The 142,550-nt window shown below is 45.6% G+C and overlaps 1 protein-coding gene and 1 pseudogene across 3 annotated transcripts; one reads left to right on the forward strand and one right to left on the reverse strand.

The window, feature by feature from the left end:
• The first annotated feature begins 15,033 nt into the window (after positions 1–15,033).
• LOC147418192 (uncharacterized) lies at positions 15,034–15,730 on the forward strand (annotated as a pseudogene).
• Positions 15,731–19,292: 3,562 nt separating this feature from the next.
• Positions 19,293–117,518, reverse strand: LOC147418193 (uncharacterized). 3 transcript variants are annotated; one of them, XM_086507517.1, is made up of 12 exons: positions 117,324–117,518; positions 113,093–117,197; positions 112,756–112,995; positions 112,536–112,668; positions 112,300–112,452; positions 111,913–112,142; positions 87,466–87,529; positions 87,170–87,376; positions 38,809–39,041; positions 37,973–38,051; positions 19,987–20,127; positions 19,293–19,887 (listed from the first exon to the last, which is right to left on the reverse strand). In XM_086507517.1, the coding sequence occupies exons 2-12, from the start codon at positions 117,043–117,045 to the stop codon at positions 19,609–19,611; spliced, it is 5,712 nt and encodes a 1,903-aa protein (XP_086363643.1). In that variant the 5' UTR covers positions 117,046–117,197; positions 117,324–117,518; the 3' UTR covers positions 19,293–19,608. The 3 variants fall into 3 exon arrangements, with proteins under 3 accessions (XP_086363643.1, XP_086363642.1, XP_086363641.1); XM_086507516.1 differs by having other exon boundaries at positions 19,293–19,896; positions 117,345–117,516; XM_086507515.1 differs by having other exon boundaries at positions 19,293–19,896; positions 117,324–117,516.
• Positions 117,519–142,550: the final 25,032 nt, after the last annotated feature.

Here is a 142,550-nt window from a genome sequence, read left to right on the forward strand (position 1 = left end):
CAATCTTCCATGTAGTATATAGGACACTCTTCCAATGTATCAAGTCCGTAGGCAATACTAGTGTCTATTTCCTCGTCACAGCCATCTGGATAAGCATTTGATGGCTCGCAACCTACTTGGTTCATAGGGGCGACTCTTGGATGCGGGGGCTGCGGTCCTAGCACAGGAGGTGGTAACGGTGTAGCTTGTACAACATTTTGAGATCTAGGGACCATGTGTTGCGGTAGTTGCTCAACAGGTGGAGTAGGCATCAATACAGGAGCTCGAGGTGCATCCGTCCAGGCTACAGGTGGTCTATTTGCCATCATACGTTTGATCATTAAACAATCCTTAGCTTGGTGACCATACCTACCACATGCGTTGCAAGTTCCATTAAATTTTACTCTAAAAGTAGGGCACTCACTAGTGCTATGTGGACCTAAGCAAATGGAACACCATTGTTGCTCCCTTCTTGTATACATGTGACTATTTTGAGGGGGTCGATTATCCTTAAGAGACTCTTGGATTGCCTTGGTGAGGTCTGTCAAGAATGTCTCAAATACCTTTGGCTCATTGGCAATGGGCTTTGCAGTCATGGGTTCATACTCAATGGCTTGTGAGCTAGTGGATCTCGTGTCAGTAGACACCCTCATGCCTGCTATCATCAAGTTGTCCTCTAATTGGATTGCATTGGCAGTGACATCTTCCCAGGTTGTGATACCTCTAATCACTAGTCCATTATAGATTCCTTCATTCCTCAACCCTCGGATGAATCGATCAAGCAGTTGGTTATTGTTGAAGCGCTCATTTACAGGGCAGCGAGAGTTTAAGTGCTTTAGACGACTAATGAAGTCCCTTACTGACTCTCCTTCCTTACGTTCGGCCTTCTGTAGCTGAGATGCTACACCCCAAAGCACACCTTCTCGTATGTACTCCTTTAGAAACAACCTTTGAAGGGTAGGGTAGATTGTTTTCTCGTCCACCCTTAGGGTTCTATACCAATCTCCAGCCTTCCCACTTAATGTCAAGCTTAAGGCATTGCACTTATGTAGTTCGTTGCGTTCCCCTAAGGAATCACATACTTGTTCAAACACTTCAATGTGTTTTCTAGCATCTTCGTCCCCATTGAATTTTTGCGTGAGTTTGGCAATTTGTACTGCCTTACTTCTAGGCTCTCTATCAGATGCGTGACGCATATTTTCCGCGATAGATCGACCTATGGTTTGAGCAAACGCTGCCAAGTCACCTATGTGAGGAGGCAGGGCCGGTGGAGGTACTCTTGGAATCATATGTGGGAGAGGAACGGGTGCCGGTCTTGGCATATGTGTGGATGATGCAGGATATGGAACATAACCGGGCATAGGTCCACTCGGATAAGAGCTAGGGAGCGGCACTCGAGGAGCATAAGCAAGTGGTACAATTGGAGGTGTGGGGGCCATGTGTGCATAAGGGGCTAGAGGCACATACAGTCGAGGCCCCATATTAGGTACTACGACACTAGGTAGTGGCACTGCGCTAACCGTAGATGTCATCGGTACATTCTCTGTCAGGCTTATCCCTGGAGTGAGCACTGGGTTTTCCTTAATAGAGGGTTGAGCCAAGTTAGGGAAGCTAAAGTTGTCGCTCGGAGGCTCAGATTGCATAGAGACCCCAGGTGAAATGACGTAAGATGGGTCCATGGGGCTCATTAGAGGAGTCTCCATTTGTGATAGAGTAGGCTGTTGAGCCTTGCTCGTATCCAGAAATCTCATGGGGCCAATTGAGAGTATATTTACCCCTCGGTTTTGCCTTTCAGATTGAATAATGCCATGGATAACATTACAGATCATTTTCTGTTGATCTTCGATGCTCGTGGCACTAGAGGTGGATTGTACAATCTCTATCCATCCTACATGGTAGGCGTGGCCAGAGTGTAGATCCGTCAACACCTCAGTGTGGAGGTCGTATGTCCAATGATCATTAATGAACAATCCTTCTAGAGTTGACGTGTTAATGGTTTCTTGTGAGGTAGAAGCAATGTTGCTCCCCGTGGTTTTACTTGTCACCAACGATACTCTAGAGGGAACTTCTGAAGGAGGCAGCTCAACAGGGCCTTCTTGGTAAGAAGTTGGCAGGATATCCACATGGACACTCTTTGGGGGTGTGGGGTCCACGTGCGATGTGAAAGGAGAGTCCACTTCCCCACCCCCTTCGTGTGCTTCATTTGCATCAGGTTCCGAGCGAGTAGCTCTACCTAATGTTTCCATGAAACGGCTAAACATACTAGTATTAGGCTGTGGAGCTTCGGGAGGTGCATGGCCTTCTCTCTCAGTGTTTTGGGTAGGGTATGCTTCCATGATTTCTGAGTCGGAGGAGGAATCACTAGCGGCTATTTTAGGGTCTTGGGTGGTGCTACCTTGTGTCCCCGCTAAGGGTCTAGAGCTTATCGTGGATGGGTAATGGGTGTCCGTATGAACAGAGGCACCCTCAATATGCTCGTGTTCTAGCACCCGCCCAGAGCGTAAGTGCATGTGCTTCTGATACCCTAAGGTGTCAAAAAGCTGCTCTAGGAGGCCTTGTGACTAGTTTTTAGCGTGTTTTTTGTTTGTTTTTTTGCTAGATTTTTTAGAGCGTGTCGTGGAATGGGCCGTGTGATAGCTCGAAACGAGCGTATCGGTCAGAGGGTCGTGCCGTGCTTTACAGCCCTCCGTTTGGTCACTCTATGTCCTCGGAATCCCTAAAACTGTCAATTTCCAGTAGGGAACTAGGCCCAAACTAGAAAGTCTAAGGGTGCAAGTGGGAAGAGAAAGGAGGAGAGTGGAGGACTTGTCCCACATGCTCTCATTCTCTCTTGAGGGAGTAGGGTATATATATAAGAGTGAGTCTAGTATATATCATAAGACTGAGGACTAAGGCCTGGGCCTGGGCATGGGCTTGGGCTTGGGCTTGGGAAAATGATTGTACCCGATCTATCTTTTATACAAACCAACCCGTCCGTTTTAAGAGTCACGTTTTTTATTTTCGAGAAATTTCGCCGCCCGCTCGCTCGCGTTTTTAATTTCCGAAATTATTATTTTTTTATTTATTTTTTTCAGATTTTTTTTTTCAAATTTTTTTATTTTTTTTTTAATTTATGCAGAAAATACAGAATTTGAAAACGCAGAAATTGAAAATGCAGAAATGCAGAAAATTGAAAAACGCAGAAATGCAGAAATTGCAGAAATTGCAGAAAATTTAAAAAACGCAGAAATGCAGAAAATTGCAGAAATTGAAAACGCCGAACTTGAAAATGCAGAAATTGCAGAAATTGAAAAAACGCAGACAATAGCAAAAATTGAAACTTGACAGCAAATGCAGAAAACGCAAAAAACAGAAATCTCCACACACTCCTTCCCTGCCTTTCCTATGATAGAAATTGCACCACAAGGAAGCGTAAAGTGCTAACCGAGCTTAGTGTAGGGCATATCCCCGGCAACGGCGCCAAAAATGTGCGCTCCTTGCCGCACTGTCGAAGCAAGGGACTTGCCAATACACCGTGTGCGAGCCACAAACGGCTCCAAGCACACAACAAGCCTAAACTAGCAAGCTCAAGGAAACAAAGGGTGTGTCACTCACCGCTCTACGCTCGCCTTCGTGGTGGATTCCTCGCCGCGATGAAGAAGAAGCTGCAGTCGTGCCGCGCTCAACCGCTTCGCCGCCGTCGTGCCTTCGTAATGCTCGATCGCACACACACTCTCCCTCTCTCTCTCTCTCTCTCTCTCTCACACACACACACACACACGAGGAGGTGAAGAAGAAGAAGATGGAGATGGAGCAAGAGCACTCTTCAATTGCACAAATGAGAGAATGAGTAAAAATTAGGTTTAGTTGGCTTTTATAGGAGCTCACCCCATTCACACTTGGGCGCCCATGCTTAACCAACTAATCCCTTGAATGTCCAAGTTAAAGTGCGCCTCTCATCGACGATCACTCTACCTTTCCTTATTGGACCGACAAGCCCGGTACCTGACTCTACCAAATACATAATACGCGTCCATCGTAGGTGATGGGGTGTCCGTGAGCCGTGAGGGTTAACAATTTTCATGCAATGTGGAAGAGCACTCATAGTCCACTCCATAGCGTGGCTTACATGCTCGATCCAGAGTATTGGAATTTAGATCTGATGTCCAATATAGAGGTGGTAGGCGATTTCTATCATGTGGTCAACACGTTCTACTCCAACGTTCAGGATGGAATTGATTGCATCAAAGAAATGAGTGCATTTAGATTAAAAAAAGATCCTTTTGCAAATGATTTTATACAGATAATGGCAAAAGAGCAACCTGCATGGAAGTGGTGGATGATGAATGGTGGAGAGCATTATTCTACCTTACGTCCTCTTGCAATGAAAGTACTCGCACAATGTGCAGCAAATTCAAGTTCAGAGAGAAAATGGAGTATGTACAAGTATGTTCACAGCACTATTCGCAACAGACTATTAGCAGACAGAGCAGAGAAATTAGTGTATATGTATTGCAACGAAAAGATACTGAATCACATCGAAAGTGCTGGCTACGGCTAGTAGGATTTAATAACTACACTAAACAAAGCACATGAAAGATCTTAGAGTTGTCGCACACCTAGCCACCGTCATTTAGTTGCATGGATGATCACTTCCATTGCAGTTTTGAAACAACATCCATGTGATGAACCGTGATGCTTCAGGCTGAATTCATGGCTACTTGCTGTCTTCTGTAGCGACCACTACACACACACACACACACAGACCCTAGCCTTTGTCAAGACAACTTGGAGGGTTTGTTAGAAAGGAGAGGAAATGGCTAGTTAGAGAAAAGGGATAGTTGAGGAGAATATCATTTGATGACACGTGCAAAGGGCAACCTCTTTGCCTTTATATTATATTGTATAGTATAGTACACACACACACACACAAAACTCTAGTGCTCGAAAAGAACTTTCTACATATAAAAAATAGGGGAAATTCCCAAAATACCCCTCAAATTTCAAAAATTCCCAAAATGCCCCTGATATTTTGTCATAAATTCCCAAAATGCCCTTCAAATTTTCCAAAATTCCCAAAATACCTCTGGTTGTGAGACTAAATTTCTCGAAAAATAATTTCTTCTGTAGGTCTTCACAAGAAGAGTGATTGTCTATCGTACAAGATGCTAAAACTACAATTTGAGTTGGTTACGTAGGCTTTGGAGATGAATTGCTTCATTATTTTTAGACATAATTGCCTTTTTTGCGATGGTAACTGGCGACAAATTACATGCTGAGCACTCAAAAACGGATCTCAAGTCAAAAACGAATGAAGATTAGAAATCTTGAACATTCCAACCAAAATAGATACAAGGGTATTTTGGGAATTTTTGAAATTTGAGGGGTATTTTGGGAATTTCCTCAAATTAGAGGGGTATTTTGGTAATTTTCCCTAAAAAATATTAGAGGTAAAATTAGATTTTTTTTCAACCCTTTTTCGGTTGTGGATATATTGGCCTGAGAGAGAGAGAGAGAGAGAGAGAGAGAGAGAGAGAGAGAGAGAGGGAGGGCCATGCAATCATCTTAGGGGCGACTTATTTTTTTTTTAAAAGCTCTCAACGCCGTATTAATAAATTTGCAAATTTTCCAATTCCCACTTTTAAAACAAGCTTAAGATTTGACCACATGGCAAAATCTTATCCAAAGTTTTGCTTGGAAGATCTTTTCAAGTACTACCTAGTGGAAGGCTTTGGTCTTCAAAAACAATTTGAGATTTGTCCATATGGCCAAATCTTAAAGGCATTGATGATTCCCAAATTGGCTCTAAAGTTTCAAACTCTCTAATATGGTGTTTCTCTCTCTCTCTCTCTCTCTCTCTCTCTCTCTCTCTCTCTCTCTCTCTCTCTCTACTTGCGTCCCAGAGAACCTCTACTTTTGCGCCCCAAGTTCTCTGCCGTCGATCCCACCTCTCCCACTTCATTAACTAATCCGTGCCCTATAGTGTTGAGGACGTGCTTGGAATTAGCATTGTTTCTCTATGCGGCTCTGTCCTGCTTGATCTTGCTTTTTCCCATGCCTAGAGTTTGAGCCGGTCACTTGGAGTCATGGAAGGTCTCTCTCTCTTAGCCTATGCACATGCACACGAGCGGTTGCTGCTCACGGTGAAAAAGTAGGTTGTGCCCGCCACACCCCTGCACTTATCCACCGTGACTTTCATCGGCGCCACCGCAACGGCACAGTGCTAGCCTTAACGGTCATCCCCGGTGAGAGCCGTTTGCTCGGAGGGAAGAAGCCCCATTGGCTGCGAGACAGGAAGACAGCACAACAGAAGGAGTTGACTTTTGTTTTCACCTCTGTGACGCCGATTGCAACGGGGGGGGGTTCACGTACCCATTTTTGGGTTTTCCTCTTCCCCTGTGTGTGTGTGTGTGTGTGTGTGTGTGTGTGTGTGTGTGTGTGTGTGTTGGTGTTGTTTTTGGACTTATACTTATACACAAAAGAAAATAACAATTCAAAAGACATCTCACTTTAGATAAACGACAATGATTAGCACAAAAATAATTCAATCTTTGATTCAAGTGAGAATGAGATATCATACTAGTCTTATGAATATAAGATAGTCAAGAACAACTTATTCTAAAGTGAAAGAGGCCAGGTTTGACAATGATGGACATCAACTAAGCCAAAAAGATCCTAAGTAAAGATGGGGTCCTCACCTACATCCATATAAACAAGACAATAGATTTGTTAGCTTTGAACCCATATTACAGGTGTCAAAAAAGCCCAATCTAAGTTCGAAAAATCATGCAAATCTGGAATCAATGTTCCCCCCTTGGGATAAAACAAGCCAAGATGTAAAGTGCCACTCAAGTAGTGAAAAATACTCTTGACAACCTACCAATGCTTAGACCTTGGGCTATGCATGAATCTGCTGATCTGTGAGACTGCAAACTGAATATCCGGCCTTGTGTTGCATAAACAAATGAGGCATCCAGTTTGGTAAAGAGTGACATCTGCAGGATCAGCGGCATCATGAAGACTCAATTTGAAACCTGTTCCCATGGGAGTTGCAATAGGTTTGCAATCCTCAAGTCCAAACTTACATAGCAATGTCTCTATGTAACTTTTTTGACACAAGACAATACCACCATCACACTGCTTAAACTATATAGCCAAGTAAGGATGCAACATTTCCAAATCTTTCATCATGAAAGTAGCATTCAAATAAGCCTTAAATTCAGCAATATATCTCTCATTTGGTCCACATAGAGAACCACAATGAAAAGTACATCACCCTCATGCTTTACATACAATGTGCTTTTTGTTGGAATGCTACGAAAGCCTTGTTTGACCAAATGAGTGTCAACCTTCTCATACCAAGCACGAGGAGATTGATTCAACCCATAAAAAACTTTGTTACATTTGCACAATTTATCCTCTTGTCCTTTCTTGACAAAATCGCACGGCTACGTTACATAAACTTCTTCAAATATGTCACCATTCAAGAAAGCAGTAACAATATCTGATTGATGTACATCCCAACCAAAATGAGCTACCGATGCACATAGAAAATGCATAGTAGTCATACGACAAGTGGAAGAAAAAGTCTCTTCATAATCTATGCATTTTTGTTGTGCATAACCCTTTGCAACAAGTCGAGCCTTATAGCGATCAATCTCACCATTTGGCTTGCGTTTCAACTTGTAAACCCACTTTGTACCATTAGCCTCTTGCCAGGAGGCAAATCACATAAAGTCCATGTGTCATTTTCTATAAGTGCATCATATTCTATTTGCATGGCATCCATCCAATTTTTTGATTTTTTTGCTTCATCAAAAGATGGGGGTTCCTCAACATCAGGTAAGCTAGACACAGCCAAAGCATAACAATCTGATGCATAAGATGCATGGTGAGATCCTCAACGAGTGCGGCTAGACAAGGGTGAATCCAATTTACTGTGTTGGAATCTATCTACTAGACATTTAGTGATCAATAGGGTTATCGAGAGAGGGAGGCTCATAGACGAGGAGACACTCCAAGCGATAGATCATGGTGTTCTTCTATTGAGATATTGAGCAGAAATGAGAGTAGAAAGAGAGGAGGAATACAAGGCATAGGCTTATTCATATCACAAACCTGCTACTACAACTCACTATTAAAGCCTATAAAATTCCATAAAAGGAGATGGTTTGCAAGGCAAGCTCTGAACCCCACTTTAGAGAAATGGTTGAGATTCTCTTTGAAGCTTGCATTAAGTGCAACTAGTGCGGCCAACCATTGCCTCAAGGATGGTTGTACATAGCTTTATACTATCATAATCTGGACAGAGCCCATCTGACAAGAGGCAAACGCACCTTGTATAATGCTGATACCAAGACTGGGAATGCTGACACCCTATGAAGTAGAGATGACGCCTGTCAGGAAGGACCAGCTAGAGCAAGAGAAATTGTTTGACTCAGTGAGAAGGAGAATGCTGGGCCCACTACTTCAGAGGCATCCCCAACACCGGCTAAGCCATTTGGAGATTTCGAAGGTCATTTGGAGGGCCTTCTAAGAAATTCTATTTCTCTCTCTAGAAAATGATCTTAAAATATACTTGCACTTGTTACGTACGTCCAAAAGGACAACTGAACACTCTGAAAAGTGAACCTAACTTTTCAAAAATCCTTGAAAACGATCACTTTTTCATGCAATGCGTGTGTCTTTTTCATGAAGTACACTATGCTCATTCAATATAGCTTTCGTCATCATTGAAGTTAAAAAAATCACAAAATTATCAGTTGGTGTAGAATTTGAAGTTTTTGATACTGCTAATGCGTCCAAAATGACCAAAAACATAAAAAACGTCTATCTACTTGCCTCAATCTGACAGCTAGAGAGGGAGAAATTATCAAAATATCCCTAAAAAGGAGATTTTGAATCAGCACGCGGGGAGCCATCTAGAAATTCCAAATGGCCCTCCACGTGTCGTGAGGCAAAAAAAAAAAAAAAAAGTGGATCACGGCGCGCAGAGGGTCATCTAGAATTCTCCAAACGGTCCCTCGCACGCCATGATCCAAAATCCCCTGATCCAAAATCCCCTTTTTAGGTATTTTTTTGCAATTTCTCCCCTTTTTACTGCTAATGCGTCCAAAATGACCAAAAACTTAAAAAACATCTATCTACTTGCCTCAATCTGACAGCTAGAGAGGGAGAAATTGCCAAAATATCCCTAAAAAGGAGATTTTGCCTCAATGCGCGGGGAGCCATCTGGAAAATTCCAAATGGCCCTCCCCGTGCCGTGAGGCAAAAAAAAAAAAAAAAGTGGATCACGGCGTGCAGAGGGTCATCTAGAATTCTCCAAACGGTCCCTCGCACGCCATGATCCAAAATCCCCTTTTTATGGATTTTTTTGCAATTTCTCCCTCTCCGGGTTAGATTGAGGCAAGTAGATATGCGTTTTTTAGGTTAATGGACATTCCGGACGCATTGACAGTGTCAAAAGCTTCAAATTCCAATGCCAATTGATAGTTTTGTGATTTTTTTTAAAATTTCAATGAGGACAAAATCCATATTAAATGAGCGTCGCCTACCTCATGAAAAAGACAATCACATTGAATGAAAAGGCGCCCGTTTTCAAGGACCACTGACACCTTTTTCTATTTTTCTCAATATCAATCTATTTTTCTATGTGCTCTTCTTTTATTGGAGGAGCGCTTTTTCCTCTCTCTTCTAAAAGGCCCTCCAAAAGACCTCCAAAATCTCCTAATGCGAAACAAGGCAACTGACAACAAGAGGTCGTTGGTCAGACATTGGGTGAGTGAGTTGGAGGGACAAAGGGCCTAGTAGTTGGGCTTTTGCAAGACACGGTAGATCCCATTGGAATCACCTTGGAGTCCTTTACTGACATAGGAGAGTTGGCTGCCCAAATACCTGGGCCACAACAAGTAAAGGGAAACCGTCATCCAAACCAGTACAAAGCAGCTGAAAATCAATTTGAGAAGCTGCACCTGGAAATTTTGGTATATAGCAAATTCAAGAAAGGGAAGGGGGAATGTAGAAAGTGGAAACTGCCTCTAATAGGACTGGAGGATTAGGTGAAAACTGCCTCACTGATTTAGTGCACAATCAGTTAGAGACAAGTCTCACAGCCTATAAATAGAATCCATTACTCATTCAAGTTGGGGACTCTTGACTCTTCTTGTAATGTGAACTCTATAATTCATGTTACCATTCTTGCGCTCACTATCCTTTTGTATGTACTCGATCGTCAAAACTTTGTAATAACAAACTATCTAATGTACTTCATACTTACTGACTGTAATCTCAACCTTTTGAATATAATTCTAGTTCAGTACCAATTTCAGTGTTTGCCATTTTATTTCTAGTTTCATCTTTCATTACACTGAAGTCTAGCTTGACTGTCTGATCCGGACATCTCTGACTTTAAGCACCAAATTGGAATAGCTTTCACACAGAAAGGCAGAGAATGGGAGTGTGAAGACACTCTAGAGGAAAGGTCCTCGACATCAAACAGTGGCAGTTCTGGCAATGAACTAGATAAAATATATGTTAAAGTTTGGGAGTGCATCCAAAAGCTCACAGTGGAGTTGGATGACATCAAACGCACCTTGCCAAAAGCGAACAAGTTTATCAAGCAAAGACAAAAGGCAGAAGTAGATGCTAGAGCAAGAGTTATCTGCTATTCACAATGATGAAGTGCCAGCAATTCAGATAGACTACGAATTGCAGAAAGCAATGGGAGCCACAGTTAATGGTCCTATATCCAAATCTCTCAATTTTTCGTCCACATCACAAAAAGGAGTTTGTACATTTAGGACTTCAGAAGTAGGCCCAAGAGCTCAAAATTTATCAATACATCACCCAAGGTTTAATAGAAAAGTTATAGATTGAGAAGTTTTGCCTTTGCTACAGAGCTTGAAAACGCCTGACGTGCATGACGATGCACCATATATGATGTAGATCCGGACATATCCATGTCCCTCTCCATACCTACCCACATTTAAAGAAAGCAATTTTGGAAAAAGAAAAATTGGTACGGCAGCAGTAATCTTCTTGGAGACATGACCAGTACACATATATTAGTGTCGCTGACATTACAAGAAGACATACTCCTCATCAACAAGTTTTTGTACACATGAAGATATCTACACACTGATATTTATGGAACTTACACTCACTAGCATCATGTATGTGTGTTCTGAGGCCACGTGGTCCATATATGAAGAACCAAATGTAGTTCAAGAAAGCAGCGACATGCCCTCTTGATTGCTTGCATAAATGACCTGAATTGGAGTTCGAAACATATCCTTTCCTCTATGTTTCAATATCGTAGAATCCAAATTATTAAACATTTCATGCAATCCATGTGCCCATTACCTACTACTATGCAATGAAGGTCGGCATCTGTAGCAACAATTGTCACACAATCATGACCATGGAGGCATGCTAATGCACATGAGCACATAGACACCATCCATTCAAATCTAATGACCAAATCATACATAGTTCTGTTTCTCTTGACTAATCCACCTCAAACAATTTATCAAGCAAAAGCGCTAGACATAAGCAAAAGATTAAAGCGATTTTTCTTTGCAAGAAATAAATTAGCGGAGACAAAAATCTGGCTCAGGTTGGTTCCATTGTTCGTATGTACATCATAGTCTGATGGAGTAATTATAGCAACAGATATACCATGTTTGTACAGAAACCATATTATTTTGACAAATTTTTCAAATCCCAAATACACGTCTATCATTGTAAGCAAGGCTCTGATTGCAAAAGCATCATTAATGTAGACAGGAGTAAATGAAGTGCTTACACCGTTGATACTCATTTATTGATAGAGTTGCTGAGCCGCGAGTGCGTTGTGTTGAAGATGGCCTCCGGAAGAGATATATTCTTTGAGCATAAGACTTAAATATCGGGCTCTATATACAATAAGGCTATAGAAAGTCTATAGTCGCTCTGCATGCTGCTTAAGCTCAACCATGCCCATGACGTGAACGGGCTCTTCCCATGATTTTTGTGACCAGCAATGTATCCGATTCAGTTCATCCAAAACCATTTTCTTTCGCAAGGTGTGGCTATCTTGACGTCGAGGTTTTGCAAGAGAGCATCATGGTTGCTCTCGAGCCTGCATATTGCTTTCATTTTGTCAGAGTCAACCGAAACAAGTCATTTGAGGATCTTTTCAATGACATAGTTGATGCATGGATGGGCCAAGGAGAAGGCTTTGCTGGCCTGAAAGAAGACAATGATGTCGATTTCATACCCACACAGAATGGAGAGCTCACTTGCCTTCTTGATGAGACCAACCCTTCTCTTGGAGAAGGAGCAGAAGATGTAGGAAAGCAACAGAAAACTTAACCGGAAGCAAAAATGAGGTATACCAAAGAAGATGTCCGTAAGGCAAGCAGAGATGGACTCTGATGAATCAGGAGGGGGTGCCAAGAGTGCAGGCCTGCTTGTAGCTTGTTTCTCTTGCTTATGTTGTTGCTCTCACCCACATACACCTCACTCATATTGACCTCGGTGGTGGTAACCAGAATGTGCTGAAAACAAGACACAATGAGAGGATATCAAGTTGCTGCTTTAATGATAATGGAAGGAAGAGAGAGAGAGAGAGAGAGAGAGAGAGAGAGAGAGAGCCAACGTCAAAAGCAATAGAGCCGAGCTAGTTACATGCCTGCACAATATAAACCTCCGGCACACAATCCCAAGGCTACCAACCTAATGCAAGGGCTCATCCCCCCTTTGTGCCACATGATGCAAGGGGTCATCTCCCCTTTCGTGATTCACATTGCCCATCGCCTCCATAGCTCTCATAGGCTTGCTCAGAGACGCATGGCAATTAGAGGAGGAGGAAACTAGCGAATGGTAAAGGGCTTCCCTAAGCAAGGGCACACCAGTCTACTCAACACTATTTGACATGGCATATTGAACAAGGTCATCTATAGTAGACGAGGGTACTGCCTTCGATTAAAAATTGAAATTGCTAGTAAGAAATGTTGTTAAACTATATGTGCAAGAAATCATATAGATGTACTCTATGCTTGACAAATGATAGTAACAAATAATATAAGTTGTAGTTTGAAAAAACACTAAACTTTGACCAGTGAAAGTAATTAGAATAGAGAATATTGGTAGTTTTGTACTCTAAGAAAGAATATGTTCTGATTTTTATGTTTCTATCTCAAAGCAAAGCAGTAGTGAACCACATAAGTTGTGATATAGAAAAACAATAAATTGTGACCATGAAAAATAACCAAATTAGATGTAGAGAGTATTGTTGCAAGCTTGTAGTTATGGTATGTATAGGGTCATGTTATCAAAAACTTTGTATTATTGTGGGCTTTTTTAATCATCTTTTAACACTAGTTCTGTAATTGGACACTTAAGTGTCCTGAGGTACTAAAGTGTCATGTTTTTCTACCAAGTTTTGGCAATTTATTTGTCAAGCTAGAATGAAGTTTTTTACACCTTGCTTCTACCATAGATTGGTTATGAAGGAAAGAAAACACTGGATTTTTCTCCATATCAAAATACAATCTGTACGGAGAGAATTCTGGTAATCTCTAAGACATAAATTTTAGTAACATTTCAAGTTGTTTTGCCAAAATACTCAAAAAGTTATTATATCTTTTGGTATAGATAGTCTTTTTTATGTTTATAAAAGCCAAATGTTAGCACTTAGTGTTACAAAACAAAGGAATGCACTTCAAAGATAAGTTTTAAAGTGACATGCAAGCTATAGACATAATTTCATACTTGAGCACGTGCTGAATAAGAGCATAATTAAGGTCTTCCAAAGGTCCCCTCATGAAATTGGTACTATTCTAGTGCAATTTGACAACTACAAATGACTTCATATGTTCAAACCAAGAAAGTATGTATTTTTTGGGCTCCCTAACTCAATTAAATCTCGTTGCTTGAACTCTATCTTGAATTTTTTTGTCGTGCAAAAACTCTTGAAAATCTTGAGTTCTCCAGAACAACATTGAAACCAAGGTTTTAGGGCACCCCAATTGTGTATGTACCACGTACTTTGATGCATTTAGTTGATATACATGGAAAGTTTGAATACTTATATCTCAAGAATCAAAATATGAAAGTTTTTTCTTATCCAGTTTTGAATATTTAAAATGATCCAATAATTGTTGCATACCAAAGCCCTTCTACTTGCCACCTTGAGTGCTCAATGAAAAGGGTAAGCAATATATCACTTTCTAAAACTCACAAATACATCAGAAAGATATTTTCCTTTGTATACATTAATATGCTTGAAAGGACGATATCAAATACATGGAACTTTCTATTATTTTATATACTCCAAAGTCAATTTTTTTCCACATGAAACTTTCAATTATCTATAGCAAAATTGTGGAAGAGTCACCTAAAATTTTCTACAAGGTCGCTTCATTTGTTCTTAAGCTTATAAAAGCGATTTCTTCAAAGCATCAATCGTAGTCTTACGAGGGTCAACTTGATGAATATAGTTCTTGATCATGATACATTCTAAAATGCAAGGTTATATTTTTAAAAGACCCTCTAGCTAACATATTTAAGCATATCAAAAAAGTTTTCTTAAATAAACCGTCCAATGCAAGTAGCATTTAATTTAAAGTTGTTAAAAAATGACACTTTAACTGTTTTTGGTACCAAACTAGTGTTAACTAACTTTCGAGTGCAGCTTATTTTCTTGAAATTGGTTCTTGCATGTTGGAAGAGTAAGAGGATTTGTTTCTTCTTGCTGTATTTTTATCCATTCAAGATAAGGATGAGATAGTGAAGCATGAAATGCAGAAATTTTTTGACAAAATGGAGGTAGATGCTTGCTTGGTGACCCATGTTTACCCTCAGCAACGTCATGCTATGGTATTTCAAGGCGAAGGATGAAAAAGGTATTGCCGTCCATTGGCGAACCGAACATACTCCGTTTTTGTTCTGTATCTCATTGACAATGGAAATTTGGATGCGGCTGCCAAGGTTTCGAAAATTATGCGGGCCATGCACTTGGTTCCTGATAGAGTTACATACAAGACCCTTATAAATGCATATGCAAAGAGTGGAAATTTGGAAAGGGTATTGGAGGGCTTGGAGGAAATGAAGGAGCACTTTCACCGGCCCACAAAGCAGTTCATGCCAGCTTTGCAAGCGGAAAGTAAATCCGAGGCCACTGCAGTCTTGCCAGAGGAGATTTCATGAGTTTCTTCTTCAAGTGACAATGAGCTAATCGAGGCACTAGATGACGAAGACATGGGCGATTCTGAGTGTAGTTTGTATGAATGGAGGGCCATTTCATGCTTTAATCTTGGTTTTAATGTGAATGCATTTGCACAAGCTCTTCCTACATGGGACTCTAAAATCGAAGAGATGCTCGAGCAAGCAAACGTACATTGGCAGCGCCATCCTGTCATGGGGATCTTGAAGCAGGTCAAGAATGTAGATATACTGTGGCCCTTTTTTCATTGGCTTAAGAACAAGGCAGGATACAAGCATGATAGCTAAAGCTGTGGACTGTTGGTGGAGCGTATTTTTTAAGTGTAAGTTAAGGCTGGCAAAGAAAGCCTACTCGGTGAATAATCTTTATGAAGGGTTGCGTTCTGAGGGTATGAAGTTTACAGTCCCTATGTTCAATCGAGTAATGCGATACTATGTTGGCGCTGGGAAAGGAGACAGAGTTTTTACCTGGTTTAAGCTCATAACAGAAGTTGGGTTGGAACCTAATCGTATCTCATACAATTCCAGATCAGTACCTGCTCAGATTGTTGATGCACTACAAACCTGAAAATCCCTTGCGCTATTGATTTCCTAGCTGCTAATCGATGCTCTGTAGATGCGCCATTTGTATGTGATGGTACACACACAAGGGCCTAGGCTGGCTGTGCTGTTGAGCTAAAGCTCCAGCCTTAGATTCCCGCAAGATATTTCCATTGCCATCTTCCCTCTCAGTTGTTCTCCTATTACCATCGTGGTCAATAGAGAGACAAAAATAGCAAACCCATGCATGTCCTCAAACACACCCTTGCGTGGAACCTCTCCATCCCCTATGGCCATGGCAACAAATTTCCTCCCTACAGACCCTGCATTACGGCAGTGCCATAAAGTGCAAGCGGTGGGATCGACGACGCTCAATTGAAGCTCGTTTCCCGCGAAGTTCAGACGTCGTTTGATTTCTTCATTTCTAGTGTTTACTTTTCTCGTTGTTCGAGTTTACTTTATAAGGGAGTGGAATGGCCTTGCGGACAAGAAACCCCACGCGAGCACGTGGTTGGGTCATTGGGTTGTCGTGCGCGAGAGCCTGGATTCAAATTGTGGACCTAAGCCGGGTGGGTCATCGTGTTGACTTTTTGGCAACCGTTCCTCGAGATTCGCACACAGTAGCGTTCGACATTGATCCCACCATTCTCGAGTCGTTAAGACTCGTGGTTGATACTGTAGTGAGGAGGCCACATAGAGAAGGTAACAATGGTGGATCAAAAGAGAGATGGGACCAAGGAATATTCCTGGCTACTACGTTTTCTTCAATGAGTTGCCAAAGTAGGTGAGCAAAATATGTCTGAACGATTTTGATTTATTCCCAATTGAGGGGAATTACTAATTAGTAAAGTTTCGAGGAGGGAGCAGACACTCGTCACTATATGGCACGGGGTCGGCTACGGGGATCTAGGGGCCAAATATGGGGGCGTTGAGCGGCTTTGATCTCAGCCGTCCGATCGCTTGATGAACTAGGGGGTGAACTCGGGGTGAACTAAGGGACAAAAACGGCATCCCGAGTTCACCCCCCGTTTATCTGCCTCGCGGGGTGTGGGTCGAACTCGAGACCTCTTGATAGCCACACAAAAGCCTTACCATCATGCTAGCGCGTGGCACTATCCATGTGGGCATGGCACAAAATCACACCCTGATTTACCCCGCCCTAATTCACCCCTAGTGAATTGAACGATCCGACAACCCTAATTAAAGCCCCCCCCCCCCCCCCCCAATTTGGGCCCTCGATACCCTCAAAGCCACATCCCGTGCCATATAGTGATGAGTGGAGGAGACGGGGGAAAGAGAGCGGCTAAAAGTTGTTCCTTCTTGAAAGTTTTGGATCGCAGAAGAACTCAAGCGCAAGAGTGAAGAGCTCAAGAACGTACGTGAAACCCGTAAACAAGGTAAATGGGCAGTCTACCAAAGTGGTAAAGCCATCATCCAGGAGTTTCGAAATCCTAAACCGGCTCTCTCCACAGCCGACCCCCTCTAGGTTTTGTCTCCCCATTTTTCTTTCACCCTCCTAATGGACCCTCAGTCCTAAACTGATATGTAGCGTCATCCTCTGCTTAAGACACAACCATTGTAATGTTTGTTTTTGGTTTATAGGTCATATCTAACCTCCGTGGATGATAATTCAGTCCATCTATCTCTCACTCAGACGAATGTAACAGAGGGAGCGACTGCACGGGTGAAGAGGCTCTCTCTCTCTCTCTCTCTCTCTCTCTCTCTCTCTCTCTCTCTCTCTCTCTCTCTCACACACACACACACACACACACAGGTCGAGTGCGTGCTGGGAATGAGGGACTACCCTAGTGCAACAATCTGCAAGCCCTTGATTGTTGAGGGTTTTCTCTTTGTTTGTCGCGAGCTATGTGTAGGAGCCTCTCTCTCTCTCTCTCTCTCTCTCTCTCTCTCTCTCTCTCATCAGAGGTCTGGGTATCACTTTCTGCACAAAGCTCGCCTCACAATAGGTGCCTTGCTGCATTGCTTCCATTTGGGACACTGTAGGACAGTTGATGTGAACAAGTGTAGGCAATCAATGCGAAGCTCACGCAGGACACGTGCGGTGCAGACAAGGGGGGCAAGATCGAGGCTTGCACAGTGAATGGGAGTCTCTCTCTCTCTCTCTCTCTCTCTCTCTCTCTCTCTCTCGCAGACGAGAAGCAGCACGACGGCGAGCCGAGCACAGGGATGAGCAGGGAAGGGGCAGCAACCAATTTTTGTGTGGCCTAAGTGGGCAGCGCGAGAATAGGTTTGTCTGCACGAGTTTTTGAGAGCAGCGCGAGAGCAGGGGGAGAAGGCTGTAGCAACAGCTGACAGGACAAGGGCGAGTTGGGGAAGGGAAGAGTTGTCTATCCTCATGACTACGTGATACAGAGCATTTAAGAGAGGGGGATGAGGGGATCAATGGACGAGAATTCCACGCGCAATCGTCGAGGCAATATGCACCGTAGATCGCTTGTTAAGACTAAACCTGGCCAAGAATTAAACCCAGCCATGGGGCCCCGTCCAGGTTTAGTTCTAGGCCAATCCAAGTTTTGCGTTTATAACATTACATAAAATCGCTATGCTTTCAAACGTGCGCGGACGGGCGAAGTTGTTAGCCCTTGCTTCAAAAAGCATTGGGGCACGAGGTCGTGAGTTCCAATCCCGACTCTCAAATGGCACCCCCATTTTTGGGATGGGCATGTCCACCTCGAGATGCCCGCCAAACTTCCCTCGCCGTCGATCCCCTTACTCGCCCCCACGTCCCATCCTATGTCACTTAGTGCCATGGGTTGTCTATTGCAACGGAGGCAATGCTCCCTCTCTCTCTCTCTCTCTCTCTCTCTCTCTCTCTCTCTCCTTGACTGGATGTTGACGTGGAAAGGGGGCGACGGAATAACCACTCGAATCCCCCCCCCCCCAAATGTATGCAAAATCACAAGTACCCACAACATGAACATTTCATTATGGTCCATATCAAGCATAAAGTGAATCTTTCAAGAAGCATTTTTTTGTCAACTTTACAGCTACACCAAACAATTCACTCAGGTGATATGCACAACCCTAAACTTTTGATTTAGAGCGCATTCCCTCTTATCATACTCACCAGCTAATGATCTAAAATATTGCTGTAACTCATAGTTTTCAATACCACATAGTCCCGACAGAACAGGATACATCACAAACATTACAATGCTCAAAAATCAGCTAAGATAACCCCTTTTGGGCATTCATGGCCTTCAGATTAGGCCTCTTTGATACATGTAATTAAGACCCTTGACTTATACGCATTCTTCTTTACTTTCCCAGATACTAAATTTAAGCCTTCACTGTATGTGAGGTACCTTCGCATTGAAATTGAATCTGCGTATTCCTTTGGCCGCATATAAATATATTTCCATTCAGATTAAAAGATAGTATAAAGGTCTTGATAAATTGACACTAGCTAGAAACTGAAATGTAGGGAAGTGTTGCTAAGATGGGAAGTGCTTTATCCTAGACATAGAGCATTTTCAAGTGATTCAAAACAACAGCCAGGCGCAAAAGAAAAATTCTTACACATGGGCTGTATTGAATAACTGGTGGGAAATCAAAAAACTAAAACTGTCTTTCTGGCAAAATTATCTGGTGATTTCCCACGTCATGAAAACATGGTAAACTTCTTTCCAAGAATGTCTCAAATTCCAATTTTACAAGGCCCTTCAAAAAATTGAATGTAGAGTGTACACTTCTCTTGAACAATATGCAAGGCCACTTCATTGAAGGCATATGCCATTACAAATGGTTCAAAGGCCCAATAAAAACCAAGTCTGGGCAAAAAAATATACAAGCTATTTTCAACTTTTATTTCCATCTTCGAGGAGTCGCACCATTGTGAACAGCAACTCTTGGACCATGACTTACAAAACCTGGTTCCAGACTTTTCTAGACTTGGTCCCAGTAATAATAATCAGACCTCCTGCTTCTATGCCTTCTCTCTTTAAATTTACTTGAATCTCTTGTACCTCTTTCAGAATAAGTGTCTGGTTGTGCTGCATCTGGTCCGTTTTGCCAGCGTTGGTACCTGGGTGAACGCCCGCTCCAATCATCCTTTGTATCACGACGCCAACGACCACTTTTTCCAGACGGACACGAACCTTCTTCTGTACCGTAGTACTCTGAGTAAGCAGCGTTCCTCGTTGAAATTTGGTACTCTATATCATACTGAGCCCGCTAGAAAATGTTACAAGAGAGAAGCAAACTTAGAATGGATACAACACTCTATCTGAAAATGTTCCAGCCAGCTTACGCATGAACGCTTACCTTTACGGGATCAGACAAGATGGCATAAGACTCCCCTATTATTTTGAACAACCTTTCTGCATCCCTACGAACTTCATCACCAACTTCCTTCCATAAGGTGCCATCATCTCCATTTTCACCCCGAACCAAAAACTGGCCCGCCTGCACAGAAGCTCAAACTTAATTAGCGCTGAATAAGAAAGCACCTCCGTTTCCCCCAAACAAAAAGGATGCATTCATATAAGATCGATTTCCAGTTGTACAAAAGACCATAATAGACAATACACCACATTAAAAAATACACTCTGTTGCACTGAAATTAAATCTCTGCCAACAATTTTTACAATTTGTCCACAAGCACCACAGGCTTCTGGTCTCATCCTCCCTTTAAGCAAAAAAGGACTTAAGTTCTGGAGAATGACGATCATGATACAGAGGAAGTCCATGTTTCTATTCAACGCACTCCACAAGCAGAGCTTATTCTTTTAGTACAACCACCCTCTAAACAGCATAGAATGGCTACAAGATCAGAAGGGGAAACAAAATATTTGATAAACCTAACAACTAGGGCAGTGACTGGCGTGGACGGTGAGCTGGGCGTCGTCCTCCCAAGGGATACACTGTAATCAAAAAAAGAAAAGAGGTGCCCCATCACCCTCGAAAGAAGGCCACTGCCATTCACCAGGCCCCCAGTCCAATTCATCCCTGTCAGATCCACAACCTCCACAGCGGTGCCTCATCTGCTATGAAAACAGGGTCAACACAAGAGTGCCACCCCTAAGAGCTCACCACTCGAACAGGCTGCGAAGGAGCATATAAGCACTAATCAAGAAGCATCTGACCTGAAAAGCCAATCTGATGTGATAGCCATGATGGCCAGACTCTGCAATGTCAAACACCTGTGTCCCATACTCCACAACAATCGGGTCACTAAAGTCGGGATCAGAAAACGCCCACCAGGCCTGACGAGAGTAAAACAATCTCCACCAATGAGCATGTCCGGACACTTAGATTAGATGCATGCCTCTCGTTGCACACAGCATGATCATCAACAGTACCGTCAGGATCATTTTACAGGGCATAAAAAACTATTTTCCCTATTTTTGACATTTTTCACTTATTATTTTAATGTGACTTTTGTTGGGCATTGGGTAGAGCAATTTGCCTAAGATAATATATAAGGAAACCAGACTCGCAGTGTGACATGAAACGTTTCGGGGTTTCGTGCGTTTCGGGGTTTTGAGGTTTCTGAAACGTTTCGTTTCGGAGCTCAAAGAAAGCGAAACACAGGTTTCGTTTTACATGTATGTACTTATAATTATACATTGAATATACATACAAATTCACCTGTCAAGGCATGTGAAATACCCAAATCTAGATGTGAGACTTGAGTCACGAGTGAACAAGGTAAAGCTGAAATTGAAATACCTAGCCAAGCCAAAACCATGATAAATTACAACGGCAAAACAAATAACAATGTCTAAACTCATGTTCTCATAACAAGAATCATGACTCAAATCACACCAACAGTTCCTAATACATGATCTGAATCTTGAGTCCTGGCCAAAAGACCAATAATATATAAGTTGAGTTTTGGCCATACTACATAAAATGCCCAAATATCAATAAGAAACTAGCTAGAGTCCTCCTCATACGGCTTTGTAATGGGTTTAAAAATCCTAAAACATCCGTTTTGGGTCAACAGGTCAAAAGGGGAGGAAAAAAAACATCGTCTCGTTTCGCCCGTTTCGCCGTTTCAGAGTTTCGGAGGGCCAAAACGCGTTTTTATGTCTCAGTGAACCAGAGCTAGCACTTTCTGGCAGAAGAGACAGCAGGAACAACTTGTTCAACAGGCACCTTCTCAACAAGACCCCCACCGGCGGTAACCTAGTGTTTTCAGCTAAGAAGCAAAGATCAGCCAACGTTTTCATTTGCAAGCAGGTCAACCAGCGTTTTGCTTTTGCAGATCCAAACCGACGGTAGCAGAACCAGTAGAAGACAGATCAGCCCTAGTGTTAGCAGATTGCACAACAAGGGACTTAGCGCTTTTGCAGCAGGATCCCAAATCAGCCTAGCATTTTTGCATCTCCAAAAATCATAGCGTTTTTGCGGATCTTCGCGATAGAACCACAGTAGACTCGGTGTTTTCAGTTTTCAGCATTCAGCACCCCCGAACCTCGCAGATCTCACCTTCCCACAGCAGATCCTCGCCGCACGGCCAGATCCACCGAAGTATACAGATTCAGCCCGGAAAACGCAGATTTCAGCATCTGTGTTTTCAGCGCGTCATTGCTGCATTGTCGTCACCGACATAAGAGTAAGAATTCAGTAGAAGGTGCTGAGACTGAGAGATAGAGAGAAGAGAATACGCCACCAGAAAGTTGTCAAGCCCTCCTCCAAGGGCCCCTCTCTCGATGGTGAGAGAGGTCTACGCTATTGATTGCACAATCTGGTACAAGATGTTGATGCAAGTTGCGAGTCTACACGATTAGAAATCAACACGCCCAAGAAATCTTGAGTAACGTGCGACCGCAACAAGCAAAAAAAAATTATGTGGTTCTTGTGGTTCTTTCCGTAAGTGATACAGAACACTACCAAAACTCTGATACCAATGTAAGGTGCAGCGGAAGTGAATGTTGAACTTTGCTCAAGATGAGTGCTCCGAACTGTGCTCAAGGGTTCCTCTTACTTACGGAAGGGAGAGCCTTTCGTTCCTTTAGTGAGAGAGTGCAAGTGATCACAAACAAAGTGGATAAACACCGTGAATGAAGGTGCTGAGACTGAGAGATAAAGAGAGAAGAGAATACAACACCAGAAAGTTCTCAAGCCCTCCTCCAAGGGCCCCTCTCTCGATGGCGAGAGAGGTCTACGCTATCGATTGCACAATCTGGTACAAGATGCTGATGCAAGTTGCGAGTCTACGATGAGACGACGGCTGGCTGAATCTGCTATCTGCGGGCTGTTCTTATCTGCTGGAAAATGCTGTGTCTACTGCTGATTTGCTGCTCAAAAAACGCAGATCTGGATGGCTGAAAAACGTTGTTTTTCTGCTGTCCAAAAACGCTGACTTCTTGCCTTGAAAACGCTGAGTTGCTGGCTCTGAAAAACGCTGGCTAATGGGGCTGCAAACGCTGATGGACCTGCTGAAAAACGCTGATCTTATGCTTCACAAACCCTGGTATGCATGCTGAAAAACGTTGTTTTTACAGGCTGAAAAATGCAGGTTTGGTGCTACTTGGGTTGGCGATGGGTTCTACTGGCTTGCAAACGCTGAAGTGGTGGAAACGCTGCAATGCTGAAAACGCTGGTTTGCCTTGAGGGGAAAACACCAGGTTCTTTAGGGATCTTGCTTGAGAAGGTGCTTGTTGACCAATGCTCCTGCTGCCTCTTTTGCCAGAAAGTGCTAGCTCTGGTTTCCTTATATATTATCTTAGGCAAATTGCCCTACCCAGTTCCCAACAAAAGTCACTTAAAAATAATAAGTGAAAAATGTCAAAAATAGGGAAAACAAGTTTTCTGCCCTGTAAAATGATCCTGGTGGAATCTGATGGTACTGCTGATGATCATGCTGTGTGCAACCAGAGGATATGCATCTAATCTAAGTGTCTGGACATGCACGGTCTGCGAACAAACTCACAAAAGTGCCAGATCACTTCCTATTCTAGACTGACTTGATTGAACTAAACCCTAGTCATGCTGTAGCTTGTCCACAGACACATAGGGTTGGATGTGTCACGTGACACCAAGGGCCTTTAAATATGAGCCAAGGGATCAATCTCTCGCACTCTTCCTGGCTGACAATCTTCATCTACTCCTACTAGAGAGCCAAAAGACTTGTACCAGTTGATGAGAGCACCACTGGCCATGCAGAAAGGTAGCAAGAGCTTCTCGTAGACTATCCAAGGTAGGTATGTAATATCTGTCACGATTGTGACGTATTCTTTGTCTTTGTATTACCTTCTTCGCTTGATTCTTTTGCAGAAACAAAGACGCACCAGATCCGGACCCCTCATTCTCCAAAGGATGCGTCCCTTCGCCCAACAGTCGCACCTATTCGGCGAATAGCCATGCCTCTTCAAAGAATGGCTACACCTTTACGCCGAAGGGTTACGACTCTACAGCCGAAGGACACGACTATTGGCCTAGAGTCATGTCTCTTGACCTATGGTCATGTCTTTTCATCGTGTCTCTTCAGTTTCTATATAAGAACACCTTTGTAACACATTTCAATCAATGAATGAGTCAAACACAGAGTCTTCTGAGTCAAGTTCAAGTTTCTTAAGTCTTAATTATGAGTTTAAGTACTGAATTAAGGATTAGAACCTATAGAATTCTTACAATATCGAACAAAGAGCATAGTGTCATCAACATATTCCTGATCCAACAATTATGGCGAGTCAGCCAATGACATAGCAAGACCTCTCAACTATGGGGTTATGTGGCGCAAGAAGAGAGACATAACCTCCACCAAAAACAAAAAAAGTAGGCAGCCAGAGGACATCTCTCCACAAAAAACAAAAAGAGGTAGGCAGCCAGAGGACGTCGCTCGCTCTCTCTCTCTCTCTCTCTCTCTCTCTCTCTCTCTCTCTCTCTCTCTCTCTCTCTCTCTCTCTCTCTCTCATCGACTTCCTACAATTGCATGGGAAGCAAGCAAAAAAGTTCAAGACACATCAAAGCAAGATATTGAGCACGGGATGGATGCAAGACATAAAGAAGTGGTTTGGGAGATTGGATGCATTACAGTTGCTATATGATGCCTCAATAGACTCCCAAGTGAATGAAGCTTTTTAACAACGTGAATGGATTACGGCTTGAGAGGAATCCGGTGGGTGACGCTTCATACATTACACCACCCACATTGCCCCCAACTACAAAACCATAATTTTGGCCGATAGAGAAAACCATACTCACCCTTACATGCGTGATCTTATCTCCTTGTCAGCGATACGCACTATCGCAGCCATTCGGCTTAGCTCCCACTCCCTTTTATGCGAGACACGGCGTTGGGGCAATGGAGAAGAGTCAAATCGATTGTGCACATTATGCTCACTGCAAGTTCGAGAGTCGTAGTAGTAGAGTGCTCAGCTTTTAGTAACATCCGAACTTGCTTCCCTCACATTTTTGGCCATGCTTAGACCTACACGCCTTCCTTTACCGGCTAGAGTGTGGGCTCTCCATTGCAACTCTCATCGCCAGAATTTTCAAGCATCGAGAATCACTTATCACTCACATACATACTACATCACATGTAATTGTGGTCCCATAGGCCATATTTGACCTCCAAGGACGATAGTAAAATCTCTCTCTCTCTCTCTCTCTCTCTCTCTCTCTCTCTCTCTCTCTCTCTCTCTCTACGCGAGGGGCTGTCTTGTAGGGGCCCTCTAATAAGCATATGTAGCAAGCTACCACATCTTTGTCTAAGCTCTGTCCCGAGCTCTGCCTTTGTCCCAAGCTCTGCCACAAAAAGGCGCCTTGGGTGCTATGGCACTACAATTACTACAAGCTTACAACCTTGGACATTGTTTGTGGAAACCATTCTAAGCAGCAAACAAGATCCTATAGACCTTGCTTTCCCGGCGAGACCATGGCCACTCGAGTCTGTGCTAGGTCGTCGCCACACCCCCAAAGCTCGACAGCATCACCCGCCTTCAAAATGAAGTGGAGAGACTTCGCAAGGAGAGACTTCACAAACAGTTCCTGTCCAAACCTAAAGAAAATTGCTTCCAATCAATGGACACTGCTGGTTGCTCAATCACATGGGCTTTCCGTCGAGTACCACGAGACCTCTGTGCATTAGAAATTTCCTTTTCTTGCAACGGCTCAGTCATGCCCTGTGTCGGAGCCTGTGATCCTGTGTAGGAGCCTGCCAGAACTCTTGTATCCTTGGGTTGTTAGCCAACTACTGAAACATTTCCATGCAACTACGCATTTGGGCTCTGAACAACCTGTCCTCTTCTTGAAGAGTTAAGGGAACTTTCTCTGTGCCGCGCGAGGAAGATCCAGCTCAGGCAAGATGACCAGTCTTTTGCCACACCCATTGTACAAACAGACTATGTATAGGAACCTCTTCAATCAACACCTGATCCAATCCAGCAATGTTCTGCAGCGACGGTCAGGAAAATCTAGGTAAAGAAGTCCATTATGCAAACCAATCCTAAAAAATTAAGGATACCCAAATGACACGACAATGCATCACCTAAAACCTGACCTTGACAAACCACCCAAGGCTTTTGTCAAGCAACCTAGGCCACTTTAATCTCAACATCGACATCCATAAAAAGTAAAGTGGGTATGGAAACCAAAATAGACTAGCTCACCGGATGCCTCGACAATGAAGACCACATCCAAGCAATTTCAGCGGCGACCAAAACAGAACCTTCAATCACAAGACAAGGTAGGGTCACAACTTTTAAAGGCCACTATCCCACAACGGGCACGTTTTCTACAATTACTTCCGTTTGGACCACGCAGCTTCAAAATAACCTCACCATCAAAAAGCACTGAACTTATTGTTCAGAACCCATCCCTTGCACAACATTTTGTTACCACATGCATATCCTCGATTTGCATCATCGAGCCACAATATACAGCTATGCATAGACACATACTTTTTATATTTTACACAACTGTCGAAATGCTCCCTGCTGCCCTCGCCTAATTCCCTTGCGCACGCATTGCACCCCCCCTCTCTCACCCCCCCCCCCCGTTGCCCTGCCAGCTGCGTGCAAGCAGCACCAGCACGTCCGCCCCAGCCCGCCACGACTCAGCCACCCTCTCGTCGCGCCTCAGCGCCCGCCCCAGCCTCGCACTCCCGCTCTTTCCGCATCGCAACCCCCTCCACCTGGTCTTGCTCAGCTGAATTCATCAGCACTTTCGACGTGCTAGGTCGAGCAGGGGGCCACCTCTCGTCATACTCATTTCGCCCCTTCTCCACGGCAGAAGTGGATCATGCTCCACCCCAGAGGGACTCTCAGGAAGCCCCTTCGCCCGATCCCGCAAAGCCCCGCCATCCGACTTGCTCTTTCACCGACAGAGCAAGCGAGCCTCACAGCAGAGGTGGAATGCGTGCAGGTGACTTCCGTCATCTACAAGATTCTCGGCACCAGACCCAGCAGAAGAGAGGTGCGCGATCTTCTCCAGGCTCACCTTCTCGGCGAGGTGGCCAAGATCTTGGATGTTCAATTCCTCGAACGTAGCTCCTATCAGATAGAGTTCGAGACCTCCGAGATGGCGTCTAAGGTCATCACTATGAGTCCCTTGGCCATCAGAGCAATCCGAGCCCAGTTTCGACAGTGGAGACATGGTTTCGATCCGGCTATACATGTTTTGGTAGAGGAGGTAGACCTTTCCATCTCTGTCTGCTTTCCCGATTTGAGGAGGACGTACCTGCCACTCTTGTCCAGGATAGGCTCAGAGATTGGGACTGTCCTGGAGACACCTCGCACAGTAGCCTCTATAGCTGCCAAGGCGGCCGGCATCCCCACAGTACGTGTTCTGGTTCGGGACACCCACACTCTCCCGAAGGTCATCCTACTACCTCGGGTGAGTGCAGGTTGGTTCCGTCAAAGCATGGAGTATTCGGGCCTCTCGAATGAGTGTTTCATTTGCAGACAGATGGGCCATTTGGCAAAGGCCCGACCTCGCAGGAGACCTTGACTCACAGCGCAAGCACAAGCAATCAAACAACTAATGATTGGCAGCAGGTGCCTGGCCGCCGCCAACAGGGGTGGGCTCGCCCCACTGCTCCCCCTGGTGGCCGACAATCTGTAGCTCAACAGCATTAGGTTCCGACTGGAAACTGTTTTGACCCCCTTTACCAGGACCCGCCTAAGGAGGCCCCGTCCACATCAGTTCCTCCATCTCCACCTCCTCCTCCCTCGGACCCTGCCGCTCCGTCTCCCCTGCCTCCACCTCCGCCTCCCGTCCCCCCTCTCTCCCCGGTGGGGCCCACAGCCTCATCTCTCGACCCCCCCTCCACTCCTCCTAAGACGCAGGGGACTCAACACGCGTTTGGCGCGAGGTGATCTCTTGGTACTGCTTTCACCACCAACCGTGTGGCTCGAGAGGGACTTCCCCACCTGAGGCCGCCTTTTCTAGTGCAGACTTCTCCTTTTGCAGCAGTCCCTAGAGGTTTGACTCAATGTAACAGGGAAAGGAAGAAACACAGCCCAATAGTTCCGAAACGTTGTTCGGGACGAGTCCCGTTCCCGAAACGGAGATGGGAACAGAACACCGTTCCGGAACGGGGTGTAACCGAAACGGTGTTCCGAAATGGGGGGAACGAGGCGGAACATAAGTTGGAACGGCGGCGAAACGCAGGGCGGAACGGGCAAAAGTAGGCATTTGGGGGGAAAAAAGTCGGCTTTTGCGGGCAGATTTGGGGTTGTTCGGGGAACATATTTGGTGCAGTTTAAGGGCAAGTTAGGGGGCAGATTTGGGGGCAGTTTTAGGATTGTTTAGGAGTTTATTTGGGACTAAGCTGAATGGAGGTAATTCAAGCCTTACTTTAGGTGGACCGTTCCCGTTCCGCCCCCCCCCCCCCCGTTCACGTCCCGATTCGGACCCTCCCATTCCCGTTCCGGGTAACTATGGTTTGACTAGCTTTGACATTCGCAGACACTGGGACTTCTTCGACTACAGCTTCACACGGTTCCTGGGTGACTCTTCTCCTGACTTGGAGAAGGCTTGCTTTCGAGTCAACATCCTCTTTCTAGCAACTAGAGGCATTGAGGCTTTGGACACAGCGGTGGGTTTCTCCTTTCGCTGTCCGATAGGGATTCCACAGAGTGGACCCAGTACACTTTTCTTGACTGGCTCCAGATTCACGCTACTGAGTTCTCACACCACACAGAGGACTTAGGAGTGAGAGATTTGGTGCAGACACTTTGGCCTCTTGCCAAGTTCCGCGTGACGCCTCCGGATGCAGCAGATGGCAAGCACATTGTGATGCATTTGTTTGTTGCCACTCAGAGCCCTCCTTGTTATGTATTTGTACATGAGGATTCAGAGGATGTAGCCGTTCGGGCCGCACGCTCCGCTTGGGCCTGGGCGGGACAGTCACTCCAATCGCGCTTGTATAGAGGTCGTACGGATGCGGATTACTCCCCATCCAAACCGGCCTCAAAGATAGCGAGGTTGGCTGTTGTGGAAGCATCTATTTTCTCTCACCGACTCCATGTGGCTCATCTCATGGAATGTGCGCGATTAGGAGGGCCCCAATTTTAGCGTCACAGGGGTCGTCAGGAGCTTCAGAGATGCCTTGTAAGTTGTGGGTGGTGAGATTGACATTCTTATGCTACAGGAGCATCATCTTGAGAGCCGCATTAGACGGTGTGGACAGATTTTGCATGGTCGATATGAGATGTTTTGGTCAGCTGCATTTGGACCTGGAGGCATCAAGGAAGGGGTATGTATAACTATTGCGGATTCCTTGCAACAGGCCATTGTGGACAGAGGGATTATTGTGCCAGGCAGGGCTCAGTGGATCAGTATGCAGGTTCAGGGCTCCCTCGTGGGCTTCCTCAACATCTATGTGCCCAATGTGGCGAGTGCACGTGCAGAGTTTTGGTCTCATATACTCTGCGGGTTTCAGATGTGTGGCAGCATTCTACCTTGTGAGGCCCCCAGACAGCCTAGCCTTCTCTCGTTCGGATGGCAGTGGGAGGAGTGAATCTATCTCAAATAGATCTCTTCTACAATAGTGACCACTTCTGTGACTTGGGCTGGAAAGTTTGCATTCTCACTGGGACTTCCTTTCCGGACAATCAGTGATCCTCACAGTGACAGATAGACAGAGGAGGGGCAGCACGATGCTACACATCCCTGAGAGGGTCTTGTTGGAGTCTGCGCTCAGAGAGCGAGTGGTGGCTCTTTAGACAGAGAGCTTAGACATGCAAGACTCTCCTACTGACAGAGTGGCCTCTAGGCTTGCTCAGCTTAGTCAGCTCTTTCTTCAGGAGTCTTCGGCCCGCCTGGCTGCAGCGAGAGAGGAGCAGCAGCGTCTCTGACGGGGCGTTGCTTCCTTGCAGAGGATGCAGGAGCAGCATCGAGAGAGTCCTTGGTTCGAGGAGCAGTTGCAGCAGGCTCGCCAAGAGCTTGCCAGCACAGAGGAGAGGCGCCATGAGTTTTCTTTCCATCGACAGGCATCTCAGTGGACCCGGGTGGGTGACAGAGTGACAGGGGCTTTCTTTGAGGCAGTGCGACCCCGGCATATGCATGCCAAGGTCCGCCAGTTGACGAGGCCCGACAGGTCGGTTCCTTTAGAGCCTGAGGACATGCGAGCAGTTGCTACTGACTTTTACAATGACCTGCTATCAGTAGAGGCTCAATCAGAGCATCAGGATGCATGTAGAGAGCAAGTTTGGGCACAGATGCCTTGTCTTGTGACTGAGGAGATGCGCCAGAGGCTTCAACTGCTTCTTCAGCTTGAGGAGCTTCACGTGGCCCTCAGAGCACTTCCCCGTGGTAGCTGCCCAGGTAAGGATGGTTTGACTCCCAGTTTTTTCTTCGAGTGTTGGAACTTGCTTGGCTCAGATCTTTGCAGAGCTTTTCAGTACATCCTGCACACAAGAGGGATGCCTAACAGCATGAGTGAGGGTCTGATGTACCTCATTCCCAAGGAGGGTGGCTCCTTGGATGAGATTCGACAATGGCGGCCCATCACCATCCTCAACTCAGCCTACAAAATTCTTGCCAACACTCTGAGTTTGAGGATTCAACCACTTCTAGAGAGCCTTATATATGGGACACAGGCTGGTTTTGTCCAGGAGCATAATATCCTTGACAGTATCTTTACGTTTTGGGAGGGTTCTGCCCTCGCTCGCCTCCGTGGTGAGGATCAGGTGATACTTCTTCTCGATTTTGAGAAGGCCTATGATAGAGTTGACTGGGACTTTTTGGAGGGCACTCTACGCAAGATATGCTTCTCAGATGCTTGGATCAGAGGTGTGTCAGCTCTGTACAGACGGGCACACAGTCAGGTACTCTTGGCAGGTGATAGAGGAGATAGCTTCATGCTCACACGTTCGGTGAGACAGGGCTGCCCTCTTGCCCCCTTTCTCTTTCTATTCTATGCTGAGGCGATGAGCAGATGTTTGGTTTCATAGCATATTGGTTTACGTGGCTTACCGCTCCCTATTCAAGGCGACAAGTTACTGGATGCTGAGTTTACAAATGACTCAACTTTGTACTTGGAGGGCCAGGAGGCCTACCTTCACAGGTGTGAGCACGCTCTTGAGGTCTTTTGTTGTGCATCAAGCACACGGATCAACTGGAGAAAGACAGTGGCTTTCTCGGTTGCTAGTGCTCCTACGCCTGATTGGCTGTCAGGTGAGGGTTTCAGATGGACTCCCCCAAGGACTACAGTTCCATACTTAAGCTGTCAGGTTGGTTTCGACTTGTCTCCTGAGTAGCAAATTGCTCCCCTCCTCCTGTCCATCGGGAGGAAGCTGTTACATTGAAGCTCCGCAAGACTCTCCTTCGCAAGCAGAGTTGTAGTGGCCAAGCAAGTGTTGTTGCCTACTATGTGGTACATCACTTCTTGTTGGATCTTGTCGAGTTCCTGCATCAACCAGGTAGAGAGGCTGATCAGGAACTTCCTTTGGTCAAGGCGCCACACTCAGATAGCCCGGACCAAAGTGGCCAGGCAGGTCATCACTCTTCCATGTTCCCAAGTTGGGAGGCTGATCAGGAACTTCCTTTGGTCAAGGCGCCACACTCAAATAGCCCGGACCAAAGTGGCATGGCAGGTCATCACTCTTCCATGTTCCCAGGTTGGGGATCATAGACCCAGCACAGCACAGCAGAGCCCTTCTTGGGAAGTTTCTTGTCAGAGGATTGCTTCCAGGGGAGGATCCCTGGAAGGAGTTTTTGCTTCAGCGGCTTAGTGTTAGGGTGCCCCAGGATGGAGGCCCCTGGCGACCTTCGACCAGATGGATCTTCACAGAGATGCACAGAGTTGGCATGAGCAGGAGACTGGAGGACCGTTTTGTTGTGAGTCTGCTGCGTTCCTGGGAGCAGCTGCAGAGAGGCCAGGAGCAACATCAACCTACTTGCACGGAGGAGCGCCTAAGACAACCCCTTGTTTGGAACATAATGGTTAGCACTCAGAGAGGCCACTTGGTTGATAGTACACCTCATGTTTCTTGGTGTCCCATGGCAAAGGGTCCAGCACGAACTTTAGGTGACTGGCTACAGTTCTCGGAGTTGTCAGAGGAGCTTCACAGCATCCAGCTATAGGGCATGAGAGGGGTGCAAAGCATGTGTCAGGATATCACAGAGGCAGTACCAGCTGAGCGGCTCACACCTCTTGAGTCAACAGCCCCCAGATGGATGGGGGCCTTCACGCGACTGGAGGTTCTCATCGCAGTTCAGGCTTGCTCACAGTCTGTGACCTCCCTGTTTTTAGAGCTACAAGGTGAGGGTCGTTTACACTGAGTTTCAGTAGAGGCCCCACAGGTGGCAGAGTGTTGTTTTCAGAGGATACGAGTTGTGGGCATCTGTGGGAGGACTTGTCTTATAAATCCTGACCCTACAGCTCTTGAGACTGGCCACTGGAGGCTGTGGGCTTGGGAAAGCTCTCCACTGACATGAGTGCAGTGGGATCCTGGAGAGTGGTTTTGGAGGGACCCTTTCTTCTGAGCTGACCATCCAGATGTCCCTTTCTTTGTGCTATTCTTTCTTTTCGTTCGTCGTGCTCGCATTCCAAGGCAATGCGAGTCGCTTCTTGTTGTACTACATTTCTTTCATTTCGTTCTTCGCACTCACATTCCAAGACAATGCGAGTCGCTTCTTGTTGTGCCAGCGCAACGCGAGTCCCTTCTCGATTCGCTTCTTGTTGTTGTGCCATCATATCCAACATCGACTTGACCATCGCCTCCATAGGATTTGGTACAATTCGTGCTCTAGATGGAGAAGTCGGAGGGTCGGAAAAACCTCCTAGTGGGAAAAATTCTTCGTTACCTCTCTCGTGCTCATCACCTGTATGCGAAGTATCCATTCCGCTTCGGGTGATGACCATGCACTATGATCTTTGGTTCTTACGTTCACGAGGAACTTGGGTTATTGAGGGTCTTGGGTTCTTGGGTTCTTGAGGTTCTTGAGGATTTTCTTTCGCTTGCAATCTGTGTTTGAGAAGGATCTTCTCTTCACTCGAGTTCTGCTCTTTTCCGCGGGCGCACCCATTGGCGGCCTTGCGCTCACACCAAGGTTGCTTTTTCCCACCTCAAGTTGATTTGCCGGCCGCTAAGTGCACGGTCCGCTCTCAATTAGTGAAAAGAGACACATTGGGAGGCTGGACAAGCCCTTCTTTCCTGGGATTCCTGTCACTCTTTAAAAACACGATTAGGAATCGACACGCCCACACGAACTTGGGTTCGTGCAATCGGAATAAGCAAAAAAAATTCTTGTGATTCTTGTGGTTCTTTCCTTGAGTGATACAGAACACTGCCAAAGCTCTGATACCAATGTAAGGTGCAACGGAATGAATGTTTGAACTTTGTTCAAGGTGAGTGCTCCATACAGTGCTCAACGTTCCTTTTGTTCTTAGGGAAGGGAGAGACTTTACTTCAAACCTTGATTTAGCTTTCACCCATTATCTGTGCTATAATGACACAAGAGAGGGGAATGGGATACAAATGCTAGAATGCATCTGTATGCGAGTCCGACACCAGATTGGCCCCTAAATAGGCGCCCCTTTCGGTATTTCTTTTGTCTTTAAAAGAGGGAATAAAAGCTGTGGTTCCCTACAAGCTGCCCCGCACAATCTTGGCTGAATTTCAACTGTTTTGGCTTGATTTCGGCAGCATAACTGTACTAGGACCCTTCACAGTCAGTATTCCCACGCATTGGATGACTTTCCCAACGCATATGGACACTTTGCAAAACCTGGCGAGAATCTGCAGCACGCTGAATTCTCTGTTTTCTGCCTCGAAAATGCGCCAGATCACCTGTACAGCGGTTCCCTTGCGTCCCCGAACCTCCTGGGGCTATTAGGGTCCGTTTAGGGCCAAAACCCTAAACCTGCAAAAATACACAGCAGGCTGTAATTCCCTGTTTTGGGCTCCGTTTCGCATGCCAGTCGCATCTGTAGCAAGACCTCGAGCTCCCGCACCTGTAGGGCTACTTGCCCTTTGAATCGGACGGGATTTCGCACGTGAAACCTCTCCGAATTCACCTGTACCTGCGGGGGATTAGCCGCTAGCTAGTCCAGTACCTGTGCAAGAGGCTCTTGCCTCGGCAATCGCGCATGAACGCACATAACTGTACATTGATCAAATGAAAAGCCCACTAGAGGGGCATAACCATAAAGAATAGGGGAGAGAGAGAGCAGTGAGATGTGTGCAAGTCATAACATCCTACACCTCACTGTACATAAGAGGGTAAGCCAGCACTCCATTCAAGCTCTCCCACCTGTGATAGCACTCAAAAACGAGCTCACAGCTGAAAATCACGTTTTTGCCTTCTCTTTAAGGAGTAAACTGGCCTCAGAGTGCCGAGTGTCACTCATTTGTGCATTTTCCCGCTTTAGACCCTCGGGTCTAAAAATATCTCACCTGCAGCCTCTGTTGACTTGGCCACAGAGTAACAAAATGATCCCCATGTCAAACTGCACGTAATGACACGAAGACATTTTCAGGTCCCAAAATAGCAGTTCCCTAAATTTTAGGAGATGTTGCCATTGTATCTTTCTAGGTCATCCGACCCTCTTTGTACACTACAGCCACACCCAAAACTAAAATGTAGCTTATGTAGCAAAGGATTCCGCTTTGGCTGGCCAATGACCCCACTTTGGCTAACCATAGTCCTTGTCCAACCTTAGTGCTCTTTAGCCCTTAGGTCTGAACTCTCTCTGAACAGTTCCACACTGGCTATGCAATGCAGGGCAGTTAGATTTCCAGAGGGGTGTTTCCAAAAGGTAAAACAAACGAAATTCCCCAAAGAAAGAGAAAATAAACAAAAATGGAATTGCCACTGGCTGGTGACAGTGGTCTACTTATGATTGCACAAATCTCTACAATGCTTGGACTTGCCGATGATGTCGACAACGATGAGGTCGACGACGAGACCGGCTGAAATCTGAAAATCTTTATCTAATGAATTCTGACTCTATGTCGGCGACGATGCTGATGACGATGACGCGCTGAAAACGCAGATGCTGAAATCTGCGTTTTCCGGGCTGAAACTGTAAGGAACTGCTGCGAGAAGGTGAGATTTGCGAGGTTCGGGACTTGATCTGCGGTGTCTAAGGCCTGAAAACTGAAAACGCTGAGTATAGGGCTGATTCCGTCGCGAAGATCTGCAAAAACGCTGAGGCTGATCTGCAAACCAAAAACGCTACGGCTGAAAATGAACCTGCTGCAAACACGCTGTGGATCTGTTGGTGCAAACCACTAACGCTAGTGCTGATCTGTCCTTTGCTGTCGCCAGGCCGACGCAGATGCAAACACACTTGCTGATCTGGGTTCTTGTCCAAAAACGCTAGCTAATTTGTTGTGATGCAAAAACACTAGGACATCTAGGGTTCTGCTGAGAAGTTGCATGTTGAGCGAGTGCTCCTGCTGCCTCTTCTGCCAGAAAGTGTTAACTGTAGTTTGCTTATTTATTAACTTAGCAAAATTGCCCTACCTACTTTCCAACAAAAGTCACTTAAAAATAATAAGTGAAAAATGTCAAAATAGGGAAAATAGGTCAATACATTGGAAGATTCCCCTGAATGATTCTGATGGATTCTGATGGGAATGCTTATGATCATGTTGTCGGCAACCAAAGGATATGCATCTACACTAAGTGTCTGGACATGCACGGTCTGTGAACACACTCACAAAAGTGCCAGACCACTTCTAAATCTAGACTGACTGGACTGACTGAACCCTCGTCATGCTATAGCTTGTCCACGGACACACAGGGTTGGATGTGTCACGTGACAGTCACATACTGGCAACATGGAGACAGGCTCGTCCTGCTCCAACACCTCATTGGCAGGGAGAGGGTCTCACAGCTCTGAGTTCTTGTCAGCTTTTTCGGCCAGGTTGTGGGACTCCAGATAGCCGCGGCGAGTCACTTTGTTCCAGTGGTTGGTTGCACATCAAGCTACAGCAGTTGGGAGCTGGCTTGTACATAGTGGTCTCTCGGCAGCATGCGCAGCTTGTGACCATCCTGTGGAGGGTCAACGCCATTGTCTTTGGGACTGTCCTTTGGCACAGCAGGTTTGGCTTTGTGTCCTTCGGCTGATGCCAGAGCTCTCTGCAGCACGGCAATACACATGGGGGGCAACTTGGTCCACTCTCACAGATCAGGCACTTCAGTTTGAGCTATCCTTCACCAACACAATGATAGTGATGTAAGGGGGTCGACCTACACTTCAGCCTGCAGAGCTTACTCCACAGGAGTGGCGCAGTGAGAGAGAGGAGTGTTGGGAGCTCATCTGTGGCCTGACACTATGGTTCATCTGGCGTGCCCACTGCTTCCGCATCTTTGAGGCTCGCCCTGTACCACCAGCAGAGACAGTTCGAGATCTTTGGCTAGAGCTGATCCATACTCTCAGAGGACAGCTCGAGAGACTCCAAGGCAGCTCTGACCGCATGCGGTAGCGTAGAGAGCCTTCGATTCTGGCACCCTGGGCCTTTCTTCACCATGGTCCAGGGGGAGCTCAGATGGCACTACCGTCCACCTGTGTGGCTTTTCCCTCCTCCCATCTCTTGATTTAGCCTCATTGTACATATGTTGTTTTTTTATTGGGAGAGTCTCCCCCCTACGATTATTGTAGCCCTCTCTAATAGAGGTGATTGACCGTTGTAGCCCTATGGGCAGATTCATTAACTAATAGAAGGATCTTTTTCTCGGAAAAAAAAAGATCCCTCTTCAAGAACTTGGTCTCTCTTCTCTGCCATAACGGAAAACTCTGTGTTGCTTTCACCCACAACAATTCACGCTTGCACTTTTTGAAGAAAAAGTGACTATCCCGTCGACGGAACCACTATCCCGATGATGGAACCATAACCGGCCTGTACAGTAGAGAGGCGGTACTATTTCAATTACTTGTTAACTTTACACAGCTGTCCAAACCTGGCGAGGGCTGAAAACGCAGGTTTCCAACCTGATTTCGGCAACATAACGACGCCAAAATCCCTGTAGGTCAAAAGTACCTGTCTAGGACGGATTCCCTCGCAATTTAGAAGCTTTCTCGTGAGCTGTAACAGAATTGCAGCATGCTGTCATGCCCTGTTTTGCCACTGCCAGGTGCCAAGAAACTTGTGCACGCATCTCAAGGCCTTCCCAAGGCCCCCCTTGCGTTCTCTTGCAGTTTAGGTGAGAAACCCTAAACCTGCAGAAAAACACAGCAAGCTGTAATTCTCTGTTTTGGGATCGTTTTTAGCGGAGCGAACAATCCACGCGTGTCCCAAGGGCTCCCACACGCAATGGGACAGTTCCCCTCTAAATTGGACGAGTTTTCACGCGAGAAAACTCTCCAAATTCGCATCCTTTCGCGATTGAACTGTGCGTACTTGTGGGGGATTAGCAATTAGCTAATCCGGTTCCTGTTCAGAAGGTTCTTGCCTTGGCACACGCGCATAAAACCCCCAGAATTGTACATGATCATTTCAAAAGCCCAACTAGTGGGGCATAGAGCAACCAAGGACATGATGTTTAATCACAAGGGCCAAGCCAAATGACAATGCACCTGAGAAGTACAAAGCCAGGAGATGATCCATGCCGACAATTGGAACAAACGCCTTTGAATGTATGACAAAAATTTGGATTTCTATCAGATAAAGTGCGCCGTCTATGGCTAAAGTCTACTCCGAGGTTAATACAAATTTTAAGTAAGTTCCCCGTACATCTAGACCCTAATGGAGGTTGCCATGCAATAGATATCATTTAAAGTCCCCCTATTAGACATAAATACTCAAATCTTCAATGAAAAGAATTTCTTCAAAAGGAATCTTTTATAACGTCAAACCTTATCTTCAATAACCAACAGAAAGTTTATGAAGGAACATAGCAGTACCTTATCTGGATGGTGTTTGAGAGCTGCCTTCCGGTAAGCCTTCTTTATATCACTTGCAGAACAAGATACATCCAATCCACTGTCGAACCAAACACATTCATAGTGAAATGATGGGAGACACTAAACAAGCTTCAAACAACTTGTCACAAGCAAATCAATAAAAGCTCATGGCCAAAAAAGCCATGCTAATTATTATACGAGAAAGATTTATTACAGCTGCAAAGTTCATAGCATGCAAAATAAGACAAGCTAAAGTCTATGGACACTTTCAAGCACATCTGGGTCTATTACACCTAACCATAATCTGATGAGCAGTACAATTTTCTTTTTTTAGGCAAAACTGCATTCTAAAATATGACAGAAAGCTCACTTTATGATATATCAGTAACTTGATATTGTAAAGCATGACAATAGCACTACTCTCCACAAACCAAAGTACCCACAAGCTTTACTTTCTTATACCCAATGATATCCTACAAACGGAAAAAGCTGCTCACATATAAACATAACATTAAGATCCTCGCACTGTGAGGGAAGATTGTTGCCACACTCATCTCAAACAAATAAATATGCCTGCCCAACAGTCTTCAGAATTTTGCTTGAGTCATATGTATCGTTTAATTCCAGAATCCCCGTGTCAGATCACACATCGTCCACTTTTTGGATGAGGCCACCATTCAATTACCGCTCTCCGCACGCATACAATGCCCACAAACAGTCTCTCGCAGGATGACATATGCAGGCACACACTCGCTCTGTTTGTAACAAGCCTTCAACACCTTGTAAACTTAACCGCTCAAAAACTTGTGCAACAAGTAGTACAGTGGAGAATTTACAGTATAAGGTAATGGTCCACTGCATAATCCTTTTTCATCTCCCTGGTCGCTTTGTCAAGTCTCTCTCGAGCTTGTCTAAGGTCTAGTGCAGATTTCGATGCAGCTCTTGTGATTTTACTGCTCTTGGAGAGAGCTTCCTGCTTTTCTAAAACGATGATAAGCCGTTGAAGATCATTGCATGTTTGCCCGAAATCCCGGATTATTTCGTGCAATGTTGCTCTTCGAGATATAGCCTGCAATATAAACATCTCTCTCTCTCTCTCTCTCTCTCTCTCTCTCTCTCTCTCTCTCTCTCTCTCTCTCTCTCTCTCTCTCTCTCTCTCTCTCTCTCTCTCTCTCTCTCTCTCTCTCAGAGCGGCGCACTGCATGACGGTGCCAGACATATGGGACCATGCTGAAGATGGCTACGTGGAATTGTAATGGGTCTATGAGGTTGGACGTGGGTGCATTTGAGGACAGTTTCAAAGACAAGGATATTGTATTCTTCTCAGAGACTCATCAGGCCCCTAGACAGGTGATGCTACATGTGGTGGGATACAGATGCGAGACAGCTCACAGGACAAATGCAAGATCTGAGCATGGGAGTAGAGGTTCAGGAGCAGCAGCAGTGCTATTCAAAGAGGAACTACAACCATTACTGCATGTACGAAGAGATGATCATGCTAGATATATGTGGGTAAGACTGAGAGATGACACAGGTCGATTCCTATATATTGCCATATGTTACTTTCCTCTTAGTACATCAGTGTATGCTGCATCCAGAGGGCAGTCGCCTTTCTCTATACTAGATGATGACAGATGGGAGTTTTCTAGGGATGGTGATATCATTCTCCTAGGGGACTTCAATGCCCAAACGGGCAACTCGCAGACAATCTTCTACGACACTTCAAATGAGATGCTTAGAGAGCTGCATGTGGGTGAGTTGGGACTTGACAGATGCTCAGATGATAGAGAGCAGACGGAATATGGGAGATACCTCAAGGAAATGACGACTACACATGGATTAGCTATACTTAATGGCTTACAGCGATTTCTTGGAGCATCGGTTTCACACGCTTTCCACATATGGGGCCAGTACGGTGGATTATGTTATGACACAACCGAGCTTTATCCCCTACATTCAGGATTTCACTGTGGGAGCCAGGCCAGTGGGCATAGCAGTAGATCATGCTCTCTTGACACTGTCCGTCAAATTTCAATATAGTACAACCCAGACATCAGGAGGCAAGTCACACACCCGCTATACATTTACTCCAGAGACTAATTTCGTTTATACAGAGGAGATCTGGGACCATCTATTGGAAGGCACAGCTGGTACAAATGATACAAGCCTCTCACTGGAGGAGTGCACCACTCTACTGACTGACACACTACATAGGGCTGCATCAGTGGCATACCCACACACTCAGCCGGGCAAGAGACGACATTCTGGGAGCATGCCCCAGAATAGTTGGTATGATGAGGAATGCAGAGAGATGAGAGCCCAGCTTCAGAGGGATCTTCTTTTAGGAGTCATCACTTACAGATAGTCTCGGATTGCTTTCCGACGCCTTGTGCGACAGAAAAAGCGAGCTTACCTAGCTCAGATGGAACGAGACTTATCTCAGATGTTCTTGAGTAGGGACTCAGGAGAAGCATGGCGACTCTTCCATGAGCACTCCCCTCCCCCAGTGATTATTCACCTGATGTGTGGGGCCAATATGCGACATCATTATATACGGTTCCTGGACAGGAACCCCTTCCAGACCCTACCAAGCCTTGCCCAGCTACGAGCACTTTCTTTACACCTGAGATGGTACATAGGGCCATCGACAGGATGAAGACCAGGAAGGCATATGATCATGACGGTCTACTAGCGGAGCACTTTATACATGCCAGGGATATGTTCATGGAGGTTCTCGCAGTGTTGTTCAATCGTGGCATGTGTGAGAGATTACCTTAGACCTGGAGGTTGTCTAATATTGTGCCCATCTTCAAGGCTGGGGACCCTACAAAGCCTGGGAACTACCGCACTATTATGGTTGGACACACATTGGCACGGTTGTATGCATCTATTTTGGAGCAACACTTGAGTAATTGGGCAGAGGGCGAGGGTGTACGAGCAAAGGGTCAGGCCGGCTTCAGGAGGGGTTTCTCCACTCTTGATCATATTCTGACACTCAGGGCCATCATTGAGGAGGGCAGATCACATGGGAAACGGATCTATTGTAGCTTTGTGGATTTTCCCACAGCATTTGACATGGTACCAGGAGCTCGATTGATGCGCAGACTGCAAGAGATGGGGGTGCCCATAGAGGTGATTTGGGGGACTATGGCTTTGTACAGATCAGTGGTAGGACATGTACGCACTTCGGAAGGGGTATCTGATTTAGTTCACTCTACTATTGGAGTGAAACAGGGCTGCCCATTGTCTCCTACTCTATTTGGTATGTATGTTGATGAGGTGTCTGAGTACATTGACAGAGAGGGTGACAGGGGTGCCCAGTTGGCAAGGACGTGGATCCCATTGTTGCTATATGCTGATAATATTGTGCTGATATCTGACTCACCAGAAGGTATGCAACGACATTTGGATGCACCACGCAGTTTTGCAGAGGATAGTGGACTGTGTGTTAACCTAGGTAAAACCAAGGTTCCGGTGTTTAACACCACACCGCAATGGATTAGGAGATTAGTACCTACTTTCAAATATGGTCAAGAGATTGTGGAGTATAGAGATGCATACACTTACCGGGGGGTAGTCTTTACTGGGCCGAGATTTTCTTTGAGAAGAGCAGCAGAGACCAGACTAACTAGAGCTGGTGCGGCTCTGGGAGGAATGGAGAGGATTTGTTCGCAAGTTCAGTTCCAGGAACCCAGGACAAAGTTATGGCTCTTTCATACTTTGGTTGCTTCTACTATGTTATATGGGGTGCAGGTTTGGGGACCTTCTATAGGCCAGGATGGTTGCAAGCGTATGGAGAAGCCCCTAGTATCTATGATCTCTCGGCTGATTAGAGCCAAGGCTTCCGTACCGCATGATATCATTTGAGCGGAATTAGCTGCCCCCCTTATGGAGATTGAGGCGTTTACCAGATCAGTCTCTTTTGTACACAGTCTGTGGGATACTACCAGAGACAAATGCCAGGGTGGCTCTAAAGTCCTCCAAACAATTAGCTCTTAATGGGGATACATCATGCTGGTTTGCACAGATGGCTTCATGGTTTCAGACACATGGTTTCACCATGGACAGGTTGCCTCCTTTTCCATACTCTCTACAGGCACCCTTGAGGTCTCAGACACGGGTAGAGACTTATTCGTCGGGATCTAATCCACCTGGACACGAGGAGGACATGGATAGAGCCGTTACAGGGGTTGGGCAAAAAGATGGCTTTCTATAGAGAGCATCTTCTCCACCTCACGGGGGATGGGTTTGTGATTCAACCTAGCTATATGGACACGCATCTTTCTCATGGTTTGCGTTGTGCCATTGGCCAGATACGCACGTCCTCACATCAGCTCGAGATTGAGACTGGCAAATTCAGAGGGACACCAGCAAATAGCAGGATATGCCGCTTATGCCATCTAGCGCCAGAGACAGAAGTACATTACATATGTCATTGCACACTGTACTATGAGATACGAGGCCGTTTTCATTGTCTATTCAGAGAAGGTTTTGGGCCTCTATCTAGGGTCATGAGTTATGAGGATCACAGATGTCTTGGGCTATATCTACTTTGAGTTACACAGGCATAAAGAAACTTTACTGAGGAGAGCTGAAGAGAGACAACCCCAGAGACAGATCACAGATTTCTTCACACTAGATATTGTACACCCAGAAGAACAGACAAAGGAGCAGCCAACAGTGAAGAGGTCTACTCGCACTACTCGCATTCTCATAGACCGAGCATTGGAGCTAGGGAGATCTAGACGACCCCCATGGAGAAGAGGAGCTACACAGTTTCGAAGGAGGCTACAGCAAAGGATTTGAGCCATACTCTTTTGTCGTCCAGAGTGCACATGAAGATGGATCTCTACTCTCCTCCCATCTTGTCTTCACATTGTACTGCTAAGTTTAGGATCCCGCAGTATTTATATTTTGTTATCCTAGTTTAATTTATTTTGTTAATCTGACTTTGTATTAGATACACCGCATTGTAACTTTCTGGTCTCATAGGTCACTTTGGCCTTTTGAAGACGTTAATATAACATTTCATTTGATTTCATCTCTCTCTCTCTCTCTCTCTCTCTCTCTCTCTCTCTCTCTCTCTCTCTCTCTCTCTCTCTCTCTCTCTCTCTCTCTCTCTCTCTCTCAAAAACACACTCTTGCACGCACACACATCTTCTCTTAATTTTCTTGGTACATGCACACATTCAGCACTTCTGATTTTCTTGGCTTACGTTACATGTGTTTCTTAATTCTCTAGGCATGCTTTTCTTGATTGCTTAGTACACATTACACCCATCTTCTGAGTTTTTCACACAAGTTACACATGTTAATTTGCTTTTGTGGCGCACATTACACAACTCTTTGACTTTTTTTGGCAAACTTTGCATGTTTGCTTAATTTTCTTGCCATACACTGCATATGAATAAGGTTTCGCGGAAGTTATTACACATTCAGTGCAAGTTGCTGTGAGCACATTTACAACACTCTTGAAGTATTGGGTGGTTATGTTTTAGCTTTCAAGTATGGGCATTGGGTGTGACAAATGGTGTATCTTTTTGGCATGCAGCAAGCCTTTGCGAGGTTTCTCTTTGCTGGTGTGCTCTTGTGCACAATCGGCAGCGTATTTCGTTACCTCTCTCTAGCCCCTCCATACTCTGTTTGGCACTAGCATGGACGCATATGGCGTTGCTTGATTGGCACCCATGGCACATGTTCAAAGATTGCCTTTTCTGTTTTCTGTCTATTTTCAGGCCATCAGTGGCTGTACACACAGAGTTCCACCATCTCCGAATCCTCGGCAACGCTCTCAACCTTCATCATGCCTTTGTTTCGACAACCTGCTGACAGGACATCACCTGGCTGTTGCAACATCCAGTAGTCTCTACTTCAGCTTGAGATTGCTATTGGGTGTTTTATTCTTGGGAGTTGTTCTTTTCAGTTGGCACATACTGCCAATGCAGTTACATAGACTGATACTCGAAGTTGTTCAGTCCTACACAAAGCTTGAGACACGATAAAACAGTCTTGACTTTTCTTTTCCATACGCTACAGTTGGGTCTCGTCTAACTCCATGCAATCGGAAGAGTAGGCAAGTTAGTCTGTGATGATGAAGATGCCATTCTCCTCTCGTGGTCGAAACAAACTCTAGCACTTATTTCTCTTCAACGGAAAAGAGAGGACATTTCTGACACGGAGTGCCCAAGTTTCACTCTCTTAAGTACTACCCCACGCCATAGACACAAGAGACAGACAAATTCCTCCGAGAAGATTTTCACATGCAAGCAGCCGCCAGGCAGTAGCCATACAATAGTCCCCATAACCATATAGTAGGAGGCAATGAAACAAAGCCAAGCCATGGAGATTTGGAGAGGTCTATTGGTCTGTTGCTTGGGAGTGCACAGTTGTCAAACAAAGCCAAGTTGTGGAAATTTGAGAGGTCTATTGGTCTGCCTAGTGAGCTTGGGAGCACACCTTGACACTTGTTTAGGAGATAGCATAAAGCATAGTGATTCCGTAACAACAAGAATGACAAGTTTTAGGGTTAAAGTTTCTACGTCGGGGCCATAGACGCAATTGATCATTGCGTTCATTTGACCACTTACAGACTCTCTCTCTCTCTCTCTCTCTCTCTCTCTCTCTCTCTCTCTCTCTCTCTCTCTCTCTCACATATACAATTCAATTGTTTCAAGCTGTTCTTTGTGTTTTTGTATGATTCCTTGCCAGAAGTGATTGAAGTGGTATCAGAGCCTCTTCAAACCGAAGCACAGTCCTAACAAAATGGATGGACATACAGATAACCAAAACAGACAAGGCAAAAATCCACCCACTCCTTCCTCCCCCATGGGCTTGCCTTTTCCTTTGCGCGATTCTGAACCAGCTAGCTTGTCAAGTGACACATCCAACCCTATGTGTCGGTGGACAAGCTACAGTATGACAAGGGTTCAATTCAATCAAGTCAGTCTAGAATAGATAGTGATATGGCACTTTTGTGAGTCTGTTCGCAGACCGTGCATGTCCAGACACTTAGATTAGATGCATATCCTCTGGTTGCACACAGCATGATCATCCGATTCCCATCAGAGTCCATCAGGAGCATTTTTATAGTGCATAGACCTATTTTCCCTATTTTTGACATTTTTCACTTATTATTTTAAGTGACTTTTGTTGGAAACTAGATAGGGCAATTTTGCTAAGATAATATATAAGCAAACCAGAGTTAGCACTTTCTGGCAGAACAGGCAACAGGAGCACTCGCTCAATAGGCAACTTCTCAGCAGAACCCCCAGATGCCCTAGCGTTTTTGCTTTTCAACAGAAAGCTAGTGCTTTTGGACCAGATCAGCCAGCGTTTTTGCTCTTGCAGATCCCTGGCGACAGCAGACAAAGCAAAAGCCCCAACGTTAGCAGATTCTTCACAGCAAGACTATTTTCAGCCCTAGCGTTTTTGCATATGCAAGACACTTCAGCGTTTTTGCAGATCTTCGCCACGGAATCCCCATTAGACTGAGCGTTTTCAGTTTTCAGCATTCAGTAACAATAGTAGAACCCCCCGAGCCTCGCAGATCTCACCTTCCCGCAGCAGATCCTCGCCGCACGGTTAGATCCCGCGAAGTTTGCAATTTCAGCCCGGAATACACAGATTTCAGCATCTGCGTTTTCAGTGCGTCGTCGTTGTACCATCGCCATCGACATCGTCACCAACATAGAGTCAGAATTCGGCAGATAAAGATTTGCAGATTTCAGCCCATCTCGTCGTCGTCGTCGACATCGTCGGCAAGTCCAAGCACTGTAGAGATTTGTGCAATCAATAGTAGACCGCTCTCGCCATAGAAAGTGGGGCCCTTGGAGGTGGATTTGACAACATTATGGTGTCGTATTCTTCTCTCTCTATCTCGGAGTCTTAGCACCTTCACTCACAGTGTCCATTCATTTTGTTTGTGTCCATTGCATTCTCTCATTAAAGAACGAAAGGCTCTCCCTTCCCCAAGTAAAAGGAACCTTGAGCACAGTTCGGAGCACTCATCTTGAGCAAAGTTCAACATTCACTTCCGCTGCACCTTACATAGCTCCTCACCTATGTATGCTCAATGGAGTGCAGTGAGACGTCAGTTGAGGTCCACCGGGCGTGCCAAAAATGAGAGCACCTATCAGGCAAAGTGTGTCATGCTCTCTACTGTAAGTGCTCCTCACTGCAATATGCGTGAAACCTCACTCCAGCAAAAAGTCAAATACCACATAGCAATGGTGAAACCGGCCCGTAGGGCGGTCGACATAGGCTTTCACCCGAAACTTTACTTTAGACTTTAGGACACAGAGGAACTTCACGAATAAGCCTGTGACTAGAACTCAACACTTCAAAACAAACCACGGCCTGACAGCTAGAGCGCTACCAAGCAGACAATGACACCTTGATGGCCCCGAAGACTGGAGCCCCTTTCAGTATTTCTTTATTCTTATTAAACTTGAGAAAAACCTGTAAACTTCTACAAGCTGTCCCACTTTTATCAGGCTGAAATTCCTTTACTCTAACTCGATTTTGGCAACATAACCACAGCAGAAGTCTCCACGGACAAAATCCCAAGTAAACATTGACTTTCCACGCACTTTAGAGCACTTTGCAAAACTTGGCGAGAAATTGCAGCACACTGAATTCTCTAATTTGCGCTCCGATCCGCGTGCAAATCACTTCTGTGAATAGCCCTCGAGCTCTCGCACCTGAAGGGTCACTTGCCCCTTGAATTAGACGAGATTCCTTGCGAGAAATCTCTCTAAATTGTCTTGTACATGCACCAAATGCTTTCCCGAGGCTCCCTTGGCACATAAACGATCCGAACGCTTCCACCTAGCTGTCCAAACCTGCCCATGGTTGTAATTGAAAGTTTTAACGACACAAATATCCCTGTAGGTCAAAAGTACACGTCAAGGACACTTTCCCTTGCGGTATGGAAGCTTTCCAGTGAGCTGCAAGTCAATTTCAGCATGCTGTAATTTTTTGTTTTGCCAATGTTAGGTGCCTACTGCCCTGTACGTGTCACAAACTCCTGACATGTCAAAGCCCTGAAGAATGGAGCCAACTTACAGATGCCGGCCGATGGGCCTCAACCCTAAGAAGAACAAGTATCAAAAGAAGAAGTCCTACCAACTTATGGCGACCCGGTCCGATGGGGCCCCAAATGACATAAAGAATTAAAATAAAGCAAGACCCGCAATTCATGACATGGCAGTTCCTAGAAATCACGCGGACAGTGCTGACGTGGCAAGCCGTACGGATTTCCGTTTTGCACTGGCAATTGTACGGAATTCTGTGATTACGCTGGCAGCTTTTTCGCATTGCTTTTGGACCAGAAGCTTTTGAGTTTTTCACGTAAACTGCTTTTCATAGGCCAAGGGCCTTTAAATATGTAATAAGGGCTCATTCTCTCGCATGCTTCTTGGAGAAGGTGCAGAGTCTGGAGTACCGGCCTGTACTGAGTTGATGCAATATAAAGAAATACTGAAAGGGGCGCCAAGGTTTGGGGCCAATACTCTCTAGGGTGGAATTCCGCCACTCCGTGTCACGTGTCGTCTCTCTCTCTCAGTTCAGTTGTTATTGAAGTGCTAAAAGTCTGTTCAGTCTGTTCTTTTCTATTGGCACGTGGTGCCCGTCTTGTGACAGTGGTATCAAAGCATCAAGCGTGTGCTTTTTTGAAAGCAAACCGGTCCTACAAGAGAAAACAGAGCTATCAGAATTTTTACTTGAAGTATCCTTGTGTTCCGATCCCGGACTTAGTAGGCACTCCCACCCTTACTTCATCGCGCATCGGGCGCGCTCCCGTCTTCATCGCTCTGCCTTACAGGGCATAAGCCATAAAGAACCCAGAGACATAGAATTCATGGATTCAGTAGAATATTTGCAATTTCTTCTCAACAACCTTCACGACATTCTTTCGCGGCATCCTCAACCGAATCTTCCGATGCTGCAAAGTTTTCAACAATTTTTTAACTACCATGTTACCCCCTTTGATGCCCCATGTGGTACCTCCACCTCCGGCATCAGAAAGTATGAGAGCTTCCAATCGGCAACCTTCTCAGCCGTCTGTTCCAATCGGGGGAGTCTTCAGGAATATGGTGCAGCCATCTGACCCTGATCCAGTGCAACCGCCTTTGCCATTCGTCACTGCCCCCACCTCTACCGCCGCCGCCACCAGGCTACAATGGTTGGAACCCATATGGATACCCTTATTATCCATACCCAGGATAAGCGCCTAACCAACCCAAAGATTTCAAAGATGGCGTCACGACAGTCAAATTTTTCACTTTTTCCAGGATGAAAGATCGCAAGAAAGCATTGCAGTTCCTACAGCTACAGAAGAATCCAAGATTTCTCGAGCAGGGGGATTTCTTAAAGATCATGCTATACAATGGTGGAGTTCAATCGCGACACAACCGCATCCTCCAAGGACCTAGCAAGCTTTCAAGACAGTTTTTGAACGTAGTTACATGACTTCAATCTTTGAAGTCCGGATTTTGGCAGAGTAGGGCAACTTCAAAATGCTTGCCACCGAAACCATGGACGACTATAACCAAAGGTTTCTCGACGTGTACCTTCCGGTGTCCTGCTTTAAGTTCCGATGTCTTGCTTTAAGTTCATTTCCTTGGAGGACCAAGGCAGGCACTACACCATTGGACTACCATCACCATTGCAGGAATATTGTCTCTCCAAGCAAGTCTCTACCATGCAAGAGCTTATGGACCATGCTGCGGTCAACTACAAGCTCATGAAAGACCTCTAGCCACTAACCAAAACTCCCGGCAACAGCGAACAAATTCTCGCGAATCCAGTGAAAACCAACCTCAACGGCCTTGTCTTACACAACGTCAACAAGATGCCTTGTTACAAGAAGGCCGATGCTTCGAATGTTTCCAAACAGGGCATACGTTCAATACATGTCCTGAGCGAGCCTTGACGTCCTTAGTGCAACCTTTTGCTCCCACGTTATACAGATCCCCGAGGCCACCTCCAGCCAAGAGGCCTAGACCTGCTATTGGACTAGTACCCGATATTTATGGTATACACCTCGGGAGTTTTAATGAATTATGCAGAGCTTGTGGAAAGGTCAACGGCTTGAAAGCCCTTATTTTGTTTGACATCGGAGCTATGGAGAACTTCATCCATCCAGAATTCTTGAAGCAAATGCACTTTGATTATGATGTAGAGGATGGAGAAATTGAAGCTAAGCTAGCCAAAGGGCAAACTCAGAAAGTGGTACTGCTCATTGGTGCTCTTCCAGTAACTATACAAGATTATCATGGCAAAGTTGATTTCCACATTATGAAGTTGGGCAATTGCGCCGTTCTCTTGGGCATGCCCTAGCACGACAAGAATGATGCAACTCTCCAAGTTCGGAATCGAACCATCACCATGATGCGGAAAGGCCAGGCCAGTTGTCCTCAAAGTTCGGTTGTCCGAACAAAGCCCTAAATGACCTCTCCCATTGTTTTCTAATTAGATACTTTAGGACATTGTTTGAGAAAGTATTGTTTGAAATGAAATGGATGTTGTCTTGGTGCAAATTTCAATTGTTTGACTCTGGTTTTAAATACTGGTTTCAATGATTGTTGTTTTTACTCCCAGGTGGAGAAGTGAGAAATACTGTTTTGGTATTGTTTGAACCTCGGAACGACACAGGCCAATGCCTGGGGAGCGTTCTGTTGTATGCTAGAAAACCTCCGAACGACGCAAGCCGATGCCTTGGGAGCGTTTGGTTGTATGCTGGAGCCTCTAAGCGACGCAGACTGCGGTCTCGGGAGCGTTTGATTGTATAGTCCTCTAAGCTCATGGCCTGGACCTTTGTAGGTTATCTGCGAGAGGAATGACGAGGTAGTCGTGGAGTAGCTTCATACCACAGACCGTTTGTCTTGGGGGAGTGCTCAGCGGCGCTGTCTGTTGTGTCTCGTAACATGCATATGTTGAAACCGGCCTGTTCAATCCAAAAAGGGCGGTAGACTTTACTTCAAACCTTGATTTAGCTTTCACCCATTATTAGTCGTCTATTTTACCTGCGCTATAGTGACACAAGAGAGGGGAATGGGATACAGATGCTAGAATGCACCTGTATGAGAAGACCGACACCAAATTGGCCCCTAACTTAGGCGCCCCTTTCGGTATTTCTTTTGTCTTTAAAAGAGGGAATAAATGTTGTGGATCCCTACAAGCTGCCCCGCACAATCTTGGCTGAATTTCAACTGTTTTGGCCTGATTTCGGCAACATAACTGTACTAGGACCCTTCACAGTCAGTATTCCCACGCATTGACTGACTTTCCCGACACATACGGGCACTTTGCAAAACCTGGCGAGAATCTGCAGCACGCTGAATTCTCTGTTTTCTGCCCCGAAAATGCGCCAGATCACCTGTACAGCGGTTCCCTTGATCCTCAAACCTCCTGCGGGTATTAGGGTCCGTTTAGGGCCAAAACCCTAAACCTGCAAAAATACACAGCAGGCTGTAATTCACTGTTTTGGGCTCCGTTTCGCGTGCCAGTCGCATCTGTAGCAAGACCTCGAGCTCTCGCACCTGTAGGGCTACTTGCCCTATGAATCGGACGGGATTTCGCACGTGAAACCTCTCCGAATTCACATGTATTTGCGGGGGATTAGCCGCTAGCTAGTCCAGTACCTGTGCAAGAGGCTCTTGCCTCGGCAATCGCGCATGAACCCACACAAATGTACATTGGTCAAATGAAGAGCCCACTAGAGGGGCATAACATACTGCCAAAGGGGAGAGAGAGGGCAGTGCGTAGCGTACAGGGCATCACTCCTGGCACCGCACTGTGCATAAGAGGGAAAGCAAGCACTCCATAGCTCTTAACCTGTGACAAAAGCTGCAAATGAGCCTCCCCCAGCTTAAAATTCATCGCCACTTCTTGTTGCATGAGGCAAGTGCACTAGAATGTGCCACTTGGCACATTTACAAGCATTTTCCCGTTTCGGGGTTGCCGCCTAAAAATCTCCCAACCGGTTGCCCAGTTGACTTCACGGCAGAGTAAGAAAATGTTCCCCTTGTCATTCCGGAGGTAATGACGTCAACACATTTTCAGGTCCCAAAATAGCACTTCCCTAAATTTTAGGAGATGCTGCCATTATATCTTTCTAGGTCATCCGACCCTCTTTGTACACTGCGGCCACATCCAGAACTGAAATGTAGCCTCTGTAGCAAAGGATTCCACTTTGGCTAGTCAATGACCCCACTTTGGCTAACCATAGTCTTTGTCCAACCTTAGTGCTCTCTTGCCCTCAGGCCTGGACTCCCTCTGGACAGTTCCACACTAGCTATGCAATGCAGGGCAGTTAGACTTCCCGAGGGGTGTTTCCAAAAAGTGAAAGCAAATAGATAATAAGAAAGAAATCAACAAAAAGGATAGATAGTAGTCACACGCTGGTGACATATGTAATGCATTTGTGTTGAATTGTGACGTGCCAACTACTGAATATTCCTAATTGGATGAGATTGCCTGGGTATGTAATTTTAGTGCATCAAGACTGCCATGGAAGATCAGTGCAGTCTGGGTGTGATGGCTAATTTTACTACGCCAGCATATCAAGAGTTCCAAACTCGACGAAAGGAAAAGCCAACTCCTTGATCAAAAGAGCCGATAGGAGAAGCCAACTCCTTAATAACAAAACAAAAAAAATAGAAAACTGATTGTCCCTCAGAATGTCCCTCGGAAAATTTTTGAGCTAACTTGAGATATGCTGTAATCGCGGACGATTACTTTCTTTCAAGAAGGGGGGATGTCATAAACTGCTGACGTATCAAAGCCTTGAAGAATGGAGCCAACTTACAGATGCCGCCCGAGGGGCCTAAACCCTACTAAGAACAAGTAACAAAAGAAGAAGTCCTACCAACTTATGGGGACCCTGTCCGATGCAGCCCCAAGTGACACAAAGGATTAAAATAAAGCAAGACCCGCAGATGATGACGTGGCAACTTTCGAAAATCACTGGAACAATGCTGGCGTGGCAGGTCATACGCATTTCCACGTTTTGCACTGGCAATTGTACAGAATTCTGTGACTTATGCTGGCAGCTTTTTGGCATAGCTTTTGCACCAGAAGCTTTTGAGTTTGAAGGCTTTTCATGTAAACTTCTTTTCATAGGCTAAGGGCCTTTAAATATGTGCTAAGGGCTCATTCTTTGGCATGCTTCGCCGAGAAGGTGCCAAGGTTGGGTCCAATACTCTCTGAGGTGGAATTTCGCCTCTCTCTCTCTCTCTCTCTCTCTCTCTCTCTCTCTCTCTCTCTCTCTCTCTCTCTCTCTCTCTCTCAGTTCAATTGTTACTGAAGTGCTAAAAGTCTGTTCAGTCTCTTCTTTTCTATTGGCACGTGGTGCCCGACTTGTGGAAGTACGCGCATCCCAAGGCCTTTCCGAGGCTTCCCTGGCGATTCCCTACAGTTTAGGTGCGAAACCATAAACCTCCAGAAAACCATAACATGCTGTAATTCTCTGTTTTGGACTGTTTCGAGCAAAGCGAGCACACCTACGCGTGTCTCATGTGCTCCCGCACACAATGAGACAGTTCCCCTGAAAATCGAATGAGTTTTCACGCGAGAAAGCTCTCCGTTTTCGCATTCCTTCGCGATGGAACTATGCGTACCTGAAGGGGATTAGCAATTAGCTAATCCGGTTCTTGTACATAAGGTTCTTGCCTTGGCAAACGCGCATAAAACCCCCAGAAATGTACATGGTCAACTGAGAAGCCCAACTAGAGGGGCATTACCATATGTGCAAAGGGGCGAGAGAGATGCACAAGAGAAAATCGTCGCGCTACATAGAGCAAGGGAGAAGACAAGCTTTCCGATTAAAGCTGTGAGCACCTCCACCCACTACCCACACACATTGTAGCACTCACTTAATGGGCAAAAATCAACCCCTCTTGAAATGGGTGCCCCGTCTTGCTGATGCTTCTGGCAATTGCATCTGGAGCCGCCATGTGTCCAATTTGCCTCTTTTGAGTCAATTCCCTAGTACCCACCAACGACTTTGAACTGAGCCTAGACACCCTTTTACTACTCAGATTCCAATGCCGATTGGCCCGACCAACTCGTAGTGACATGCCCTTCCCGACTGCAGGTGAAACTCTCGGCCGTCAGCCGTTTCACACTAGCCATACAATGTCTAACTATTTGCAACTTCAAAAAGAGGGTCCCAAAAATTAAACAAAAATCCTCGGAAAGAAACCAACAACTCAAGTTAGCAATTACCACGTCCTTGTGACAAATGGAATAGCAACTCAAAGCACAAGAATAGACTCAGAACTCAATGGAACAACTTGAAAAACTCATAGAACCATACAAACTTTAGTTGGTAGCATACTAAGCTCCAAGCCCAACACTCACAGGTACAGAGGGGATGTCGAGGCTCCAATGTGCAGGGAAGGTGCAGATGTGCGGTGATGGACTCAAGACCCTAGACTATAGAAAATGGATGATGTATCCGACAACAAACACCAACCACAAATATATGCCATCATAAAGAGCCACCAACGGGTAGCAATATATCCGAGTCCAGCAAAGTCTATGCCACGGTGTCCACTAGAGCACCACCCCTATCATTGCCAAGTTTCACTGCACAGGCAAGAGCTGTCCACTGTCAACTCCAGACTAACTGTAACTAATTATATGTCCTTTGCAGGTGATGGTGTAGCCTTGCTACAGGTTGCCCGCCACAAGACCACTCACCGTCTCGACAAGAGAAAACACCAAAAATTGCTAAAAGTTGCCAACATCTAGAGTCCATAACAAAGAAGAAACTCGTATGTACACCAAGAGAACTAAGAGAAACTGCCTGTTTACAACATAATGTTGAGCCTAATCCAAACGCTGTCTATTTTCTTCAATTTAGTTGATATCGTGTGCATTTGTGCATCTACAAAGCTTACCATCTGACAACACAGTCTCCAACTCCTTCTATAGTACAGATTAGGCCACATCTCCATAAGAATACCAACATCATCTCGAGGATATACCAACAACATCGAGCAAAGTGGGTGGGATCTCTGGTGCCTTCTAGGAGATACCACATTATCAAAGCAAGAAGGATAGGACAAGGTAAGAGGGTAGGGGTTGGGAGGGTGGTAGGGGTAAGATGGAGAAAGAAGGGATGGGTAGGGGTGAGGAGGATGAGAGTGTGGATAGGGGCGAGGGGGATGAGGGGTGGGTAGGGGCGAGGAGGATGAAAGGGTGGGTAGGGGCGAGAGATGGAGGGGGGAGGGGATGGACGGTGGGTAGGGGCGAGAGATGGAGAGGGGCCGAGGGAGGTGAGGGGGTGAGTACTTGTCCTCTAACCATTCCGCTTTGTAACTCAAGGGGTGGGTAGCGGCGAGGAGGAGAGAGGGGGTGGGTAGGTGCGAGAGATGGAGAGAGGGTGGGTAGGGGTGAGAGGGGGTGGGCTACGAGTGGTAGGGGCGAGGGTAGGAGAGTGGGTAGGGGGTAGTGGCGAGAGGGTGGGGGAGGGGAGTTTGCTAGGGTAGGTATGGTTTGCATAGGGAACTTCACAGAAATCATTGATCCTAGCTAAAAGATTTGGAAACACATGCCCACATCCATCCTATGACATACTGAAGCAATCCAAAACGTTACTGGAAGCTTGCATTCCACCAGCACAATATTATCCTCTGAACCATCTTGTGATACAAATACACCTACACCAGCAGCAACAGATTACAGGACTCAAATTGGCTGACAGAAATCTCTTGTCAATAGCAAGAGTCTTCGTGTAGCCAATTCCACACCAACAACTTAACCTTGATACAATTACATATCCGATTGATGAAAACAGCTATTGTGTTCATTTTTGTCACAAAATTGGAGCTTTTGAAGATTGTTGAGATCTGAAATGTGTTATTGGTTTTTCCTATGAATAGAATGTGTAGAGAAGAGCAAGCTGTGTCCATTTTATAAGAAAAGAAGTTCTGTGAATATGAATCTTCGATTTCCCACTTTGATAAATGTAACTGGTCTCTCAAAACTGATTGATCCCACAACCCTACAGCCAAAAGAATGGGTTGGGTGCCGTCAGAGTCGACCAAGTTGACTTCATTTAGTGGGGCTAGAGCTTGCTTTGCATTTATTGGGTCCGATGTCACAAAGAGATGACGTGGCTTGACCACCCACGGACATGGCAGACAAGACGTCTCATGACGTGGCAGACAATACAAACGTCCACAAATAGCACTGACCTGCCAGCTATACGGACGCCCGTGAAGCGCGCTCACTACTGACGTGGCAACCTATACGGAATCCTGCTTTTTGCACTAGCTGCTAACGTAGCAGAACTGTACGAAATTCCGCAAATTGCGTTGTAGCTTTTTGTAGGCAGATTTTGGCCAAGTTGTTTTTGGAAACATTGCTTTCAAGTTTACTACTTTTGGGGGCTCTGCTTTTAGCATCCCTTTGTAAGAATAAATAGAGCCCAAGGGGCCTCATGTAAGGTGCAGTGGAAGTGAATGTTGATAGTGCTCAAGATGAGTGCTCCAAACTATGATCAAGGGTTCCTTTTACTTACGGAAGGGAGAGCCTTCCGTTCCTTTAGAGAGAGAGTGCAATCAACACAAACAAAGTGAATGCTACTGTGAATGAAAGTGTTGAGACTGAGAGAAAGAGAGAGAGAAGAATACGACACCAGACGGTTCTCAAACCCTCCTCCAAGGCCCCCTTTCTCTATGGCGAAAGGTCTATGCTATAGATTGCACAAATCTAATACAATGGTCTTGATGTTGTGGTACTTGATGATGACTATGTCGTCGACGATGTCGACAACGACGATGGAGACTATGATGATGATGACGATGGTGACATCGTCAAATCCGGCATCTGCAACAATGGCGACGATGGTGTCATCGTCAAGATAGGGATCTGCGATGACAAGGACGAAGGTGTCGTCGTCAAGATAGGGACTGCGATGACGATGTCGATTATGGTGTCGACGACGGCGGCATCAATGCTGAAAACTGAAAACGCTAGATGTTTTGCTATGGATCTGCTACTTTGGCGGCACTGCAGCTTGGATCAAAGAGGTGTTGACTCCCCCTGAAAAGGAGGTGATCCAGCCGTACCGGAAGACCGCCAAGTCGCACTAATGCTGAAATGCAAAAACGCTGGCAGATCTGGCTGAATTCTGAAATCGCTGGCTGATCTGCCGAATTCTGAAAATGCTAGGCTGATCTGGGACTAGATGGGGAATTTGGAGAGGATCTGCAACCAAGTGGGAGCGGGTTCTCGCGAGGCTAAAGCTGAAAACTGAAAACGCTGGGCTGTCTATTGAAACTGAAAACGCAAAGCTGACCTGGGTCTTCTTCTTCTTGAGTAAAACCGCTAGGGCTCATGCTGAGGTGCTACTTGACTCCTGGGTGCATGTCTCCTTGTGTCCCTGCTTCTTCTACTTCTATTGAGTGCCCAATGGGTTTCTTTTATAGATCTTTAGCCAATTGCCCTACTTACTTTTCCAACAAAAGTCACTTATTAATAAATAAATGAAAAATGTGTACTTTGGCAAAAAGTGTTCGATGCTCTAGAAAATGCTCATGATGGGTATTGAATGTCGTGCTAATAATAATGTTGTGTGCAATCAAAGGATATGCACGTGACATCCCCTCCTTTTAAAAGTAAGGTACTGGTACCGAGTTGTATGGCGTCGAGGGAGTGCGCCAACAACTCCTGGAATCCTGCGAAGAACTCTTCGCTGGCGCACTCTGATGCGTGGGTCGTGCGATACTTGAACTTCATGAAGGTCTGCAATGCTGGCTTCTTTGGGTTGTGTCCAAAGCGACACAAAATGATCTGTTGCGGCTTCAACCCTCCAACATTGGCTATGGTCGTGGGTCGGAACTACGTCGGGCCGTGTCAACTATCTCTCTCTCTCTCTCTTTATCTCTACAAAAGTTCGGTGATTATGAAGTTCCTGTCGTGTGTTGCTATCGATTTTCTCGCTTGGAGTGTCCAAGCCTGTTACATCCGGAGAGGGCACGGTTGAAGATGTTTTGGAGATTTATTTCCTCTTTTATGGTTTATAGGCTAACCAAGCCCAAAGGCTTTTACTATAGGAGCATACAAAGCATCAGACTCTTTGACCTCAGCTGGGCTAGGTGGCACACAATAGCGAGCTACTGTAAAAATATTGGAAGATGGAGTATTCTTGGACAAAGATTTGTAGCAAGCTACAGTGTCACTTTCACAGGACACACAGTTAGTACAATTGATCTAGGCTGGTTCACACTGGACGGACTCTTTGGGCTCGACAGTGACACGTGGTACCAAAGATACGGATTGGTCTAGTGGACATCGTGGCCAAGTCACCACATGGCTCACATTTATGAGCCATGGGTGGCTCTTTATGGTGATACGTGTGAGTAGTAGCTGTTGGGTCAAGATTATCATCTTCTTCACATCTGGTCCAGCGTGGTGGTCTGGAGCATAGAGTCTATACACAAAGCACTTATTCACCATCCATGCACATCTGAGCCTCGACACCCCATTGTACGTGAGAGTCCTGGGCTGGAGCTGAGTGTGTTGCCACGCCAGAGTCTGTATCAGTTCTTTGAGATAGTCAAGTCATTTGTTGTGGTCTAGTGTTGCTGTTGTGTCTCTGTGAGTTCAGTTGTTGTCTATTGTTTCCTTTTCAGTCTGTTTTGAGGAGATTGTCACCCACATTGCACTGAGGAGCACCCACTGTAGAGAGCACGACACACTATCTGCGCTACATATGCTCTCATTTTGGCGATCCTGGTGGGACCTCAACTGAAGTCTCACTCTCTGTGAGGTACAAATCTTGAAGCTAGTTGGGTCTATCTAGCTCCGCCTACCTCGCCTTGCACTGTTCTTCTCTTGCCCTGGTCCAATTGGTCTAGTCCTCTCTCGCCCTAGTCATCTCGCCCTGGTGCAACCAGCCCTCGACCCTGGTCTAGTCCTCCTCGACCCTGGTCTAGTCTTCCTCGTCCATGGTCTAGTCTGGGTCTAGTCACTTGCATGGTCTAGTAGAGTCTAGACCAGTTGTCAGCCAGTGCAAGGTTTTCTTGCCCAAAGCTTGGTTGGATTGGTGCTCACTGCATGACACATACAAGGCCGTCAGTCGAGCGTCAAAGCGCACTACTGACCCTCTGAAGTACTATAACAGAAGACGACCTTTAGTACCTAGAGGAAGTCCATCAAACTCATCACCCATATCTCCACATACGACATCACCCATTCCTTCATCCGGTTCCACATCTTCCAGATCACCTTCTCCAGTAAAGCTCTCTCCTATTCTGCTACAGCAAGCTATTGAGCAACAAGCTCAGCAAGGGGCCATGGAGGCGTTGGCTAGTGTTTTGGCCAAGGTAAACATCAAGTTCCCTACCTTCAAAGGACTCTCTTCAAAAGATGCTGACGACCATGCAAGGAGGTTTGTATCTCTCTGTAGGGGTCATGGTCTTAACAGAGAAGATTCTTATTTGGTACTCTTTCCATCCACCTTGGATGGCTTAGCAGACAAATGGTACAGCCAGTTTGCAAAGAACCATTTTGCAACTTGGGCAACCTTAAGACAACAGTTTTGTGCAGCTTTCAGGCCAGGTGACTACCAAGAGAAGGTTTTGGATGAGTTGGCCAACATGGTGCTCCACCCAGAGGAGACTTTTGCGTGGGTGGAGGCGCTTCCCAAAACTTCTCAGCAAAAACGCCGAGAGAGTCTCCGACCCGACGCAACTGTGGAGGAGTTCATCGCAATTGCTACAAGGATAGAGGGGGCTAGGAAGCTGTTCAACAACTCCCCTCACATAGAGAACCCCTCTGTGTTTTTGGAAAGTCCTATTGATCCATTAACTTCTTTACACAAGGAACTAGAAGCCCTAAAGTTACAGCGAGCTCTTCAAGAGGAGAGGTCCTTCTCTCTTGGACAAGAGAAGCCTCCACATCACGAGGCATTGGAACAGATTAAGCGCGAGCTAGAAGAGCTCAAGTATCAGAAAGAGACTAAGGCTACAGTTTGGTGTAGCTCATGCCGCTCTCCAGGGCACCGTCCACAAGAATGCCCCCTTCGGGTTTACTGCGACTTTTGTGAAAAATCTGGACATGAGGACAAGCTATCTCAAGGGATTGCGACAAATACAGCAAAGTCTTGGTCCTACTCTTCAACAAGGGCCAGCACGTGCATCCAACATGGTTTCTCCCTGTGGCCATCCACACCATATGCCACCTTTGCTGACAGCCCCTTCTATGCAAGGTATGCAGAGCACTTTTCACTCTCAGAGCTTTTATCATACCCATGCTCCCTCATCACCTCAAAGCTTCTATGCCTCCACCTCCAACTCAATGCACCAAGAGCAAGGACCACAAGGACCACCTCGCCCTTCGACTCGCCATTTGAATCAGCCCATTTTGTGCTACAGATGCGGGGAATATGGGCACTACCAAAGCAAATGCCCCCTGCCAGAAGGGTCCCCTCCTTGCCGTCATTGCCTTGAATTGAAGGATCACTACAGTAAGGATTGCCCTAAACTTCGTGCATCCACGGCTTCGAACCCAAGTCAAACCTAGAATGAGTTTACCTTTCCCAAGCTCAATCTGATAGCAGTTAGCACCGTTCCTCAGCCGCCCCCTTCTACCCACGTGGTTACCCCTCAAAATAAGCTGCAGTTGGTAGAGGAGCCATCGGGTGTCCTCACTTGGGCCCAGAGAGCTGCCCTCGGTCTTAGTATTCCAACACGTTCAACTCCCCCACACATTCTCTCAACAGTGGATACCCTGCCTTCAGCCATTGACAAGCCATCACCCAGTGGCAAGTAAGAATCCAAATCTTTGCTCTCCGAACTTGATGAAGCTTTCTTGGAAGCAGTTTCCGATCTACAGAAGATCAAGGTACCAGAGGAACAATAAGTAGAAAAAGAGAAGCTTACAGCAGAGACAATCTTGAAGAACACCCTCCAACAAGTGTCCTCTATGACATGCTGCGACTAGATGCGAGTTTTAGAAGTGACACCCTTGCTGTTATTCAGTCACTTTACCCTGGAACAGGTCCTAGTGGCGCGCACCTCCCAATGTGACCATCAGAATCCTATATGATATCCAATCGCGTTGCTCCACTCACTGATTATAGAAGCCCTCGCTTGACGGTCTCCGTTTTGGGTCAGCAATTCTCAGGAGTGATAGTGGATGGTGGATCTGGCATCAACCTGATGCCCGAGCTCACTATGTTAGCTCTAGGTCTACAGCCTACTCGCCCTGCTCCCTTCACAGTTACATTGGCCGACCAGAGGACGGTCTATCCAGTGGGCATAGTGGACAATGTGCCTCTGCAGGTACAAGACTTTACTTTTAACTTGGATTTTGTTATGGTTCGTCTTCCCCATGTTGAGGGTGGATTTCCCTTGCTCATTGGAAGACCATGGCTTCGACACACTAAAGCACTTCATGATTGGGGAAATGATGCCACGTGGATACATACTTTGGCTCCCCGATGCAACCCATTCTCTTAGAAGGAGGTATGGATCCCGTGGTGCAGCAAGTTTCTTTGTCAATGGAAACCAACCCTGAACAAGGATAGCCTACTAAACCTGAAGGGTCGAACGAAGATCTGCTAGAGTGGTTGGAAGCTACGAAGTCTACGCCTTGTTATGGAGTCTCTATTCAACCTTTGCCATTGCCCGAGAATGCAAACTCTTCCACATTTTCATTTTCAGATAAGGAAGAGCCTAACGAGCCGCCAAAGCCAGCATCCAATGTAGAAGATCTGCAGGAGTTCACACCCCCTCAAACATCAGCCCCATTAGTGTCTGCTTCTCCAACCAGAACGAAGCTCTTCCATGTGTCTAGCCAAATACCTTCACAGAGCAGGTCCTACTTGATGAATTCCCTGCTCCTGATAGTTGTCTTGCTCAGAATAGTTGGCTTTGTCCTCAACCTGCACTTTGCTCATAATAGTTCGCTCTATCCTTTGTCGTCGTTCCCCCCTCTCTCCCTCGTCCCCCTACTTACCCCTCGCCCCCCTAAAAACCCCTCACCCTTCCCCCCCCCCGGTGGGTAGGGGCGAGGGTAAGAGAGGGGGTAGGTAGGGGAGAGTGGGAAAAGGGTAGGGGCGAGTAGGAAGTGGGTAGGGGCGAGGGCAAGAGAGGGGGTGGGTAGGGGCGAGTGTGTGTGAGAGGGTGGGTAGGGGCGAGTTGGGAGAGGTGGGTAGGGGCGAGAGTGTGTGAGGGGGTGGGTAGGCTCGCCCCTACCCTTTCCACCCTCGCCTCCCCCTACCTAAGCCTCGTCCCCTTCATAACCCCTACCTTCAGTGTTGGGAAGAAAGTGTTGCAAGGTTATCTGCAAGCTTGGACCAGGTCGTTTCCCTCTCACTATGGTTATCAAAGATAAAGATGCGCTGGATCCTAACCGAGCATATCTCTTTGTAGTGGAGCCTCATTCTGTTTTGCCAATTGGGATTCTTGGACTATGCAATCATAATGGGTTCCCGCCTATTCAAAGGCTTAAGGCGTTTGTAAGCAGTGCAGTGTTGTTAACCCCACTTTTGAGGCATGTAAGGTCATGGTTGGGGCTCACACCTGCTTCACGAAAGGACGTACAAATGGGGCACCTACTTGTTTTTTTTTTCTTTTAAGTTTTTTTCAGTATTCCTCTCACCGGGACTGTGAGCGGTCTTGTGGCGGGCAACCTGTAGCAGGCTACAGTGCCACTTTCACAAGACACACAGTTACTACAGTTGGTCTAGACTGGTTCACACTGGACGGACTCTCTAGGCTGGGCAATGACACGTGGCAGCAGAGATACGAACTGGTCTAGTGGACATCGTGGCCAGGTCACCACATGGCTGACATTTATGAGCCGTGGGTGGCTCTTTATGGTGGTACATGTGAGTAGTAGTTGTTGGGTCAGGATTATCATCTTCTTCACATCTGGTCCAACGTGGTGGTCTAGAGCATAGAGTCTCTACACAGAGCACTTATTCACCATCCCTGCACATCTGAGCCTCGACACCCCATTGTACCTGAGAGTCCTGGGCTGGAGCTGAGTGTGCTGCCACGCCAAAGTCTGTATCAGTTCTTTAAGATAGTCGAGTAATTTGTTGTGGTCTACTGTTGCTGTTGTGTCTCTGTGAGTTCAGTTGTTGTCTATTGTTTCCTGTTTTCAGTCTGTTTTGAGTGAGATTGTCACTCACATTGCACTGAGGAGCACCCGTTGTAGAGAGCACGACACACTATCTGCGTTACAAGATTGGACAGAGACCCCGAAACAAGGCATAGACTGGGTAGCTTCCAACCACTCCAACAAGTCTTCTGGTCCATCAAGTGGAGTAGGTTGTTCTAGTTCACGGTCGAACTCCATTGACAAAGAACTATGTTGCACAACTGGATCTAGACCTCCTTCACGTCGAATGGATTTCATTGGGGAGCCATGAGAATGTATCCACATTGTGTCATTTCCCCAATGATGCAGTGCTTTAGTTTGCCGTAGCCATGGTCTACCAATGAGCAAAGGAAATCCTCCCTTAACCTAGGGAAGACAAACCACAACAAAATCCATGCTAAGGGTAAGTGTTGCACCTGCAGAGGAACCGTGTCCACTATGCCCAATGGGTAGACTGTCCTCTGGTCGACCAACATAATTGTGAAGGGAGCAGGTCGGGTACTAGGCTGTAGACTTAAACCCAACATAGTGAACTCAAGCATCAAGTCGATGCCAAGTCCACCATCCACTTTCACTCCTGAGAATTGCCGCCTCAAGATGGAGACCATGAGACAAGGGCTTCTATAATCAGTGAGGGGAGCAGCAGGGTAGGATAACATATAGGACTCTAATGGTTGCATTGGAAGGTGCCCGCCAGTAGGACCTGCTCCGAGTAAAGTGATTGAATAACGGCAAGGTTGTCACTTCGAAACCTCACATCTAGCCACAACATGTCATAGAGTGACACTTGTTGGAAAGTGTTTTTTAAGATAGTCCCTGTCGTAAGATTTTATTTCTCTACTATTGTTTGCTCTGGTACCTTAATCTGTTGTAGGTCAGCTACTGCTTCCAAGAAAGCCCCATCCATAAGATTCAATATCGGAGAGCAAAGATGAGGATCCTCTCTTGACACTAGGGGATGGCTTGTCAATCTCTAGAAGTGGGGTATTCACTGGTGAGATGATTTGTGGGGGAGTTGAACTTGCTTGAATGCTAAGACCGAGGGCTGCCCTCTAGGCCCGAGTGAGAATACCAGCAGGCTTCTCTACCAACTGCAGCTTGTCTTAATGGGCAACCACATGTACACAAGGTGACAACTAGGAGATGGTGCTAACTGCTATCAGATTGATCTTGGGAAAAGTGAATTCGGGTTTGGCTCTGACTTGGGCTCGATGTTTGGGACAATCCTTACTGCAGTGATCCTTAGCCTCGGGGCAATGACGATAGGGAGGAGACCCTTCTGGCAAGGGGCATTTGCTAGTAATGCCCATATTCCCCACATCTGCAAGACAAAATGGGCTGATTGGGTGGGTGACTCGAAGGGCGAGGTGGTCCTTCCTCTTGTCACGAGGCACACGAATTATCAACAAGCTGAAAATAAATAAACTTTCAACTAAAGGCGTCGAGGGAGAAAATCGGCATAGTATTTGGGACCAGAAGATGGGCTGGTCCTGTAACAAAATTGGACACCCCAGGTCAAGATTCTATCGCGACACAACAGAGATTCACTTCAAAACAATTCACAAAAGACAACATGGCCCGGCAGTAATCGCATCTAGATCCATTCCGGACCTCATGGATGCCCGATTAACTAATCCTTATTGCAATCATATAGAGATTAATGAGACCAAAATGCTGCAGTCATTTCGTCTTTCAGTTCCTGCACTCAAACAAGTGAAGTACAAATCAATCATTTTCATTTTCGGGAATTCCTGTTATAAGACCATACAGCAGAATACTACTCAGCCCATTAGTAACCCTGAAACCCAAAGGGGACATCAGTGACTCTATTCGAAATCGAGGTAATATGTTGGCAAAGGAGCGGAGTGACTCCCCTCTTGTGCGAACCCGCTGCACTAGATTCACCCTTGCTAAATTCGGGCTTTTATCGGAGTCGACTATGCTAAACCGAATGCTTCAAGGTAAGGTTCAAAATTCTGAGGAGTATTTGCTAGGTCCACCTCCTCTATCCACTTCGCATCCAATGCATGATAGTTTCTGAATTTAACCAAGAACAACCTAATAACTTTACCTTTTATCTTTCTGTCCTTGTGTGCCAAAATTTGTTCTGGAACGAGTATCTCCTCGCTTTCCTCCACTTCGATTTGCTCATCTAGCTCCCCATCATCGTGCACATCGCCTTTAAAAGGCTTCAATAGACTCACATGAAATGCAACGCATTGTGAATCCAAGTATCGGGCAGCTCGAGTCTAAAAGAGAATCATTTATCTTTTCTTTTATCTGGAAAGGGCCATAATACCTCATGCTAAGCTTTCAAAAAAGCCGCTCCTTTCCCTTTTTCTTTCTTAGGTATGCCTTCTCAAAACGTAAAGGCACCCAATCGTCTTCCTTTAATTTCAAATCTCGTCAATGTCGATCTGCTGCCTTCTTATATCATTCTTGAGATTTCACTAAAGCCTCCCGGTGTCACAGAGTGCTGACGTGTCAAAGCCCTGAAGAAGGGAGCCAACTTGCAGATGCCGGTAGAGGGGCCTAAACCCTAAGAAGAACAAGTAACAGAAGAAGTCCTACCAACTTATGGGGACCCCGTCCGATGGGGCCCCAAGTGACATAAAGGGAATAAAGCAAGACCCACACACACACACACAAGAAACTGCGTAGCTGCTGATGACGTGGCAGATTTCCAAAAATTACGTTGGCATGATGACGTGGCATGCTGTATGGATTTTCGTGTTTTGCGTTGGCTAACGACGTGGCAACTGTACGGATTTCCGTAAATTACGTTGGCAACTTTTTGGCTTTGCTTTTGGACCATATGCTTTTGAGTTTGAAGGCTTTTTACTGTAAATTGCTTTTGGGCCTAGGGCCTTTAAATATGAGGTTAGGGCTTATTCTCTAGCATGCCTCTCAGCGAAGGTGCAGAGTCTGGAGTACCGGCGTGTACTATGTTGATGCAATATAAAGAAATACCGAGAGGGGCGCCAAGGTTTGGGGCCAATACTCTCTGGGGGTGGAATTCCGCCACTCCGTGTCACGTGTCGTCACTCTATTTCAGTTCAGTTGTTATTGAAGTGTTAAAAGTGAAACCATCCCGTGGGGCAATAGGCGTTGGCTTCCTCCCAAAATTCTTTACTTTGGACACACACAGAGAGAACGAGTGCGACGGGAATTAACACTTAAGCACACACGGCTCGGAAGCTAGAATGCTCCGAACACACGCCGACAACCTGTAGGCCCCAAAATTGGCGCCCCTTTTTGTATTTCAAATTACAGAGTCTTGGAAATCCCTTTACCTGTATCCCGCTAGATACCATCTCTTTTGGCCAAATTTCGGCAACATAAAAGCCCCAAAACTTGAGCGAGAACAATTCCCCTGCTAGAACTCACTTCCACTGGCATATACCCTTTGATTCCTGCCCAAAAACAGTAAATTCAGCACGCTGTATTTACTTGTTTTTTCCCTGTTTTCAGCCCCAAACAGGCCCCTAGCTATCCTTTGCCATTGGGGCACGATTCCCAAGGGTTCTGGCGTCTGTATGGCTGAACAACAGTCAATTTACAGCGCATACACAGCACTGAATACGCACCTGTACGGTGAGGATATGACCCTCACCGATGCCTGCTTTGGAGTAGCAGCTAGCTACCCCTGTTCCTGCTCAAGGAGGCTCTTGCCTCAGCACAAAAGCATGAACCCACACAGCTGTACATCAGTCAAATGAAGAGCCCTCTTGTGGGGTATCAATAATCACATAACTGCACGTAGGGGAGAGAGAGAGAGAGAGAGAGAGAGAGAGAGAGAGAGAGAGAGAGAGAGAGAGAGCAATGTGTAGTGTGCAGGACATCACTCCTACCACCACACTGTACATGAAAGGGAAAGAAAGCACTCCATAGCTCTTAACCTGTGACAGGATGCAAATGAGGCCTCTTCCAGCTTAAAATTCAGCGCCAACTTTTCTGTATAAGGCAAGTACATGAAAATCTGCCACTTGGCGCGATTACAAGCTTTTGCCCGTTTTAGAGTTGTCGCCTAAAAATCTCCCGATTGGTTGCCCAGTTGACTTCGCGGCAGAGTTGTAAAGTGTTCCCCTAGTCATACCCAAGATAATGACGCGAACACATTTCACGGCCCAAAATAGCAGTTCCCTAATTTTTAGGAGATGCTTCGGTTGGGCTCCCACTGGTCTTCTGACCATCTATCCCCATTGGGTCCGCATCCAATAATGCAATGTGGCCCAACTGTCGGATACTTTCTGTTGGTAGTCCCACCTTGACTTTATGCCTTTATTGAATTCACTTCCTGGTATCCACCAACTTGCTAAGTACGACGAGGGGACCTACATGATCTTGCTCTCATCCTAGACATCCTCTTACTATACAAATTCCAGTGCCGACCACTTCTCGACTGTGGGTGAAACCACCGTTCACATTGGCCATACAATGTCCGACCGTTTGCTACTTCAGAAAGAGGGTCTCAAAAATAAAACAAAAATCGTTGGAAAGAAATCAACAACTAAGGTTAGCAGTTGCCATGTCCTCGTGACATAGTTAACAACTGCCACGTCCTCGTGACAAAAAGTCTGTTCAATCTATTCTTTTCTATTGGCACGTGGTGCCCGTCTTGTGACAGTGGTATCATAGCATCATGCTTGTGCTTTTCTAAAAGCATATCGGTCCCACAAAAGAGCAGACAGAGCAAACCAGTCTGGAATTTATTCGAGGTATCTTTGCCCTCGAACCCAGACTTCTTAGCCACTCCCACCCTTACTTCATCGCACACCACGCGCGCTCCAGTCTTGATAGCTTTGTCTTACAGGGCATAAGCCATAAAGAACCCAAGACTTGGAATTCATGGATTCAGCAGAATATTTGCAGTTTTTGCTCAACGAACTTCACGACATTCTTTTGCAGCATCCTCACCAGAATCTTCTGATGCTGCAAAGTTTTCAACAATTTTTGAACTACATGTTACCCCCTTTGATGCCCAGGTGGTACTTCCTCCTCCGGCATCAGAAAGTACGAGAGCTTCCAACCGGCAACCTTCTCAGCAGTCTGTTCCAATCGAGGGGGGGGGGGGGGGGGGGGGGGGGGGGGGGGGTTTGAGGAATACATCTAACCCTGATCCAGTGCAACCGCCTTTGCCACCGCCATTGCCCCCACCTCCACCACCACCAGGCTACAATGGTTGGAGCCCATATGGATACCCTTATTATCCATACCCGGGATATGCGCGTAACCAACCCAAAGATTTCAAAGATCGCAGCACAACAGTCGCATTTTTCACTTTTTCCGGGGTGAAAGATCGCAAGAAAGCATTGCAGTTCCTACTGCAATTCGACAACATCTATGCTTTAGGAAACTAAACAGAAGAATCCAAGATTTCTCGAGCAGCGGGATTTCTTAAAGATAATGCTATGCAATGGTGGAGTTTGATCGTGACACAGCCGCATGCTCCAAGGACCTGGCAAGCTTTCGAGACAGTTTTTTCACGTAGTTACATGACTTCTATGTTTGAAGTCCGGATTTTGGCAGAGTGGGGCAACTTGAAAATGCTTGCAACCGAAACTATGGACGAATATAACCAAAGGTTTCTCGAAGTGTACCTTCCGGTGTCCTTCTGTAGATTTGTTCCCTTGGAGACCCAATGCGAGCGATACACCATATGTTAGGTGCAACGGAATGATTGTTTGCGCTTTGCTCAAGATGAGTGCTCCGAACTATGCTCAAGGTTCCTTTTAGTTGTTATGGAAGGGAGAGCCTTCCGTTCTTAATCGAAAGTTCTATGATCACAAACAAAGTGAATGGACACTATGCGTGCAAGTGTATGAGGCTGAGAGATAGAGAGAGAAGAGAGATACGACACCAGAGACATTGTAAAACCCTCCTCCCAAGGCCCCACTCTCGTCGGCGAGAGTGGTCTACTTATGATTGCACAATCTAGTACAAATGGTATGCATGAGACTGATGCAAGTCTAGGCTATGTCGACGATGACGACGGGGATGAAGAAGTCGACCTAAGGGCTGAAATCTGCAATCTTTCTATCTGCTGTCCAAAAACACTATGGGCTGAAATCAGCAAATCTTCTATCTGCTGAATTTTGACTCTATGTCGACGACGATGCGACGATGACGCGCTGAAAACGCAGATGCTGAAATCTCCGTTTTCCTGGCTGAAACTGTAAACCTTGCGGAAACTGACCGTGCGGCGAGGAACTGCTGCGGGATGGTGAGATCTGCGAGGTTCGGGACTTGATTTGCGATGTCTGACTGCTGAAAACTGAAAACGCTGATCCTAGGGCTGATTTTGTCGCGATAGATTTGCAAAACTCTGAGGTTGCTGGCAGATGCAAAAACGCTAGGGCTGAAAATCTATGTTTTGTCGCCGGGATTCTGCAGATGCAAATACGCTAGGCTGATCTGCTGGGGTCTTGTCGCCGTGGCTCTGCAAATGCAAAACGCTGGCTGATCTGCGGTGGTCTGATCCAAAAACGCTAGGTTGTTGATTGGGAGCAAAAATGCTAGGTCACTTGGGGGGTTCTGCAGGGGTTATGTTGAGAAGGTGCCTACTGAGCATGTGCTCCTGCTGCCTCTTCTGCCAGAAAGTGCTAACTTGGGTTTGCTTATATATTAACTTAGCAAAATTGCCCTACCTACTTTTGTTGGAAAGTCACTTAAAAATAATAAGTGAAAATACCAAAAATAGGGAAAATAGGCTAAATGCACTGGAAAATTCCCTCGATGGAATCTCATGGATTCTGAAGGGAATACTGATGATCATGCTGTGTGCAACCGGAGGATATGCATCTATTGCTAAGTGACTGGGCACACACGGTCTACGAATAGACTCACAAAAGTGCCAGATCACTGCTAATCTAGACTTGAGTGAACCCTGATCATGCTGTAGCTTATCCACGGCACATAGGGTTGGATGTGTCACGTGACACCATAGGACTACCATCACCATTGCAGGAATATTGTTTATCGAAGCAAGTCTCCACCATGCAAGAACTTATAGACCATGCCGCAGTCGGCTACAAACTGATGAAGGGAAAGCTAGAGTTTACCACAAAAGAATCTCCGGCCACTAACCACAACTCTCGCCAACAAAAAACAAATTCTCGAGAGTCTCGTGAAAGTCAACCACAAAGGCCTCGTTTGACACCTCAACAACGAGACACCTTACTACAAGAAGGCTGATGTTTTGGATGCTTTCAAACAGGACATAACTATTTTGGTTGTCCCCAACGCACTGACAGACCCCCAGAGCTCCCGACTCCCGCATCAACGGTTGACAGAAACCCAGGACCATCTCCAGCCAAAAAAGCTAAACCGGCTATTGGATTAGTACCTGACATCTATGGCATACGCCTTGAAATTAGAAATGAATTGTGTCCAGCATATGGCAAAGTCAATGGCTTCAAAGCCTTTATTTTCTTTGACCCGGAGCTACAGAGGACTTCATCCATCCAGGATTCTTAAAGCAAATGCACTTTGATTATGATGCAGAGGGTGGAGAAATTGAAGCTGAGCTATCCACGGGGCAAACTCAGAAAGTGGTACCGCTCATTGGTGCTCTTCCAATGACTATTCAAGATTATCATGGAAAAGTTGATTTCCACATCATGAAGTTGGGCAATTGTGACGTTCTATTAGGCATGCCTAGGCATGACAAGAATGATGCGACTCTCCAGGTTCGGAACCAAACCATCACCGTGATGCAGAAGGGCAAGCCAGTCGTCCTCAAAGTTCGGTTGTCCAAACAAAACCCTGAATGAACTCTCTAGTTGTTTTATAGTTAGATACTTTTCAACTTTGTTTGAGAAAGTATTGTTTAAAACTTTGTTTAAGATTTGTTTGAAATGGATGGTATCTGTTTTGAACCTGTCTTGGTGCCGATTTGAAATGTTTGACTCTGGTTTTAATATTGGATTCAATGATTGGTGATTTTATTCCCGGGTGGAGGGTGAGAAATGATATTTGTTGCTAATTGGACTATTTTCTTATTTTTAATGACTAAATCTCTTTTTTTATGATATTTTATTATGTGCACTAAGTACTGTTAAAAGATTGTAGCTACAGGAACTGCCATCAGGAACGGACAACTCAGATGTGTCATTTGATGGGTGACGGTAAACATCGCGAAGGAGTTTCCGTAAGTTCGGTGGAAAGGGCCGGGTTACAAGTGCCCCTGATGCGTCACATGATGGGTGACGGGTGCATCAGTAAGGGGGCATCCCGTAGCCTAAGGAGGAAATCCGAACTGAGTAAGAAAATACGCGTAAGAACGCAAGCACAAGAATAAAGATGGGTTCAATGAAGCTTTTTCCGAAAAGCAAGAACAGTCGCGGTAGGACAGATGTTTTCCCGCGAGGAGTTTGTGTCTGCATTGCATCTGTGTCGTGTCCTGCACCCGGGGACGCCTAGAATGTGTCCGTGTAGCATTGTTTTCATTGACTAAGTGAGTTTTTAAAGTTTGAACAGGTTCACACTTTATTTTATTTAAGTGGCCGGTCACTTTTAAGTGACCGGGCCTTTATTAATAAAATAAAGCAAGTCCTTCAAAAAAAAAGCAGCGCTAGCAAAGCTACGCAAAGGAGGGGGGCTGATTTGCGATCTCTCTCTCCTCTCTCTAGAAAGCGCCAAGCCCAACGATTTTCTCTCTCCTCTCTCTAGGAGCGCCAGGCTCTGCTTTTTGGGCCTCTATTCCCGCCGGGTGCCAAACCCTATAAAAGGGTAAGCCAGCTTTCAGTTTCGGAGTACGCCGGGAGCAGCAGAGGAAGCTAGCGCTGGGATTCTGGAGCACGTGTTGGCGACAGAATTTGCAAGTGTTCGCGGGACGACTGAGTACGGAGGTCGATTCTCCGAGCAAGGAGCGACAGGTATAGGGTGTTGATACGCATTGAGAATTGTTGCTTTGTGTGGTTTGTTTTGCAGGAATCTCCCGTCTCACGGGAAGGCCCTTCACGGGAAGTACGGCTTCACGCCTAAGTCCCTTACGGGAAAGTACGGCTTCACGCCTAAGTCCCTTACGGGAAAGTACGGCTTCGCGCCTAAGTCCCTTACGGGAAGGAACGGCCTTGTGCCCAAGCCCTTTACGGGAAAGCACGACCTTCGGGTCTAAGATTACAGAACGGAGGGGTTTCCTCGGGTTCTCGTGCTTGTATAAGAATTCTCCCTGAATAAAAGAATACTCTTAACGGGGGGGGACCAGCCCATCTTCTGGTCCCCAATACTGTGTCGATCTTCTCCCTTCTCTCATGTTTTCAAAGAATTATAATTTTCAGATTTTCTAAGTGCTCGTATACGCTCCCGTCTTGTGACAGTGGTATCAGAGCTGGGACTCCTCTCTTTCTCTGCAAAGAAGGACGATTCCGGGAAGAACGGAAGAACCGTGTCGAACCAAGGGAGAAGCGTTGAAGAGGAGCTTCAACAAGTGCAAGCTCAGCTTGCGGAGTTGCAACAAATCTTACTGTTGCCAGACGTCCAAAAGCTCTTGGGCGGAATGAAGAAAACAAATGGAACTGATGCAGCCAAGCATCCAGACAACACTGTTGGCGTGAGACCACAAGAGGCAAGAGAAGAAGAACGTGCCAAGGTGCACAAAGGATCTTCGGATCGGAATGAACCGCCTACTTCAAGGAAAGGCCAGGAAAAAGCGCTCTCTCTGCTAGACGAGAGCAAGGACATCTCTATCTCATCTCCATCTTACTCTCCTGATTATACCTCTACTTCTCGATCATCTCGTCAGAAGAAGGAAGCAGCTACTACCGCCACTACCATACATCAACCTAAAGATAAGCCTCGATTCAAGAAGCAAGGTCGCAAGTCTCAACATCGCATGAGAGTCTTCAAATCAGGCGACAAGGACATCAAGTTCGAAACCTACAACGGACGGAGAGACATCTCCAAAGCACTGTCCTTCATCAGACAGTTTGAAGTCGCCTTTACCAATGGGCACTTCACAGAAAAATCCAAATTACGCCATGTGGGGATGCACCTCAAGGAAACGGCAAGTAATTGGTGGTTAGCCAAGATTCTAGAAGGTTCTCAGGCCAGAACTTGGGAGAGCTTCAAATCTGAATTTTATGAACAATTTCTTCCGCCTGACTTTGAGCAAGACATACGGAAGGAATGGGACTGGCTTGCCCAGAAGGAACATGAAAAAGTAACAACCTATGTGGACAAGTATTGGTCGGTTCTTCTGAAGGTCACTCCCTTCATGAAGATTGCCGACGAGGAAAAGAAACGAAAGTTCGAAGCGGGTCTCCAACCGCAGCTTCGAAAGAGTATGAAGGTGTTTCCGCATGATACTCTTCAAAGGGTGATGGAGTCAGCAATCATCGCTGAGGATTTGCACTCTACTGGGACACCCAGAAAGATGGAGCATAGCACTTACCGTGCAAGACAAAGAGGGGTCTACGATGACCAAGGGGGCCAAGGAAGAAAACGTCCTCCATCTAGAGACGATGATCATTCTAAGAAGCCAGAGGGCACTGGCAAGCGAACTAAGTATCTTTCTCCTACCCAACTTCAAACTTTCAAAGAGGAAGGAAGATGCTTCTACTGTGGCGAGAAAGGACATATGAAACCGGACTGCCCTCTAAAGCAGCAACGGCAAGAGCAAGCCTCTACGAGGCAAGACAAAGCAAGGAAGGAACCCGCACCACCAAGTTCGAACTCAATCTCAGATGTTCAAGGAAACACACAATCTGAGATTTTCTCTCTCCTCTCTCTAGGAGCGCCAAGCTCTGCTTTTTGGGCCTCTGTTCCCGCCGGGTGCCAGACCCTATAAAAGGGTAAGCCAACTTTCAGTTTCGGAGTACGCCGAGAGCAGCAGAGGAAGCTAGCGCTGGGATTATGGAGCACGTGCTAGCGACAGAATTTGCAAGTGTTCGCAGGACAACTGAGTACGGAGGTCGATTCTCCGAGGAAGGAGCGACAGGTATAAGGTGTTGATACGCATTGAGAATTTTTGCTTTGTGTGGTTTGTTTTGCAGGAATCTCCCGTCCCCCGCCTAAGTCCCTTACGGGAAAGTACGGCTTCACGCCTAAGTCCCTTACGGGAAAGTACGGCTTCGCGCCTAAGTCCCTTATGGGAAGGAACGGCCTTGTGCCCAAGCCCTTTACGGGAAAGCACGACCTTCGGGTCTAAGATTACAGAATGGAGGGGTTTCCTCGGGTTCTCATGCTTGTATAAGAATTCTCCCTGAATAAAAGAATACTTTTAACGGGGGGGGGACCAGCCCATCTTTTGGTCCCCAATACTGTGTCGATCTTCTCCCTTCTCTCCTGTTTTTAAAGAATTATAATTTTCAGATTTTCTAAATGCTCGTGTACGCTCCCGTTCTGTGACAATATTTGAGAATGCTTGTTCATACTCATGGCCCGGACCCTTGTGGTTATTTGCGGGGTGGGTATTGAATGATTGAAAAGTGTTGTTACTCATGGTCCGGACCTGCATGGTTATTTACGAGGGGAGTATTAACAAGTCTAAGTAGTGGTTACTCTCGGCACCTCTAAACGACGCAGGCTGTGCTCTGAGGGGCGTTTGGTTGTAAAAGGCCTCTATATCTCATGGACCGGACCTTTTTAGGTTATTTGCGGGAGGAGTGATGAGGGAGTCGTTAAACAGCTCATGGCCTGGACCTGGATGGTTATTTGCGGGGGGAAGTGTTCATCGGCGGCTTTATGTTTCTATGTCTTGTAACTTGCATATGGGAGCATTTGTGTTGCATGGTCATGTGCCAACTACTGAATATTCCTAATTGGATGAGATTGCGTGGGTATGTAATTTTAGTGCATCAAGACACCTATGGAAGATCAGTACGGTCTGGGTGTGATGGCTAATTTTACTACGCCGGGATATCAAGAGTTCGGATCTTGACAAAAGGAGAAGCTAACTCCTTGATCAAGAGAGCCGAAAGGAGCAGCTAGCTCCTTAACAAAAAGAGCAAACTGATTGTCCCTCGGAATGTCCCTCGGAATGACCCTCGGAAATTTTTGAGCTAAACTTGAGTTGTTTTGCTGATATGCTGTAATCGCGGACGATTACTCTCTTTCAAGAAGGGGAGATGTCACAAAGTGCTAACGTGTCAAAGCCCTGAAGAAGGGAGCCACTTGCAAATGCCGGCCCAGGGGCCTAAACCCTAAGAAGAACAAGTAACAGAAGAAGTCCTACCAACTTATGGGGACCCCGTCGGATGGGACCCCAAGTGACATAAAGGAAATAAAGCAAGATCCACACACAAGAAATTGTGTAGCTGTTGATGACGTGGCAGATTTTCAAAAATTACGCTGGCATGATGACGTGGCAAGCTGTACCGATTTTCGCGTTTTGCTTTGGCTGATGATGTGGCAGCTGTACAGATTTCCGTAAATTACGATGGCAGCTTTTTGGCTTTGCTTTTGAACGAGATGCTTTTGAGTTTGAAGGCTTTTACTGTAAACTGCTTTTAGGACCTAGGGCCTTTAAATATGAGGTTAGGGCTCATTCAAGGGCATGCTTCCTAGCGAAGGTGCAGAGTCTGGAGTACCGACTTGTACAGTGTTGATGCAATATAAAGAAATACAGAAAGGGGCGCCAAGGTTTGGGGCTAATACTCTCTGGGATGGAATTCCGCCACTCCGTGTCGCGTATCGTTTCTCTCTTTCAGTTCAGTTGTTATTGAAGTGTTAAAAGTTTGTTCAGCCTATTCTTTTCTATTGGCACGTGGTGCATGTCTTGTGACACCCGGACCTTAGCAAATGCAGTGTCCAAGTCTCTCCTGTACTGGTCGACTTCAACAATCTTATCGTTAGTGCTTAGGAAGGATGGAACCTTCGGAGCACCTTCGATGATCTCAAACGGCGCCTTCCCGTCGAAGAGTGGATCATGTTATTGTAGGCAAATTCCACCAAGGGCAAAAAAAATTCCCATTGAGTCTTCTCATCAGAAATGTAAGATTTCAATAAATCCAGTACAACTGAATTTGCACTCTCAAATTGCCCATCTGTCTGCGGGTGGAAAGATTACGAGAACTGCAACCGTGTTCCAATGTTCCCCCAAATAGCCTTCCAAAACAAACTCGTGAATCAGGAATCTCTGTCGGAGACTATTGTCTCAGGCATGCCATGTAGTCTGAAAATCTGTGCAATGAAGAGTCTCGCTAAATGATCCGGCTTAACTGTTTTCTTCACTAAAATGAAGTGAGCTTCCTTGCTAAACCTGTCGATGCCAGTCCAAATGCCATCATGCCCACTCTGTGTCTTCGGGAGATCAAAAATGGCAATACTTTCCCAGGAGCAGGTGGGAATGGGTAAAGGCTTAACAATCCGTGTGCCTTATGCCTGTCAAACTTGACCTTCTGGTATACTAAACAACTGCGAACAAAGTCTTCCACATCTCTTGAGTCTCGGCCAAAAGAAGTAACGCTCCACACCTTTCAAGGTAGTGTCAATGCCGCGGTGACCCGTAAAAGGTGGACGATGGCACTCAGTCAGAACCTTTTCCCTCAACGGCTATCTAACGAACAACATTGTTTTCTTCATCGAGTAGCCATCCCGAATGGAATATCTCGCTACGACTCCCCATTCTGTATTCGAGTGAATACATCGGAAAAATCCGGATCTGTGGCGTACCGATCAACGATGTCCTCCAAGCTTCTATGATAAATCGTGGAAATAGACAAGACTAACGGCTTCCGAGACAAAGCATCTGCCACCTAGTTTTCTTGTCCCTAAACATGGACAATCTAAAAGTGAAATTGTGACAAGATATTAGCCCACCACGTCTGCTTTTCCGAAAGCTGCTTCGGTGACAAGAAGTAGCATAAACTCTGATGATCAGTCAAGACCGTAAAATCGGCTTTGAGTAGGTAATGTCGCCACTGAGTAAGAGCATGGATCACTGCCAAAAGCTCTTTCTCATAAATCTGTGCTATCAGTTCTGGCATGGGAAACAATCGGCTTTCATAGGCAATCACATGGCCTTCTTGCATTAAGACCGCTCCCAGACTACGACCACAAGCATCAGAATATACTTCAAATGACTTTTGCAATTCCGGCAAAGTCAACACTAGTCCAGTAGTCGATTTCTCTTTCAATGTCTGAAAGGCAATCACCTTTGTCAATCCCCACGAGAAAGGGACTCCTTTCTGGGTTAGAATGTGCAAAGGGGAAGCTACCTCTGCAAACTTTCGAATGAACCACCGATAGTGAGGACACAAGCCCAAGAAGCTTCTAACTTCATGAACATTCTTCAAATCTGGCCAATCACGAATAGTGTCAATCTTGGTCGGGTCCATCTGTACTCCTGTTGTTGCTGAGACGAAGTGTCCCAAAAAGTGTATCTCCGGTAATAAAAATTCACTCTTTTTGGCATTGATAAGTTAAAACTAACTTGTGATCACGCAATGCTTGAAAGACCTGTAGCAGATGGTGACGATGTGTTGCTTCATCCTTGGAGAAAACTATAATGTCATCAAAGAAAGTGGCGACAAAGATCTATACTCTCAGAAAATCCTATCCATCATTCGGTTGAAAGTCGTTGAAGCATTGATAGGGCAAAACGGCATCACCAAAAATTCATATAAACCAAAGCTTGTCCGAAAGGTTGTCTTGTAGACATCTCCCAGAGCGATTCGGATCTAATCATATCTGCTTTTCAAATCAATCCTGCTGAAACAAGGGATCCTTGAAGTCGGTCAAGAATATCATCGATCCTTGGAATCGGAAATCTCGTTTTGATAGTGATTTTATTGAGAGCTCTATAATCAATGCACATTCTCCAAGATCCGTCTTTCTTTAACACCAACAACATCAAAGAGCAATAGGGTGAAGTACTCGGCTGGACCTTTTCCAGAAGGTCTTTCGCTTGGTTCATGATCTCTTCATTCTGGCCTCGGCTAACACGGTAAGCCTGGCCGGTTTGGTGGTGTGCTTCCAAGAATTAGATCAATGGTGTGATCCTCACGACCAGATGGGGGCAACTTGCCTGGCAAGCCCTCAAAGAAGCAGTCAGCATGTGTGTGGAGAAAATCTTGGCGTTCTTTATCAAGTTCAGACATGTTCGTTTTGTGTTCATCATTTAACTCTTTCAAGTAGATCGAATAAACAAAGAGACTAGATTTCATTAATTTGGAAATGGCCGAAGCGGGTACGATAGGGACGGACTCACTCTTCAGTTTTACATCAAAAACAATTTTTCGGCCCTTTTCATTCGTCAACGTTGCTCTCTTTGCTCGATAATCGACCACGCGTTGTTCTTATGGTACCAAGGGACTCCTAGGAGGATGTCGCAGCCTTCCAAAGGCATGATGTAGAAGTCATCGTGCCCTAAATACCCCGGACAAAGCAACCAAAGTTTGCCAATGACAGGTGTAATGGCTACATCCTCTCCCGGTGCCGCTAGAACTGCCTCTGCTGGTGGTCCCATCCTGTCGGGTGTAATCTCGAGCCGCGTCACCAATTCAGGTGAAATGAAGTTTGCCTTGGCTCCTCCATCGAAGAAAATCAGAGCTTCTTTGATCTTTCACTTTGCCCCAAGCTCAACAAAGTTCTGTACTCTCATCAATCACGCTTGGGTCAGTACCCATGCAATCTGGTACCAGTCCTGCTTTCATCTTGCCTTTTCTACCACGTTCCTCAGTTGCTCTAGAACTCTCTGGCATGTCTTCGGTTTGTTCTTGCTGTGCCTTTTTGGTGCACTTTGCGGAGATGTGCCCATGTTCCCCGCAAGCAAAACACTTCCCCTCTCTACTTCCATTATTGGAGGTCTGTCGGGTTCTCTGAGTCAAGATCTCATTAATGGGGTAAGTCAAATTTCCCGAATGTATTGAGAAACCCCGTTTCTCATGACCCATTAATTCTTGAATAGAATTTGACTTTTGTTCCGGGTAGTAGTCTCGGATCTTTGTAGGGAGTCCGCAACAAAACCGCTCAATCTGTTCCTTAAAAGAGACCTTCTTAAATGAAGAGGTTGGTAGAAAAGAGTCCAAAACCTCTTGCAATAAGCGTCCAGAGAATCTCGCTTGGTCATCCGGAGATGATTCCAAGCGGTTCGTATATCCCGTTCGCACTCTCGGGTCAGCCAAGAAGAAATAAAGAGCCTTTTGAATTTCAACCAATTGACTGGAGCTTCTTTCCTCAGAAGAAGAGTGGACCACCATGTTTGAGCATTCCCTTTTAGAAAAGATGCAGCCCTCCTAATCATGGAGTGCTCTGAGTAATGCCCTCCAAAGAAGGCTATGTCAAACTACTGTATGAAGGCCAAAGCCCTCGAAGCATCTCGGAATCCAAAAAAGGACTCAAATTTTCTCGATTGTCCACCTTCTTTGCATTCTTTTGCTATCTTGCTTTTATCTTCGAGGAAGTCATATTGGTTGGCTCTATAAAAGTGCTTCTTCTTTGCATAAAACATATGGTCATCAGTGTCCAAACTGATCACTCCTCTATAGAACTGTCAGAAACTGGGCGGAGTCTCGGTTTCTTTGCCTTTTTCTTACCCTTTCCAAAGCTTTGCTTTTTGCTTCGCTTTTTGCCTTTTCTGTCCTCCTCGCTGGAGTTAGAAGAGCTAGAAGAACTTCAGAAGAAGAGGAAGAAGAAGAACTAGGTAGTCCTCCAAAGCGTACACGCTTCTTCTGCTTTCTTGCAGATTCAAAAGAAGATTGACGGTCCAAATAACCAAGGTAGTCAATCCCCTTCTTGCGCTTTTTCACTTGCTTTTAGGATTGATTGTTCGCAACTTTAATCTTCTTATACATCTCATCCATGTTCTCAACATATCGATCTGCCTCAAAGATCTTGTCCTTTGTGTGCAAAATGGGAGGAACCTTTTTGCCGCCTTCAACAATTTCAAAAGGTGCTTTGCCAGTACACGAATGCACCGTATTATTGTACGCATACTCAAGCATAGGCAAATACTGTTCCCACTTGCCCTTATTATCTGACACATAGCATTTCAGCAGATCTAAGACACTAGAATTGGCCTCTTCTGACTGTCCATCAGTTTGTGGATGAAACGAAGACGAGAACTTGAGCATAGTACCCATGTTCTCAAACAATCCTTTCCAGAGCAAACTGGTCATGCGAGGATCACGATCACTGATAATCGATTGTGGCATACCATGGTACTTAAACACATTGTACATGAACAAGCGTGCCATCTGATCAGATTTTATCTTCTTCCTGACAGGGATATAATGGGCTTCCTTGCTGAACCTGCAGATAATGGCCCATATACCATCATTCCCTGTTGGTGTCCTTGGCAGATCAAAGATAAAGTCCATAGCAATGCTTTCCCATGGCTTATCCGGAATCGGGAGTGGTTGTAACAACCCTGGTGCCTTTTGCCTGTCAAACTTGACCTTTTGGCAAACTATGCATGCTCGCACAGTCATCCACATCTCTCCTCAAGGTAGGCCAATAGAAGAACGTCTCTACCGCTTTAACTGTTGCATCAATGCCACGATGCCCTGCATACGGTGGGACATGACTCTCTTCCATGACCTTATGTCGCAGTGGCCTAGTGACACAAAGTCTGCCATGCATCATCATAAAACCATCTCTGAGGAGGTAGTGCTGGTGATGTTGCCCCTCTTGTAACTGTTCAAAGATCCTTGCAAAATCTTCATCAGCAGTATACTGTTCCTTCATGTCATCTAACTCATGATGATAAGGAATTGACACAGCTGAAATTTGTGGCTTTCTTGATAACGCATCAGCCACAACATTCTTCTTGCCTTCCACATGCATAATCTGGAAGTGAAACATGGAAAGAATGTTTGCCCATCGCATATGCTTTTCGGATAACTTTGACTGTGTCAAGAAGTATCGCAAGGTCTGATGATATGTTTGGACAACAAAATCAGCACCTAAGAGGTAGTGCTTCCAGCTAGAAAGCACATGAATAACGGCCAAGAGCTCTTTTTCATAGACTTGCATAGTCCTCTTTGGCCCTTGCAAAATTCGGCTTTCATAGGCTACTACCCGTCCATCTTGCATTAGCACTGCTCCGATGCTACTGCCACACGCGTCACACTGGACCACAAATGACTTCCTCAGATCTGGCAAAACAATAACTGGATCTGAAGTCAACTTTTCCTTTAAGAGACTAAAAGCTGAAATCTCTTTTTGGGTCCATCTGAAAGTGACCTCTTTCTTTTGCAATGCGTGAAGAGGCGATGCTATCTCTGCAAAATTTCTGATAAACCTTCTATAGTACGAACACAATCCCAAGAAGCTTCTGACATCGTGCACAGTCTTCAAGTCTGGCCATGTCTTGATAGCTTCGACCTTTGCGGGATCCATTCTAACACCATCCTTTGAGACTATGTGGCCCAGAAAGTGGATATCTTCGAGGAAGAATTCACTTTTCTTAGGATTGACAAGTAACCTATGACTGTGCAGCTCTTCGAACACAATGGTCAAGTGACGCCTATGCTCCTCTTCATTCTTCGAATACACGATTTCATTCTTCGAATACACAATCATGTCATCGAAGAATGTTCCAACAAACTGTTGATGCGAGCGGAAAATCCGGTCCATCATTCTGTTGAACGTGGCAGGAGCATTTGTTAGCCCAAACGGCATCACTAGAAACTCATAAAGACCAAATGTCGTTCTAAACGCAGTCTTGTGCACATCCTCTGGCCTTATACGAATCTGATGGTATCCACTCTTAAGGTCTATCCTGCTGAAAATTGCAGCACCCTCTAAACGATCGAGAATATCATCAATGCGAGGAATAAGAAACCTATTCTTGATGGTATTCTTATTCAACGCACGGTAATCAATACACATGCGCCATGAGCCATCCTTCTTCTGCACTAGGAGCACTGGGGAGCAATAGGGTGAAGAACTAGGCTGAATCAGCACCTTCTCTAATAACTCCTCAACCTGGCCCATAATCTTTCTGCTGCGCCGCACTAACCCTGTAGGGAGGTCTATTTGGTGGGCTACACCCTGGCACCAAATCTATCCGATGGTCCTCAGGTCTCTCTGGCGGCAATTGCGACGGTAATGAATCAGAAAAACAGTCACTAAACTTTTGCAAAAATGCTGACCTTTCTTTATCTAACACAGATAAATTTGACTGATCACTATCTGAGACATCACGTGCAAAAATCAAGTACACAGAAAGATGATTCTTTATAACAGAAGTGATAGCAGAAGCAGATACAATGGGGACTGACTCTCCTTTAAGCTTTACATCCAAGATGTGAGTTTTGCCCCTATGCTGTACAGTGATCTTTTTGTTGTAGACATCCAAGACTCCATGCACTCGGAACATCCACGGGATCCCCAACAAGGCGTCACAACCTTCCAACGGCATGATGTAAAACTCTTCAGTGTCCACATACGACTGAATATGCAGACGCAGTTTCCAATGATGGGAGTAACACACTCTGAGTGGCAAGGACATGCCAACCCTGCCTCTGCTGTGTACCCCATCTCTTCAGCTTTGATGCCGAGCTTCATAGCTAACTCTGGTGAGATAAAGTTGGCTTTGGCACCTGGATCAAAGAAGATGAGTGCCGTCTGATCCCTAACTTTACCCCATGCCCTGCATAACTCACTTGCATCTGTGCTGGGCCTGTCACCCACCATGTCTGGCACTAAACCTGCCGTGGGTTTAGGCTTCTTGCCTTTCTGGTCTTCTTTATCCTCTGAGTCAGTTGGCCTTTTCCTTTGTGGACAATTGATAGAAATATGACCAGGCTGCTCGCATATAAAGCATTTGTTCTCAGCCATTAGGACCTTCTTTTCCTCGAGCGACTTGCGCACAAAACGCTTCCTTTTCTGTTTCTTTGCCTGCGCTCCAGAAGTCCCAGCTGACTCCTTGTCTTCGGTGGCTTGTTCTGACCCCTGTGACGCATCAGGAGCCGTTTTCACAAAGGACTTCTTCGCTGAATTTTTCTTTTGCTGCCCTCCTTTGTCACTGCTCGGAAATCCACTGTCTTCTCCTTTCAACAGGGCAAGACCAGTGTTCGCAACTTCCATAAGCTGAGTAAGGGTAGCCACTCTATTCTTTGTACAGTAATCGCGAAGCCCTTTAGGCAGCCCACAACAATACTTCTCTATCTGCTCTGTCAATGGCACAAATCTGTAGGAGGTCACTGAGAGTAATGCTTTACAAAACCTCCTATTGTACTCCAACAAGCTCTTGCACGAAGCTGCAGTAAGCTGGTGCCAATCTGTCAGGACATCGGCTTCAAATTCATTTGATTGCCAGGCAGATGCAAACATTTGCTTGAAGTAAACCCAAGTGGCGGGTGCCTGTCCTTGCATTAACAATGTCGTCCACCATGTAAGCGCATTGGCCTTTAAAAAAGTGGCAGCTTTCCTCACCTTCGAGGCCTCTGTAAAATTCCCTCCCGCATAAGCTGTATCAAACTACTAGAGGAAAGTGAGGGCCTTTGTCTTATCCTCGAAACCACTGAAGGTACTGAACTTTACTGCTGCACCACCTTCTTTGTAAGCCTTCGGCTTCTCTAGTGCCCCCAAATTGTCATACGGAATGGTCTGCAACATGGGCACTGTACTAGGCATGATCGGCACGTGTTGGCCATTCACAATTTGCGTCAGAGGTGCGATATCTGGCTGCTGTCCAGAAAAACCAGCCATGCCAAAATGACCCTGTGGCACCCCAAACTGGCCCTGGTTGCCGTGGAAACCTTGCTGCATGCCGATAGTACCATACATGGGGTTTGGCATGATGCCTTGCATATCCCCGAACACTGTTCCTGGCATGTACGGCTGACTTCCAGACGCATAACCAGCCATACTTTGGAACACTGATCCACCTCCGAAATACCCAAGATGTACCGTGGGTGGTGGAAAAACTGAGTGCATAGCCTGGTATCCAGCTCCCTGTCCATTCAAGACAGCATGCTGGCTCTGAAAGGTGGCGGGCTGAACTGGCATAACCTGTGGAATAGGCGTTCTAGCCACCTGTTCAAGCACGGGAGGAACCTGCTTTGGAGCCCCCGACTCCGCAACATGCGAGTGTTCCCTTTCCTCCTGCGCCTCATGAAGTACCTGGGCTTGAGCTTCAACAAGCTCCGTACGCGGCGTAGGTTGCCTATTTTGCTGTTGCACTGGTGGCGCTTGCAAGAATTCCATAAACCTCGGATTCTGCACCAGCTGCGAAAAGACATTCACCGCGGCAACTAACTGAGTCTTAAACGCATCATCCTCAAGTTGCCCTGTCATAAAGCCCTGTACTACTGGAGGGACATTCACGTTGACAGGAGGTACAGACTGACGTGGCCGTGAGCTCTCGCCAATCTCAAAAACCATAGGAATCTCCTGCCTGTCCTTTGGAGAGGAACCCTCTTCCATAATTCCCTTCCCCTTGTCGGCCATAGTGTAATCCCCGCGTTCTTGCACTGTGTGTCTTTACCCTGAACAATCCAGGCTCACTCTTTGAGGAAAAAGTGATTGATATCCAGGCAATGGAACCATGAAACTGGCCGTAGGACGGTAGGCGTTGGCTTTCACCCGAAATTCTTTACTTTATATACACACACAGAGCACTTTGCAAAGAGAACCTGCGACGGGAGTTAACACTTGAAGACACACACGGCGCGGAAGCTAGAATGCTCCGAGCAGACGCAGACACCCTGTAGGCCCCAAAATCGGCGCCCCTTTCGGTATTTCTTTATTCTTTAGGAGGGTAAATTACAAGGTAAGGTCCTGGGAATCCTTCACGTGTATCCACCTAGATACCATTTGATTTGGCCAAATTTCGGCAACATAACAGCCCCAAAACTTGCGCGAAACCAATTCCCCTGCTGGAACTCGCTTGCACTGTCGTATATCCTCTGATTCCTGTCCAAAAACAGTAAATTCAGCATGCTGTATTTACTGGTTTTTGCCCTGTTTTCAGCCCCAAACAGTCCCCTAACTGTCCTCTGCCAGTGGGGCACGATTCCCAATGGTCCTGGCGTCCGTATGGCTGAAAAACAGTGAATTTACAGCGCATACACAGCGCTGATTTTGCACCTGTACGGTGAGGTTATGACCCTCACCAGTGCCTGCTTTGGAGCAGCAGTTAGCTACCCCTGGTCCTGCTCAAGGAGGCTCTTGCCTCAGCACAAAAGCATGAACCCACACAACTGTACATCAGTCAAATGAGTAGCCCTCTTGTGGGGCATCACATAACTGCACGTAGGGGAGAGAGAGAGCAGTGTGTAGTGTGCAGGGCATCACTCCTAGCACCACACTGTACATGAGAGGGAAAGGAAGCACTCCATAGCTCTTAACCTATGACAAAAGCTGAAATGAGGCCTCTCCCAGCATAAAAATCAGCGCCCATTTTTCTGCAAGAGGAAAGTTCACGAAAATGTGACACTTGGCGCATTTTCAAGCATTTTCCCGTTTCGGGTTCGCCACTTAAAAATATCCCAACCGACGCGTCAGTTGACTTCGCGGCAGAGTTATAAAGTGTTCCGCTAGTCATACCGGAGGTAATGACGCGAACACATTTTGCGGCCCAAAATAGCAGTTCCCTAAATTTTAGGAGATGCTTCCGTTGGGTTCCCACTGGTCTTCTGACCATCTATCCTCATTGGGACCGCATCCAAAAGTGCAATGTGGCCCAACTGTCGGATACTTTTTGTTGGTAGTCCCACCTTGACTTTACGCCTTAATTGAGTTCACTTCCTAGTATCCACCAACTTGCTAAGTGCGACGGGGGGACCTATATGATCTTGCTCTGAGCCTAGACATCCTCTTACCATACGAATTCCAGTGCCGACCACTTCCCGTCTGCGGGTGAATATACCGTTCACATTGGCCATACAATGTCCGACCGTTTGCTACTTCAAAAAGAGGGTCTCAAAACAAATAAAATAAACCCCATTGGAAAGAAACCAACAACCAAGGTTAGCAATTGCCACATCTCTGTGACATGGTTAATAACAGCCACGTCCTCGTGACAGTAGACCAAGCAAGGGGTTCAACCAGCTAGCTCCTCACCCATGTATGGTCAATGGAGTGGAGTGAGACGTCAGTTGAGGTCCACCGGCCGTGCCAAAAATGAGAGCACCTAAAGCGGGAGAAGTGTGTCGTGCTCTCTACTGTGGGTGCTCCTCAGTGCAATATGCGTCAAACTTCACTCCAAAATCAAGATAAATACCACATAGCAATGGAACAGCATATCAAAGCACAACAACAGACTCAAAACTCGCGGGAACAACTCAACAAACTCATAGAACCATACAGACTCTGGCTGGCAGCACACACAGCTCCAAGCCCACGACTCACAGGTACAATGGGGATGTCAAGGCTCCAATATGCAGGGAAGGTGCAGATGTGCGGTGATGGACTCAAGACTTGAGACTCAAGACGCTAGACTATAGAAAAAGGATTATGTGTCCGACAACCAAAACCAACTACAAACATATGTCATTATAAAGAGCCACAAACAGCTAGCAATATATCCCATTCCAATTGAGTCTATCTCCAAATTGTGGTGGTGGTGATCTGGCCACGGTGTCCACTAGATCACCACCTGTATCACCGCCATGTGTCACTCACTGGCCAGGCGAGAGTCCGTCCAGTATGTACTATGAACTCCAGACCAACTGTAATTAACCATCTGTCCTGTGCAGGTGACACTGTAGCCCTGCTACAGTATGAGAATAGCAAAGGATGATCCCGTCGTCAAGCAACCACGAGAACGGGTTTCGAGTCTTCACGTGTGCCAAGGTTGGCTTCCTTGACCGCGACCTCGGTAGGATGGGAGGAAGCTCTTCTTCACAGCTAGCAACTGCTTTAGTAAGAATGGACACATTCTGGGGCAGGAGTCTGTGATCAATGTGGAAGTCCTCGTAGTGTTCCTATGGACAGATCGTCAAAAGGTGTAATAGAGGATTTCAAAGGTGGCTTTATATGAGAAGGGACATCTCGAGCGCATCAAACAAGGGTGACTTCTTGCTGCAGCGATGGCTGGTTGGTTGTATATTAGAGCACGAGAGGTTCTACCTTTCATTCCTAATCCTCAGACTCCCACTTTATGGATAGACTTTAAGCTTTGGACTCGTCAGGTTGGCTTGAATGGGTAGGTTAAGACACAGGGGGATTGAGTGGTTAATCCCAGTATCTGTCGGTTGAGTATCTGTAGGTTGAGCTGAAGGTGCCTCTTGTAGGATAGGCTGAATCGAGACCACAGAGCACAGGAGGGAGTCAGCAGCTTCCACCACTCAAGCAGTTCATGACATCCGCACTTTGGGGTGGCTGAGCTGGAGAGGTTTCAATAGATGAATCCCCTAATCATGTAGGGCCCGAGTGTGCTTCGACCATGGTCATCCTATCAACAGGGAAAACCAACTAGCACCCTGGGAAATCGACGACCATACGCACAGTCAAGCAGGAAGGTGTAGTCTTGAACTCGTTCTACAATACCAATGGATTGAAAAAACCTGCTTCGCTTAGAGCTAAGAGATTATACAAATGCGCTTCTCTTGGAGCCTACTTGTTGGCTTCAATTTCTGAACGAGATTTCTCGGCAGCCAAATATCTTTTCTAAAGCCAAGCATTGTCATTCCCCATATCTACGACATGATTCATTCTGTCAATCTTGTCTCAACCTTCATTCCGCCACATCATCATCTTTATTATCGTCCTTATCATTGCATCCATGGGATTGGACAACGGAAAAGGAGATTGTGGTGGAAGAGGCAGGGAGTGCAGTGTCGGGATGGTTCATGGGCTCTATGATGCCAGCAAACAGATCTTGCCCACTGGTGGAGCCTCTTCATGACGTTCTTGATGCGACAACATATCCAGGCCACCATGGTTAGATTGGGTAGAGCAACTCGTGAGAGTCCTTGCCATTGCTCTATTTTTTCATGCACTTGACCATACAAGAGGTTCATCGTCCACACATAGTGAACAAGAGGTTCATCGTCCATACATGTAAAATTAGGCTCATCCATTAACACCATCTGTGACCCATAGTAGAAAGGCACATAGGAACCTCTCCTGAACAAGAACATTCTACACCCTTCCGCTCTTATACGTTCTAGCATCGAATTTTATGACTAAAGAATCCAAACAATGACAATGAAATATACATGAACACATATTTACAGCAAAAACCTTAGCATATGATGAATCCAAGACAATCGCTCTGCCACAGTCTGCTATAGCATCTGCAATGTGCCCCAAGGCTTGAGACGCAGCAGCACGGTTACAAAAGCACACCGCATTGTATGGACGGGATTCGCTGTTGTAAGACAAAGCAGCAGTGTACTGCTCTACTGCTTCAGCATGTCTACCAGCCTGAAAAGCTTCATTGCCTGCAGCCTGTAAAATAGCATTTAAATAAGCTCAGCTTCAAGCAGATACCTTCCAGTTGTATAAGATTGCTCAGAAAAGGATAAATAAAAGGGCACCTTATGCTGCAGCAAGTCACGAGTAAGAGAGAGAGTTGTTGCCATAGATTCTGTGTTTGAAGCCCTAGCAAAGAAAAAAAGCATCAAATAACCACGAAAAGTAAGCCCCCACAATACATCAATAGCACGAGCTTTTGAAACAAATCAATCTTCTCATCTATAACACCTTTGTAATCTCTCCTACATTTAGTAATACGTGGACTATTGTACAGATTGCCCCCTCCATCCCTTTCGTTCTCCCACATCTAGCTAATTGAAGCTTTGTAGGATACTAACCTCCACACTATATTAATTTTGTGGTTGAATCCGATGTTGCTCGAGTGTTGCTGAAGATAGAATTTTTTTCAAAGGCCCATTTCACCCTCGAAAACTATATTCAGATCTCTTAGCCCACCCCTAGCACCCCTTCACACCCCACCACCAAAAAACACACGTGTCGAGAAAGCATATACCTTCATAAGGTCAGAAAAGTCTGAACTTACGAATTATAAGAGAGGCTAAACCACTCAAAAAAATACAAAAGCAAGTGACACAAGAAACAAATAAAGAACAAACTAAATCACATTTTATTTGTTACTAAAAAAAACTAGATAAAACCAAACCAATATTCACTTAAAAATGCTTTTAGAAGAGGGATAAGCAAAATAAGTTAAAGAAGCTTACTTGACTAAAACTTGAAAGAGGTACTCAACTTTAAACAAACAAGGATAAGACGTCACAAATAATTAATCCTAGAATTCAGAATTTACACGACAACTTCTAAAAGAAAAAATCTTAAATCCTAATGTAAGCTAGAGACTAGAATTGAATACTACTACGTACCTATCTAGCAAAGGCAAAACATAACCAAAGTAGCACAAAGCTGAAAACTTCACACTCTCTAACCTTATGCCAGGTGCAACGGAAGTGTTTAAGGATATAGCTCGGATCTAGTACTCCGCACAAAATAAAGGGACACTTTACTTCACTTGAAAGAATTGAACTGAATTGAAAGAAAGAGAGACACACAAGAGAGAGAGAGAGAGAGAAGACGACATTGAATGACGGGTCTCAAACCCTCAAGGGCCCCCTGGCTTTGTTGCCAGAGCAAGTACTTTCTTTATTCTTGCACAATGTTGATACAATGACTAAATGCTGAGATGCTTAATGTTAATAGGTATTGATGCTACTAATGGGTACTAAAGGTTATGATGGTTGTTGAGGTACTGATGGGTACTCAGGGGTATTGCGGGGTTCTAACTTCTATGTCGACAACGATGACGACGACGACGACGAGGTACTGATGGGTCCATGTGGACGACGATGACGACGACGACGAGGTATTGCAGGTTCTATGTCGACGACGATGATGTCAACGACGAGGTACTGATGGGTTTTGTGTCGACGATGATGATGTCAACGACGAGGTACTGATGGGTTTTGTGTCGACGATGATGACGTCAACGACAGGGTATCTCTGGTTCTATGTCGACGATGATGATGTCGGCGACGGGGTACTGCTGGTCACAAAGATGATGTCGATGACGGGGTTCTGATGGGTTTTGTGGATTCTTATGCCGAACCAAGGCACACAAGGGGTACTAGGTGTTGGGCTACTGTGTCCGACGACGACGACGCTAAGGCTGAATGCTGGAATCTGCTAGCGATCTTGATGGCAAGGGATCTCCAACCACGACGAGGCTAGGCTGAAATCTGTTGGCGCTTCGAGATGAACACGCTTGCTGTCTTGGGCTGAAAACGCTGATCATGCATGCATGTCGTGAGGCTCACAAAGTGCCCGGCTCAGTCCTAAGCTAATGACTCATGCTAGACTGTAGCAAAAGCATGTCCACGTAGCGCAAGTGAAGTGCGCACGTGACACCTTAACTTCACTGCTTGTCCAAACAAGAGAATAACATTATCCACCTTCACCATGCATAGCCTCGCCAACAACTATGACATCCCTACTCACGTCGCCAGTGCCCAAGAGTAGGTGCGAGTTTGTATAGAGTATCATTCATGGTTTGAACGTACTTTATGAAACCAACGAATTGAGTTTCTATCACCCTCGAGAGGTTGTACGAGTATTTGGTGATGCCTTTAGATCTCATGAATGCTCCTACAACATCCAGTAGGATAAGGGTACCCAATGAAGGCCCCCCCCTCTCATGGTCCCCACCGACTCTACTCGTCTCAACAAACTCAAAGCCAAGTTCAAGGAGCTCGCCTCATGCGCGAAGTGATCACGACGAGCGGAAGGTTCTTGGCCTAATTCGCTCCCTTCAGGAGAAGGAGAGCTTGAAGAACGCATGGGAGGAACAATACAAGCAAGCACAAGAGGAGTGGAAGAAAAAGAAGGATTGGACATGAGAGGAGGTGATAAGATAGCAGATTTGACCTCCTCAGAGGTAGGTGGCGCCTCTACAAGACCTGCAATGAAGAGAAGAAGGGAGAAATCCCTGAATTGGATACATGCACCATTAAGGAAAAGCTCACCAAGGCAAACACCATAAGCATAGAGAAGAAGATTGAAGCCGAGAAGGATGGATACCTAGAGGTGGTGAAGAAAAAACTCCACAAAGAGGAACCGGAAGAATCACAAAGAGAGAAACAACAAATTATGCACACACATAGAGGAGGAGAAGATGAGGCAAGCCACTACGTCAACATCCGCATCACCGGTATCTTGGAGAAGACTGGCACCCCTACCGAAGTAGATGGCAAGGCTGTAACCGGCCCGTAGGGCGGTAGGCGTTGGCTTTCACCCGAAATTCTTTACTTTATACACACACACAGAGCACTTTGCAAAGAGAACCTGTAATGGGAATTAACACTTCAACTCACACACGGCTCGGAAGCTAGAATGCTCCGAGCAGACGCCGACAACCTGTAGGCCCCAAAATTGGCGCCCCTTTCGGTATTTCTTTATTCTTTAGGAGGGTAAATTACAAGGTAAGGTCCTGGGAATCCTTCACGTGTATCCACCTAGATACCATCTGATTTGGCCAAATTTCGGCAGCATAACAACCCCAAAACTTGCGCGAAACCAATTCCCCTGCTGGAACTCGCTTGCACTGTCGTATACCCTCTGATTCCTGTCCAAAAACAGTAAATTCAGCACGCTGTATTTACTGGTTTTTGCCCTGTTTTCAGCCCCAAACAGTCCCCTAACTGTCCTTTGTCAGTGGGGCACGATTCCCAATGATCCTGGCGTCCGTGTGGCTGAAAAACAGTCAAATTACAACGCATACACAGCGCTGATTTTGCACCTGTACGGTGAGGTTATGACCCTCACCAGTGCCTGCTTTGGAGCAACAGTTAGCTACCCCTGTTCCTGCTCAAGGAGGCTCTTGCCTCAGCACAAAAGCATGAACCCACACAACTGTACATCAGTCAAATGAGTAGCCCTCTTGTGGGGCATCACATAACTGCACGTAGGGGAGAAAGAGAGCAGTATGTAGCGTGCGGGGCATCACTCCCGTCACCATACTGTGCATAGAGTGCAAGGTAAGCATTCCATAGCTCTGTACCTGTTGCAATCCGCCTGTGGCTGAAAATGGCGCCCCCTTTGTTGATATGCAGCTCGTTTTTGCCTCCCAGAGTGGCAGAATCGCTCACAAGCTGACACGTCGCCCAGTTTCCGAGTTTGGGCTTTCCCTGCTAAAAATATCTCAACTGGTGCGTCAGTTGACTTCGCGGCAGAGTTGTAAAGTGTTCCCCTAGTCATACCGAAGGTAATGACGCGAACACATTTCGTGGCCCAAAATAGCAGTTCCCTAAATTTTAGGAGATGCTTCCGTTGGGCTCCCACTGGTCTTCTGACCATCTATCCTCATTGGGACCGCATCCAAAAATGCAATGTGGCCCAACTGTCGGATACTTTTGGTTGGTAGTCCCACCTTGACTTTACGCCTTAATTGAGTTCACTTCCTAGTATCCACCAACTTGCTAAGTACGACGGGGGGACCTACATGATCTTGCTCTGAGCCTAGACATCCTCTTACCATACGAATTCCAGTGCCGACCCCTTCCCATCTGCGGGTGAATCTACCGTTCACATTGGCCATACAATGTCCGACCGTTTGCTACTTCAAAAAGAGGGTCTTAAACAAATAAAATAAACCCCATTGGAAAGAAACCAACAACCAAGGTTAGCAGTTGCCACATCTCTGTGACATGGTTAATAACTGCCACGTCCTCGTGACATACCCCCCTCTTGAAATCGCAAACGTCCTCGATTGCATACCATAAATACACGCCACTGATGATCTTGTGCTATTAACACTCTTTTATCATCGCATGTATCCGCAAGAAAGGTCGTAACATACCTAGATACAAATGACTTAATGAGGCCTTCATACTTTTGCCATTTCCATCTATGGCACTGAATTCATATGTACATTTGATGTACTAGCTCTATCATTACCCCTCCTTTGCACACGTTGGGTTGGGGCATAAGTAGGCTGTAACCCAAAGGCTTCAAGGTAAAGCTGCAATACATTTGGTGACTCTGACAGTTCATGCTCTTCCATCCACTTTGCATCCATAGGCGGATAGTTCTTGAACTTCACCAAATAGCGTCTTGCAACTTGTCCTTTAACTTTTCTGTCCTTATGTGCCAAAACTTGCTCAGGTACAAGGATCTCATCAAGTTCCTCAACTTCTGGCTGATCCTCAACTGGCATATCTTCTGGCACATCACCCACGAAGGGTCTTAGAAGACTCACGTGAAACGCATTATGAATCTTCCACGCATCAGGCAATTTCAGTCTGTAAGCCACATCGCTGATCTTGTCAAGCACTTGAAAAGGCCCATAGTAACGCATGCTGAGCTTAGGAAACAGCCGTTCCTTGCCCTTCATCTTCTTTAACCTTGCCTTTTCGAACCTTAAGAAAACCCAATCACCAGGTGATAGTAGTAATTCACGACGGTGACGATCAGCAGCCTTTTTCTGTTTTGCCTGAGTCTTCTCCAAGGCAACTTTAACCTTCTTATACATCTCATCCATGTTCTCAACATATCGATCTGCCTCAAAGATCTTGTCCTTTGTGTGCAAAATGGGAGGAACCTTTTTGCCGCCGTCAACAATTTCAAAAGGTGCTTTGCCAGTAAAAGAATGCACCGTATTATTGTACGCATACTCAAGCATAGGCAAATACTGTTCCCACTTGCCCTTATTATCTGACACATAGCATTTCAACAGATCTAAGACACTAGAATTGGCCTCTTCTGACTGTCCATCAATTTGTGGATGAAAGGAAGACGAGAACTTGAGCGTAGTACCCATGTTCTCAAACAATCCTCTCCAGAACAAACTGGTCATGCGAGGATCACGATCACTGATAATCGATTGTGGCATACCATGGTACTTGAACACATTGTACATGAACAAGCATGCCATCTGATCAGATTTTATCTTCTTCCTGACCGGGATAAAATGGGCTTCCTTGCTGAACCTGCAGATAATGGTCCATATACCATCATTCCCTGTTGGCGTTCTTGGAAGATCAAAGATAAAGTCCATAGCAATGCTTTCCCATGGCTTATCCGGAATCGGCAGTGGTTGTAACAACCCTGGTGCCTTTTGCCTGTCAAACTTGACCTTTTGGCAAACTATGCATGCTCGCACAAAGGCATCCACATCTCTCCTCAAGGTAGGCCAATAGAAGAACGTCTCTACCGCTTTAACTGTTGCATCAATGCCACGATGCCCTGCATACGGTGGGACATGACTCTCTTCCATGACCTTATGTCGCAGTGGCCTAGTGACACAAAGTCTGCCATGCATCATCATAAAACCATCTCTGAGGAGGTAGTGCTGGTGATGTTGCCCCTCTTGTAACTGTTCAAAGATCCTTGCAAAATCTTCATCAGCAGTATACTGCCCCTTCATGTCATCTAACTCATGATGATAAGGAATTGACACAGCTGAAATTTGTGGCTTTCTTGATAACGCATCAGCCACAACATTCTTCTTGCCTTCCACATGCATAATCTGGAAGTGGAACATGGAAAGAATGTTTGCCCATCGCATATGCTTTTCGGATAACTTTGACTGTGTCAAGAAGTATCGCAAGGTCTGATGATCTGTTTGGACAACAAAATCAGCACCTAAGAGGTAGTGCTTCCAGCTAGAAAGCGCATGAATAACGGCCAAGAGTTCTTTCTCATAGACTTGCATAGTCCTCTCTGGCCCTTGCAAAATTCGGCTTTCATATGCTACTACCGGTCCATCTTGCATTAGCACTGCTCCGATGCTACTGCCACACGCGTCACATTGGACCACAAATGACTTCCTGAGATCTGGCAAAACAATAACTGGATCTGAAGTCAACTTTTCCTTTAAGAGACTAAAAGCTGAAATCTCTTTTTGGGTCCATCTGAAAGTGACCTCTTTCTTTTGCAATGCGTGAAGAGGCGATGCTATCTCTGCAAAATTTCTGATAAACCTTCTATAGTAGGAACACAATCCCAAGAAGCTTCTGACATCGTGCACAGTCTTCAAGTCTGGCCATGTCTTGATAGCTTCGACCTTTGCGGGATCCATTCTAACACCATCCTTTGAGACTATGTGGCCCAGAAAGTGGAACTCTTCAAGGAAGAATTCACTTTTCTTAGGATTGACAAGTAACCTGTGACTGCGCAGCTCTTCGAACACAATGGTCAAGTGACGCCTATGCTCCTCTTCATTCTTCGAATACACAATCATGTCATCGAAGAATGTTCCAACAAACTGTTGATGCGAGCGGAAAATCCGGTCCATCATTCTGTTGAACGTGGCAGGAGCATTTGTTAGCCCAAACGGCATCACTAGAAACTCATAAAGACCAAATGTCGTTCTAAACGCAGTCTTGTGCACATCCTCTGGGCTTATACGAATCTGATGGTACCCACTCTTCAGGTCTATCCTGCTGAGAATTGCAGCACCCTCTAAACGATCGAGAATATCATCAATGCGAGGAATAAGAAACCTATTCTTGATGGTATTCTTATTCAACGCACGGTAATCAATACACATGCGCCATGAGCCATCCTTCTTCTGCACTAGGAGCACTGGGGAGCAATAGGGTGAAGAACTAGGCTGAATCAGCACCTTCTCTAATAACTCCTCAACCTGGCCCATAATCTTTCTGCTGCGCCGCACTAACCCTGTAGGGAGGTCTATTTGGTGGGCTACACCCTGGCACCAAATCTATCCGATGGTCCTCAGGTCTCTCTGGCGGCAATTGCGACGGTAATGAATCAGAAAAACAGTCACTAAACTTTTGCAAAAATGCTGACCTTTCTTTATCTAACACAGATAAATTTGACTGATCACTATCTGAGACATCACGTGCAAAAATCAAGTACACAGAAAGATGATTCTTTATTACAGAAGTGATAGCAGAAGCGGATAAATGGGGAATGACTCTCCTTTAAGCTTTACATCCAAGATGTGAGTTTTGCCCCTATGCTGTACAGTGATCTTTTTGTTGTAGGCATCCAAGACTCCATGCACTCGGAACATCCACGGGATCCCCAACAAGGCGTCACAACCTTCCAGCGGCATGATGTAAAACTCTTCAGTGTCCACATACGACTGAATATGCAGACGCAGTTTCCAATGATGGGAGTAACACACTCTGAGTGGCCAGGACATGCCAACCCTGCCTCTGCTGTGTACCCCATCTCTTCAGCTTTGATGCCGAGCTTCATAGCTAACTCTGGTGAGATAAAGTTGGCTTTGGCACCTGGATCAAAGAAGATGAGTGCCGTCTGATCCCTAACTTTACCCCATGCCCTGCATAACTCACTTGCATCTGTGCTGGGCCTGTCACCCACCATGTCTGGCACTAAACCTGCCGTGGGTTTAGGCTTCTTGCCTTTCTGGTCTTCTTTATCCTCTGAGTCAGCTGGCCTTTTCCTTTGTGGACAATTGATAGAAATATGACCAGGCTGCTCGCATATAAAGCATTTGTTCTCAGCCATTAGGACCTTCTTTTCCTCGAGCGACTTGCGCACAAAACGCTTCCTTTTCTGTTTCTTTGCCTGCGCTCCAGAAGTCCCAGCTGACTCCTTGTCTTCGGTGGCTTGTTCTGACCCCTGTGACGCATCAGGAGCCGTTTTCACAAAGGGCTTCTTCGCTGAATTTTTCTTTTGCTGCCCTCCTTTATCACTGCTCGGAAATCCACTGTCCTCTCCTTTCAACAGGGCAAGACCAGTGTTCGCAACTTCCATAAGTTGAGTAAGGGTAGCCACTCTATTCTTTGTACAGTAATCGCGAAGCCCTTTAGGCAGCCCACAACAATACTTCTCTATCTGCTCTGTCAATGGCACAAATCTGTAGGAGGTCACTGAGAGTAATGCTTTACAAAACCTCCTATTGTACTCCAACAAGCTCTTGCACGAAGCTGCCGTAAGCTGGTGCCAATCTGTCAGGACATCGGCTTCAAATTCATTTGATAGCCAAGCAGATGCAAACATTTGCTTGAAGTAAACCCAAGTGGCGGGTGCCTGTCCTTGCATTAACAATGTCGTCCACCAGGTAAGCGCATTGTCCTTTAAGAAAGTGGCAGCTTTCCTCACCTTCGAGGCCTCTGTAAAATTCCCTCCCGCATAAGCTGTATCAAACTGCTGGAGGAAAGTGAGTGCCTTTGTCTTGTCCTCGAAACCACTGAAGGTACTGAACTTTACTGCTGCACCACCCTCTTTGTAAGCCTTCGGCTTCTCTAGTGCCCCCAAATTGTCATACAGAATGGTCTGCAACATGGGCACTGTACTAGGCATGATCGGCACGTGTTGGCCATTCACATTTTGCGTCAGAGGTGCGATATCTGGCTGCTGTCCAGAAAAACCAGCCATGCCAAAATGACCCTGTGGCACCCCAAACTGGCCCTGGTTGCCGTGGAAACCTTGCTGCATGCCGATAGTACCATACATGGGGTTTGGCATGATGCCTTGCATACCCCCGAACACTGTTCCTGGCATGTACGGCTGACTTCCAGACGCATAACCAGCCATACTTTGGAACACTGATCCACCCCCGAAATACCCAAGATGTACCGTGGGTGGTGGAAAAATTGAGTGCATAGCCTGGTATCCAACTCCCTGTCCATTCAAGACAGCATGCTGGCTCTGAAAGGTGGCGGGCTGAACTGGCATAACCTGTGGAATAGGCGTTCTAGCCACCTGTTCAAGCACGGGAGGAATCTGCTTTGGAGCCCCCGACTCCGCAACATGCGAGTGTTCCCTTTCCTCCTGCGCCTCATGAAGTACCTGGGCTTGAGCTTCAACAAGCTCCGTACGCGGCGTAGGTTGCCTATTTTGCTGTTGCACTGGTGGCGCTTGCAAGAATTCCATAAACCTCGGATTCTGCACCAGCTGCGAAAAGACATTCACCGCGGCAACTAACTGAGTCTTAAACGCATCATCCTCAAGTTGCCCTGTCATAAAGCCCTGTACTACTGGAGGGACATTCACGTTGACAGGAGGTACAGACTGACATGGCCGTGAGCTCTCGCCAATCTCAAAAACCATAGGAATCTCCTGCCTGTCCTTTGGAGAGGAACCCTCTTCCATAATTCCCTTCCCCTTGTCGGCCATAGTGTAATCCCCGCGTTCTTGCACTGTGTGTCTTTACCCTGAACAATCCAAGCTCACTCTTTGAGGAAAGAGTGATTGATATCCCGGCGATGGAACCATGTAACCGGCCCGTAGGGCGGTAGGCGTTGGCTTTCACCCGAAATTCTTTACTTTATACACACACACAGAGCACTTTGCAAAGAGAACCTGCGACGGGAGTTAACACTTGAAGACACACACGGCTCGGAAGCTAGAATGCTCCGAGCAGACGCCGACAACCTGTAGGCCCCAAAATTGGCGCCCCTTTCGGTATTTCTTTATTCTTTAGGAGGGTAAATTACAAGGTAAGGTCCTGGGAATCCTTCACGTGTATCCACCTAGATACCATCTGATTTGGCCCAATTTCGGCAGCATAACAGCCCCAAAACTTGCGCGAAACCAATTCCCCTGCTGGAACTCGCTTGCACTGTCGTATACCCTCTGATTCCTGTCCAAAAACAGTAAATTCAGCACGCTGTATTTACTGGTTTTTGCCCTGTTTTCAGCCCCAAACAGTCCCCTAACTGTCCTTTGCCAATGGGGCACGATTCCCAATGATCCTGGCGTCCGTATGGCTGAAAAACAGTCAAATTACAGCGCATACACAGCGCTGATTTTGCACCTGTACGGTGAGGTTATGACCCTCACCAGTGCCTGCTTTGGAGCAGCAGTTAGCTACCCCTGTTCCTGCTCAAGGAGGCTCTTGCCTCAGCACAAAAGCATGAACCCACACAACTGTACATCAGTCAAATGAGTAGCCCTCTTGTGGGGCATCACATAACTGCACGTAGGGGAGAAATAGAGCAGTATGTAGCGTGCGGGGCATCACTCCCGTCACCATACTGTGCATAGAGGGCAAGGTAAGCATTCCATAGCTCTGTACCTGTTGCAATCCGCCTGTGGCTGAAAATGGCGCCCCCTTTGTTGATACGCAGCTCGTTTTTGCCTCCCAGAGTGGCAGAATCGCTCACAAGCTGGCACGTCGCCCAGTTTCCGAGTTTGGGATTTCCCTGCTAAAAATATCTCAACTGGTGCGTCAGTTGACTTCGCGGCAGAGTTGTAAAGTGTTCCCCTAGTCATACCGGAGGTAATGACGCGAACACATTTCGTGGCCCAAAATAGCAGTTCCCTAAATTTTAGGAGATGCTTCCGTTGGGCTCCCACTGGTCTCCCACTGGTCTTCTGACCATCTATCCTCATTGGGACCGCATCCAAAAATGCAATGTGGCCCAACTGTCGGATACTTTTGGTTGGTAGTCCCACCTTGACTTTACGCCTTAATTGAGTTCACTTCCTAGTATCCACCAACTTGCTAAGTGCGACGGGGGGACCTATATGATCTTGCTCTGAGCCTAGACATCCTCTTACCATACGAATTCCAGTGCCGACCCCTTCCCGTCTGCGAGTGAATCTACCGTTCACATTGGCCATACAATGTCCGACCGTTTGCTACTTCAAAAAGAGGGTCTTAAACAAATAAAATAAACCCCATTGGAAAGAAACCAACAACCAAGGTTAGCAGTTGCCACATCTCTGTGACATGGTTAATAACTGCCACATCCTCGTGACACAAGGCACTATGCAAGAAGCTTGGCTAGAGAAAAGAGGAGCCTCTCCACTTTAAAAAAGGAGGGGGGAGATACACATGGGAGTACGTAACTACCATAACTACAACAGATCGCCATGGACGCACCCAAGGTGATTTGATGCGATGATGAAGGGTTGTTGCAACATCCCTCGAGGGAGACCTTCGTGAGGCATAGGGTTGTCGCGTTCAGAGCAGATTTTCCGTAGTACATATGAGTTCATCTTATTCTCCACATTGAGAGTAGCCAAACTTTGCACTAGTTGCTGCTCCATTCACTCACGAGCTCAATTTTTTGTTGTTGATTATAGCAAGTTCAAGGTGCTGATTTTCCGCGAGAACAGGAGCGTTTGGCTGATTACTTCTATTATCAAGGCAAATAGATACGTAAATACAATACGTAAAGTATGAAAAAAAAAATGTACAATATTAGACCTTAACTTTGAATCATAAAATATGTTCACTATGGAACCATATATATGAGTAACATGATAGTGACTGTGTCACAAAGTGATGCATGGCGTGCCCAATTGGAAGACAAATAGCCAAGTGGACCATAGGAACTAAACCAAGAAGATGGGCCGAGGGGCCTAAAGGGGGTTAGAGATTAAAAATCCTAACCCCTACCAACTTAAAGAACTTATGAGCATCGACAAAGAGGCCTAATCCAAAAATATCAAAAGCTTGATATATGGGACTGATTTACGTAAAACGCGCTGCAATGCTGACGTAACAGCTATACGAAAATCCGTGATTTGCAATGCAATGATGATGCGGCATGCGCTACAAATTTTCGCGTTTTACATTGCTCGCTTTTGGTAGTTTCTAAGTGAGCTTTTGATGGCAGATGTTTTTAGGTGCGGTGTAATGCTTTTGCTCTACTTTTGAGCAACCCTTGTATGTTTATAAGTGCCCAGAGGGCCACTCTTTGGGAGAGCATCTGGACGCATAGTCTCGAAGAGAGTTGGACCCTCGGGAGTTGTTTTTTGCGAAGAGCAATATTAAAGAATTACCGAAAGGGGGTGCCAATCTTTGGGGCCAGTGCGTCTTGGCTCGACTCCGTCTCTCCATCTCCATCTCTCTCTCTCTCTCTCTCTCTCTCTCTCTCCCCCCCCCCCCCCCCCCCCCCCCCCACACACACACACACAATACGGGGAACACCTGCCAACGGAAAAGAACAAATTGAACAAACTTTTAGCACTTCAATAACTATTGAACTGAAAGGGAGAGAGAGAGAGAGAAAGAGAGAGAGAGAGAGAGAGAGAGAGAGAGAGAGCACGACACGAAACGAGAAGTGGCGAAGTTCAACCCCAAGAGAGCACTGGCCCCAAATGTTGGCGCCCCTTTCGGTATTTCTTTATTATTGCTGATTCGCAAAGTACAACAACCGGGGAGCACCTCCTCTGCAATCTGCACACTGAAGAGAGCCAGAGAGGGCCCCCAAGGCTCATACTTAAAGGCCCAAAGCCTAAAAGCATCAAATATGAAAAGCTGACCCCAAAAAAACACTTTCCTAAAATTTCAAGATTTTTCTAGAAATCCGCCGCGAATTTCGAGACGTCCTACAGGTGCCACTTCATCATATTTTGATGTGCAAAGTCTTCTGAGTGTGTTCTGCTTTATTTTTAATGCCTTTATGTCACTTTGACCCCATCGTAAGTTGGTGGAAACTCTTCTTTAAAAATAGGCCACCCGTCAAAACTTTGTAAGTTTGTAAAACTTCTTCTTCTTCTACTACTTTTTCTTAGGGTTTTGATCCCTTGCCGAGATTTGAAGGTTGGCTGCGTTCTTCAGTAGCTTGACACGTCAGCAGTTTGTGACTCTCTCTCTCTCTCTCTCTCTCTCTCTCTCTCTCTCTCTCTCATATATATATATATATATATATATATATATATATATATATATATATATATATATATATATATAGCTCAATGATTTTGCACTTTGTGTGTTGCTATTGATTTCTTGCTTGGAGTGTCCTAGCCGATAACAATTTGTGGCATGTATGTGACTCTATGTACGTAACTCATTTTCATTGAATACCACTTTTCAAAATTGTACTACAATTGTGACTTTCATAGCATGCAAAATCAACACTTAGAAGTCGAATTTTTCTTGCATAAGTAGTTGCGTGCTCAGAATGGATTTTTATCGAGAGTATTTTCCACATTATGAGGATATTGCCATCCTCATCATACTCTAGTTCCCTCCTCATTGTAAGGATTAGTGGTGCTAATCCCATATTTAAGATTAAAACATCATACTTAAGATCAAAGTGAGACTCAAGAGACAAGAACACTGATGTTTGAAGAAGAAGCCCTCGCGCTTCCTCCAACCCCTGCATTGCCCCCCCTCCCCTTCGCGCTGCCTCCTACCACACCGCGCTGCCCCCCCCCCTCGCCCTCACGCTGCCTCCCTCACCCTCGCGCTGCCTAGCTCAACCCCCCCCCCCCCCCCCCTGCCCGTCCGCTGCCTTCCCTCCAGCCCGTCCGCTGCCCTCCCCCCCTCCCTGGCCGCTTCTCCCCCACCCCGCCTGCAGCCTCTTGTCTCTCGCTCGCCGCTCTCTCCGTTCCCCCCCCCCGATCATCCTCACTGTTCCTGAAGGTCTTCTACACCTGGCTCTGCAGCATTTCTTCTTCGGACGAGTGCTCGGCGTACTCGGTTGCAGACTTCCTTCACCGTCCGCTTCTTCGACTCAGCAGTAGACACAGATGGAGGCTCCAGCTCCGCCACAGAGGGACTCGCCTGAAGCCCCCTCGCCCGACCCCGCTGAGCCCACCATTCGACTTGCTCTTTCGCCGATAGAGGAAGCGAGCCTTGCCGCAGAGGTAGAGCGCTTACAGGCGACTTCTGTCATCTGCAAGGTTCTCGGCACCGTCCTAACAAAGGAGAGCTGCGAGACCTTCTCCAGGCCCGCCTTCTCGCAGAGGTGGGCAAGATCTTGGATATCCAGATTCTCGGACGGGGGTACTATCAGATCGAGTTTGAGACTTCCGAGATGGCCTCCAAGGTCATAGCTATGAATCCACTGGCCATCCGAGCATCACGCGCCCACTTTCGACAGTGGCGACATGGTTTTGACCCGACTTCGGATGTGCTCGTAGAGGAGGCAGACATCCCCATCTCAGTTTGCTTTCCGGGTTTACAGAGGGAGTACCTTCCACTTCTCTCCAGGATTGGCTCCGCCATCGGGACTGTCCTGAAGACACCTCGTACGGCAGCATCAGTAGCTGCCAAGGCGGCTGGCATCCCTTCAGTTCGAGTTTTGGTGAGAGATACCCACACGCTCCCGAAGGTCATCCTTCTGCCTCGGGTGAGTGGGGGTTGGTTTAGACAGAGTGTGGAGTACTCGGGTCTCCCGAACCAGTGCTTCATTTGCAGACACATGGGCCACCTAGCGAAGGCCTGTCCACGGGGGAGGCCACGACCTGCACCTGAGCCTCAGCCCCAGCCTGCCAAGGCTGGGCCGCAGCCACAACCAGCGGCATAGCGCACAGATTCAGAGCCATCCTCCGAGCCTGGGACTCCAGCGGAGGAGGGGTGGCAGCAGGCCCGTGGCCGTCGACGCCAGGGGCCACAGCGACAGCTTGGAACTCAGGTGCCTACTCAGCAGCAGTGGGTTCCCACAGGGAACCGCTTTGGTCCTCTTGGGCAGGAGGAGCCCCCTACGCCAGCCTCCACCTCAGCTTCACCCTCGCCAGCCGCCCCACCTTCAGATCTCCCCTCCTCCTCCACATCCCCCCCCCCCGGCCCTCTGCTCCTGCCTACTCCCCTCCTCGCCCTCCTGTCTCTATCGCCCCACCCCGCTTCTCTTCTCCTCCGCCCCCCCCAACTCCTTCTCCCCCTCCTCCTGCTCCAATACCACACTCGACTCAGGAGACTGGTCCCTCGCCGGCGGCTAGGAGATCTCTTGGCAGCGCCTTTGCCACGAGTCGCCTAGCGAGAGGGTCAGCCCTTCTTGCGGCCCCCTCTGCAAATTCAGACATCTTCCCTTGCAGCTATCCCTCGTGGTCTGACGAGCATTGACCTCCGACGCCGCTGGGATTTCTTCGACTACGGGTTCACTTGCTTCCTCGGAGATTCCGCAGCAGACCACGAGGCAACCTGCTTCAAGGTCCACGCTTTGTTCCTCGCCGCTAGGGGAACAGAGGCCTTGGACTCAGCAGTTGGTTTCTCCTTCCCCCTCTGTGGGAGGACCGAGACAGAGTGGTCCCTAGACTCAGTGGTGGGATGGTTGCATACACAGGTTCTCGAGTTCTCTCACCACATGGGAGAACTTGGAGTTACAGATTTGCTGCAGACTTTGTGGCCACTGGCCAAGTTTGCGGTGACACCCCGAGACTCAGCAGGATGTAGGCACATTGTGGTGTACTTTTTTGCTGATACGCAGTGTTTGCCTTGCTATGTATACATTCATGAGGACTCCTGGACAGAGGAGGTTGCTTTACGCACAGCTCGCTCTGCTTGGGCTTGGGCCAGGCACTCACTGCAGTCTCGCCTATCTAGAGGACGCTCGGATGCGGATTACTCCCCATCCAAGCTAGCTTGGAAGATAGCCCGTCTTGCTGCTGCGGCAACATCTGTTCTCTCTCGCTCCCCATGACGATCGTCTCGTGGAACGTGCAGGGACTAGGTGGGTCCCAGTTTCAGCGACAGCGGGGCCGATTGCGTCAGGAGCTTCAGCATTGCCTTCTGGGAGGAGAGATTGATCTCCTTATGCTTCAGGAGCACCATTTGTCTGAGAGCCGCATTCAGCTATGTGGTCAGATTTTGCGTGGACGATATGATACCTTTTGGTCAGCTGCTTTTGGACCTGGAGGCATCCAGGGTGGGGTATGTATGACTATTGCGGACTCATTGCAGCAGGCCATTGTGGGCAGAGGGATTATTGTGCCAGGCAGGGCTCAGTGGATTACTATGCACCTTCAGGGTGGCCTTGTGGGCTTCCTGAACATCTATGCGTCCAATGTGGCGAGTGCTCGTGCAGAGTTTTGGTCACAGATTGTCGAGTCTTTGCCACAGGTTGACCATTGGTGTGTAGGGGACTTCAACATGTTGGAGGACCCTTCTGACAGGATCGGAGGCAGCCATGCTACTGTGCATGGAGTCGAGTTAGCAGCTTGGGAGAGGTTGTGTATGACTTTGAGAGTCTCGGATACATGGCAGCATTCTGGCTTTGTGAGGCCTCCAGAGAGTCTTGCCTTCTCTAGATCGGACCGCAGAGTGGGAGGAGTGAATCTATCGCAGATAGATCGCTTCTACACTAGTGACCACTTCAGTGACTTGGGGGGCTCAGTGGGCATCCTGGCAGGGACATCCTTCTCGGACCATGCACCAGTGATCCTCACAGTGGCAGACAGGCAGAGGAGTGGGAGCACGATGCTTCGCATCCCAGAGCGGGTCTTGTTGGACTCAGCACTCAGAGAGAGGGTAGAGGCTCTCTGGACAGAGGGAATGGACAGCCAGGCTCTACCTGCAGACAGAGTGACCTTGGGCCTAGCTCAACTTAGCCACTTTTTTCTACAGGAGTCTCTGGCTCGACGGGCTGCAGCGAGAGAGGAGGAGCAGCGTCTCAGACGAGGCATTGCTTCACTACAGAGGATGCAGGAGCAGCATCCAGACAGTCCGTGGTTGGAGGAGCAGTTACAACAGGCTTGACAGGAGCTTGCTTACACAGAGGAGAGGCGCCATGTGTTTGCCTTTCACCGACAGGCATCTCAGTGGACTCAGGTGGGTGACAGAGTGACAGGTGTTTTTTTTTTGAGACAGTGGGACCTCGGCACTCGCATGCCAAGGTCAATCAGTTGAGGAGACCAGATGGGTCAGTTGTTTGTGAGCCCGAGGATATGCGTGCAGTTGCTACTGACTTTTACCGTGAGTTACTGTCGGCTGAGCCCCAGTCAGAGAGACAGGATGCATGCAGGGAGCAGGTTTGGGCACAGATGCCTTGTCTTGTGACTGAGGAGATGCGCCAGAGGCTAGAGATACCTCTTCAGCTTGAGGAGCTGCACACGGCTCTTAGGGCCCTCCCTCGTGGTAGCTGTCCAGGTGAGGATGGGCTGACTCCCAGTTTCTTCTTGGAGTACTGGGACCTGCTTGGCCCAGATCTGTGTAGTGCCTTTCAGTACATTCTGCTCACAGGAGTGATGCCGAATAGCATGAGTGAGGGCCTGATTTACCTCATTATAAAGGAGGGTGGCTCCTTGGATGAGATTCGACAGTGGCACCCCATCACCATCCTAAACAGCCTACAAAATTCTTGCCAAGGCTCTGAGTTTGAGGATTCAGCCACTTTTGGAGAGCCTTATACATGGGACTCAAACAGGTTTCGTCAAGGAACGCAGTATCCTTGACAACATCTTCACCTTCTGGGAGGCTTCTGCCCTGGCACGACTCCGTGGGGAGGACCTTGTGATTCTTCTTCTCGATTTTGAGAAGGCATACGACAGAGTTGACTGGGACTTTCTAGAGGGCACGCTACGCAGGATGGGCTTCTCAGATGCTTGGATCAGAGGGGTGTCAGCTTTGTACAGACAGGCTCACAGTCACGTGCTTTTGGCAGGCGGTAGAGGTGAGCGCTTCATGCTCACACGATCGGTCAGACAGGGTTGTCCTCTTGCCCCCTTTCTCTTTCTGTTCTATGCGGAGGCAATGAGCAGATTTTTGGTGTCACAGCAGGTTGGTCTGAGGGGGGACAGTGGCTTTCTCGGTTGGCAGTGCTCCTGTGCCAGATTGGATGCCAGAAGAGGGTTTCAGGTGGATTCCTCCAGGGACTGCAGTTCGGTACTTGGGTTGTCAGGTTGGTTTGGACTTGTCCCCCGAGTAGCAGATTGCTCCTCTTCTCCTGTCCATCAGGAGAAAGCTGTTACATTGGAGCTTAGCACGACTTTCGCTGGCTGGTAGAGTAGTAGTTGCCAACCAGGTGTTGTTGGCGACTATGTGGTACATCACTTCTTGCTGGATCTTCTCGAGTTCTTGTATCAGCCAGGTAGAGAGGCTGATCAGGAACTTCCTTTGGTCAGGTCACGACACTCAGATTGCTCGAGCCAAGGTGGCTTGGTCGGTCATCACACTTCCTTGTTCTCAGGGAGGGCTTGGGATCATTGATCCAACACAGCAGAGCAGAGCCCTTCTTGGGAAGTTCGTCGTCAGAGGACTTCTTCCAGGCGAGGAGCCCTGGAAGGAGTTCTTGCTACAGAGGCTTCGTGCCAGGGTGCCTCAGTTAGGAGGCCCTTGGCAACCTTCGACCAGATGGATCTTTACAGAGCTGCGTCGAGTTGGTTTGAGCAGGAGAATGGAGGACCGATTTACTATGAGTTTGCTTCGATCTTGGGAGCTCTTACGGCGTGGCCTAGAGCAGAGACCGCCGACGTGCACGGAGGAGCGCCTACGGCAGCCCCTCGTCTGGAACCCCATGGTTAGCACTCAGAGAGGCCACTTGGTTGGGAGTCGGCCTCATGTTTCTTGGGGTCCCATGGCAGCTGGTCCAGCGCACTCTCTAGGTGACTGGCTAGAGTTCACAGGTTTGTCAGAGGAGGTGCAGGCTGTGCAGCTACAGGGCATGAGAGGGGTGCAGAGCATGTGTCAGGACATCTCAGAGTCAGTTCCAGCTGAGTGGCTCACGCCTCTCGAGCCAGTAGCACCCCGATGGATGGGAGCCTTCACACGATTGGAGGTTCTCATTTCAGTCAGTGCTTGCTTAGAGACTGTCCCAGCCCTGTTCTTCAAGCTTCAGGGTGGGGGACGTTTACAGCGAGTTGCAGTAGAGGCCCCGCAGGTAGCAAAGTGATGTTTCCAAAGGATCCGAGTTGTGGGCATCTGTGGGAGGACTTGCGTCTTAGACCCTGACCCAGCAGCTCTTGAGACAGGACGCTGGAGGCTATGGGCTTGGGGGTGCTGTCCACTGGCACGAGTACAGTGGGATCCTGATGAGTGGCTATGGAGGAACCCCTTCTCTTCTGCAGACCGCCCAGGAGTCCCCTTCTTTCAGTACACTGTTCGGCTTGGACGTCATATACTTGCAACACAAAGAGAGGCCCGCCCCGCTGCAGCACGTCATTGGCAAGAGGAGGGCCTCACAGTCGAGTTCTTGGCAGCTTTTTGGCAGAGGCTGTGGGACTCCAGACAGCCGAGGCGAGTCACCTTGTTTCAGTGGCTGGTCGCACATAGAGCCACAACAGTAGGGAGTTGGCTTGTGCATAGTGGTCTCTCGGCCACATGTGCAGCTTGTGACCATTTGGTGGAGAGTCAACGTCACTGTCTTTGGGACTGTCCATCGGCCCAGCAGGTGTGGCTACGAGTTCTTCGGCTGATGCCTGCTCTCTCCACGGCTCGACAATACACTTGGGGGGCAACGGCTTGGTCCACCCTCACGGGCCCGGCACTTCAGTTTGAGCTATCTTCCACCAGCAGGATGATAGTGATAAGGGGGGGCGACCTACACTTTAGCCTGCTACAGAGCTTACTCCATTGGAGTGGTGCAGTGAGAGAGAGGAGTGTTGGGAGCTCATCAGTGGCCTGATACTTTGGTTCATTTGGCGGGCCCGTTGTTTCAGCATCTTTGAGGCTCGCCCTGTGCCACCAGCAGAGACTGTTCGTGACTTTTGGCTAGAGCTGATCCATACTCTCAGAGGACAGCTTGAGGAACTACAGGGCAGCTCCGATCGCATGCGGGAGCGTCGCGAGGCTTTCCTTCGACTCTGGCGCCCTGGGCCTTTCAAGTTTCTACACCATAGTCCAGGGGGTGCTCAGATGGCACTACTGTCCACCTGTGTGGCTTTTCCCTCCTCCCATCTCTTGATTTAGCCCCATTGTATATATGTTGTTTTTTCATTGGGAGAGTCTCCCCATCATGCTTGTTGTAGCCCTCTCTTGCAGAGGTGGTTGTAGCCCTATGGGCAGTTTTCATTAACTAATAGAAGGATCTTTTTCTCGGAAAAAAAAAAAAAAACACTGATGTTTGATTGATTGATTGAATGAATGCTTCAAAATTGAGTACAATTATCAATAGGATCCTTATAGAGGAGACAAAGAGACAGAAATGAAAAGACACGTCTCATGGTGAAGAGACATGACTTTAGACGTAAAGACGCATCCTTTCAACAAAGAGCTGCAACCATTGGAGGAAGTGTCGCAACCGTAGAACGAAAGGGTGTGACCAATCGTCGAAGGAGTGTGGCTTTTGGCAAAGAGGCATGTCTCTTGAGCGAAGGGTCGTGACCATCCAAGCTTAGGGATCCTCCTTGGCATGGCACTTCACATATCTGCAACTAGGAGTAAATGTAATACTGTAACATATCACAATCGTGACATTCCCTCCCATCTAAAATGAGAGCCTCGGTTAAAGGAATGACGTCTGATGTTGATAGAACTCTTGGAAAGCATTGAATCTTCGAAAATCTTCAGTCTTTGAGTTATTTGAAACCTTTGTCTTCAACCTTTGCTTCTTGCGAAACCTTTTTGCTTTGATTGCTAAATCCCATGTCATTGCATTATTCAAAGACTTTTTAGAGGAATCTTGCATAATCAGGTTGACTGCAACAAGAGAATGATCTTCAAAATCCTTCATGTGATGTAAGACTTTTGGTTCAAAATCTTCCAATCGCTGTAAAATATTTGGTGAACTCAAGGCATTCTTTGAAGGGGTAACGTCATCTTTATGAATCACTAGAGAGGATTTTTGATTGAGACTACAATCATCTTCCAATAATAAATCCCAAAATTCTTCAGAATCATCTTCAGAAACTGTCACTTCATGACTTGCAAATGGCATATCATCATCCAACAAAGAATCAAAGAAAGGATAGTCGTCTTCAAATTCGAAATCTGCAACCATATCCTTATCTTTGTCTAGTAACGAAGTATCACTTGGAAAAACTTCTTGCTTGAAATCATCCTTGTCTTCATTAACTAATTCAGGAGAAGTTAATGAATTCAAAAATTCATCAATAATAATTTCTGCATCTGCATCAAAAATCATATTCGTTTCATAATCCGTTGTATCATGCCGTTTGACTTGTACGTGTGAGGCTTGAATCACTCGTTTCGTATGATAAAGCTCATGTAAAATCAGTTCAAGTCCTTCTTTGAACAAATTGATAGTATGTCCTCGAAAGCTAATAGCCACTGCTGACCAATAATCATGTCGTAGTAGGATAAAGGCATGACTTCGAAATCAAGTTATCTGCATAATTTTGAATAACGAACTACAATTGTCGAACTATTTCGTCACAAGTTAAAATTGATCCATCTGCTAATTCCACATGATACAAGTGAGAAGTCTTCTGAATTGGCAAGCCAAGTTGTCGAACTATTTGAGTGTTGGCAAAATTATCCTAGCATCTGCTGTCTACCAAAATATTAATGAAGCGACCATTGAGAGTTCCAAGAAGGCTCAAAACTTGCTTTGAGAGAGGCACCAAAACTGAAGAATTACACTGAGCATGCTTCATAAGTATAGTCATATCCGCTGAGACATGAATTGTATTGACCACAGATTTTCCTTTATCCTTAGCACAAGCTGGTTGTTCAGAATTTGATGATGTTTACACATTGGAATTTCTTTTCAAATTAGACGGATTTGCTTTCTTTGAACAACGATACTATTTATGGTCACCACTGCAAATTGTACATAATCTATTCTTCTTTAAAGTCGAAGAAGCATTTGAGGAAAAGCCTTGCTCAATATTGGAACGCCGATCTTGAGAAAAGTCACGTCCTTTACCACAATCAATTCGAATATTTGAAGAAGATCTTTGAGATTGTCGATCTTGAGAATAGAACCTTGAAGTTGAATAAGGTTTCGTTGCATGATGCCTGAACTGAGATTGGTGCTGTTGACTTTAGCTATAGCATTCTCTACGATCGCGCTGTGAAAAGCAAGCACTATTTGAAAATCTGTCACTAGGGAAAAGATTCCGTTTAGAGCGCCGATTATCACCAAGACGCTCCACATAGGCAATTGCGGCATCCAAGGTGGTAGGGTTGTATTTGTGCACATCATCCTTCAGGGTTGGTTCAAGCCATGAAACTGTGTAGTTTATCAGAGGGGCTGAGATTCTCTATCTCCAAAGTTAATCTCTGAAACTTGGTATGTACGCGACCAAGGAACCTATCTGGCTCACGCGGCAAAGAGAGGACCGGGCATGAAAATCTGCATTGGCAGGTTCGAATGTAGCACGCCGGAATTTATCCCAAGAAGGTGTGTTTACGGTCAACAACCCGTCGTTGCCACCAAAGAAATGTTGTGTCCTTGAGCAGAGAACTAGCAAGTGCAACCTTTTTGCTTTCTACTAAATCCGTGTTGGACAAGTAGACCTCCATTTTGAATAGCCATTGGTCCAGCACGTGCTTGTCGCGGCGACCATTATAAGGCTCAGGCAATTTAACATCAAGCTTCTTCTTTTGTGCAGCATTAAAAATTTTATAAAGTAATCGAAGTTCACGATTGTCTACCTCATCTGTCGGATCTGGTTCGTTTTGTTCGTCCATTGAGGCTTCGGAAGAAGGTGGTGGAGAAGTAGCATGAGTTGTCCGAGAAGTTGTAGGACGACTTCGGGAAGTGTTTTGCCTCTGTATCTGCTCTAGGCGAGTGTTGATTGAGACAAAGCTTATGGAAAGTGATGCCATCTGCTCTTTGATAAGAGCTAGGGTGTCTTCTGTTTGTCCTTCTCCGTCATGTGAGGTCGGCGTGGTCACTGTTCGAGCTCCTCAAAGGGAGCTCGAACATTTGAGGAGCTCGAACAGGTGCAGGAGCAGGTTCTACGATGGGTACTCAGAGAGCTGAAATTAAACTCGTGAAAGCTTTGGAGGGGTTCCATGCTATGTACACGAAGGGTTCTCAACAACATGACTTGACAAATGACTTGGGACAAGAGAGGAGCATGATATTGAGCTTATACTCCATGAGGTGCTACAAGATTTTGTGCAAGAGTCGTATATGGAGCATGATACAAAAGCACAGAAGCAACATATAATCATGTGTGATGCCTCTCAAGCTTTGCAAGTTTTAGAAAGAAAAATCGATGTATATGTGTCAACATTTGCCTTGAAAGTTTTTTTCGAAACCTCTCGGATGACGTTTCATACATGGATCGAAACCTCCCAAAACAAAACTCTATGGCTACTATGTGTGCGAGGGTGAGGGGGTGTCTCTCCTCAAGAGGGTCATGAACATGGATGTAGACCTCTATACTTTCACCCCTCATGTTGTTTGGTGCGTGAAATGGAGCTCTCTTATAGGCGCGTGTCTACGACTAAGTTTGTCAATAAAAGCCCTTTGTTATACATGTGAATGGAAGAGTATTTTTCCATTCTCCATGGTTTTTTCTTATTGTTTTGGGTAAACATTATGAGTGTTTTAAAAAGTCTTGATTGGAATGGTATTTTATGAGTTTATGTGCATGTTTGAGAGCAATTATAGAGCCCCATCTTGCATATATAAGGGTTGTTGAGAAGTGTAAAGCTTGTAGCTTTTATGCTAAAGATTGGAGAGGTTTTCAGTTATTTTTCTTCGGTTTTTCTCCAAAACTTCAATGGCCTTTTTTTGCTTCCTTGAGTGCAATTGAGCATAGCTAGGGCTACAGTAGTGTGAAGGGAAGCTAGCCGAGTGTAGGCAGGGTTATAAACGTGCAAGGGTGAGCAAATTTGTGAGTGGAGATCGGCCCATATCCTAATGTGAGACCTACTTTCTTCATCCTCATCTATCATGTCAATATGGAGGTGTCATAGAGACCACCTCGAAACCCTTAATAATGTATACCTTTGCAAAACAACCAAATGTTAAGCTATTTCACATCTCTAAGGTCAAAGGGTCTAAACTTACAAATTAAGGTAAGGGCAAAACACTTGCAAGTAATCAAATACCCAAACAAGAAAGAAGATTCAAAAGTGAAATAAAAACTTAGGTTTTCTAAAAGAAAATACACTACAACTAGAAATGAACTAAACAATTAAACTGGAACCAAAAAAAAAAGGTTCCTTCATGAAATTCAGCTACATTTTACAAAAACTCAAGTCTAAACACAATGGACATCCACATCAAGAACAAGAGAAAGTCTGAACACCCGAACAATATGGAGTTTTTTCTAATCAATCGCGTAAGATGCGCACCCCAATTCCTAACAACACCCGAATTCCTAACCTTCAACATGTAACAATGGGAAATTAATACAGAAGTGCTTCATTGATTCTTCAAATAAGAAGTAAGATTCTATCTTTATCATGCATAAACTTTTAGCTTTAATGAAAATTGGTACTGGAGGGGAAAGAGAGAAACAATTACTGGTCTGATGGAAGGCCACAGGTTGCTTCCTCATATTTTGTGAGTAAATTTAAAGATTCATCCAGCCTACCAAGTTGGAAGAGAGCCTTTCCACACATTTGCCAACGCCAGAGGTTGAGAAATACACTGTGTTTTTGAAGTGACCCATCGTGGTGATGAGCCCCATGGTTCTCTTCTGCCGCAGGTAAGGTTTTCTGGCAAAGCTGCACAACATCTTCAAACCTTCGAAGCTGCAAATAAATATCTGCAAATGTCAGAGCTGAACCTTCTATCAACAAATCAACAAAGTTATAAAAGCCCATCCACGGAAGTCCCTAACTGTCAAAAACCAAACACGTTTTCCCTCCAACTACCGCACATCACTACTCAAGTACTACAAAAACTTACTGAGAAGAGGGCTTGTGCCTTCATATCTTGTGTTGCCTCTGAAAAAGGGCTCACTGTCAAGGCTTCGTTTAAAAGCTGCAAAGCTGCTAATGCATCAGTAGACGTTTCTTGTGGAAGAAGCTTTGAAGCTTTCTCCAACAAGTTATCAAAATTCTGCAAAAGAGAAGTATATCAAAAAAGCCTTGACCACCAGGCAACATTTAGTCCACCACAAACAAAAGAGGGTACCTTCATACCTGACTCTTTCTTACTCCATCCATAGCTTCTTCCAATACCTTTGAATCAAAACTGCTGTCTTCTTTTGCAAGTCTCCAGCACTCAGTAAATAAACCTGCAGCAGCCTTGCTTTCTCCAAGTGCTAGATGACAGCTGAAAAGGTACTTATCCACACACCTTTTTCAAACCAACAGAACCAAAATGCTTTTCAAAACATATTGCAACTTTCACAAAATTTACCTGGCAGCACGTAATCTTGCACGAAGAAAACTGGAATCTAGCATTATTGCTTGCTTACAATCTGCAAGAGCCTCCCTCATTCGCCCAACAGCCATTCGTGTGGCTGCACGATTGCTATAGCACAGCATAGAGGCTCTTATGCAGCTGTTTGATGTGTCCCCAGTTAAAACACTGTTGACACCCCGTGTATAATAGTCCTCAGCTTTTTCGTAATCTCCTTTGGTATAGGCCTGGTTGCCCCTGCACACAAGATATAAAAGCAATTTAGGTGCATCCAGTGTTAGGCTGAGCACATTTGTGGCACTAAAAGAACTCCTTTTTGCTATCTCTCACAGACCTTAATCTCCATTTTTCACACGTCTGGATAGCGGCAGCACTCTTTGCTGCTAAAGAACTTGCTGGAGTCTCTCTAGCAATTGAAAAAGCGTTTTGATCTTTATCAATTCCACCAGACTTCAATTCAGTACATTTCTCCACCTTCTCATTGAAAAAATATCCAGAGCTTGAATTCCACATTGTACCCCTATGTGGCCCTTCCATTGAACTGACTCCCTTTGAGTCAGCCATAGATGAGAACGAACTTGCTGTTCCTCTATCAATGCCACAAAAACCCCCATAACCCATTTGGGGCCCATTAGTATGCTGAGACTTAGAACTGATATCCTCTGTAGAGCCGAAGCCAGCTGTTCCTTTTCTAGGAGCTCGCTTCCATGTTCCCTTCCTCTGCCGCAAAACAAAAGGATTTGTCTCATCACTAGCACGCCCAAAATATCCTGAACCTTTTTGGCAACCACCCGAGCACCCCCTGTCATTTCCAACAGCCAAATTGGAAGTTGCAATTCTAATTTCTTCAACATTCATACTCTCAGCTTCCTCAGATTTTGGTGTGGAAGACATCACATATTCTTGCTTTGTCTCACAGCTAGGAACTGTTGGTGAGGATGGTGAAGCTTTATTGGCACAAGGTGAAAAATCCATAGGTGAGCCTGGACTGTGGGACGTGGAAGTAAAGTAAGCACTCCTTGATCTGGCAAGGTTTGCTTTCTCACGGGTCCTAAAATTGGGACATACCCTCCCATTTTTTCTCTGCATGTTGGTTCCTCGCAGTGGCCCTTTTGTCCCCTGAAACTCAAAACCTTCAACAGAGGATCCTGCATTGCCACTACTACCAGCAGATGGCCTTTCAAAGTTATATAACTTGGTTCCACTGTTGACCTCCGAAATGCTAGAAGGCTGTCCTGCTGTAAATGGGTTAGCCACTGAGGGCTGCCCAACTGAAAATGGGTTAGCCACTGAAGGCTGTTTTGCTGTAAATGGGTTAGGCTGTCCTGCTGTAAATGGGTTAGCCCCTGAAGGCTGTCCTGCTGTGAATGGACTAGCCACTGAAGGCTGTTTTGCAGTAAATGGGTTAGGCTGTCCTGCTGTAAATGGGTTAGCCACTGAAGGCTGTCCTGCTGTGAATGAGTTAGCCACTGAAGGCTGTCCAGCTGTAAATGGATTAGGCTGTCCTGTAAAGGGGTTAGGCTGTCCTGCTGTAAATGGGTTAGGTTGTCCAGCTGTAAATGGGTTAGCCATTGAAGGTTGTCTTGCTGCAATCGAGTCAGCCACTGAAGGCTGACCAGCCGTAAAAGAATGAGCCATTGATGGTTGTCTTGATACGAAGGGATTAGCCGCTGAAGATTGTCCTGCAATAAATGGATTTTCCGTAGTAGGACAAGAACTTGAAGACTCAGCCTGATTGCTCGAAAACATGTTAATATAAGAAACATTAGTCAATGGGTTGGACTGGGCCCTGCTACCCTGATTGTTGTCAACAAAGGCTTTAGAACAATGAATATGATGATTGTCACTATCCTTATCAGAATTGGTGTGACATGCTGTAAACGCAAAAACTTCATGAACCACCTTCTTGTCATCTTTTCCTCTTGAGTCTGCCTTGTGATCACTCCATTTCTCATCCACTTTGCCAAGAGTCTTGATTCTTTCACAGACTTCCTCCACTGATTGTGTGAAAGTGGCACATTGCTGAAGCCTTGAGCTTGAACACTCATTTTCATCCTTGCCCCTAACAGTATTATTCAGCTTCGTAATTTGCTTAATAAGCTCTTCAACTGCACGCAAGATAGAACTACTGTCACTAGAATCCCTATACTGAACTTGACTGGTAGAAAACTTTGCAATCTCCTCCTCCCTTTTATCATCATAACGGGCAAGTTTAGAAATTTGCTCACATAGCTCCCTTACGACATGCTCCAAAGCAATACCATCCATAGTCCCATTGGAGCAAGAGGCAACTGCATCTGTTCTATCTTGCAATATCTGTTTTTCAGCATCTAGCCTGCCCAATTTTGAAAGCTGCTCACGAATCTCGTCAATGGAGCTGTCTAGTGTGTCACACTTCTCAAACTCATTGGCAGCATCCTCAGATCTATATGTCGCCTTGTCCTTGACTTTGCAATCTTCGCAAAACCTGCTGGATGAACTTTCAGAAGCACCGAAATTCTTACTTTCCTCACAAGCAGTTTCGTGATCACCCACATTACCATGAGACTTTCCCAGGTTTGCCATTCTCTCCCCTAGTTTAGCAACTAAATCCTCAAGACTCTTGCTGTCCTTCGCTCCTCTAAAAGAACGGGTTTTTTTTATTATGTCATCAGAAGTTGAAACTGTATGCTTTGTGTTACATGGCGCCCTGGAAGAACCAAAAACAAAAGGTTTGGATCCTTTCTGATTACCAAAAGAGAAATTGGGCTCCTGATTCTCTTTTTGTCTTTTAATCTCTTCACCCAACTTTCCACCTTTAGCTGCTCTGTCTCGAAGCTCCTCAGCGGAAAGCTTGCCAGGAGAATTCAGATTAAATTCAGTCAGTTTTGGCTCTTCGGATGTTCTTTTTGTCTCTGTGGAAGTCTTGGAAAGCTCCTCCCAGAAAGCTTCTTTCGAGTTTGTCTGCCTTCTTTCAGACTTTCTGTCAAAACTATTCAAGTTAGACATGCCTTTACTTGATGCAGACCCAGTAAAATTACAATCCTTGAGAGATGTTTGCCCTCTCGATGGAAAAGCCTGCCATGCACTGAATGGGGCTCCTGAACCTCTATTTTGGCTAATAGAGCCAGCTCCTCCTAAAGAAAATGAAGGAGTTTGATGTAAATGTGGATCACACTCCAAACTTGCACTGCTTCTGACCTCGTTCCAAGATTCTGGACACTGTGAGTGACTAGCATCACTTACACCCATCGTAAACTTGAGAAAAGAGCTGCTTGAACGAGCACTATCCATGTTATATTTGGAGGGCCCTGGCCGAGAATCTGTGCTCATAGGTGCAGCTGTACTTTTCTGCTTGTTATGTTTTCTGCCTTTGGTGCTAGCCAATGATGTTGTAGACCTATTTCCTAAGGCTGTTGAATTGAAACACTTTTCTTGAGAGTTGCCTACATCAAAATTCCTCCCCGTTGCAGAAGAAGAGCCAAAAACAAACGTGCATGCGTCATCCTTCTTATGAAATCTGGATTGTGCTGTCTCAGACTGAGTAAAATCTGGGCCTGCACCAGACTGCTGGTCATGGACCGAAGGTCCATGAATCTCGGTATCGTTAACATTATTACCATGAACATGTCGGAAAGGCTGCTGGCCGTCACTTGCTAGTGTCTGATCCCCTGCTAACGAATTAAATGAACCATGCAAAGAACCAAACAACCCCGCTTGTGTCTGCCGCATGGTTGCCCAGCTCTTGCTCAACTCTTCCAGCGAAGATGCTCTCTCCTTACCAAAACATTCATTGTTTGTCTTGTCAGACATCATAGAGCTTCCAGTGATGGTTCCCCTACACTTGCTCACATCAGTGCTTTTGACTGTAGACTTGCTTTGTCCACTATACATGCTCCCACTGCAAGCATTGGCAAAGGATGGGGCTGAAGGAGGAACAGGGAAGCCAAAAGTGAAAGGAGAGTTTGCTAAATCCTGCTTCCCAGCATGGAGTCCAGAAGAAAATATTCCTGTCCAGTTTGAAATTGTTTCTCTTTGTTCACTTGCTGGCTGACTCTTACATGCTGTTACTGGTTCCATTTTGTTTCGGTCAGACGATGAAAGCCCTGATGCCTGCTGATGCACATAGCATGAACCATAGGAGGATGGTGGTGTGTCCCTCCAAAGAGGTGGGGTGGGAGGGGTGCCCCAGATACTGGAAGAAAAATTGCCGTTGTAAAATGGGCCCGGTTGCTGGGTTATGCCCTCAGACAGAAAACGTCGATCACTCTCAGCATTTGCTGCCCACTCACTCAACGGTGCGGACATGATGAAATCGTTGCACTGTACAGGTCTGAGTTCATTTCACTATTAAACCAAAATCAAGTTGCCGCTTCAACGTCCACTGACGAAGCACAGGTAATGATGCTTGTAGAGAACAATAACCAGTGCACCGATGATGATGTGCCAAGCGTACGAACCTGCAGTTATATGTAGGGTAAACGCACAATCTTAAATGCACGTAGATGCAAAATGAGAAGCTAGGGTTTGGCGCTTTGCGGGATCTACAGATAAGAGTCTGCTCTAGCTGAAACGAGAAAGCTTACCCTTCCACGCGGTTCTCCTACCTTCCCCTTGTTCAACCTTCCTTGGGACAAAGGCTGGTAGAATAGAGCTGATCTCCAGCCAGGCGCTAAACCAAACGAGAGCTTTTAACTATCCTTCCCAAGGCAGGGCGCCATGTGCTGCTTTTCAAAACGTTGGATGATGGGATGCTCTGGTCTTTAGAAGGGCCTTCACACGAGCTGATCAAGCATCTTTAAACAGTTTGAAGTTTGTCTTTATGATGGTCTCTCTTTGTTCCTTTTTTTACAAACTTCATGATGCTCTTTCTTTTCGTCTCCCATAAGTTAGTGTCTCTCCATTGTTGTCCTAGCTTATAACACCCCCCATCCCCAACCCCCAAAAGAACTATATCACAAAGGGTCTTGAATGAAGTTCAAGAGGTGGGATGGATGATGTTGAACTCGGGCACGTTTTTCATGACATCGGACATCTGTTGGACGGCAGGGCCAAGTTTACTTTATCATGTTATGAAGTGGAGTGTTGGACAACCAAACCCACATGGACATGTGGTTAGTCCACCATCTTGCCAATGCAAGGGTTATAGGTTCGAAACCCAGCCAAGGAATGGGAAAGTCAATGTTGTTGACCTTTAGTGGGCCGAAAGATACATCTATTGTAATAGAGAAAGGGTCAAATTTCTTTAGGCTCGAGCATTCCGCTATCACAATTGTTAACTTTTTGTTTAATTCCCTGCTCATATAATCGTACAAAGATGGATCAAATGAGATACAAATCATCATATGAGATACCTCATCGACCGTTGTCAAATCTCATCAATATCCTCCATGGTCAATACTCTGACTGGTCGTCTCGATGTCAAGCTAGGATGGTATGGATCCTCTGCTACCATCTACGTCGATGATGTGGGGGGCCCCATGGTCATGGGCGCCTGGATCTACCTAGCTCAATGGCTCGAACGATCCGCGTACCTTTTGAATGGGTGGGATCTGAGATTTGCTGTGATGACTACTCCTTTGGCTGTCCCCTGGCTGGTGTAAAGAAATCTGTAATCTGTCTTTGAGACTGGCTCTCTCGTGAAGTCCTCAGCAAGCTCTCTCTATGCTTGCATAGCTCTAGTAGAAACAATCCAAAACATCTTTGATCTTCGTATCTCATGACTCTAAAAAATAGTCCAAGACCCTCTCTGAACAGACAATGGAAGCGGCCCCATATCTCATAGTATACCGGGCAGTGACATGTAGTGCTCTGTCTCTAGCTCTAGGCAACATAAATGACGTATCCTAGCCTCTGTTGGTACCCCTCGAAATCGGCTAGTCTAATTTGAAGCTGATGTGAGGATGTGCGTATCTGCCCAATAGCACATCATATCCATGAGATACGTGTGTATCCATGTATGCAGGCCTAGTCACAAAACCATCCTCCGTGAGTTGGAGAAGATGCTCTCTCTAGAAAGCCATCTGCGTACCCAACTCGGCTCTTGGTATCTAGCTGAATCAGATCCTGATGTATGAGTCTGGTGATATCTATCCGTGTGAGAGATAGGGAGGGTGCATCCAAGGAGTACTGGAATGGAGGCAATATATCCATGCTGAAACCATGATGTCATCTGCCCATACCAACATGTTGTATCGCCTTGCAGTGCTAGCTGTCGAGATGACCCCAAGGCTATCAGAGCGTATTTGCCTCTGGGGAGGTCCCATACACTATGTATAAAGATTATTGATCTAGTCAATGTCTTGACCTTACGGGGTGGAGTGGCTAGCTAGACTCTCATAATCTCATGTGGCACTAAGGCTTTAGCCCGAATCATCTCAGAAATCATATAGATCAGAGGCCTCTCCATACATCTCCATCCATCCGTGTTACAAGATCCTCCATGGTTGTCTAATGAGGGCCCCCAAATCTGAACACCATAAAGCATAGATAAAGCCACGTTGACCTCCTGACCCACTATGATGTGGTGTTGAACAGCATGACCTTGGTTTTCCCAAGGTTGACAGACAATTCACTATCATGAGCAAATGTGTGCAAAGCATCCAAATGGTGTTGCATCCCCTCCGGAGAGTCAGAAATCAACACATATATCATCAATGTATAATAGCATTGAAATCCATGTCCCTGCTAGTTGAGCACCCTTGTCTCCCTCTTCTTCTACATAGTCTGAAAACTCATCCACATACATCCCAAACAGAGTCAGAGATAGGGGGCATCCCTGCTTCACCCCAATAGTGGAGCGGACCATGTCAGACATACCTCAGTAGTGCTACCCGCCCTACTATTGTCATGTATAAATCCAAGATCCCCCAAATCATCTCGATGGGCACACCAATGTCCTATAGTCGGTGCATAAGTCTAGCTCCTCATGGCACTGTGTCAAAAGCTTTGCGAAAATCAACAAAGCTACAGTAGATCCTCCTGCCATGTTGTCTACCCTCCTCAATCATAGCTATGAGTGTCAGAATCTGGTCGAGAGTGGCGAAGCCTCTTCTGAATCCTACCTGCTATGATGCTCATATGCCCTTTCTCTCTGCTTATTTACTCAGGTCCCTCTAAAGAATAGAAGCATACAGCCTAGCCAATGTGTGATCACCATGATGGTGTGATAGTTTTCGTGAGTCATGGGATCTCCTGATTTGAAAATAGGTACAATTGTGGACATACTCCAAGTCTCAGGAAAACCCTCATACATGGCTGAGTTAAGCATCATAGCAAGAAGCTTTGCAATCATATCTCTTGCATGGATGAAGTGCTCTACTACCAGACCATCATGGTCATGTGCTCTCCCTGTCTTCATCCTGTCAAAATGACTTTCCTTACCCTCTGAGCCATGAAGAAAGTACATGTCTTGGGGCATGCCTGGTGGGTCCGACAAAGGTGGCTGCCTTGATGCTGTGTAGAGAGATGTGGCATATTTCTTCCATGTCACTGAGGAGGTGATGGTTGGTGGTGATGAATGCTCATGGAATAGTCTCCATGCCTCGCCTAAGTCCTGGCTCATAAACAGCTTATGGCATGTCTCTAGTGGGTCCGACAAAGGTGGCTACCTTGATGCTGTGTGGAGAGATGTGGCATATTTCCCGCATGCCACTGTGGAGGTGATGGTTGGTGGTGATGAATGCTCATGGAACAGTCTCCATGCCTCGCCTGAGTCCTGGCTCATAAACAACTTATATAGATCCCACTCTAGTTGAGATATATAAGCCCTCTTCTTTCATCGCAGTAGCCAACGAAAGACAATCCGTGATTGTCTATGTGTGGTAGTACCAATGATCACCTTCCTCTGCAATCTGATCCTCATCTCTCTAAACTCCTCATCATACTAGTTGTTATGGGGCATGCTCCCGATCATCTCTGTGTAGGCTGCTGGCTGTGGGGATATGCCTCTGATGTTGCATCATGGAGCATCTCTGTCGGTATCTGAGTGAGCTCATCTAGTGGCCGTCTTGGCTCCCGAGTGCATAGCTGCATGTATATCTCATCCATGTACACGGAATATGTCTCCCTCATGAAGGTATTCAGAGGGTGTGTGGAGACCTCTGCTAGTGGAGCTGTGCTGAAGTGAAACATGAGAGTAAAAGTCAAGATAGCATGATCAGCTCCTAATCCAATTGGCCTCGTGCCCACCATGAAATTCTGAAAGGATAGAATGAGGCATGGCTGGCCATAACATAATCCACTATGCTAGCCCCATGTCTATGTTGAAACCTGAAATCTCTATAGGCCGTTCAAAATGGCCAATCCATGTGCAGTCCCCATATCTATGAAGTATTTGCCATAATCAGTGTGCTCCTCATCATGTGATAGTCTAGATAATCCCATCTCTGTAGCATCAAGCTCTTTAAGCATCTCCTTTGAGGTGTACAGAATTTTGTCTGATGATGGGAAGTCCTAGCATTGAAATCCCCCAGTATGATAATGTGACCATCCCTAGAAAACTCCCATATGTCATCATCCAAAATAGAAAATGGGGAATGTCCTCTAGGTGGTGCATATACTGAGGGGAATAGCAAATAGCAATGTAGAGATATATGCATGTCTCAACCTTTAGTCTCACCCACATGTACCTAGTATGCTCATCCTTGTGTGCTATATGTATCAATGGCTGCAATTGTCAGGCCTAGGGTAAGACCAGGTGACATGCCAAGGCCAGGACGGACATGCAGTACGGGGGGTCCCTATTTAGCAAGGCAAGGCCTATATAGGGCATGGTTGGGTGGTTAGTGGCATGCTCCAGTCCCCAATCTCTTATATTGGTATCAGAGCTCAAGAAGAGGGCAGCATGAAGGAGGAGCCTCTACCTTGAATGGCTTGAAACGTCTCTCTATCTCTCTCTCTCTCTCTCTCTCTCTCTCTCTCTCTCTCTCTCTCTCTCTCTCTCTCTCTCTCTCTCTCTCTCTCTCTCTCTCTCTCTCTCTCTCTCTCTCTCTCTCTCTCTCTCGCGTGCTCTCTTGATCTCAGCATGGAGGCATGGCCTCCCTATCTCGGTGATCTATTCCTCTTCCTATCTCGTGGAGGCTCCATGGGGGCGGGCCGCAGGAAAGGACTCTTAGACAGCGAGACTAGCAAGACCGAGTGGGAGTCGCGGGTGGGAAACACCCCTTGCATGGAGAAATTAGCAGGTTCGGTCTCTCCAAAATTGCACGAGGGCTGCTCCAATTTGGTTCCCACCATCGAGAGGAGCACATTTTGTCTCTTGGGCGGTTGCAACAAGATAACACACGTAGGGCAACAAGCGCATCTCTCTCTCTCTCTCTCTCTCTCTCTCTCTCTCTCTCTCTCTCTCTCTCTCTCTCTCTCTCTCTCTCTCTCTCTCTCTCTCTCTCTCTCTCTCTCTCGCCAGTTTCGCCATCGTTGCAGTAGGAAGGGTTTGTTTTTGTTTTTTTTTTTTCTCAACTATTCCTTTACACAGTAGTGGACACACCAACTTGGGCGCACCCTCCCCACACAAGGGGTTTATCCCACGGTCAGAGTAAAGCACGGACAAGTGCCATCTATTCAACGACATGCATGGACCATCCATGCCTTGGTACAGCATCCGCATGCAGGATGTACTATTTTTCTGAAGCTCGTATGCAGAAAATTGCATCGTTTACGAAAAATTTAAAGGTATTGACAAGAAGCACTCAAAGCTCTATGGCAAGGTTTGAGGTTCAGCAGGCAAGTCGGCAAGGCAACAAGCCAACATGGTAGGACCAGAGTTAAGTACGACCAAGTTTTTCCAAGGATCTCGATACAAGAAGCTTGGCATGTATGATCATGCAACATGTTGATAACAAGGACATCAAGAATACAACGACATAGTTCCACTGCTCAAAGAGGGGTTATTAGGGTCGGTAAGCAAGTCGACTTTAACATTTTCAATTCTAAATTCGTTCAATTTTGCAGATCTCTGTGCATTACAAGCACGCATTGGGCAGTGTGTGATCAATTACTTTTCAATCATCGAACCGCTCAAGCATGTTAGTTATGGATGCCAATTTTCCATTTTTAGCTTGAAATTTCTACTAGAACGTGACTCCTAGGCAATGTTGGCGGATCCAGTTCATGCAAGGCCTGTTGCATACCAGTACAGGCAAGGCATGCGGCATGTAAGGAGTTCTTCAAGAGATTTGCACAAGTTGATTCTTGTGCAAGGTAGCAATGGAAATGAATGTCGATGCACCGCAGGTTGATTCTTTGTTGATTATTGACACGATTTTCGTCATGCATGGCATGTGGACCGTCCTATGAAGCAAGGCTTCTTTCTCTCTCATTCAAAGTTTCCAAGAGGAGCAAGGATCCATACACTTACTTGGTCATAGATAGTGATTAACAAGTATCTCTTTGATTTATCCTCTTCCTACTATCAAGAGGAGGGGGAAAGTGGTGATGGTCAACTCTTGGAATATTCACACTTGCACTTTCAAGAAAAGAAGTTCACAAGCTGCCAAGGGGTAGTGGACAATTTCAACTTCCAAAGTTGATTTCAATTACTATTGGTTGCTACTTGAGCAGTTTCCTCTGCAAAGTCTAACCACGGGGTTTGGCAATGTAGATTTGAACCAAGGGGTTTGGATTGCAAATGTAACACTCATGGTCACATGTGTAATAGTACTTGAATTTAGGAACACTAATTTTCAATTAGTGTTCCTAGGCCTTTGCAGGCGGGAAGTTTGGGCAAGTGCATTTGATTACGGGTAAGCAAACAATATGTTCAACCTCCAAGTATGCATCCGATTTGGTTTTGTTTCATTTTCATTATGCTTTGCTTTAATTTTTCAAGTTGGATGAATAACCTTGAATGCTTTCATCCATTTTTGCTCTTTAGAGAGATGACAAAGTCATGTAAGAGCAAAGAATTTTGGATCATACTGTCCAAAATATATTTATGCACTACACAGTTTTGGACCCATTGTAGGGTTTGATTTGGCAAATGTTGTCACAGGGAACTCAAGGAATTCGATTTAGCCAATGTGGAGCAAAGTTAATGAGGGTCTCTCACACACGTTGCACAACGTGTTTGCACTTACCTCCACACACCAGTACATCTCGTACTTGAAGGATGTCATTTTTTTGGACATCCTTAGTTGAGACATATTCCACATGTGGAGAATATGAGTCTCTAGGACTGACATTGGCATCGATATCTCAATTATGTGTCACGACAAAGTCCGTAGGTTCTGGTTGAATCCATTTTCTACACCATTTTAAGCACGACGTATTAGGAACAATTTCAGTGTCAAAAATTTGTCGGATACTTAGAACCACTTGTTAAGTTACACGTGTTGTTAAACAACTCTAACGGATGGTTGTTTATGCTTATAGCAAGGGTATGTGTTGTTAATGAAAAAATTTCATTGTTTGCACCTAGAAGTGACTTATGTTTCACTATCTATAATGGTTCAAACACTTCAGCAAGGCTTTCAAATGATTGCAGTACAAAGTATTTAGTTTCCTTTCAAAACTATTTACACTCCTCTTTCATGTGTGCTAGGAGCATCACATTCGCCATAAGTATTGGCAATTATGATCATGGATATGCAGGTTCAGATCTGTTTTTGCTAAATGCATGCACATTAGGTGTTATGGGCCCTAGTGCTTAGCAAAAGCTGATTTGGAATTGCATGCATACTCATCACATTCGTTGGTTATGAAGCATTTTGCACTCTATGTGCAGTACCTCTATGAGATTACTTTTGAATCTACCAATCACCAAGAGAGGTCATGGCTTGGTTTGGGTGCTTATGGATCTTTCAAGTTAACCAAGATGGTTATTCATGACATTGTTGAATATTGTGATCTCCATTTCCCAGTCACTTTGGAGGACTGTCTGTAAAACGTGGGGAAACACGCCTCAGTACTATCAGTTATCCAAAGAGGATAGATGGATTACAAACGTAACCTTGTGCTAGAGGATATGTGAAGCGCGTACGTTAGCACCAAGCAATCCAATTAGCAAACATATATTGCTGTAGTTGGAGTTTGCTTACCATAGGTAAAGCATGTTTGTGACTCGGTTTAGTCCCTTCATGTTTAAGTCAGGTTCTCAACCTTGAACACTAGTTATGGTGGGGTTGTTCACTGATGAAAACTGATAACAAGTCAAGGACTTATATTTTGTTGATAAGTTACGTCAGCCAAGTTACTTTCATGGAAAGTGAAAGGAGGTACTCTTTTGGGTACATCTTAGTTGTGATAACTCGTTTAGCACACTCAAGTGAGTTATAATTGGAGTCTACATGCTATGTTGTATATGAGCCGATTACACAAGACGGTTGCAAAAGGACAACAATGTCGAAAATGAAGCTGTTACTGTTGGTTTCATTGAACCTCCTACTGAACCGTGTTCTGATCAAATGAACAGCTGGATCCATGAAGGATGCCACTGTGGAAAACATGAGTGTTCTTATGAAGATACAATCACTTTTGTTTTCGAGGACGAAAACGCTTCTCCAAGGGGGGAGTAATGTCAAGAGGTAAGACCGGGCCACAGGCCAAGGGCCAGGATGGACATGCAATATGGGGGGTCCCTATATTTAGCAAGGCAAGGCCTATATAGGGCATGGTTGGGTGGTTAGTGGCATGCTCTAGTCCCCAGTCTCTTATAGTAGCTCTTTCTTGATAAAAATGCCACTCCCCTGAGCCCCCTTCTCGATGCTCTGATCGGTCTCTACTTTGCAAGCTATCTCCCACTTATATCCGCTCACATGTGGCATGGACTGCCTAGGAGCCTGATGTGTCTCAGAGTAGAAAATGATGTCCCTCCCAGTGAAGCTATCCGCAAAGGCACCTACATCAAGGCGTAGAGATCCATTACAGTTCCAGGTGGCCACCTTAATTTAGTCCCATAGGACACACACCGTCATGTGGAGCGTCGCTCCATTATTTCAACCCTCTCATCTCTATAAAAATCAATCTTCCCTTTTTCCCTTTCCGCTCTAATCTCTGGCTTTACCTCCTTCATATGAGCAATCTGCGAGAGTGTGAGGTCATCCCCAAGAAAAATACCCGTCTTCTTAAGGGTGGGTCTTTTCTTCAAAAATGCCTTCTTTGCTTCCAGAGAGGGGAACCGAAGATAAGTGATCTTTCCTTGGAAGTTCCCCCCTTGCTTTCACTTTTCTTGTTGCCTACTTGCCAAGCCTTTGTATGCATTGGGCAATAATCCCCATCATAAACATTAATTTTTTGACCTCTTCCTCAACATTATTTTGGTCTCTGAGGCCGGTAATCCTCACATGAAAGGAACACACATGCCTCCTTTGCTCCTCTGGTAGTGCCAAGATAATTATGGTGGGTGTGGGGTGGGGGTTGATGCTTTGCCTTTGCCTTTTTTGGTGACCTAAATCCATTAATCGGCCTCATCTGCTTTCTTTTGAGTTTTTGTAATTATGTCCACCCAAGAAGTTGTCATTTCTTTATTTTGCTCCTCCCTTTGTTTGATGACCCGCACTTGCTCTTTTATGGTGTTGAGCTCTTCTAGTGCCGATGGTTGGAGTTCCCCTTATTTGAGTGCACTTTGTGAGTGCACCTCTTCAAGCTCCTTCTTGAGTCGTGCAATCTCCTCATCTTGGGCCATCACCCGACTCCTCTTGAGTGTCTTTATCATGCCTAGGAGGCTACAATTGATTTTGTTGATGGTCTCTTGTGTTTCCTCTTTGCTTTTTTGGATGGCGTCTTCGAGGGGGTCATCCTTGTCGTTTTGCTTCCTCATGTTTATCTGTTCTATGTGTGTGCTTGTTCCACAAGTTGTGCAATTCCTTCAAACCACACTATGCATACAATAGCCTTTACCACATTATGCATGCATTTTATGTATGCTTGACCAAAACCTTAATTGAATTGCCACTATACTTGGCCTGCCCACTATCGTAATCCCTTTACTCCCTTCCCACTTGTACGCATCAAAACCCTAATTGTGCAGCAGATACACAGGTTCACTGGCGCGTAGGCTCAGAGTAGGTTTGAAACGTGAGAGAGAGCCTTGCAATTATGCTGCTGAGCTGCAACCTACTCGTCGCCCTGTTGCTTCGCGACCTGTGTGACCGCTTGCTCTTCGTAACCAGAGAGAGAGAGAGAGAGAGAGAGAGAGAGAGAGAGAGAGAGAGAGAGAGAGAGAGAGAGAGAGAGAGAGAGAGAGAGAGAGAGAGAGAGAGAGAGAGAGAGAGAGAGATTCCTGAACCAACCAACCTTGGCAATGAATAAATTGATACTTGTACAATGGGGAAAATGGGTTGCATATATTTGCATCTAAATAAATTGCCCTACCCATACTTTGACAAATAAGTAAAATATATACCTAAAGCCAAAATAAATAATGGGATCATGTTGGGTAGTTCACTTGAGATGCCATAACTTTAAACACCCTCTCTACAGCTCATAGTGGACATAAATGGTGAGACCAAGTCGATGAAGAAGCTACAATGGACACCCCAGTAGAGGATCCTTTCCTCTGGATACACCTCGATTATGCTACCCTCAACTTTGTACCTAAGAAGAATGTCACCTTGAGCATTGGTTTCCTTGTAGAAAATTGAACTATAGACCACACTACATCCAAGAACCCCCATTCGTGAATCGTGAACGCTCACGTAATGAACTCTGGAACACATTGTATCCACTCATCCATCGTGTTTTAGATAATCTGATTGGTTCCTTGCTAGATGCATCTGCCTTGAACCCCAACCCACGGGTTCAAACATCTCTCTAGGTGAAGCTCGTGGTAACAACTTCCCTCTAACTAGAAATCTGCTTTTGTAGCCACTGTGGTCATGCCTCACATTTGACATGCCGATCTCCCCTATCAAATATTTATCCTTGTTATCTTTGTCCAGGGTGCCTTTGACTTTGTCTATTTGTGAGTTCCTGCTTTTGTCTTAGGCTTCAAACTCCCAAGCCAAACAAAGCATCGTGTCACATTTATAATAGTGTTTGTTAGACCTCATGGGTATTGAGGCAGCTAACTGAGTATTAGTACTGTCGTCCTTGTCAAGCTTGCTTTTGCCTTTGTCCTCTAGCGAACTCGTGCATTTTCTTTTGGCTTCACAATCTCGAGCCAAACAAAAATCTATGGTTTTCTTGAGAACTTTGCTTGTGCATAGGTTGCTAAGGGGGAACTCGTTGATCTGCTATCCATAGCCTTTTGTTGGTTTAGGTCGTTGATGTCGTGGGCGCTCGACCAAGGGGAGGCCACATTGAAGTTGAAAGATATCGAAGTTTGTTCCTTCTCGCACTCCAAAAGGGGGGCCGCACAATCCCCAAGCCACTTCACTAAGTCCTTCGAGGCCCTTTCAAGTCGCCTTTCCAAAGCCATTCCAAAATCCCTCCTTGCAATCCGAGTCAACTTTCTCCCTCCCTTATGACCTAAGATGTCCACCTCTTTACCTTGCAAATATGTCATAGCTTCGCAAAATACCATAGGTTGACTACTTCCTTGCCACATCCACTACTTTAAAAAATAAATTAAAAAAATTGGCAACGAGCGTGAACCGCTTTGCCAAGGCACCCTCTTACTGTTTAATTTAGAAGCAAAGGGAGAAGTATGTTGAAGTTGTTACGGTAGGGAACATTGACAAGTTGTCTTAGTACAACGTTTTAAAACGCTAAGTTGGAAGGGGGTTCACCACTACTACCAAGAGGGAGGGGGTGTGTCGTCATCGCCAAGCACTGATGTTGGTTCCAAGGCGTTTCAAAAGGTAGCAAGGGGAGGACGTGAAGAGTGCAGTGCACGGAATGCGTGCGTGCGATACAGTGTGTGTGCGTGCGGGAAGGGGAGAAGGAGAGAATGCAAGGTGTTTTATGGGTAGAGCAACATCAAGAATGAGAGAAGATCCTTATTCTTTTAGGTATAAGAAGAATAAGGAATGTACAGTGGGCGGCCGAACACTGGACATCCGGTCCCGGGAAAAGGCACAACACCTTTAACCTGAACAACCTCCCACTTAAAGGTGATGCACCGTTAAGTGAGTTTCTACTAGCTATACTACTAGTACATACAAGAAAATTGATGAGAGACTCTCTCAACCTATGCCCACTAGCTCGCTTAGTCGATTTACATGTAGTCCTATCGGCTCTAGGGATAGGCAAGCGTGCATACCCACGCTAGAGTCTGCATGTGAATCCCGCAGACAATTTTGTACGGTCTACAAAACTCCACTATGCATCATGCTAGTGTCGATCATTGTACAATTGAAAATCCCCATTGCAAATGCTCCCACTACAACTGTTAGGTCGGGCCTCGACACTAGTAGGTCGTACATGAGACGCCCGAACGCTGACAAAATCTGCACAAACCTGGCTATCCTAGCCTCCCCTACGCTATCTGCATGCATTGCATCATCAAGACTACCCATCTCGTATTGTAGTAAGCATATAATTTGGTTCTCTTTCCTTTACTAATATGCTTTAATTGAGCTTCACAAGTGGGATGCATATGTGAGAATGCTTCCATCCCCTTCGCTCTTGAGACACATGCCAAGGTCATGTAGGAGAAATTGAGTTTGGGAAAGTAGTGTACACTAGTGGGTACCATGTGCAACCTGTTCTTTTTCTCTTATCTACTCATTGTTACACAATCAAGAGGCCTACATGGTAGGGTTTCGTTTGTCACATGTTATTAGTCACAAGGTGTGAAACATGGTCTAGGTGTTTGGATAGTTGATGTGAAAGCCTGTTCCCTAATCACCAATGGTTAGCATTAGGTGAAGTCGCGGAGCGGAGCGTGGATCGACTCTCTCACTCACACACACACACACAGATGCACAGAGACCTTACACAGTACGCAGAGAAGTCTGTTTGAAGGGTTATCTCCCAAAACCTTATTATCCACAAAAGTATAAGTGAGTATATACAAAGAGTTAGAGGTAAGTGAGTTAGGCGGGCGGGCGGCCATATCCGTATAAAACGCCACTTGGGCTTTAATCCCAACAACCTCCCACTTAAAGTCCAATGTGGCACTTTAAGTAACTGTAATCTATGAACATAAATGTACAAAGATTTACATGGCTGCCATCTATCCAATGCCCAATAACTCACGACAATGCACAAAGCCCTCTCCTGGAAGTCCCTTTGTGAGTAGATCAGCAGGATTGTCCTTGGTGTGGATCTTCAGTAGTTGTATCTGCTTGTCTTCAAGTACTTCCCTAATGAAGTGATATTTCACATCAATATGCTTAGTCTTCGAATGGAACACTGGATTATTTGCCAATTGTATAGCACTTTGACTATCACAATATAACTCTGGCATATCTACTTTGATTCCCAAGTCTGCTACCAATCTCCCAAGCCAAATAGCTTCTTTGCATGCCTCATTTGCTGCAACATACTCAGCTTCTGTAGTAGATTGCGTAACACAATCTTGTAATCTAGATCGCCATGATATGGCACCTCCAGCCCATGTAAAGACATAGCCCGATGTAGATCTCCTCTTATCCAAGTCTCCTGCATAATCTGAATCAGTGTATCCTCTGACACTCAAATCCTGACTACCATAGCATATGCGCATACTCTTTGTATGTTTTAAGTATCTCATGATACCTTTCACTGCCTCCCAACGTTTCTTGCCGGGATTTGACATATATATGCTAACCACTCCCATTGCAAATGCAATATCCGGACGTGTAGCAATCATTGCATACATCAAACTACCCACAGCAGACGCATATGGAATCTTATCCATTTCAGCCTTTTCTTCCTCAGACACAGGACAATCTTGTTTGCTAAGTTTCACATATGGTGGCAATGGAACACTCAATGCCTTTCCCTTCTCCATATTGAAACGTTTCAAAACCTTGTCAATGTACTCTGTTTGAGATAACCAAATCAACTTCTTTGATCTGTCTCTCTCAATGCGCATACCAAGTATATGACTTGTCTCACCCATGTCTTTCATGTCAAACAATTTTGCCATCTTTGACTTCAAAGCTGAAATTTCTTCCAAGTGTTTGGCAGCAATCGACATGTCATCCACATACAAAATAAGGATCAGCCAACTACCATCCTTAGCCTTTTTTGTATATAGACAGTGATCAATGTCATCCTCTGCTTCCTCATCTATCATAACACTTCAAAGGTTCACTTGGCACCCCCTCTGAATAGTTTTCTCATCAGAAAATACATCCAAACAGTTCAATTCATAGGCTTCACAACCGGATAAAAATCATCAATAACTTCGTCTTCATCTTGCCTAGAATCATCAACACCCATGAGCATGTCTTTAGCAACAATCATCGGCTCTTGCAACTCTTCAGACACATCATTTGACACTTGTGGGCTAACTTGTACTCGTCAAGCACTATAGATTTATCCACACAGTCATCTTCAACCAACTTGTTGCTCGTAGATCCATACAAGAAATGCAAAGGTTGTACCAACATCCGCTCTAAACAAGTACTTCCCTCATGAGAAGCATCAAGTTTAGATAGCTCGCATGTATCACCACCAGAGAGAAAACTGTAAAAAATGTCATCTTGCTCCTGTATTTTAACTATTGTACCTGTATCCTAGTGCTCTGAAACAATTGCATGCTCCATCATAGGCATACATGCATCATGGTGATAGTACTATGATCATCATCCCCCTTCACTAGTATCAAACAAGCAAGAAAGATCATACGCATAGAGCTCACCCATTGGTCTATTGTAGATGGTAGCCATGCATCCCTCCTGGCACTATGAAAGTTTTGTAGCTTGCTAACATCCCCTTGTGATTGTGTGAACTGCATAACATCATATGAAGAATTCCAAGAAATCGGTTTACTTAATTTAGCATAGATAGCTTCCACTATGTTGGCATCATCTTTGAGTAACAATTGATTGTCCTCCATAAGACATGCATAAACAACTACTTCTAACTTGGCGTGGATTGTCATCGAATCATGAGAATAGTTGGAATTATACCTCTTTTGTTCATTCTCTTGGTTTTTCCTTGCAATAGTGCGTTGCTCTAGCTCAACGGCCATAGAACTTGTATATAAAATCACTCCATCAATCATGGTAGCACTTTGCTAACGCTAGAACTTCATCTTTGAGATCAGAACCTATAAGGCATCCAAAAGCTGTGATCATTTGATCTTCGAGGATCCCTTGACTCTTCATCTCAACTTCATAGCATGCAACAAAAAGATACTCATAATGCGCCATATGAGCTTTAGAGGAGGGCATTGAAGAAGAAAAAAATCATCAGCTCAGTGTTGCAATAAATTTGGGATGCATAAGCACTACAAAATGGGGAAGTCGCCATCCTCCCTGCCTCCATGCAAGCCTTTGTTCCCGCATGGATTACTCAACTACCCCAACTTGCCATAGCCTTGCATGCGTGTGCAAGTGTAAGTGTGTGTGTGTGTGTGTGTGTGTGTGTGTGAGAGAGAGAGAGAGAGAGAGAGAGAGAGAGAGAGAGAGAGAGAGAGAGAGAGAGAGAGAGAGAGAGAGAGAGAGAGAGAGAGAGAGAGAGAGAGAGAGAAGGCATGGATGCTAAAATGATTATTCAAGCCTTCTCCCTGCCTCCCCTCCCCCTGAGCTCTGATACCATTGAAACACCAGAGGTAACTAGGGTATGCTCATCTCCTCCCAATTGTATCCTTTTACAGGCATGTAACCACTTTGAAGAACCCATGAGCTCACATGTATACCCTATTGGCCTTGCCTAGGGTCCCTTCCCCCCCACTTATCTTATCCTTGTCCTAACATGATGGATCTAAGACATGTGCAGGACCTAGAGGTGTGACAAATGAATGAATGCCCCACTGCTCAACAACCCATTCACATAGATGGTGGAGGCAAGCTTAACGATACGCAAGGTGTTGAATTTTGAGTGAACATGCGAAAGTATTTGGACGACACCAAAACTCTAACTAGCAAAGCAAGTTGCCTTTTCCATAGCTTTCTCCATAGCCACATAATCTTGTTCAAGGCATTGGAAATCCATCAAGCTCCATTGCACAATGAAGCCAAATTTCAAATTTTGTTCACTCCAGGTTGATAATATCATTTGATCTTGTGTTTCTTGCTTTCTTTGCATTTTTGAGTGCTTGTGCAATGTCTTTGGTGGATTCCTTTAGTACACTTATGCACTTTCTTTGGGACAGTTTTGATGAGAGCCCTTTCAAAGGTTTCATCCACTAAACCACTTTGATCATTACCATATAATGTGTGCATATCTACAAAACATTGAGTAGTTAGGAACAAGAGCTGAAAGCTATTAATAACGAGTCAATCATTGAATGCATATTGTCCAATAGCGAGATGCTTCCACTCCCATCACAATTTTCAATGCCAGCCCTAGTTGAAGGCTTCGCTTCTAAAAATCATTTGAATGAGAGTCGAACCCAATCATAGTATAGAGTTCCAACCATAGTTCAGTTGTCATATACCACTGCAGCGCTCCCAACTTGGTGATGGGGATGGCTTCTCTCTAATTGACAAGGAACCTTCCAGAGAACCCTCCCCTTCACTTGCTGCCAACTCCTGCCACTTGCTCGCAATCGCACTTGCCTCATCGATATGTACCTGACCCAGCTACTCCATTCCTCTCGTCCACCTCCTCCTGCATGCTAGAAAACCCGCCATCACCATTCGCCTTTAGCTTACCATCACAATTACCCTTAGACTTTTCCAACCCACTTAATGACACCAATTTTTTATTTTCTACAGTTGGGTACCCCCCACTATTATTGGAGTCAACAATAGAAGATAGAGGACTCAAACCACTAAGGATATGTGCATAGTGGCAATCCATTGGATCCAAAACCTCTTGATCAAAACTGAGATTGGCAAGCTTCCCCTCATCTTTGTGCTTTGTGCATACATCAGCCAATAGCTGCTCTTGTCGGATAGTATGTTATGTTCCCAGTTTGAAATCTCCTTGTAAATAGAGGTTAACCATTTCCACTTGTCATATGCTACCTTCCAATTAGCAAGCTCTCCACTGTCAAACATCACATCCACAATCTCATACCTTTGTTTTTGTAGCTTTTTTGACCTATCTCTAGCTCCATCTTGAAATTTCTCCAACTCATTTTCTCGCTTCACTTCAATACATTGAAAAGTGTTTCTAGCATTCCCATGGAAGAGTGACTCATACTATTTTTCTAATGTTGCACCTCGCTTGGTCCTCTTTTTGATGGTGCAATGTGACGATTGATGTTAAGTAGATACAAGATTGAGCTCATGCTGCATATATGTACCATTGGATATCAAGTGTCAAAATTTAAGTTGACAAGGTCTATCCTTAGAATTTGTGATGTAGTTGTGTCGATGGAAAATTAGGATTGATGAGAGGCAAATTGCACTTGTTTGTTGCTCAAGCAAACGGATGATGGGGGGTGTTGGTATATGAGAAGGACATACCTCGAGCCTGGCACATATTTTATGGAAGAAACTAGTTACACAAGTACCATGGTTATGCCTCTCCCATATGCTCACTCGGTGTCCTTGTTTACCTCTCTTTGTCTGTCTCATTAACTCTTCCTTGGGATAGATTTCACGGTGCACACAAAGCTACCAATGTGAGAAAATCGACCACCTACACTCATCAAACCACTTGACAATAAACTTTCTAGTATGCTCTATGTAATCAAAACTCACTATACAAATCAAATAAAAAACTCAACCCTCAAAATGGTCACAACTAAGCGAATTGCTAGGCAGGGCATTGAGTAGCAACACGTTGTTCTTTTAACTATGGTGGTATGTTCATAACCACTCTCCTTTTTCTCTTTGTCAGAAAAAATGAAGCTAGGCATCTCTCAAGAAGCGTTGTAGCTCTATTTCCATCGGAACCAAAAGTTGGGGTGTGTCTATGAAGCGCTTTTTGGTGTGCTGAAGGAACGACTATGTGGTGGGGTGAATTGTTTTTTCTTAAGTGTAAAATGATGACTACTTTTGGACATGAGTTTATCTTTATTAACTCAAAGAATGGTTGGTTTGAGTGAGATATATATTGCTTTCTCTCTCATTTCCATAAAAGGAAGCATGATAATATTTGATTTAAGGTATCATTTTTATTTGATGCAGAGCAGGGGAACTCAAAGGCATCGCTTTGGTAGGGGGCAGGTCTTGGTAGTCCAGTGGGGGCCTCTTCACAGCCTCTCCTAGAGTTTCAACATGCCCTCCCTTAACACCCCTCAGTGTTTGATCACAAGGAGAAACCACCCTCCCTTCTCTTCCCGAAGAGGCATTGGTGGCTAGGTTGGTTGATCTATGGAACATAGAAGCATGGCCGTCTCATGTAATGGAAATGGGCTACGAACTTTGAGAATATCGGAATTAAGAGAACTAGAGTGAGCATTTTAATGAGATTACCTTGAGAACATAGAGGGTGAACTCAATTAGCGGTAGAAACATAACCATTAGACTTAATTAACTTGGCATGAACAATACTTTTGCAAGAGAGAGAATTAGAGAACTTGACAACAGTTGAGAACCGGATTTATGTGGAGACGGTCCCCCCTCCAATAGATTTTTGTACTATAGATTCTCCAATAAAGAGAGACTCGATACAATACAATCTTTAGTTTCCTTGAGACCTAGGTGATGCAATGAAGATGGAAAACTTCATGCATCACAAGAATTACATAACATTTGTAAAAGCATTAACCATACTTAACCTCAGTCCCAAGGCCTCAAACACCTTCAAAGGTGGATAGAGATAGCGGGGAATGAGGGTAGGGAAGAGAAAGAAGAAACATTAATATGAGAAAGAAATAGTTCCTTCACTTATCATCACTCTTCTTGCTTAGAATAACATAATAGCATAGTGATGAAATTGAGAAAAGGCATGCTTAAGCATTGAAGCATGGCTCTTGGTTGGATTTGCATTCCATAGCCAAGAGTGTTGGTGTAGGCTCTCAACTTCTCAACAAGCTTGGAGAAGAGATGGAGTTCTTGCACTTTGCCAAGTGAGAATGAGCATGCGAGTGTGTGTGAGAGAGAGTATACCCCCCAAGCACACTCCCAACTTGCTTTGGTCGACCCCCCCTTCTAGCTGATGCTTGCATTTGATTGGATCCCTACAAGCCTAGCCAATCACATGCATAGTGCATATCAAGCATGTGAATGTGTGTGAGAGAGAGTATACCCCCAAGCACACCCCCAACTTGTTTTGATCGACCCCCCTTTCTATGCTTGCATTTGATTGGATCCCTACAAGCCTAGCCAATCACATGCATAGCCAATCACATGCATAGTGCATATCAAGCAACCATGCTAGAATTAGGACAAGTGTCCTCCTTTCCCCTTTGAAAGAGAGGACTTGATAAGTGCATAAACAATTGATTAAATTAACTAAAAGAATATTGGATGCCTTTAGAGGCCAACCAATAGGCTTTAGGCACCTTATGAGGGCAACATGGAGAGGAGCTTGACATGTGTCCTTGTTGCCTCTTTAGACTAGGTTTGCCTTGAGTGGGGGTGTGTGTGTTCTCTCTCATGCTCCTACAAGTAGGGCTCACCCCCCCATGTCTAGGGATCCTTGTTGACTTTTGGAACACCTTAAGCCCCTCAAGCACCTTAGTCATTGAGCACCTCAAGCTTGGGTCGGGTTTCCACCTCAAGCACAACCCTAGCTTGCCTAAGGTCTAAAGACTTTTAACACTAACCTTTGGAGAGGTCTTTAATGAAGCTAATCTTAAGGTCTTTAAGCTCCATTATAGCATTGCTCTTTGCCAAACCATCTCTCATTTGGACCATTTAACACAGACCTAGCTTGCCTAAGGTCTAAGTACTTTTAACACTAACCTTTGGAAGTCTTTAATGAAGCTACCCCTAAGGTCTTCAAGTTCCATTCTAGCATTGCTCTTTGACATACCATCTCTCATTTGGACCCTTTGACTTTGGCCCCGTATTGAGATAGATCCATAAGCACATGTCTATATTCTAACCCTTGTTCCCGTTTATCCTCCCACATTAAATGATCAGTTTAATATGAGAAAATTATTTGGGTTGGTTAGATATTAGATTTTATGACATTACCTCTCTCTTGAAATCATAGTCGTCCTCGACTATGATGTAGAAGAGATAAAGCCTTAGTCGTTAGTCGATGTTTCTTAGCGGGTGGAGGATCCCTTTTTATCCTAGACATCATTCCAAAATGGATGACTAATCCATTTGGGGCTTGGGAGACTTAGATGCCTCGAGTATGTCTGCTCTTGAGTCCATTTCATTCTCCCAAAATAGAGTGACAAATTCTACTTGGTATTTGAGAGACGAAGTCATCACAAACATGATTCAAAGCATGCGTACTACTTAAATTTTTGCACCATAAAAAGTGAAATAGTCTTATAAGACAAAAAATGTAAAAGAAATATGTACATTTGCTTACTCTAATGTAGCATTGTAAGCATTGACAAGGTTCATACTATCCTTAAGCTGTATTCCTTGCATCCATCTAGCATCTTCAAAAGGATAATTTTTGAACTTAATAAGATATCCTTGGATAAATCTACCATGCCATAGCACCTTGTCTTCATGCCGAAGGATAGCTTCGGCATCCGGGTTGTAGCACCTCTTCTTGATTTTTGATCTCTGGTGGGTCTTCAATAATTGGTTCTCTTGGTGGCTCTCCTTTGTAGGGCTTAAGTAGGCTCACATGAAAAGCATTGTGTATGAGCCAATGGTTGGGCAACTTAAGTTGATAAGCCATGTCACTGATTGGCTTCAAGATTTGAAAAGGACCATAGTATCTTTTTGCTAGTTTAGTATAATACTCTTGATGGCCCGTTGGATTTTTGCCCGTCATTTGCCTTAATCGAGAGTTTGGAAACTTAAGTAAGACACAATAATTTTCTTTGAATGTTAAGGCCCTTTTGTGCTTATCAACAACAGCCTTTTGACTTCGTTGAGAGATGAATATAGCCTCCTTAATCTTTTGGAAATATTCTTGTAGGTCACTACTATATTCATCAACAGTGAAGATCTTTCCATGACTTTAAGTAGCAAGAGACTTTTAGGTCTTGCCTCTATGATCTCATAAGGTGCCTTTCTTGTAGTAGTATGGACAATATTATTGTACGCATACTCTACAAGGGGTAAGTACTTCTCCCATTGTGAGAGTTGATCTACTTTAACATAAGTCTTTAGTATATCGAGAATGGTAAGATTGGCTATCTCACTTTTGCCATCCATTTGTGGTTGATAAGCCAAAGAGAAATTCAATCTTGTACCTAGATTTTCAAAGAGACCTTTTCAAAAATTACTAGTCATTTTAGGATCTCTATCTGACATGATGGATGTTGGCAATCCATGGTGTTTGAAAATATGGGATATGAAGAGGGTTGCCATTTGGCGTGCCTTAATGGTCTTTTTGACAAGAATAAAGTGTGCTTGCTTGCTAAACCTATCGACTATTTTCCATATTCTCGTATTCCCATGGATAGACTTAGGTAATCCAAAGATAAAATCCATGGATATACTCTCCCATGGTGAATTAGGGATTGACAAGGGCTAGAGTAATCTAGGTTGCTTCCCTCTTTCATACTTGGTCTTTTTGCATACCACACATTTTGAAACATACTCTTGTATGTCCACTTTCATGGTAGGCCAATAGAAGTATGTCTCTACTCCTCAAAGAGTAGGTTGAATGCCTCTATGCCCAGCATATGGAGGAGCATGGGTGACTTTCTCACGAAGGGAGTGGGTAACACATAGCCTATTGCCATGGAGAAGATAACCATCCTGCAAGGTGAATAATTCTTCTTTCTTCCCCAAGGCAAGAGCTGGCATTATGTCTTTAAAATCAGGGTCAATAGCATACTCATCTATCATAGAAGATATATCATTGTGAGTTGCTATAGACATCACATTGACTCTTGGTCATCGTGAAAGTGAATCGGCCACTTGATTGTGCTTACCATCAATGTGAGCAATATAAAAATAAAATTACGAAAGAAAATTTGTCCACCTCATTTGTTTGTCGAAAAGCTTGGTCTGCGCATGAGGTACTTGAGACTTTGGTGGTCAGTTTGCAAAATAAATGAAGTCCCCAATCGATAGTTCTCCCATGTGTCTAGAGCATGTAGAACAGTTAAAAGCTCTTCTTTGTATATGCCCAAGACCCATTCATCGGCATTGAGCCTTCGGCTCTCATATGCTATGGCATGCTCTTCTTGAAGCAAGAATGCTGCAAGGCAATCACCACAAGCATCACATTGGATCTCAAATGGATTTGAGAGATCCGAAAGCATAACATTGGTTGGAAGGTAAGCTTCTCTTTGAGGTTGTCAAAAGCATTTTGCTCTTTAGCAGTCCATGAGTACTTAACGTTCTTCTTTGTTAAGTCATGTAATACTAGTGGTGTGCATATTGCTTCGGAGTTGCTAGTTGACCTATCTAGTACAACCATTGCATTGGCATTGGTGGTGTGCATATGTGTAAGCTACCTAGCCAAAAAGCATTGGTTACAGTGTCATGACGCTCCGCCTCCTCTAGGAGAAATTTAGACAAGATGTCAATTTTTGGACAGTATTATCACTCAAATGAATTAGTGGGATATTTTTTATCATCTTGGGTGTATGCTATTGAGAAAAACTGTCGTGATTGTCAATGCTTTGGTTGAAATGCATGCCCAATATTGTGATATGTAATGCTTTGATTGATATGTATGCCATGTATTGTGACTAGCAATGCTTTGGTTGATATGATATGGCCAACATGACAGTGGCAAGGATGCATTGGGTTTAGCAATGTTGTGCTTGGCAATGCTTTGGCTAATATTTATGTCAAATGTGGTGCACTTTGAGAGCTTGAGGAGCTTACATGTTGAAATGTTGCCTCATGGAGTACATTGATTGAAGGAATTTTCCCAACATGGCAAGATGTTGTACTTTGCAATGGTTGGTCGATATGTGAGTTAGACGTGGAGCTCTTATGAAAGCACAAAAATTTCTTGATGGCCATTATTTTTGGAATGTTACACCTTGAACACATTGATTGCAGTACATGCCCAACATAACTGCAACATGGAAACTTTGTGCTACCTGAAGCGAATGCCAAGGGAAGGCCTTTCTCCAATGCATTCACCTAAGCTCAAATCTTGAAGGCCATGGGCTTTGGCCATCAAAGGGCTGCCCAAGGATTGTGGCCACTCATTGTTAAAGAAGAGAGAGCAAAGCTATTTTAAAAGCAAATCGATGAGCTATTATAGTAAGGTTGTAATGGAATTGGCCTATTAACTTGAGAGTTGCAGAAGTTAGAGAGAGTACTATTGAGAAATTACTTTGTGAGCATAGCGGGTAAACATACTTGAAGTTAGCAAAACAAACATACCATTTAGTTAACTTGGCATGAACAATACTTTTGCAAGAGAGAGAATCTAGAGAACATGACAATAGTTGAGGACCGGATTTATGTGGAGCCGATCCCCCCTCCAATAAGCATTTGTATTTATGATTTCTCCCATCAAGAGAGACTTGTTACAATACAATCTTTGTGTTCCTTGTGACCTAGGTGATGCAATGAAGATGGAAAGCTTCATGCATCACAAGCATAACATAAACTTTGTGGAAAGCATTAACTATCCCAAGCCTCGGTCCCAAGACCTCAAACACCTTCGAAGGTGGAGGGAGCTAGCAGGGAATGAGGGTAGGGAAGAGGAAGAAGAAACATTTCATAGGAGAAAGAACTAGTTCCTCACTTATCATCACTCTTCTTGCTAGCATACATAATAGCATAGTAATGAAGATGGAGAAGATGGCAAGCTTAAGCATTGAAGCATGGCTCTTGGTTGGATTTGCATTCCATAGCCAAGAGTGTTGGTGTAGGCTCTCAACCTCTACTTGCTTGGAGAAGGAGAAGGAGCTCTTGCACTTTGCACAATGCACAATGAGAGTGTGTGTGGGAGAGTATACCCCCTAAGCAGGCCCCCTACTTGCTTTGGTCGACCCCCCCCTTGTAGCTCATGCTTGAAGCTCATTGGACCCCTCCAGGCCTAGCCAATCACAAGCAAGAGTCATACCAAGCAACAAGGGTAGCCTTGGGACAAGTGTCCCCCTTTTCCCTTTGAGAGAGAGGGCTTGAATGCTAAAACAATTAATTAATTGTGCTAAATTATCATTGGAACCCTTGGAAGGCCAACCAATAGGCTTTAGGCACACCATGAGGGTAACCTAGCTAGGGGCTTGACAATTGTCCTACTTGCCTCTTGGGCAAGGGGTGCCCTTTGGGGGAGAGAGAGTGGTCAAGCAACCACCCCCCCTTCTTGTATGGCTCGCCCCCTTCTTGTAGGGATTCACTGTGACTTTTGTGCCACCTCAAGCCCCTCAACCTTGGGCCTAGTTCTCACCACAAGCTTGGTTCTTAAGCCCCTCAAGCTTGGGATGGGTTCTCAACTCAAGCACAGCCCTAGCATCTCAAGCATGACAAGCACCTCAAGCATCTCGATCATCAAGCACCTCAAGCATCTCAAGCATCTCAAGCATCTCAGTCATCAAGCATGTGAAGCACCTTAAGCTTGGGCCGGGCTCCCACCTCCGGGCTCCCACCTCAAGCACAGCCCTAGCTTAACTAAGGTCAAAGGACTTTTAATACTAACTATTGGAGGTCTTCAATGAAGCTAACCCTAAGGTCTTTATGCTCCATTGGTTAGCCTTGCTCTTTGATAGACCATCTCTCATTTGGGCCCCATTACCATTGGCCCCGTGTTGAGATAGATCTATAAGCACATGTCTAGATCCTAACCCTTGTTCCCGTTTATTCTTCCACATTAAATAATCAATTTAATATAAGAAAATCATTGGGTTGGTTAGATATTAGATTTTATGACATTACCTCTCTCTTGAAATCATAGTCGTCCTCAACTATGAGGTAGAAGAGATAAAGCCTTAGTCATTAGTCAATCTTACTTAGCGGGTAGAGGATCCCTTCTTACCCTACGACATCTTTCCAAGGTGGATGACTAATCCATTTGGTGCTTGGAATACATAACTGCCACAAGTATGTCTGATCTTTAGTCCATTTCATTCTTCCAAAGTAGAGTGACAAATTCTACTTGGTGTTTGAGAGACTTCGTCATCACAAACATGATTCAACACGATTCTAAGTATGCATACTATTTAAATTTGTGCACAATAAAAAAGAGAACTAGTCTTATAAGACGAAAACATTGGTTATTTAAAAGAAATTTGTACATGTGCTTACTCTAATGTATCATTGTAAGCATTGACAAGGTTCATGCTATCCCTAAGGCGTATTCCTTGCATCCATCTAGCATCTTTAAAAGGATAATTCTTGAGCTTAATACAATACCGTCGGATAATCTTTCCATGTCATAGTACCTTGTCTTCACATGCCGAAGAATAGTTTTGGGTTGTAGCACCTCTTCTTGGTCTTCAACTTCGGGAAGGTCTTCAATAATTGGTTCACTTGGTGGCTCTCATTTGTAGGGCTTGAGTAGGCTCACATGAAAAGCATTGTGTATGAGCCAATGGTTTGGCAACTTGAGTTGATAAGCCGTCTCATTGATAGGCTACAAGATTTGGAAATGACCATAGTATCTTTTTGCTAGCTTAGCATAATACTTTTGATGGCCCGTAGGATTTTTGCCCGTCGTTTGCCTTAATCGAGCCGTAGGAAACTTAAGTAAGATCCAATCATTTTCTTTGAACGTTCAGGCCCTTCTGTGCTTGTCAACAGCAACATTTTGCCTTTGTTGATGGATATAGCCTCCTTAATCTTTTGAAAAGATTCTTGTAGGTCACGGCTATACTCATCCGTAACAAAGATCTTCCCATGTACTTTGAGTAGCAACGGAATTTTAGGTCTTCCCTCAATGATCTCAAAAGG

The sequence above is a fragment of the Adiantum capillus-veneris genome, chromosome 30 (genome assembly GCF_014529385.1).
Source record: "Adiantum capillus-veneris isolate H3 chromosome 30, ASM1452938v2, whole genome shotgun sequence".
Taxonomy (NCBI): domain Eukaryota; kingdom Viridiplantae; phylum Streptophyta; class Polypodiopsida; order Polypodiales; family Pteridaceae; genus Adiantum; species Adiantum capillus-veneris.

Coding starts and splice junctions, on each gene's coding strand:
- LOC147418193 (XM_086507516.1), bottom strand. CDS start 117,045: ATGTCCGCACCGTTGAGTGAGTGGGCAGCAAATGCTGAGAGTGATCGA. Junction 112,143..112,299: donor AGGCACAAGCCCTCTTCTCA/GTAAGTTTTTGT, acceptor ATTTATTTGCAG/CTTCGAAGGTTTGAAGATGT. Junction 19,897..19,986: donor TCTTGTCTGATCCCGTAAAG/GTAAGCGTTCAT, acceptor AACATTTTCTAG/CGGGCTCAGTATGATATAGA.